At 42.4% G+C, this 143209-nt stretch overlaps 1 protein-coding gene across 2 annotated transcripts; it reads right to left on the bottom strand.

The window, feature by feature from the left end:
* Positions 1–30546: 30546 nt before the first annotated feature.
* Positions 30547–116664, bottom strand: LOC144591923 (neuropeptide FF receptor 2-like). 2 transcript variants are annotated; one of them, XM_078395949.1, is made up of 4 exons: positions 116334–116457; positions 49605–49939; positions 38623–38722; positions 30547–32503 (listed from the first exon to the last, which is right to left on the bottom strand). In XM_078395949.1, the coding sequence occupies exons 2-4, from the start codon at positions 49930–49932 to the stop codon at positions 31645–31647; spliced, it is 1287 nt and encodes a 428-aa protein (XP_078252075.1). In that variant the 5' UTR covers positions 49933–49939; positions 116334–116457; the 3' UTR covers positions 30547–31644. The 2 variants fall into 2 exon arrangements, with proteins under 2 accessions (XP_078252075.1, XP_078252076.1); XM_078395950.1 differs by lacking the exon at positions 49605–49939 and having other exon boundaries at positions 116334–116664.
* Positions 116665–143209: the final 26545 nt, after the last annotated feature.

Genomic DNA, 143209 nt, shown 5'->3' with positions numbered 1-143209 from the left:
TGCATTCCCACTTCCCTGGCCGTTTTTACCTCATGCTATCCCTTTGGTTACTGCCCTCTTCGATGGCACAGAGCAGTGTTGCTCCAATTCCTGATGTCTGAGTCTGTGCCTTTACAGCCTCAGATGGAGCTGACTTTGATGATGTTGCCTCATGTCTCTGAAGGCTGGACGATGTTGGAAAGAAGCATCTCAGCAGCAAAGGAAGCAGAGTGAGTAGCCTTGCACAGGACCTGCACGGGGTGAAGCAAGAGTCAAGATTTCTAAATGCACAAGGGAAATTGTATGAACTTTCAGTAATGTGTTGCAAATTATTCCATTCTGCTATTTTACATGAAAGGCTTAAATGCTATTAATGTAAAATCAGGAAATGCTGGAAGCTCTCAGCACAGCTGTGGAAAGAGAAACAAGACTTAATATTTCAAGTCAAAGACCCTGCATCAGAATTGGGAAAGAAAGAAAAGTTTCCGAGAGAGTGGTGGGATGGAGGGAAGGATGGAATAAAGTGAATACTTGTCAGGGTGAGTCAGGATTGCCATAAAGATGAAATAATCTCAATTGATAGGTTAATGAGGGAAATGAGAGGGAAAATGCAGGAACAAGGGAACACAAACCCTGTGAACCTGAGGACAAATAGGTTGAACACAAAGCAATTAATGCTTCAAAATCTGATCTGTAGGAAATGGAGAGATAACAGAAAAGCCAATGCTACAGGTGGATGACCTGCATTGGTGATCAGTTCTGACAGCACAGAGAATGAGAGCTATCTGAAGTTGGAGAACTCAATTTTGAGACAGGAAGGCACAGAGGGAAGATGTGTGTTTCTCAAGCTTATGTTGGTTCTCATTAGAACAGTGGGCAGAAATCACACACGGGTCAAAGAGGGATATAGCGGAAGTATTTAAATTCAGGATTGCTTTGTTACCTAACAAGAATTTAAAAATAAATTACTCGGAAGTGACTCCCTCGGGACTCCAGGTTTCTTTCTTTCTTTCTTTCTTCTGCTTTTTCTTTTTCTTTCTTTTTAACTGGGGGGTGGGGGGGTGGGGGGTGGGGGGAGGGGAGAAAATACAGAACAATACGTGTATAATCGAAGTTATAAGTTAGTGACTATTGTTTACTATGAAATGTATAATGTATAATGTATGAGTTCTGTTAAAACTTAAATAAAATATTAAAAAAAAAAAAAAAAGAGGGATATAGTGGAGAATTAATGGCAGGTGACGGAACCTCAGCATCATCTTGTTGACTGAATGCAGGTGTTCCGCAAAAGTCATTAGGTCACCTAATCAGTGTTTGGTTTCTCCAGTATGGAGGAGAGCACAATGTGAACATTGAATTCAGTTTGCGAGATGGGGAAAAAGAGGAAGCAAATTGCAGCTGTGCTGGAGGAGCTGTGCGGGTCCATTGATGGGAGAGGGTTAATGATCACTTGGAAAGGAGGGACTAATTGGAGACAGCCAACATGACAATGCCAAGGGCAGATCCTGTCCAACCAATCTGAGTAATTTACAAATGTTATTTTCCCTTTTCGCTGACTTGGATAATTTATGTGTAATTTATGCTTAACTACCCTCTGTCTTCTATGGGTAAGCCAGTTCTGAATTGAAACTACCATGATTCGCATGCATCTTAATCTTCTGGATCGGCCTACCATGGGTGTCTGTGTGCCTTACCCAAATCCATGTAGACAATGTCCACTGCCCCACCCTCTTCAATTGCGTCCGCAAAAACACAATTATGCTACGGAGAAAGCTATGGCCTTTTAGGGACAGGTTGAAGCTGGATTGCTGACAGCATTTAGGAAGATGTAATGGATATTTGTAGCTAACCTATCTCCTGGAGTAGAACAGAGCATGGAACAATACAGTACAGGAACGGGCCCTTTAGCCCACGATGTCTATGCTTTGGTTTTCTTCCACATTCCAAAGACGTGCAGGTCTGTAGGTTAATTATCCTCTGTAAATTACCCTTTGTGTGTAGGAAGTGGATGAGAAAGTGGGATAACATAGATCTAATGTGAAGTGGTGATTAATGTTTGGCATAGATGGTGAGCTGAAAGGCCTCTTTCCATGCTGTATCTCTGAACTAAACTAAATTAAACTCTTTACCTGTTCCACCGCGCTCTCCCTCCCTCTCCTCTTTGGCAGTCCCATCTTGTCAAGTGTGACCTGCTTCTCTATTCCCAACCAATAAATTTCAGCCATGTGATCCTGGATTAAAGGAGCAAAAGAGGCTGAGAGGTGAATCAAGAACAGAAGACATTGTTTTAAGATGATAGGGGAAAGATTTAATATGGACCCGATGACAAGTTTTTCCACACAGAGGGTGTTGTGAGTTGCCAAAGGATGTAGTAGGTACTTGAACAGGATTTAAAATACATTTGAACAGGTACATGGATAGGAACGATTTAGAGGGATATGGGTCAACTGCACACAGATGGGGCTAGTGTAGATGGGGTATCTTGGTTGGCATGGGCAAGTTGGGATGAAGGCCTATTTCCGTGCTGCATGACTCCATCTATGACTCAGCGCAAGCAAACAATCTGGAGATAATCCCACTGATTTCAGAATGCAAGCAGTAGTAGAAAGAAATCTAACTGGCTGTTTTAGAAAAGCTAGGAGCAATGAGCACAAATATCAGGCAAAGATGGTGTGGTTATTGAAGGCACAGCCTTGTCGCTGGGGGGGGGGGGGGGGGGGGGACAACAACATATTAATTTCCTGTGTAAATATCCATGAATCTGTCATCAGTTGATTAAAAGTGATATGTTCATTGAAGACATGCCAAATCTGAGGAGTCCTGGACTGTAACAAATTAGATTCTGGCTCTTCAGAAATTAAATGATTTCTGCCCCCACCCCCCTGTCCCTCCCCAGATCAGGATCATTCATGCTTTTCAGAGAGTTTGATGGGTTTATCAAAATTAAAAGTTTGAAGTTTACCACAAATGATCTCGCCAGATATCCAGCGAGTGCAGAGTGCGGATGATACTAAGAAAGTGTAGCACATCTACTTGTGTGAAAGAATAATTGGGATTGCTGAGGAATTTTGGCTAGTTATTGGGCAAACCTTTGGCATCCTGTTTCCCTCTGACATCCTGAATTCAGAACACCTCTGCCACTTGGCAACTTGCAACCAATTGCTTTGAAACGTTTGTTAATTTAAATATTCCTTACTGGGAATGGACAATTTAGCTGAAGATGGAGACATTTTGCAAAGGAATGTAGGATTCTCTTGACCTTTCAGAATTACACAGCAAAAAAGAACTGAAAGCAATTATTACAGTCAATTTAAACAAAAAATATGACCATTACTTCTCAATATGCACTTTGGTGGTCTGCATTTGACAAATAAAGGGCAGTAATTTCAAAGAGACAGTCAGTATTGTACTTGGATTCCAAATACCTGAAATGAACTAAACTAATAGGTATCAAGTGGGTGGGCGATCAATGGAGATTAGATGGGGAGAAAGCTTTGAAAGTTTTATATTCAAGTTCTACAATATGTGTTATTCAGAACAGAGCAGCACAGTGCACAGCGCTAGTTGCTGCCAAAGATCTAGGTTCGATCCTGGCCTCAGGTGCTGTCTGTATGAAATTTGTACATTCTCCCTGTGACCTCGTGGGTTTTCTCCAGGTGCTTCGATCGCAAAGATATGCAGTTTGGTAGGCTAATTTGTTTCTATCAATTGTGCCTAGTGTGTAAAATTGAACTTGTGTGAATGGGTGATTCGTGGTCAGCGTGGACTCCGTGGCTTAAGGGCCTGGTTCCCAGCTGTATCTTTTATCTCAACTAAACATTGGAGGGAATATTGCATTAAACAAAAGGTACACTAGACTGAGGCCTATAGAAAGGTATACTACACCATCTTTGTGTGGCCATTTCATTATGTAATTGCTAGTTATTATTAATATTAATATTATGTAATTGCTAGTTATTCTCTTCTTTCTCTTGTCTTTTCCTATAGTTTGTTACTTTTGTAGTCTTCCCCAGCTTTCCATGTCTCTGACCCTGGCCTCTCGTCTATTCCAATATTTCTATGTGCCAGCATTGGCTCTTATGTTTGCTTCTTTCTAGGTCCCAGGGTTTGGAATTCTATTGTGGGAGTATTGCTCAGTTGATTGGTGCCTTCAAAATTTGGAAGCCTCTATAATGTCACCCCTTAGATTTCGAGGTTCCAGTTAGAATAAACACAGCCTATCCCATCTAGAATAAATACAGACCTCAGTTTAGGCACCATCCTGGTGAAACTCCTGTACTCTGTTGTCACCAAATTCTTTCTGCAGTATGGCAACCAAAACTGTACTTAATACTCCAAGTGCAGTTTAATCAAGGTTATGCACAACTCTGGCACAACATTCCAGCTCTTCGGTGGAAGCTTTGGCTTTTGGCTTTTGCATGTGCTGCTTACATTCCGTAGCTTAATTACTAAGGTTGGGGTGACCTTGATTCTGGTTCGAGCTCATAGTCATAGTATCATGTAGCGCGTAAACAGGCCCTTCAGCTCATTCCGACCAAGATGCCCCACCTACACTGGTGCCACCTGCTCTGCATTTGAACCAACTCTCTCTATAAACCTTTCCTATCCATAGTAGATTATGTAGTTTTGTAATTGTTCTGTAGATTGGGTCTGTTCTAGCGGAAATCTTGAAGATCAAATGCACCAATGTAGTGAGAAATGTTGAGAGAAGGGGGCGCTAGTGCGCATGTGATGGAATAGACGTGCTTTGCTAGAGCTCCCCTCCGATAAATCGTGATTAAGGAATAAAAGACTATTTATAGTACAACTCCCACTTTAAGTTGTGTCTACTGCTGTAATAACAGACCGACATAAAATGACAACGCAGAAGTCGTCCAGAAAGCAGCCAGCCGTCGGGAAATGTAATGAAAAGCCAGCATCGTCACTGGGTGAGGAGCGGTCTAGTGGTGGAGAGCCGGAGCTAATCACGCTATCGGCAGAAGGAACTCCTGAAACAGCCGTCATTCTTACAGCTATAAATGAAATGAGCAAGAAGATGGATGACCGATTTAATACCCTGGAGGTGTCCCTCCAAGTTACCCAAGCCACTCTGACTGAATATGGAGCACGGATATCTATGGTGGAAGATATGAGCAGTGACCACGACACTCGACTAATTCAGTTGGAGCAGCAGTGGCTACGGCTAGAATATGCTAACAAGGCCCTCCAGGATAAAGTTATTGATCTGGAGGCGCGCCCCAGACGCCAGAACATAAAAGTGGTCGGACTACCAGAAAAATTTAAGGCGGCCACCCCATGGAGTTCATTGCTAACTTTATTCAGGACTTGTTGAGGGCAGAACATTTTTTGATGCCCATAGAAGTTGATAGGGCGTATAGGCTGGGAGGACAACCGGTTAATGATCTCGCACGCCCCAGAATCATGATAGTTAAGATCCACAGCGGCCATCAGAAAGAGTGGATAATGCGACTGTCACAACAACAATACCCGCTGTACTACAAGGGGAAGCAAATTCACATTTTTCCTGATCTCCTGGCAGAGATAATGAAACGACACCGTCTTTTCAAAGTCACGAGGAAGAAGCTCAAAGAGGCAGGCCTGCGAACTGGATTTATCTACCCTGCTCGCCTCCGGGTTACCCAGGGTATCGACACGTCGATAATTAGCACCCCGGAGGAGGCCAAACTATTCGCCGCCCAGCCCGGTGACGTCGGTGGGCTAATGTCGGCTAGCAGACTAACACTGACTAGCTGGTCTCCAGATCAGCTGTTTCAGCCAATCTCAACTTGGGGGCATGGTCACTCTCTTGTCGGGTAAGCTTAAATCCTGAGGATACAAACTTTTGTCCAAGTCCACTGACTCTCCCAGGTCTATCCATGTTTAAGCCGCTGGCCCGGAGTGGACGGCGGGCGTCATCTAACATGAGAACGAGTTAACTCTGAGCCATGGACATGGTCACTCACACGAAAGGTAGACGTTGGACTCCTGCTAATTTTTTCAAAGGGAAACGTTTCTTTGTTGAACAGATCCATACTTTTGTTTGTTCATCGGAGGGGATGCTGACTAAATTTGTAGTTAACTAGCTAGCGGTTTCACAATTTAGCCTTTAGCTAGCCTTTGGGCTTAACAGGCTAGATAATTGAAGTAACCCCTGTTTACAGTATGTTAGGATATTTCCTCTCACTTTGTTTGGGAGAATGGGGATGGGGGGAGGGAAAGTCCGAGTTTTGTATGTGCTTTTGTGTTGGTGGTCTTCCTGTTTTTTTCTGTTTGAGGCAAATTATTATGTCGCTGCTTATGTAATACAATTTACACCTTCTGATGGTACCTGGGGATGATGTGCGTGGGAGGGTTACCATGGTGAGCTGGAATGTCCGCGGCATGGGCCACCCAATTAAACGAGCTAAGGTGTTTTCACATCTTAGGTCTTTATCTGCTGACGTTGTGTTCCTCCAAGAAACTCACATTAGAACATTGAGGCAGGGATTTCAAACATTGATTTCAAACATATTTCTAGAGTAAGTGACTCGAATGGTCGATTTCTCATAGTAACTGGGTACCTTTACTCTGTTCATGTAACACTGCTTAACATTTATGGTCCGAATATTGATGATGCAGTTTTCTTCCGCAAAATCTTTGATAAGCTACCTGACCTTTCTAATACGAAGGGGACCATAACACAATCCTCGACTGGCACCTGGATAAGTCATCAAATAAAATGTGTAGCCCTTCGAATGCATCCACGGTTTTGAAAAATCTCATCTCCTCCACCAATTTAGTTGACATTTGGAGGATACAGCATCCCACAGACCGAGAATACTCTTTTTTTTTCTAAAATGCACAATTCATACTCTCGTATCGATTATTTTTTATTAGACTCGAAACTCATACCTAATGTAATAAATACCAAATATCATGACATTTTGATTTCAGATCACGCTCCAACCTCAATTATCTTTGACTTTAAGCTGTCTAAACGATGTGCTAAATGGCGACTGCGCCTTTCCTTGCTTAATGATGGAACTTTCTGTAAATACATGTCTGGAAAAATTACAGAATATTTGGAGACCAATGACACTTCTGATGTCTCGGACTCCACCTTGTGGGAAACTTTCAAGGCGGTTATGAGGGGTCATATTATTTTCGTATGAAGCGTCTTTAAAGAAATCCAGAGAGAGACGTCTACAAGAAATTGATTCAGAGCTTTCTCCAATGGAGACGTTGTATAGGAGCACAAACAACCCCCAAATGCTCGGGAGGTCCAATTCCAACGATGATGAAAGGCCAGCATTCCTTTTCCAAGTTAGGATGCTGTGTGATTTGGAGGTGTAGCTGCAGTTTGCATGAACCTATTGCCCTTCTATTTTCTGCTGATAGGAAACTAGCAAAATGGAAGTTCTTTTGGAGTCATCTGGGTGAATAGCTGGAGTACAGTTTATAGATGGTACCTATTGCAACTTCTGTACACCAACTGTAGAGGGAGTGAATGTTGAGGGTGGCTGAATGGTTTTGTCCTGAATATTATCAAGATTGCTGCGCATGCACTCATCCAGGCAACTGGAGCATTCCATTATGCTCCTGACTAGTGCCTTGTATATTGTGAAAAAGGCTTGGGGGTTGTCAGGAAGTGTGACATTTACTCCCTTTCCTGATATTGTAACCATCATAAGTTCAAGGAGAAGACTTAGGCCATTTGGTCCATCAAGTTTACTCCGCCATTCAATCATGGCTGATCTATCTTTCCCTCTCAACCCTATTCTCCCCCCTTCTCCCCATAACCCCTGACACCAGTACTAATCAAGAATTTATCAATCTCTGCCTTAAAAATGTCCATTGACGGCCTCCACAGCCTTCTGTGGCAATGAATTCCATAGATTCACCACCCTCTGACTAAAGAAATTCCTTTCATCTTCATAAAGGTATGTCCTTTTATTCTGAGGCTATGGCCTCTGGTCCTAGACTCTCCCACTAGTGGAAACATCCTCTCCACATCCACTTTATCCAGGCCTTTCATTATTTGGTAAGATTCAATGAAGTCCCCCCTTATCCTTCTAAACTCTAGTGAGTACAGGCCCAGTGCTGTCAAATGTTCATCATGTTAACCCACTCATTCCTGGGATTCTCGTAAACCTCCTTTGGACCCCCATCATGTCTTCCATCTGTATGTCCCAAAAAACTAATTTGAACCTTTCACTGATCACAGTCAACAGCCGTTTCAACTCTCAGCTGCTATTGTTAAAATATCATGGTCTTTGTAATTATTAAAATAAAAACAGTGACATGGTCGCAGTCCAATATGATAATGTCAGTAGCTTCTCAACCAATTTGTATAAACTAAGTTTTGTTAAACAATTTGTGTTATGTAAATAGCATGTTTGTTCACAGGCTGGAGAATGGAGGTTCAGGAACAACTTCTTCTCTACAGCCATTTGGCTATTAAACACTACAACCTCAAATAAGCTCTGAAATACATAGACTATTATTGTTATTATTCCACTATTGTTTTTTGTGTGTGTATGCATGTCTTTATATAAATATATATATATATTTCTGTGTGGGTATTTTTTCTTCTCTCTCTCGTGTATTATATGTTTAGAGTGCATTATGTTTACATATTCTGTCGTGCTGCTGCAAGTAAGAATTTCATTGTTCTATCTGGGACATATGACAATAAAACACTCTTGACTCTTCATTGGGCATCAGGTAATGCAGATAATGTTTGGGGAGACTGATGGTTGGGGGAGGTAAGATCTGATGACCGAGCAGGTGATTCATTCATGGATGAAGAAGACAGATCATGTCTCTCAAACATGGCAGTCTGATGGACATGCTATGGTCTTCAAGGAAAGTAAGAAGGGTTATGATCTGGAATCGTTGAACTAAATGTTGATTACTTGTTTCAAATCTGTTCTATTTTACAATTTTGCCAAAACCTTTACCACTTAAAATTAATTGAGATGGATTTGGCGTGAATGTGGATGCAATGAATAGTGTTTGATTGTTAGTGTTGGAACCATCTAATCTGTTGAATATTATTAACATTTTTTCTTTACATTTCTGATTTCCAGCTGCTGTGTGATTTGGACTTTGGAATCCCAGGAAGTTGGCGGAACGGTGGCGCAGTGGTAGAGTTGCTGCCTTACAGCGCCAGAGAGCCGGGTTTGATCCTGACTATTGGTGTTGTCTCTATGGTGTTTGTATGTTCTCCCCATGACCTGTGTGGGTTTTCTCCCGGTGCTCCGGTTTCCAAAGATATACAGGTTTGTAGGTTAATTGGCTTGATAAAAATTGTAAAATGCCCCTAGTGTGTTTTGGATCGTGTATGAAACGTTGGTCTGTGTGGACTCGGAGGGCCAAAACTGTTTCCGTGCTGTATCTCTAAAAAGAAAAGTCAGGGTCTTTTAGTTAAACAATCATGTACAAAATGGCACTTCAAATTCAATCATTGTCAGGACCATTTAGTGGTGGTGTATAAAGTCATTTGAATGAAGGATACCTGTGAAGCATTGAGTCATTGATAATTTTGAATATTAGTGCATGCTTCTCAATGCAAAACAAAAAGATATTGTGCTGCACCAGAAAATCATTTTGAGTTTTCAATTAACTTAAATGGATCATAATTATTGTATGATCATTGATTCATCTCTTTTATGGCAATTCATTTCCACAGATCAATTATTCTGACATTTTCAATTAGTATCCTTTGATTCAATGTCTGAATTAGCCCATAGAATAGCAGTACTGTCTGATCATAGACTTCTGTCAACAACACCTATATAGTTCAACTAGCAACAACACAAGAGGAGCATTGCCATGAAAAAGATGTTTGTCACTAAAGTGTGAACCATTTGTCCAAAGAAAGAATACTAGAAGAAAAGAGATTCTATGAAGAACTTTTTCAGTCAGAGAGTTGTAAATCTGTGGAATTCACTGCCTCAGAAGGCAGTGGAGGCCAAGTCTCTGAATGCATTCAAGAGAGAACTAGATAGAGCTCTTAAGGATAGCGGTGTCAGGGGGTATGGGGAGAAGGCAGGAACAGGGTACTGATTGAGAATGATCAGCCATGATCACATTGAATGGTGGTGCTGTCTCGAAGGGCCGAATGGCCTACTCCTGCACCTATTGTCTATTGTCTATGTCACCTGATCTTTTGAGTTCTATTGTTATCTCAGGAAATGACTTAAATATCTCACAAGGATACCCAGCATGGAAAGATTGTGAATGCTTTAAACAATTGTCCATAGGGAGTCTGGAGACTATTGAGGAACAGAGAACTACGTTGTACAAGTCCAACGATCCCTGAAGGTGGCGGCACAGGTTGAAGGGAAATTGGATGCTACTCTTAGTTAGCCAGGGCAGAGAAGATAAAAGCAGTTACAGAGGTCACATCAGGGATATTGTGTAATGTTATTTTTTTATACACAGCATGGAAATAAGCTCTTCAGCCCAGATGTCCATGCCAACTAGTGGGAACCCATTTATGGTTATCCCATCTTCCTGTACCTGGCCGAGGGGCATCAAGTCAGTGGGTCAGGCACCATCTCTGGAGAACATGGATTTGTGACCTTTTGGGTTGGGACCCTAAAGAGGTTTAGAGGTGATATGAGGATCAGTTTTTTTTCACCCAGAGGGTGGTTGGAGTTTTGGAATCCACGGCCTGAGGATGTGGTAGACGCAAAGATTGTCACAGCATTTAGGAAATATCTAGACAAGCACATGAATTGTCAAAGCATCCAAGGCAAGACCGAGTGTTGGTAATTGGGATAAGTATAGTTGAATACTTCTATGGTTAAGATGTACTGAAAGGTATGACTTGAGAAATATGTGATGCACATATAATTCTAACTTTGACATCTGACAACCAAACAGTTAAAAGTAAAATGACAAAATACCTATTGTAATCGCAATCCATTAAGATAGTTTAGGAAAAGTGCTTTATTGAATTAATCTTTCTTCCATGAACCAGAATTCTCTTAAACACTAGCACCTGCAAATAACTGTATTTTAATAAAATGTACTTATTGATGATTAGCTTAGTTATCAACCTTTTCTTTTTCCAGCCTAATCTCAGCCAGCCAACATTTGCCAAACAACAGTTTCAGGAGGTGGCGATTACTGCTGGAACTGGAAGGAGCTACAAATAAAGAAATTCTGTGCAGGTTGACTATCTCCTTTGGAAGAGACAGATCCAAATTGTTCTGTATTTCTAACTATGGAGTGCTGTAACTGCTTTAAATTGTCTTCCGTTTGATCAACTAAATGTAGGTTTTTGCTCTGCTCAGTGTGTGTCAGGTTTAGATTCATTACATCACTCATCCATCACCATTCTTGTTACCATCAATCAATATAATTAGTACTTATGTTTTCAGAGCCTTCTACAGATTATCATAGTGTATGCTGTTTCCAGCATCAGTGGCAACCATTGACATGAGATGCCCGCTCTATAATTAGCTGTACACAATTACACTGATTTTTAATTGTCTCGTATGTGAGGCATTTCAATCGGGCAATTTGGCATTGTACTCTATTTAGAAAATCTATGAGAACATGGAAACATAACAAATCGAGGCAGGACTTGGCCATTTGCATGCTCACATCTGCTTCTTCCATATAATGATATAATAGCTGATTTTTTTTAACTTGAGGCCACCGTCCTGCACTATCCCAATACTGTTTGATTCACTAAAACATCCTACAAACTGAGTTCTATCGTAAATGTATTCAGTGACTGAGCCTTTCTTGCCCACTGATTAGAGAGGTCCAAAGATTCATTACCCTCAGTTTGAATAAATTTCTTCTCATGTAGAAATAAAGAGGTGGTGCAGATGCTGGTTAATATTCAAAAACAACACAAAGTGCTGGAGTTACTCAGCACCTCGGGCAGAACATGGAAAGATGACGTTTCAGGTGAAGACCCTTCTCATCTCTGTCCTGAGTAGCTGAAACTATATTTTGAGAGTGGACCACTAGTTTCAGACACCTTGATCAGTGGAAACATCATCCTGTAATGCTCATTAAAAAAGTTCTATGCTTCAAGGAAATCACTGCTCATTCTTCTAAACTTGAGAGGGTAAAAGTCCATTTTGCTTAATGTCTGGTCACAGGAGAAAGCCACCACTCCATGAATCAACCTGGTGAACTTCCACTGAATTCTGTCCACTGTGAGTAAGACCTTCTTCAAGAAAGGAAGTTAGATATACTGTATGGTTAATATTCCCGGTGTGCTCTCCACTCCCTGTGGAGGTGAGCATAGGCTCCCAGTTTTACTCACCACCACGACAGTGCGTTGCAGCGAGTAGAGCTGATACATCACACGGCCGTACATAATTCCCATGCATTGTCTTTAGTTTAGTTTAATTTAGTTTAGAAATACAGAGCGGAAACAGGCCCTTCAGCCCACCGAGTCATTACCGGCCAAGCACTCTCTGCACATTAACACAAGCCTTGACACACTGTGGACAATTTACATTTATACAAAACCCAAGCAAATTAACCTACAAACCTGTACGTCTTTGGGGTGTGGGAGGAAACTGAAGATCTCGGAGAAAACCCATGTGGTCACGGGGAGAACGTACAAACTCCATACAGACAGCACCCATAGTCAGGATCGAACCTGTAAGGCAGCAACTCTACTGCTGCACCACTGTGCTGCCTGGTCTTGTACTGAAACGTCAGGACATAGAATAAACAGAACAGCACAGGAACAGGGCCTTCAGTCCACAATGGCTGTGCTGAACATGATGCCAAGATAAACTAATCACATCCACCTCCATTTGATCCATATCCCTCCATTTCCATATGCTTATTGAAATGTCTCTTAAACACCACTATCACATAAGCCGCCACCACTTGTGGCACCACACGCCAGGCACCTATCATTGTCTGTGTAAAGAAAATCTGCCCCACATATCTCCTTTAAACTGTGCCCCTGTCAGCTATGGCTTGTAGTTTGTGACATTTCCACCCTTGAAAAAAGGTTCGGACTCTCTACCCTATCTTCACTCTCTTTATATTCTAAACTTCTATCAGGTCTCCCCTTGACCTCCGGCATTCCAGAGAAAACAATCAATTTTGTCCAACTTTTCTTTGCAGCTAATACCTCCTAATACCCGCCAATTAAAATAAAACTAGTTTTACCATTCTGGTAAAACTTTGCTGCAATTTTACTCTCAAAGCCTTCACATCCTTCCTGTAATAGGGAGACCAGAATTGCAAACAATACTCCAAATGTGGCCTAACCAAAGTCTTATAGAGCTGCAACATGACTTCCTGACTCTTGTATTCCATGCCTGGACCAATGAAGGCAAGCATACCTTACATCTTCATTACCATTCTCTCTATTTGAATGGAGTGGCTACTTTCAGTGAGTTATGGACATGGGCACCAAGATCTCTCTGCGCATTAAAGCTGTAAAGGCTATTTTGAATACCTCACAGAACCGGAGACCCGGGTTTGATCCCGACCTTGGGTGCTGTCGGTGTGGAATTTGCCTGTTCTCCCTGTGACTGTGGGTTTCCTCCAGGTGTGGGTTTCCTCCAGTGCTTTCTCCCACATCCCAAAGACATCCAACTTTGTAGGTTAATTGGCCTCTGTATATTTCCCCAAATATATAGGAAATGGATGCGAAAGTGGGATAACATAGAACTAGTGTGAACAGATGGTCATTGTGGACTCAGTGAGCCAAAGAGCCTGTTTCCATGGTGTATCTTTCAATCAATGCGACCATCACCAGTTTTCAATTGCCCATTGTTGACGTGTTTCTATTTTCTCCACTAAAGTAAATGCCTCCATTTTTTTGCAGATTGTATACCATCTGCCATCCACACACCCCCCCCCCATTTTATTTACCAGTCCATAAAGCAAAATGGCATTGTTGCTAGAAATCTGAAAAACAAAATTGAAAATGCTGGGAATATTCAACAGGTCAGGAAGCACCCTATGAATGAAGAAGCAAAGTTAATCTTTCTGATTGAAAGAGTGATATTGGGTAGGATTACTATTCTAATCATTGCAACTAGCTCAACAGGCTACAATGATCCTTTCCAATTCTTTTGGGTCACCTCCAGGAATCTCCACAAGTTGAAAAGGTAGTGAAAATGTAGAGGCCCTCACTTATATTCACCTCTGCACAGTCAAGCAGTGAGTAGTGCTAGTGCTTTACATCTGCAGCAAACCGGGTTCCATCTGACATTGGGTGCTGTCTGTGTAGAGTTTGCAGATTCTGCATTTGATCTCAGTTTTCTCTGCGTGCTCTGGTGTCCTCTGTCATCCCAAATATTTGTGGGTTAGTTGGCCACTAAATTTCACCTGATAAGGAGGTGAATGATAGACGTTGCGGAGGTTCGATGGGAATGAGTGGAGAATAGTTCCTGATGGCTGTGCAGGACTGGTGGCCCGTGTGATTCAATGATCCTGATTCTCTCCGATTGTAGACCATTAACAACCAATGGTTCCCGACATATTTACTCACGGTGAACAAAAGTGGATTTTGCTGCGTGGTTGGCTAAGGCCAAAGGCACAAGCACATTCATGCTCCCAACAGACATAGACTATAATAGTCTCGGCAAAACTTGGCCATCTTTTGAATCATAAGATGATGGGTTCAAATCTTTAGAGTATAGAAACAAGGAACTACAAATGCTGGTTAATATACAAAAGGACAAAAAATTCTGGAGTAACTCAGCAAATCAGGCAGTATCTCTGGAGAACATAGATAGGTGCAATTTTGGGTCAAGACCCTTCTTCAGACTCCAAATCTTTATTCAGAGAGCAACAACTGCGACCAGTATTTCACAGCCTTAACATGCAGGTTTGTTTTCTCTCGTTCAACTGCCTTCATAAATCTGTCAACTAGATGGGGCTGAATTTAATCACCTTTGTAATCTTGACCTTAGTCTATCTGAGAGATTTCCACTGCTTGACCCATTTCTTTCCCATCCTTTCTGCAACTTACCCACTTTCCCTATTCTGAAGAATAGTACGTGATGTCAATTCTGTTTCACTCTCAGCAAATGCTGTCTGAACTGCTGTTCCTGCATTTTCTACTTTATTAATCATATTAATTGTCTTTTGTTAATAATCATCTCGATATTTGCTCCACCAAAATTCAATAACGCAGGATCACTCCAGAATATACTAAATCATACTTACACATTCTACTAACTGCTTCTGCGCTTTCTGGAATTGTTCAACTTCAAGCAGGTTGGAAGTTATTCTTCTCGACATGTTGGGGCTGGGTGTGGCCTACGGTGGGAATGCAAGCCCACTGTGTAGTTGTGGGTGGGGAGTGAGCTGTGGTGGAAGAAGTGAGTGGAAGAATGAAAGCATTTGTTTGTTGTGCTGCACTGTGTGAATCATAGCCTGGGGAATGCAGCATGCTTGGGGGAGGACGACCCACTTTTAGCAAAGGAAATTAAAAATAGTGCAGAAGAATGGCAGGCTAGCATTCTGGGTGGGCTGGCTGACCTATAACAACAAGGAGTGTGGTGTTGTTGGTATACACATACTTTCAACTTTGGCGAAGAAGGGTCTCGTGCCGAAACGCCACCCATTCCTTCTCTCCTGAGATGCTGCCTGACCCGCTGAGTTACTCCAGCTTTTTGTGATACCTTCAAGTTTGGAGAGGCCAGTTAACTCTGTCCCTGACTGATGAAGGCCAATGTGTCAAAAGCCTTTTTCACCACCCTATCAATCTGTGACGCCAGCACTTTGATTATTACTCAAGCCCGTAAATCCATTTGATTTACATGAGAACCTGAGATAGGGGGTGCAGGTGTTGACCATCGGCCTCTGAGCCTGCTCCAGGTATCTTCAAGATCAGAGCTGATTTTCCACTTTGATGCCATATTCTGACATTATTCTCATATCCCTTAGTTCCCTGAATATTCAGAAATCTATCGATCTGTGTTCAGAATGAACTCAATGAATCAGTTTCTAGAGCACTCCAGGGATTCCAAAGATTCACCACTCTACGCTTTAGGTTTAGAGATACAGTGCAGAAACAGGCCCTTTGGCCCACTGAGACCACGCCGACCAGCGATCCCTGCACATCAACACTATTCTGCACACACTAGGGTCAAGGATAAGGGGTGCAGCATTTAGTAGAAAATATAACGTTGAAATCCGATAAATTCTGATTAAAGATAGTTTAAAGATCTCCATTGAAGTAGATGGGAGGTCAGGACCACACTCTAGCTGAACTTAGATAGGTATATAAAATCATAAGAAGTGTAGATAGGGTAAATCCTCAGTCTTTTTCCTAGGTTAGGAAAAACTAGAGGGCATAGGTTTATATTAAGAGGAAAAGATTTAATAAGAACATGAAGGACAACTTTTCCATGCAGAAGGTGGTGGGGTTATGGAATGAGACTAACTTAGGGTGTCTAGATGGGGCATCTAGATGGGGTATCTTCGTCGGCATGGATGGGTTGGGCAGAAGGGCCTGTTTCCTTGCTGTATGTCTCTATGACTATAACTTTTCATATTCATTGGCAACTATTAGAATTTTTTTAATCAATTACCATAATCTTTATTTTTATGCATTCTTTCAAACATTAGACTGGTTATTGGTGGTTTCGTAGCACCTTAGTTTTCGTCCCCTCAAAATGCAACTCCTCTCTGCTCTAAATTGTAATTGTCATGTTCATCCATTTCACCCATTAATAGGGCGGCATAGTAGTGCAGCAGTAGAGTTGCCGCCTTACATGTGGGTTTTCTCCGGTTTCCCCACATTTTCGGTTTCCTCCCACAGTCCGAAGACGTACAGGTTTGTAGATTAATTGGCTTGGTTTAAGTGTAAAATGTCCCTCGTGTGTGTAGGTAGCACAGTGTTAATGTGCAGGGGTTGCTGGTCAGTGCGGACTCGGTGGGCCAAAGGGTCTGTTTCTGCGCTGTATCTCTAAACTAAACTAAATAATCCCTGAAGGCTGCTTATCCTCATTACTAGATTTTTTGAATTTTATATCCTCTGCAAAGTTTGAAACCGTACCTATCATCGTTACTTGGAGGTCATTATAGAGTATAAAATAGTGTCCACTGGGAAGAATGCATGAAATCAGTGAGCATAATAACAACTTCTGGCAGACAACATTCGACATAACATAAATGTCTCTCCATTATCTAAGGAAGGGAGGAAGGGAATAAAATGAGTAACCGTCTTGACAGCTGCAAATTAAATTGTGTGGAAGTTACTGGAATCTATCACCAGTGACTGAGCACTTGGACAAGTATCAATTAAGAAAAGTGAACCAGCATGAATTTGTGAGAGAGAAATCATGCATGTAGTGAAGGGAGGATGCCAGTCAATGCTCACTTTGTAGCAGTTTGCATTGGGTTGTAGGTTCAATTCTCCACCTTGTGACTTTAGTACAAATTCTACCTGGCATTCAGGGGTATCATTGGACTTTCAGTTGCGCCGTGGAACCAAGCACGGACTGTCTTCTAGCAGGATGGCAGGCATGAAGGGATGAAAGCAGCTTCTATTCCTGACCAATATCCCTTAATTTTCATGCTAAACCTAATTTTTTAGACTTGATCGTGACTTTAAATTTGGGGTCCTTGCTTCATGAAATATTATATCTACAACTGTACTTCACAAGCACAAAGTAGTTAGGGTTGGCATAGATAGGGTAGACAGTCAGAACCTTTTTTCCCTGGGTGGAATTGTCAAAGAGTAGAAGGCATAGCTTTCAAGTGAGAAGGGCAAAGTTTAAAGGAGATGTGTGGGCAAGTTTTTTACACAGTGGGTGGTGGATACCTGGAATGCATTGCCAGGGGTAGTAGTGGAGGCAGATACGATAGTGGTGGATAGGCACATGGATATGCAGGGAATGAGGGGATGTGGATCATGTGCAGGCAGATGAGATCAGTGTAACTTGGTATCAAGTTTGTCACAAATATTGTAGGATGGTTCCTGTGCTGTACAGTTCTATGTTCCATTGTTCTATGTTCTTAACTAGCTGCAAAACATGCTGCAATAAAGATGCTCATGCCTTGCTTTCTTTTACTTCTCTGACATTATGGGTATGATCTAGAAGATGCAGGATCATTTCATTCCAAAGAGAAATAAAGATTCTAAGGGGAGTAAGAGGCAATCGTGGCTGACAAGGGAAGTTAGGGACAGTATAAAACTAAAAGAAAAGGTGTATAACATAGCAAAGAGTAGCGAGGAGCCAGAGGATTGGGAAACTTTCAAAGGACATCAGAAGGTAACAAAAAAGTATAGAATTTGAGTATAGAATTAAAGAGGTCCTGCAGTTGTACAGGGCCCTGGTGAGACCACATCTGGAGTATTCTGTGCAGTTTTGTTCTCCGAATTTGAGGAAGGACATCCTTGCTATTGAGGGAGTGCAGCGTAGGTTTATGAGGTTAATCCCCGGGATGGCGGGACTGTCATATGAGGAAACATTGGAAAGACTGGGCTTGTATTCACTGGAATTTAGAAGGATGAGAGGGGTTCTTACAGAAACATATACAATTATAAAAGGACTGGACAAGCTAGATGCAAGAAAAATGTTCCCAATGTTGGGGAGTCCAGAACCAGGGGCCGCAGACTAAGAATAAAGAGGAGGCCATTTAAAACTGAGATGAGGACAATCTTTTTCATCCAGAGAGTTGTGAATTTGTGGAATTCTCTGCCACAAAAGGCAATGGAGGCCAATTCACCGGATGACATTAAAAGAGAGTTAGATAGAGCTTTTGGGGCTAGTGGAATCAAGAGGTATGGGGAGAGGGCAGGTACGGGTTACTGATTGTGAGTGATCAGCCATGATCACAATGAATGGCGGTGCTGCCTTGAAGGGCCAAATGGCCTCCTCCTGCACCTATTTTCGATGTTTCTATCTATGTTTCTATGGGTATTTGCTATTATTATGGTGATTATGCAGGTTAATCTGAGTCCATGTACCAACAAATTGAATTATGTTTACAATGTTCTTTCATTGTTGGCAAATTATCAAAAAGATCAGTTAAGATCTGTTAAGTGGGGGAGGAGCAAACAGAGACAATTGGTCTGCCAAGGCAGTCCTGTTTGTGGATTTGGAAAGGAGATTGAAGTCAGCAGTGTGGGGCTGGGGATAAAAATGTTTGAGGCTGTGAAGGGGAGATTGCCAGAGGTGATGAGATCAGAAACAGCCTGAGAGATGATGACCTGGTTTTCATCTGTGAGGGTCATGGTCAAGTGGTATGTATGGGGAGGTGTCCGAGCTGGCACTTGGCCTCAGCACAGTAAAGGTCAGCTTGCCAGACTACAACAGCTCCTCCCTAATCAGCGGCTTTAATAACAAGGTTGGGAATGCTGCTATGCCAACATGCCAGCGTTCAGATGGGGGGGGAATTGGAGTGGGTGAGGGGAGTAGGGAAACCAAGACGGTCAACGTCGAGCCTGCAACTGGAAATAAATAACTCCAAAGTGGATAGAAGGTCGGCAATGGGGGTCCAAGAGAAAGGGGAATGTTGGCGATGGGAGAAGGGGGTCTCACCGAGAGGCGAGGAACCCTTCCCATAGAAAAAGGAGGTGGAAGCGACAGAAGAAGAGCTCTGCATCATGGCGGACCTGGAACTCGTTGAGGTGGGGTCTTGGGGCAGGTTAGAAGTTCGTGGTGAAGTTCATGAAATCAACAAGTTCTGCATAGGTGCTGGAGAAAGCCCCAATGCAGCCATTAACGAAACGGTGAAAGAATCCCTTTACTCAGCCTAGCAGCTCTTGCTTCCTGTCCAGAATGCATCAAATTTAAGACCTCATCTTGTGTTTGAAACCTGGCCTTACCTTTATTCTCTTCAGTGGTAAAACACTCTCTTAAAAAAAATGCATTCCTCTACCTCTTGAATCCAGCTCCTCTACTCTACTCCCTAGAACTTTCATCCAGTAGATTCTTCTCTGTTATTTGCTACCTAAACCTCAAGCCTCAGCTTCTCCTTTTTCTATTAGGATGTCCATGACACTCGACTATTTTATCAGGCATATGGCCAACTTTAGAATCCCTCCCACATTGCCTTTTGTTCACTAAGTTTTGGCAACTATCCAGACCGCAAATAGTCCAAAGGGTGATAGAAGAAATGTACAAGTTGATGTGGGATGTGTTTTTAGTGCAATGGTGTTTAATAAAGTGCCATAAAATTTAAGCCAATAAAATTAAACTGGTAGTGAATGCACGCAAACAAAGTTAAGAAAGGGCCAAAAATCATGAAATAATGGTGACAGGTAATTTTTCAGATTGGATAGAAGCATAGAGTGGTGTCATAGACTCATAGGGTCGCACAGCACCGAAACCGACCCATTGGCTCAACTCGTTTGTGCCAAACCAGATGCCCCATCTAAGCTAATCCCATTTGCCCATATACCTCTAAGCCTTTCCTATCCATGTATCTATCCAAGTGAATTTTTAAAAATATTATTATAGTACTTTCCTCAACTACCTCCTTTTGCAACTTGTTCCATATGCCTGTCACCTTCTGAGTGAAAAAGTTGCCCCCTCAGGTGCCTATTAAGTCTTTCCACTCTCACCTGAAACCCATGTCCTCTGGTTCTTGATTCACCTGGGTAAACATTATTCACCTTATCTCTTCACCTGATGATTTTATACGTCTCTATAGGATCTGCCTCCTGTGCTCCATGAAATAAAGTCATGGCCTTCCCAAACTATCCCTGTAGCTCAAGCCGTCGAGTCCTGGCAACATCCTGGGAAATCCCATGGTCCGAATGGAAGAACGTAACTAATGGGGATCAGAGTGAGCCGTAAGCCCTTCCAGCAGTTCAGCCATTGAATAACAACAATGGTGATTCCACCTTAGACTTCAGCTTCGTTCACTTTCCTTCATGTTCACCGTAAGTAGCCCTTGACTCCCAGCAGATGAAAAATCTGAATGCCTTAGCTTTGAATATTCAGCCACCATAACTCTCCGGACCAGAACATTCTAAGGATTCATGATCCTTTCTTTATCTCCAATGGAAATGATCATTCTTTTATTATGAAACAATGTTTGTCTTCTGAGGGAAAATATTGCTCAGCATTAATCCTGTCAACCTCTTCAAATCCAACATAAATCAATACAATTGCCATTCCTTCAGTGTGCATTTGCCTAATCTATGTAATTTTTCTCATAAGATAATTGCTTCACCCCTGGAGTCAACAGTGTTGACTTCTCTGAATTGGCTCCAATGCAGGTTTTATCGCAAAAGAGATCTGATCAGTATTTTGACCAATAACCTCTACAGTTCCAGTAAGACATCTCTACTTTTAGACTCCATCCAATTGGCAATAAAAGCCAAGGTTCTATTTGTCTTCACAATCAACCATTTAGGCTACAATACATACACCACCTATGTCATTAATGTTGTCTGTCACTGTCTGACAATATTTCCAGGCAAGTAAACACACTCAAATAGTTGCGTCTCTAAATTGCTTTGTGAACTGACTATGGAAGTAAAATCCCAGCTCAGTGAAAGTAATCGAATGGTACATGCTGTTAGTGACAGTGAAAGTAGTCAGTGTATGCTTGTCAGTGAAGATAGACACAAAATGCTGGAGTAACTCAGCATCTCTGGAGAAAAGGAAAGGTGGACGTTTTGGGTCAAGACCCTTCTTAAACATCACCCATTCCTTCTCTCCAGAGATGCTGCCTGTCCCGCTGAGCTACTCCAGCTTTTTGTGTCTATCTTCAGTTTAAACCAGCATCTGCAGTTCCTTCCTACACATAGTTCATGACGAGCAGTTTTTTTCTGACACCCCGAACAAAATGTGTGGGAGTCACCTTCTTCCTTGCAATCGGTGATGTCTGAAGTTGTTGCTGCTGTACCTTGCAGAGTCTCTTTTTATGCTTCCTTGTGCATACACTCCAGATGCTTCCCAGATATTTAGAGCCAACTGTCAGGCTATAAGCAAGTTATTATCTCGGTATGTGAGGGATTTGCATTTGGTGCTCTTGATATGGCCTCCTCTACATTAACGAAAACCAAGTGCCGACCAGACAATCACTTCCCTAAGCACCTTCCCATGTCTGCCAGGGCCTGCTGGATCTCCTGATCGTTTGCTGTTTTAATTCCCTTTCCCATTCCCTTGCCTAGCTGTTTGTTCTCAGCCTCCTCCACTGTCAGAGTGAGGCCACTTGCAAACTGAAAAAACAATGCCTGATTGATGGCGCTGAAGTAGAGATGGTCGAAAGCTTCAAATTCCGAGGATTAAATATCACCTGCAATTTGACCTGGACCAGCCATGTCAAGGCTATGGCCAACAAAGCACAAGAAATTGCAGACAGTTGTAGACGTAGCCCAGACCATTAAGCAAACCAACCTCCATTCCATTAACTCCATCTACATTGCCTCAGCAAGACCACCAACATAATCATTGACCAGTCTCACTCTGGCCACTCATTCTTCTCCCATAAGCGAAGAGATACAGAAGTTTGAAAATGTACACCACCAGATTCAGGGACAGTTTCTTCCCAGCTGTTATCAGGCAACTGAATGGTCCTCTTATCAGCTAGTGTGTGGTTCTGACTCTCCATCTACCTCATTGGAGACCTTTGAATTATCTTAAATCAGACTTTATCAGACTTTATCGCACCAAATGTTGCAGCCTTTATCCTTTATCTGTACTCTGTGGATGGCTTGATTGTAATCATGCATAATCTTTTATTTGACTGGATAGCACACAAACAAAAGCTTCTGCCCTACCTCAGCAGATGTGACAATAATAAACAAAACAAAACTAAACGCAAGGGCATGAACATTGAATTTTCCAATTTCTGGTAATCCCCTCCCCTCTCTCCACCTCGTCCAACCAGTTTTCTCCACTCTCCCACATCCACACCTTTCTTTCCACTGCCCTCATTACCCAGTTCCTTTCCTCCCCTCCACATCCTCTGGGTATACACAACTTTCTTTCCCACCCCCTGTTCCTTTCTAATATCATCTCTCCCTCCGGTTCTTTCTCATTTTGCATCTTCCCTCCTTATCTGATTCCATCACCTGCATCATTTTGTCTTCTCCTCCTCCAGCCTTGGTTTCTTCTCCATCCATCACTCCCCCACGTGACCCACCTGCCCATCAATCCCTCATTACCAAGATCTGCCCATTATATGTGATCTCTTGCCCCACCGCTCTCCTTCATCTCTTTCCACCAGCTATCTCCCCTTCTACTCCATCAGTCTAAAGAAGGACCCTGACCCGAAACATCATCAGTCCATTTCGCTCGACAATTGCTGTCGCTCCCAAAGTATTTCCCCAGTCGGAGCTCACAGGTTTGTGATATGGTGGAACAATGGGAGTTACTAACCACAACACAAAATATTCGTAGCACATTGAATCTTCAATGTACAAGTCCGTCCAGGAGCAAAAGAGAGGCAGCTTCAAGTGGACCATCAGTTTCCTGCCTCCACCTCATTGGGTGGATTATATTCAAAGTTTTCCCAAACTGACTATTACTCACATTAGTGACTGCCCATGGCCCTAACATCTTGCCATCAATTTGGTCAAGCCAAGGGAGGTTTCAAGAAGAACACATCAGGGTTATGACCAACCACCATCAGCAAGCCATGTAAACAATAACTCCATCTGGTGGTGGGAGTTAACTCCACCTTGATGGTGGGTGATAACTCTGCCTGGTGGTGGGTGATACCTCCTCCTGATTATTGTCAGCAATAACTCCACTGTGGTGATGAGTGATTGTTCTCTCAACCCTAAGGGATGGCCTAGGATGGTAAGAAAAACATTACTGAGATCATAGTTACAGGTCCCTCATTTCTCAGTATACCTGGTGTAAAGGACTAAGCCTGTGGAAATTTGGAAACAAATTGTGGAAAATAAACCTAAAGATGTTTATGGTGTTGAGTGATTGTTCTCTCACCCCTAAGGGTGACCATGGCCCACTGAGTTACTCTTTGTGTCTTTTTTTTGGTAAACTACTATCAGCAGTTCCTTGTTTCTGCATTTGTTTTTGATACTTTTAATAGATAACTAATAGTGTACTCATGCACCTCTGTGAATTAATGCACTTGTAAATGTAAATGTTGCTATTTTTCAAGAAGTTTGCAGCGAATTGGCTGCAGCAGGAAGTCTGATGTTATCCTTCACTTAATCAACATTTAGAAATACTTTGAGGATCAGCTACTTGTTTGGAACCCTTAAATCAAGCATGGTTAAACCACTAGAGCCTCACCACCACCTCCTTCTCAATCTCAAACTGCCCTAGAATATTTGTATTCTCTAAACTGATCTTGCTGTCCTCCAAGTCCTTCTCCTCAGTGAATACAGATGCAAAGTACTCACTTAACACCGCACCTACATCCTCTGACTCCAAGCACAGGTACCCTCCTTTGTCATCAAGCAGTCCCCACTGATAAGGAATTGGACAATTGGGTCAACTCACAGAATGAAGTTCATTGATGTAAAATTACTGACACTGGTCAGGGTGAAGTGAAGATCTCAGAGTGGCTTTTGTCTGTCCAGTAGTAGGTGTTTCAATCTCCAGAGGAGAGGCTTGTCGTCTGTGGCCAGTGTGCAAATCCACAGGGCAGTTAAATGACTGATATTCATGCAAATTTTGTACTCATAAGATCATAAGATCATGTGATTGAAGCAGAATTAGGCCATTCTTCATCGTCTACCCAACTATGGCTGATCTATCTCTCCCACCTAACCCCATTCTCCTGCCTCCTCTTGACACCCGTACAATGTATTGCATGCAACAATAGGTTGAACGATAACTCAACTGTAAGGTTAACAGCTAATGGGCATTTCCAAACATACAGGGGCTTAATGAAAGGCATCCCATTTTCATATTCAGGAAATCCATCAAAAAATGAAAAAAAATCACAAAATAAGTCAACTTTAAAAGAGAAAACAATACCAGTTTGAAGTTATTCACTGGACTCTGGGATCTGCAGTAAATACAGCAGTATGTAATTCAACCAGGACAAATTTATTATCTCAAAAAATGCACCTCAGTAGAACACAACAAGCAAAGCTAATGCAATTAACACACGTATTCAGCTACTGTACCATTCAGATAAAATATGTTTAGCTTCATCAAAAATTTCAATTGCCGAATCCTCTCTATTATATGGCAAATAAACTTATGTACAAGAAATCACATTGAAAAGTGGAAGATTCTTTCCTCCATTATGTGCAGTGCAATCTTTACAAACATTTTGTTATTCACAATGCATGCAGAACATAACTTGGTTCTGTGCTACTCCATAGACTTCTTCAGCTTTCTTTATCATAATCCCAAGGCGTTTTATTTGTATGTTACAACTTTATTGAAATCCCAAGGTTTTTTTATGCACACGTTAAAAACAAGAAGGTAACCAGGGAGAAGGTTGTTCTGCTCAAGGACAAAGGAGTTGATCTGTGCTTGGAGTCGAAGGATGTAGGTGCGGCGCTAAATGAGTACCTTGCATCCGTGCAAGATACCTTGCATCTCTGAGGAGAAGTGCTTGGTGGACAGCAAGATCAGTTTGGAGAATATAAATATGTCAGGGCAGTTTGAGATTGAGAAGGAGGTGGTGCTGAGGCTCTTGAAGAGCATTGAGGTGGATAAGTAAGGCGGCGCAGCGGTAGAGCTGTTGACTCACAGTGCTAGATTCAATCCTGACTACGGGTGCTGTTTGTGTGGAGTTTGTGCGCTCTTCCTGTGACTACATGGATTTTCTCCAGGTGCTCCAGTTTCTTCCCACGTTCCAAAGATGTACAGGTTTGTAGTTAATTTGCTTCTGTAAATTGCCCTAGTCTGTAACTTGTAAAAGTGTGATAACGTGGAACTATTGCACAGTTGATCGATGGTTGGCGTGGACTCAGTGGGCCGAAGGATCTGTTTCTACACCGCATCTCTAAAATAAAGTCCTCAGCGCCTGATGGGATCTATCCTAGGTCATTGAGGGAGGCAAGAGAAGACATTGCGGGGATCTTGATGAGGATCTTTGTTTCTTCTCTAGCCACAGGCGAGGCCCCTTTGGACCGAAGAGTAAGCAATGCTGTTCCTTTGTTTAAGAAGGGAAGTTGAGAGAATCGAGGGAACTAGAGGCCGGTGAGCCTCATGTCAGTGGAAAGGAAACTATTGGAGAGAATTCTTCACGACAGGATTTGGTCCCATTTGGAAGATAATGGGCTGATTAGGGATAGCCAGCATGGCCAGCGGCAGGTTTTGTCTTACCAACTTGACTGAGTTTTTGAGGAGGTGACAAAGGAGATTGATGAAGGTAGGGCAGTGGATGTTTTTTCTGGAACGATGAAGATTGAGGGGAGAAGATAGAAGTATAGAAAATTATTAGAAGCATAGATAGGGTAGACAGTCAGAACCTTTTCCCCAGAATGGAAATGTTTAATACTAGAGGGCACAGCTATAAGGTGAGAGGGGACAAGATTAATGGAAATGTGCGGGCGAGCTTTTTACACAGAGTGATGGGGGCCTGGAATTCATTGCTTGGGGTAGTGGTTAAGGCAGATATGATAGTGGTGTTTAAGAGACTTTTAGATTGGCGCATGGAACCCCAAAAAATAGAGGGATATGTATCATGTACAGGTAGATGAGATCAAGTTAACTTGGCAACATGTTTGAAGCAAACATTGTGGACCAAAGGGCCTGTACAGTACTGTTCTGTGTTCTATGTTCGATGTTCTATGATACAGCGATATGCATTCCTTCAATGCTTACTCCTGGGTCATTTAACTGGAAAGCTATCTCTAAATCATTCCACTATTCTCCATTTCTTTTTACCATTTTATATCTTCCTGCAACACTTTGAAACAATTTATTATTTGCCTTTCCTAACCTACACATTTATGCCTCACAAATCTGATCGAGTTTTTTGAAGATGTGACCAAAAAGGTTGATGAGGGCAGAGCTGTAAACATTGTGCATATGGATTTCCACAAAGGGATTCTCTGAAAGGTTAGATCACATGGGATCCAAAGAGAGATGGCTGAATGGATAGAAAATTGGCTCCATGGAAGGAGCAGATGGTGATGGTGGAAGGTTGTTTTTCAGACTGGAGACCTGTGACTAGTGGTGTGCCTCACGGTTTGGTGCTGGGCCCATTGCTGCTTGTCATTTAAATCAATGATTTGAATGAGAATTTACATAGCATGATTAGCAAGTTTGCAGATGACACTAAAGTAGGTGGTATTGTAGATAGTGAAGATGGTTGTCGAAAATTGCAGCAGGATCTTGATCGATTGGGCAGGTGGGGTGAGGAATGGTTGATGGAATTTAATACAGAGAAATATGAGGTGTTGCAATTTGGGAAGTCTTACCTGTGCAGGACCTAAACAGTGAATGGTAGGGCTCTGGGGAGTGTTATAGAGCAGAAGGAACTAGGAGTGCAGGTACATAATTCCGTGAAATTAATGTCACAGATAGATAGGGTGGTCAAAAATGTTTTCGATGCATTGGCCTTCGTCAGTCAGAGCGTTGAGTATAGAAGTTGGGAGGTCATATTGCAGTTGTATAAGACATTGCTGAGGCCACCTTTAGAGTATTGTGTTCAGTTTTGCTCACCATGTTATAGGAAAGATGTTGTCAAGCTGGAAAGGATGCACAGAAGATTTACAAGGATGGTGCTGGGATTCGAAGGCCTGAGCTATAGGGAGAGATTGAGCAGGATAGGACTCTATTCCTTGGAACTCAGGAGGATGAGGGGTGATCTTGCAAAGTCATGAGAGGAATAGATCAGGTAAATGCGCAGAGTCTTTTCCCCATATTAAGGGAATCAAGGACCAGAGGACATTGGTTTAAGTTGAGGGGGGATAAATTTAATAGGAACCTGAGGGGTAACTTTTTTACACAAAAGGTGGTGAGTGTATAGAATGAACTGCCAGAGGAGGTACTTGAGGCAGGTACAATCGTAACATTTAAGAAATATTTGGACAGGTACATGGATAGGATATGTTTAGAAGGACATGGGCCAATCATATTGCCTAGCAGGCAGGTGGGACTAGTGTAGTGGGCACTTTGGTTGGTGTGGGCAAGTTGAGCCAAAGAGCCTCTTTCCACGCTGTATCACTCTATGTCTGTAAGAATCTATATCGTTGCATCCAGTATCCTTTGATCTTTTTTGTGCTCTTTTTGTATGTTTCGGGCCATTCTCAATATGCAAGATAACATATAACCCTATGAATTCTGTTTGCATACAATGTCACTGCACATAATACCCCAAGGAATCCTCTCTCCCCATTGTTGACATTGTACATACTTTGAAATATTAACATAATTTCTTAAACACTTAATAATTACTACTGTTTGCATGCATTTCCATTTTTTATACTTAGTGAAAGCTATAACAAGTAACAAATTCAGACACATTTGCATACTGCCAAGCACTCACAGAAAATATTACTAAACACCAAGGTCAAAATCAAATTACAGCCACATTTCTAGATTCAAGCATTTTTTACATTTACCACTTATCACTTGAAAAGCGCAGAGAAAGAGAAGTATTATAGGGGAACTCACACACCAATGACCATGTGTATTTATAAATCACCTTTGAAGTGGAAAGACATCCCAAGACATTTCACAAGAAAGATAAATAAAAAGATATTGAGACATGGACAAGAACAAGATATAAGATGCAGGAGGTGAGTCCTACATGATAAAAGGAATTCTGCCAATGATGGGGCAAATGATTTTGAAGCTTCACAGAAGACCAAACTAAGAAGAATGCGGAGTTCTCAGGTGGCAGTAGGGCTGGAAGAGTTTGCAGATTCAGAAAGTGGCAAGGTTATTGAGAGGTAAGAACGTGAGGGTGATAAATTTAATATCAAGACACTGGAAAAGAGCCCATTGTAGATTAGAAAGCACAGCGGTGATGGGCGGAAGGAAAATAGTTTGCAGTAGGAATAGGCAACGTAATTACAGCTGCTGAGGACCATGGATGGGTGAAATAGAAGGACAGGCCAGGAAAACATGGGAATAGTTGATTGAGGGTATCAGTGAAAGAGCCCATTTCTTGTCTCACCTCCCTCACCTCCGGACCTTATTATCATTAATGATAAAAAGGCACATCCTTGTGAGCAGATCTTACAAACCAAAGTTTTACTTTTATGTTTTGTTATCAACCAAAGTCTTTCTTGCCTTCAGCTCAATATCCTGTTTTTTGCACTGGTATCATATATATTAATTTATTGAATTTTGTTTTTTATATATTATGTCTGTGGATTGTGTTTACAGGCCTATTATGGTGTTGCAAGTAAATATTTCATTGTTCAGTTGTCAGTATAAATGACAAACACTTGTGGCTCTTAACTTTTGAGTAGAGGTACAAGTACCTCAATTTTCCAAATCTGGATGCAAATTCATTTTGGGAATGATATCTTAAAGCTCTCTATCCAGCTTGGCAAGTGGCAGACAGGCACATGAACCACAGAGAGATCCAAGACAATAACAGAGCAAACCAACATGCTCCGAACTTGTAAGACTTGAATTTCTGAGAGGAAATTCACTCTAATTTAGTCTAATTGAGGTCACCTATGCCATTTCAATATTTCTCAACAGCTCAGTTCTGAGCTTATTTACCTCCAAACTAGCCAAGTAGGACGATTCACATTCCACCCATACAATTGCAAAAATACTTTTCACACGGGAATATTTTGGTGCAAGATCAGTCAGAATTGTTAAATCTTAAAAGCATTTGAATTGTTAAGGAATTAGCTAGTGTGCACAGTCATATCTAATAAATGATTTTGCAGAATTATCTTTAAATTATTTGAAATTAGGCTATTTGTAGCTGGTGGATTGTAAACTCCGGTTGAAATTTTTAATTTTTATGATATATTCACTGTTTTCCACTTGAACAAATCAAGAAATAATAATTTCACTAGATGTAGGCCCCACATGATAGGTCAGGTTGGAAGATTAGAACACATGAAATCCAGGATGATTGAGTCAAATAGATACAAAATCAGTTTGGTGGTAAGAGATCGATGGTGATTGTGGCGGATTGTTTATCAGATTGTGACCAGTGATGTGCTGGAGGGATTGGTGTTGGTCCCCTGTTGTTTGTTATGTGTATATTGGAATAGAATATAAATGGCATGATTTGTGACTTTGCAGATTATCCCAAACTTGGTGGCACAGTGGACAGTGATGAAGGCTACAATAAGATATTGAACAATTAAAAAAGTGGGCAAAGGAACGGCAGAAAGAATTTAAAGCGCACAAGTGTAATTTGATGTATGTTAGAAAGCAAAACCAGACCAAGACATACACAGTGAAAGGCAGGGCCCTGGTGAGTATTGTTGAACAGAGACTGTGGGGGATGCTACTACTCAGTTCCCTGAAAGTGACAACACAAATAGGAAGGGCAGTGAAGATGTTTGGCACGCTTGCTTTCATTGGTCGTGGCACTGAGCACAAGAGTTGGGATGTCATGTTACAGTTGTATAAAACATTGCTTACACTTCAATTGCCAGTATTATGTGCAGTTCTGGTCGCCTTATTATAGGAAGGATGTGATTAAGCGAGAAAGGATTTAGAAACAATTCACAAAGATGTTGCCAAGGCCAAGGGCTTGAGTTATGTTGAGAGGCAAGAGAGGCTTGCACTGTTTTCATTGAAGTGGAAGAGGATTATAGCAGTATATTCAATCACCAAGGGCATGGATAAAGTGAATGGTCACAGTTTTTTGCTCAGGATAGGGAGCCTAGAAGTAGAGGGTATAAGATTAAGGGAAGAGGGGAAGGATTAAAAGGGGATCTATGGGGCAGGTTTTTCACATAGAGGGTGGGGGGCATATGTATTAGGCTGCCAGAGGAGCCGCCAGGTACAGTTACAACATTTAAAACACATTTGGACCGATATATTAATAGGAAAGGTTGAGCGTAATGTCAATTGCAGGCAAATTGGATTAGCTTAAGTCGGCATCCTAGTGGGCATTGATGAGTTAAGCCACAAGGCTGTTTCAATGCTGTATAATCCTATGAATCTATGAATATGCTCAAGAAAGAGAGAAGGGAAAAGGTTGACAAAATTACATTATAGACAAGAAGACTATTGGGCCTTGGACTATTGGTCCAAGGTGCCCCTGCAGTGATGTCCAGGGATTAGTGATTGTCAGCATCATTGTTCACGCCTGTGGAACATTTACTTCTTCATTCCCATTGTCTTCAATTTTATTTGGATATATTGGTGATGCACTCACCCATATACTGCCTTGATCTCAAGGGCAGTCACTCTCATCTCACTGATGCAATTCAGCTCAATCACCGACACTAAACTAAGCAACAATATGAAGGACTCTGGAAAGCAATTGTTGCTTGGGCACTAAATGGCTGGATTAGATTTGCTTAGCCTTTTGTGATTGGTCTATTCCCAAGACATGTCCAGAGTTAATGCATTAGCCACTGATCACTGCCTCCCGGTGCTTTCTGCTTTTGAAACAAAAAAGAGTTAAGTAGAAGTCGATGAAATCCTATTCGTTTTCACGAACTACAGTCAAACTTGGAGTGTTAGCAGGTATGTACATCGGTGTGTTTTTATAAAAGGCCTGAAATGAATGACTTTCTTTAAATCGGTAAATTGTGGTAATAATGAGGTCTATCTGAATCTAGTGGTGACATAAACTATTATTCATTTCTGTGTGATTTTTTGCCTGACAGGGCTTACTTTGTTGAGTGTAATGGAAAAAGCATTGTAACTTCTTAATAATAATATTGATCTGTGTGTCATTGCTTTATAATGAAACATTATGATCACTTTCCTTTATTCTATTATCCAGCTCTTCAAGAACGAGGTTTTCATTCAGTTTACAAACATGTTTGGGTGCTTGACTTGTGCTGCATTCGTCTATTACCTCAGAGTTACTTGTGATAGGTTCTTGCCCAATTTTATTCTGTGACGTTAAGATGAATTTGTTAGATATTTGGTGCGTGTAGGTCTCCCTGTGGTTGACTTTAGCAGAGCATGTATGAAACCGGAAGGCAGCCTGAAAGCCTCGGCCAAAGTTCTTGTTGAAATAACCGTAAATGATGGGGTTGATGCTGCTGTTGCAGAAGGCCAACCAATGGGCAAAGGGGTAGATGTAGAAATTGATCACCCTCAGTTTATTGTGCGAGAGGCTGACATAGTCAGATAACATCATCAGAGTCCAAAGCGGCAGCCATGACAAGGTGAACACCAGAGCGACAATGCCCAACATCTTGATGACTCGTTGCTTCCTCTTAGTCACGGCATTGCGATTTTTCTGCTGAGTCACTTCACCAACGGGCACGCTGGTCTTAAGGAGGGTCAGCCCCATCCTTGCGTACATAATAACTATAAGGGATAGAGGAGCCAAGTAAATGTTGGAAAATAAAACCGTGGTATAAATCTTTCTCATTTCTAGACTTGGCCATGCCTCATAACATTGATAGCAAGGGTATGTATTCTTGCTGTTTTGGATGATCTTGACACTGTCAGGCAGTTTGTCCACCTGCAGCATGATTGCAGAAGGACACATTATTGAAACAGCGAGAACCCATATCACAGCGATGATGACGGTTGCAACAGTCATGTTCAGTTTCTGTTTGAAAGGGTAAACAATGCATCTGAATCTGCAAAAGAAATATACAAAGAAAATACTTGTTTAATTTTTTAAAAAAAGACTTCTACAGTGCATGCACTTATGGTAAATAGTTTTACAGTAATATGGAATATATGGTCATGGCAAAGCAACTTCTTAGTTGATTGCTGGATCTCAGAAAAGGTGAGGCACCCTCACAAAATGCTGCACAGGCACAGTGCATTCATACAAAGGGGAGGCTACTGTAGTTGAACACTATTGATTAATGTTTGTTTTGTACAGATCAGAACACTTGAATATTAGAAATGGGAGCAGGAGCAGGTCCTCTGGCCTTCGATCATCTCCACCATTCATGAAGATCGTGGCGGATCTTCTACCCCAAAGCAAAGTTTGTGTTTTGTTCAAGATTCCAGCAGCTGCGGTTTCTTGAGCTTCCACTGCTTTCATTGTCTCTAGTTGTGTTGAAAACATGTGTTTTATTTCAATCCATAAATCTGCTAAAACTCTGCTGAAGACGTCTGAATCAGCATGGCTGCAACTATTTTACCTCTTACTGGTTATTGACGTGACACCATATCAACTGATACCTTGTCTTCCATTGCAAAACCACCACACGATTCCTGAATTAATATAAAAATATCTCTAGGTGCCCAAATCACCACAAACCATCAGCATTGACCTGATTCCTCTCAAGCTATCACTGATTCAGATGTTTCTTTTGGAAAAACTGCTAATATCTTGATGGCAAAACCTCAATTTCCATTGGTCCCATGCTTTTGCTTACCTAAGAAGATTCACACCTTAAAGTCCATCATGGATCATAGCAAATTGTGAAGACTTTAGCATTTCTTGCACATTCACATTCTCAATAGTTGATAGAAGATCATCTTCCTGTTTACAGCATTTTCTGTCTTTTGAATCTGTGCAGGAGCAAAGTAGCCATTCTTCTTGGAAGTGACAATCAGTGAACCAATTCATGAAGCTATGGTTGTAGCAGGAGCAAATATATCCTGCCTGATCAGAACATCCAGGACTTCTTACAGATTATTTCTTAAAATGATGTAGGACATGTTGGAAGATTCTACCATCTTGTCAAGTCCAATTTGATAATCATTCTCAATTACCTACTCCATTTAATAATCTAAAATGTTTCAGCATTTAACATTTCTTAGTTTGTATCTGGCAGTAATTGATTCTATTAATTATTAATTGTTAATTGCATAAATGGTATTCGATAAGTTAATAAATCCATGCTTCCACAGTTCTTTTCACCTGTCCATGATATCATGCTCTTGAGATTGCAATCTACACTTTAATCACAGCGATGGACTAGGGTGCAGATATGTTTTCCAATGGGACTGTGGTGTTACAATCTATGATTGTAGACTTTCAACCTTCTAGTTGCTTTATGAATGTGAATGTCGCTTTATTATATTATCTGCTGAACCCATTTTATTTAAAATCTCAAATCGTCATCATACCCCAGATCTCATGGATTATAAAGACTACATTTTGGTTTGTTGTTTGTTGTTTATTACTTTAGTGACATGTCAATGTGTAGTAGATAAGAGGTGCTGTTCTTCCAATTTGCGTGGGCCTCACTATTTGGCTTAGGCAGCCAACAAATCAATGGTATGAATATTGATGTATCTAACTTCGTTACCCTTGCATTCCCTCTCTCTTCATTCCTCCCCCACCATAGTTCTCCAACTAGTTTCACTGTCCTTCTGATTAATTTTACTGATTGCATGCCTCCTTGTCACCTTCCCCTCAACCAACAATGAACCATTTTACATTTTCTTTATCATAATCTGCTTTGATCTGTCGTTTTCACACCTTACCCTTCCATATCTCTGGAATCCCACTCCCCTGACTCTCAGTCTGAAGAAGGATCTTGACTCAAAACATCACCCATTTCTTCTCTTAGAAATGCTGCCAGTCCCGCTGAGTTACTCCAGCATTTTGTGTTTATCTTCGCTGTATAATCAGCATCTACCGTTCCTTCATACACATTCCTTCATATTGTTATCCTCTTCCACAATAAATGTGATAACAGGTGACTTCAATAGCTGGATGCAATGCCATACCTAAAATCTTTACAAGGGAGTATAAAAGGTGCAATATAATGCTCTGTTTATCTCACAATGTTGGCATCAACAATGAAACTCTATTATAGGAGATTCAAGAAGTAAGTGAGGCAGTACTGCCTTTTCAAAAGCCATTTAATTTTGCAAAGATGTGAATGTTTTAGGGTGGCCATGTGGGTTTGATGCCATTAGACAGATTGTCTAAGATTAGTGTCCGGGATGGACACATGATTTTTACCAAAATCAGCCCCATTACTTGGTCAATTTCTAAGATGCATTGCTCAAATTGATTTTACATTGCCAATTTATGGGCTTCTGCAACTGCCTTATTGAGATGAATGTATTTCACAGAACATGATTTGGATTCACCAGAATGCTCATAAAAATCACTTATTCATTCTTTCTAAAATTGCTGTCTTCCACGTGAAGTGCTTTAACTTGGGGATAGATCATCGCAACAACACAAGTTTACTACTGTTAAATTTAAGGACGTATACACTTTAAAGGGGAAGCAATGCAAATAGAAATAACAATATTGGAACGTTCTGATCATATCAGGTTATGGGAAGTGTAAGAAAGCATCTGCCCACTCCCTCCCAAGCTCACATCTCAAGGCACCCTGCTGTTCTGTTTTATTCCCCAAGCTGCACATTTGTGGGCATTCAGACCTCCACAGAACTGAAGGAATATGACCCACAGTGGCCTAAGAAGCAAATTCTGTTTGAAGGCTTGATTGGCATCTGTGATTGACATAAGAATAACTGCAAAAATATAAATAAAAGCAGGAGTCTTCTGGAACTTGGTAAATCTTCAGCCTTGGTTTCATTTTCAAGCATTGTTCACTTAAATTCCAGAAATCCCTCAATCTCTTTTGAATGAGCTTACTGAATGAGATCCCAAGGCCTTCTGGGGTGGAGAATTTCAAAGCTTCACCACTTTCTCAATGAAAAATATTTTCCTTTTCAGAGTCCTAAACATCCCCAATGTTAATTTTCAGGATCTGGTCTGGCATTTATTTTTCATCTCATATTGTCCCCCAAGGAGATGGTTTGGTTTAATGTAATTTAGAGACACAGTGCGCAAACAGGCCCTTCGGCTCACCAGGTCCACACCGACCAGCGATCCCCGTACACTAGCACTATCCTACATACTAGGGACAATGTTTATGAAGCCAATTAACCTGCACGTCTTTGGAATGGGGGAGGAAACCAGAGCACCTGGGGAAAACCCATGTGGTCATGGGGAGAACGTACAAACTTCATTCAGACAGCACCCGTAGTCAGGATTGAACCTGGGTCTCTGGTGCCGTAAGGCAGTAATTCTACCGCTGCACCACCGTGCTGCCCCTAAATGGACATTTGCTATTTTTAAATTAGAACTAGATGGCATAGGGTTGGGATGATTGGCCTACATCCTTTGTGCAAGGTTGTATCCAAGCACGTAAGCACACTCCATTTGATGCCCATTTACTTCAGTTTCACTAGGGCTTCTTTTTTTTTTTTTTTAATATTTTATTTAAGTTTTAACAGAACCCATACGTTATACATTTTACATTCCTTAGTAAACAATAGTCACTGACCTATAACTTCGATTATACACGTATTGTTCTATATTTTTCTCCCCTCCCCCCACCCCCCCCACCCCCCCCACCCCCCCCACCCCCCCACCCCCCAGTTCAAAAGAAGGAAAAAGAAAAAGCATAAGAAAGAAAGAAAAAGAAAAACCTGGAGTCCCGAGGGAGTCACTTCCGAGTAATTTCTTTTAAAATTCTTGTTAGGTATCAAAGCAATCCTGAATTTAACTACTTCCTATTCTTAATCCTAGCTTTGCTATGAATGGGTTCCACACCTTCAAAAAGAAGTCATATCCATTTCTCAGATTATACGTTGCTTTTTCTAATGGGATACAACTCCGCATTTCTGCATGCCATCTTTCAAATCTTATTTCATTTTGTTCTTTCCATGTGACCGCAACACATTTTTTTGCTACTGCTAATGATATTTTGAGAACTCTTTCCTGATGTTTATCCAAACTTAGCTTTGGTATTATTCCTTTTGTATCTCCTAGCAAAAACAACCTTGAATCCATTGGTATGATCTTATTCATCAATTGATCTAAAAACTTTTTTAGGTCTTGCCAAAAAGGAATTACCTTCTGGCATGCCCATGTAGAGTGTATAAAAGTGCCCACGTCTTGGTTGCATCTAAAACACCTTTCAGATGAGTTTGGTTTAAATTTATTTAATTTTTCCGGGGTTAAATATAGTTGCTGCAAAAAATTATACTAGGGCTTCTTGAGGCCACACTCAATCAAATGCTGCCTTGATGTCACTCTCACACCTGGTTCGTAGACTTTAGCTCTTGAGTCCATGTTTGGACTAAGGTTGTGATATCAGGAGCGATTGGTCTAAGTGATACCTGAACCAGCGTGAGTGAGTGAGGAGGTTATTGGTGAGTAATTGCCAATTGATAGCCTGTTGATGATGATTCTTGCAAAATTGCTGATGATTGAGATTAGACTGATTGGGAGATAATTAGCCAGAGCAGATTTGTCCTGTTTATTGTGAGCAGTTTGTACCTGGACAACTTCACACAATGTCAGGTAAATGCCAGTGTTGGCGATGTATTGGAAGTGTCTCGTATGAAACACAACTGGTTTTCATGAGAACAATTTCTGGAACAAAGAACGTCAGTACTGCGAAGTTGTCTGGCCCTTTAACCTTTATTGTAGCTCGTGTCCTCAGCCATTATTTGATCTCACATGTGGTGAATTGAATTGTCTGGAGACCAATATGTTGCGCTCATATACTGTGTTCAATCATCATTCAGGAAGAAGATGTTTTTTTGCGCTTCCTGGAGTCTTGGGCAGATCCAGTCATATTTTACTGGTAAACTTCAGAGCCAGGAGAACAGTCTCTGTGGCGAACATCCTCTGGATGTCAGCCTCATGGGCAGAAACATTGTAATAACCCCCGCTGTGTTTCTTGGACAGTCTGTGTGAATCCCCTTTCAGATGCCTTGAAACGATCATCTGGGCTTTTAAATACACATGTGAAGGTAAGATCAAATAACGAAAGGAAATACATACTCTATAACATCCTTCACAATCTAAGACCAGCACAAGACAATTTGCATTACTTTTATTTCTTCAGTTTATTGTATGGTATGAAGATCAGCAACCTCCTATAGACAAAACAAAGCAGCAATCAAATGACATTGACCCAAGCCCACAGTGTAGCCAGGATGAGGGGGGAATCTTATTGAAACATATAAGATAATTAGGGGATTGGACACATTAGAGGCAGGAAACATGTTCCCAATGTTGGGGGAGTCCAGAACAAGGGGCCACAGTTTAAGAATAAGGGGTACGCCATTTAGAACGGAGATGAGGAAGAACTTTTTCAGTCAGAGAGTGGTGAAGGTGTGGAATTCTCTGCCTCAGAAGGCAGTGGAGGCCAGTTCGTTGGATGCTTTCAAGAGAGAGCTGGATAGAGCTCTTAAGGATAGCGGAGTGAGGGGGTATGGGGAGAAGGCAGGAACGGGGTACTGATTGAGAGTGATCAGCCATGATCGCATTGAATGGCGGTGCTGGCTCGAAGGGCTGAATGGCCTACTCCTGCACCTATTGTCTATTGTCTATTGTCTATTGTCTATTGACTTCTGTCTTTGGGTTCTGATGCCATTCCAGATACCTAAGCATAAAAAGCAGGCTGGCATTGTAATGCAGCAATGACTGAACAGTGCACTGTAAGAGGGGTCGTAATGCGTGTGTGACATGGCACCTCGTTTCAGTTTCTTTTCACAAGTTGACAGAAAGGAGCTGAGGAATTGTGGGGACAATGTAATACCAATGATCCAATAGTGACCACACTGAAAATGTATTTCAGTGGCTGGAAAGAGCTGTGGAGCATTGTGATGCCAAGAAAGTGCAAACTCAATGCACGGTGTCTTTCTTTCGTATCCAAACTTACATTACACAATTTAATCTCAAAAACATCATACTACTTGCGCTAATGGGATGTGTGTTTTAGTGAAATGTATGCGATCAGTTCTCATCACGTTACCTGTCCACTGCTATTGCAACAAGAGTAAAAACCGAGGCTGAAACAGAGATTCCTTGAATCAATCCACTCATCTTGCAAACAAGACTTCCAAAGGGCCAGCCTGTGAAACAGAGAAAAACAGTTAGATGTGAATGAATGCACAGGGATGTGGGGGAGGGTGCATTCACTTTGAAAGATATTGATATTGATTTATTATTGTCACTTGTACTGAGATACAATGAAAAGCTGATCATTACAGATTCTAAAAAAGACCAGTGTGAGGCCCCATGGATGTCCATGGTAAAGAAGGGAACAAACTGATAAAACTCTTGTCTCCTGAACTGCAGTGACATTAATTCTACATTCATTAGGCCTATTCATTTTTATCTATATTTATCTATATCTATTCATCAAGAGTCCTGAGCTAAAACATGGTACATGATATATTCCAATGATATTAACAGCCCTGGCATAAGTGATATTGATATTGATATTGCTTAGCCTATAATTTTGCTTCATTGCTCATTGGGAATTTGTGGGCTGTCCATGCTAAGTTTCAGGAATTGTGCCGAGTGCCTTGTGCCATGTAATCACATTGCTGCAATCAAGCTGGCCAGCAACCCTTTGTGCCAGACTTTGTTCCCCTTTGTAGTCATTCCCGAAGTAGTGGTGCCATGTTATGTGAACATCCCCCTGTCCAAGCACACAAGTCCTCCACAAACATTGCAAGCTATGTGTTCAACAAAAAAGTATTCCTCCCTTTTCACGGATCCCATTGTTTGGATGTCATGAAAGTGAAAGAAACTATGAGTGTACTTTACTCGCATAATATTCCACGGAAAGGGGAAACTGTATGGCTGCGCCTAACGGCTGCGGCTCTCTGGCAGGCTGTTTGTCTTTTTTCCTTTTTTTTGTTTGTGTCGGTGTTGGGATGGTTTTTGTTTCTGTTTTTTGGCTGTGTATGTGTGGAGGGGGGGGGGGGGGGTGGGGTGGGGTGGGGTGGGGCGGGGCGGGGGGTGGTGGGGTGGTGGGGTGGGGTGGGGTGGGGGAAACCTTTCTTTTATTAGGTCTCTTCCCCGAGGCGCAGCTCGGCCGCGGGGCCTTCCATCGCCCGCGGGGCCTTCCATCGCCTGGCGCGGCTCGGCCGCTGGACTTAACATCGCCGGCGCGGCTCGGCCGCGGGACCTAACAGTGCCCGGCGCGGCTCGGCCGCGGGGCCTTCCATCGCCCGGTACGGCCGCGGGACGGTTCAGCGCTCGGTGCGGCTCGGCCGCGGGGTCTTCCATCGCCCGTTGCGGCACGGCCACGGAACGGTTCAGCGCTCGCCGTGGCCGCGGGGCCTGCCATCGCCCGGCACGGCTCGGCCGCTGGACTTAACCGCCGGCGCGGCTCGGCCGCGGGACTTGGCAGCGCCCGGTGCGGCTCGGCCGCGGGGCCTTCCATCGCCCGGCGCGGCTCGGCTGCTGGACTTAACATCGCCGGCGCGGCTCGGCCGCGGGACGTTTCAGTGCCCGGTGCGGCTCAGCCGCGTGGCCTTCCATCCCTTTGCGGGGGCTGTGCGTGTCGGTCGCCTCGGTAGGGGTCGAGCTGCCTGTCCGTGGGCGCGGGGGGAAGAGAGTGGAAGTTTTGTTGCCTTCCATCACAGTGAGGGGGTGTTTGGAGTCACTGTGATGGATGTTTGTGTTGGGGTCGTGTGTCCTGTGTTCTTTTCTTTTTTGCTGTGTTTTGTGACTGCTGTAATTTCGTTCGGTATTTATACCGAATGACAATAAAGTTCTGTACTGTAAACTGACTTTATCGTTGTCTTCTTCTGCTGCCACTGCTGTGGTAATAGCAAAATAAATTGGAAGTCTGTAACTGTAGATTGAAAAGAGAGCTGTTGTAATATTTTCAGCAGTGCAGTGCAAGGAAATAGGCTCAGATATATCATGAAAAAAGGAAAGAATTTCCAAACAAATTACACATCCCATGATCTTAAAATGACTTAAATTGCTTCCCATTTGCAGTTTAGTATTATAGGGAAATATGGCAACTCACTTGCTCAATGATGTCCTAAAATAATATAGAAAAAAAACATCGAAAAAACATAGAAATATAGATGCAGGAGTAGGTCATTCGGCACCGAGCCAGCATCGCCATTCAATATGATTATGGCTGATTATCTAAAATCAGTACCCCGATCCTGATTTTTCCCCACATCGCTTGATGCCTTTCGCCCTGAGCTAAATCTAACTCCCTCTTGAAAACATCCAGTGAATCGGCCCCCACTGCCTTCTGTGGCAGAGAATTCCATAGATTCACAATTCTCTGGGTGAAAAAGTTTTTCCTCATCTCAGTCCTAAATGGCCTACCCATTATTCTTAAACTGTGACCCCTGGTTCTGGACTCCCCCAACATCGGGAACATTTTTCCTGCATCTAGCCTGTCCAATCCCTTAAGAATTTTAAATGTCTCTATAAGATCCCCTCTCAGGCTTCTAAATTCCAGTGAATAGAAGCAGAGTAGACCGGTTCTTTCATCATATGTCAGTCCCACCATCCCGGGAATTAACATGGTGAACCTATGCTGCACTCCCTCAATAGCAATAATATCCTTCCTCAAATTAGGAGACCAAAATTGCGCACAATACCCCTGCTGCGGTCTCACCACTGTACAACTGCAGTAGCACCTTCTTGCTCCTAAACTCAAATCCTCTCGCAAAGAAAGCCAACATGCCATTAACTTTCTTCACTGCCTGCTGTACCTGCATGCTTACTTTCAGTGACAAGCACACCCAGGTCTCATTGCACCTCCCCTTTTCCTAATCTGGCACCATTCAGATAATAATCTGTCTTCCTGTTCTTGCCTCCAAAGTGGATAACCTCACATTCATCCACATTATACTGCATCTGCCATGCATCTGCCCACTCACCCAACCTATCCAAGTCACACTGCATCCTCATAGCATCCTCCTCGCAGCTCACACTGTCACCCAGCTTTGTGTCATCCACAAACTTGGAGATGTCACATTTAATTCCTTCGTCTAAATCGTTAAAATACAGTATACTGTAAATGCTGTAACTGGGGTCCCAACACTGATTCTTGCGGCACCCCACTAGTCACTGCCTGCCATTCTGAAAAGGACCCGTTAATTCCTACTCTTTGCTTCCTGTCTTCCAACCAGTTCTCTATCCGTGTCAATACCCGACCCCCAATACCATGTGCTCTAATTTTGCACACTAATCTCTTGTGTGGGACCTTATCAAAGGCTTTTTGAAAGTCCAGATACACCTCAGCCACTGGCTCTCCCTTATCCATTCTACTTTTTACATCCTCAAAAAATTTCTGAAGATTAGTCAAGCATGATTTTCCTTTCATAAATCCATGCTGACTTGGACCGATCCTGTCACTGCTTTCCAAATGCGCTGCTATAACATCTTTAAGAATCGACTCGAGCATCTTCCCCACTACCAATGTAAGGCTAACTGGTCTATAATCCCCGTTTTCTCTCCCCCTCCTTTCTTAAAAAGTGGAGTTACATTAGCTACCCTCCAGTCCACAGGAACTGATCCAGAGTCAGAGAACATTGGAAAATGATCACCAATGCATCCATGATTAATATGGCCACTGTAAGAAGTATAGATTTCCACAAATCATTTAACTTCTATAAGTGCTTTATTAAAAATTCTTGCAGAGAGCAAGTGAGAAAACCTCTGCAAGGCACGCATCACGGTTACAAAGTGAGGAATTTAATCAGCAGCATGATACAGATAACATAATGAAAACCAGGCATGGATTACAGATCAGGTCAGCAATATGAAAGTCAGGCATGGATCAAATCCGCATTAGGGATTGATCTACAGCCACCTCCTTGAGTACTCTGGGATGCAGACCATCAGGCCCTGGGGATTTATCTGCCTTCAGTCCTGACAGTTTATCTAACACAATTTCCTGACTAATGAGGATTCCCTTCAGTTCCTCCTTCCAACTTGATCCTCGGTGACTTAGTATTTCTGGGAGATTGTTTGTATCTTCCTTAGTGAAGACAGAACCAAAGCACTCGTTTAACCGTTCTGCCATTTCCTTGTTCCCCATTTTAAATTCATCTGTGTCTGACTGTAAGGGACCTACATTTGTCTTCACTAATCTTTTCCTTTTTACATATCTAAAGAAGCTTTTACAGTCAGTTTTTATATTCCCCGCAAGCTTTCTTTCATGCTCTTTTTTCCCCATCTTAATTAACCCCTTTGTCCTCCTCTGCTGAGTTCTAAATTTCTCCCAGTCCTCCGGTTTGCTGTTTCCTCTGGCCAATTTATATTCCTCTTGGCTTTAGCACTATAATTGATTTCCCTCATTAGCCACGGTTGAGCCGCCTTCCAGGTTTTATTTTTTCGCCAGACAGGGATCCTAGCCAATTCCCGTCTCATACCTTCAAAGTCTCCTTTCTTTAAGTTCAAGACCCTAGTCTCTGAATTAACCGTGTCACTCTCCATCCTAATGCAGAATTCCACCATATTGTGGTCACTGTTGCCCAAGGGGTTTTGCACAACAAGATCGTTAACTAATCCTTCCTCATTGCACAATACCCAGTCCAGCATGGCCTGCCCTCTAGTTGGTTCTTCTACATATTGGTTTAAAAAACCATCCCGTATACATTCCTGGAAATCCTCCTCTGCGCTGTTACCAATTTGGTTGGCCCAATCTATATGCAGATTAAAGTCACCCAAGATAACTGCTGTACCTTTGCTGCATGCATCCCTAATTTCCTGCTTGATGCTATCCCCAACCATTCTACTGCTGTTTCGTGGTCTGTATACAACTCCAACAAGTGTTTTCTGCCCTTGGCTATTTTGCAGTTCTGCCCATACCGATTCTACAGCGTCCAAGCTAATGTCTCTGAATATCGAATACCCCTGCATGTTTAGCTCCCAGCCTTGGTCATCCTCATCATATCATATCATATATATACAGCCGGAAACAGGCCTTTTCGGCCCTCCAAGTCCGTGCCGCCCAGTGATCCCCGTACATTAACACTATCCTACACCCACTAGGGACAATTTTTACATTTACCCAGCCAATTAACCTACATACCTGTACATCCTGGAGCCATGTCTTTGTAATTCCAACTATATCATATTCCTTAAATACTAACTGTGCATTCAATTCATCCACCTTATTGCGAATACTCCTTGCATTAAGGCACAAAGCTTTCAGGTTTGTTTTTCTTATCTCTCTTCTACCTTTTGGTTCTGTCACCCTTTTATGACCGTCTGTCTCCTTGCATTGGTTCCCATCCCCCTGCCCTGTTAGTTTAAACGTGACCTTTCCTACACTCTCCCGTTAACTGCACGCATACGCTTCCACGTTGTAGACTCCACCCCCCCCCCACTGTTTAGCTTAAACCAACCCGTGTAGCACTAGCAAACCTGCCTGCCAAAATATCAGTCCCCCTCCAATTAAAGTGCAACCCATCCCTTTTGTATAGGTCACCCCTGCCCCAGAAGAGATTTGAGTGATCTAGAAATCTAAATCCCTGCCCCCTGCACCAACTCCACAGGCACACATTCAGCTCCCCTATGTCTCTGTTCCTGCCCTCACTAGCACGAGGTACTGGAAGCAACCCAGAGATAACCACCCTAGAAGTCCTACTTTCCAGCTTTCTACCTAGTCCTCTTTATTCATGTTGCAGAACCTCCGTCCTTACCCACGTCATTTTGCCCACATGCACAACTATATCTGGCTGTTCACCTTCCCTCTCAAGGATGTTCTGAAGTCAGTGTGAGACGTCCTGGACCCTGGCACCAGGGAGGCAGCACACCTTCCTGTTTCTGCAGAATCTCCTGTCCGCACCTCTGACTATCGAGTCACCCACCATTATGGTTCTGCCTGACGTCACTCTTCCCTGTTGAGCGTCAACACCAGGGCTGGAGTCACAGTCATAACAATGACATTTGCTCAATAATTTGACTTTACTGATGCTGGTTGAGGATTCAATTTGATAAGCACAGTTCACCCTTCACAAGTTCCTCAAAACTTTTTAGTGAAATAATATACAAGCATTTTTCCCCTATGTAACTATGTGTTTATAATTTCCAACTCCTCGTTGAGTTTGTGTCAGCTACATTGTATTCAGATTGCCTTGCCCTGAAATTTCCTGTTACATTGTAAGTTGAAGTCGTTCATCTTGGATGTCAATAAGTGGCATGCATCATATAGCTTGGTGGCAATAACTTGATTTTACGTAAATATATATGCGTATATGCATATATGCTTATATGCTTATATATATATATATATATATATATATATACATCCCTTGTGACTGCCTAATATCTTCTTAAAGCCTTTAAATGGAATTTTGAGCCCATAATCTTCTGAGAAAAAAGTAACAGTATAGAATCAAATGACACAGAAACAGACAGTGGGCTTTCCCATGTCCAAGTACTCATCTACCACCCCAGCTCTCCAGACTTGGTTCTCCAGCCTGAAGGTTTCTCGATCCATCACATGGACCGAACACCATCATGAGAAAAAGGTAGAGGGGGCAGCGTCTGCTTCATGGTAAACTCAACATGGTGGCTCCGAGCTAGCACTCTTGTCCAACTGCTGCTCTCCGCATCCTGAACCTCTAGCCATGAAGTGCTGTCCCTTCCACTTCCCAAGGGAATTCATCTCCATCATCATGACTGCTGCGTACATCCTGCCCCAGGCAAATGTTTGGCTAGCACTGGAGGAGCTGCACAAACACCAGACAGCTTACTGCAATGCCTTTCCCATTTTCAACTTTCAACAAGATTAATATCACTACATTTCCTGCAGCACCAGAGGATCAAATAATCTTGACTACTGCTACACTTATTGACTACTGCTACACCACTATCAGAGATGCATATTGCTCCATCCCTTGCTCTCACTTTGGAAAATCATTCAGAGCTTGCACTCCATCACTTCCAACAAGGTGAAACCAAGTAGTAGCACAAACGACAGCAAGGCATCACTTCTGGACAAACACAGTGCTTTCTATGCTCACTTCAAAAGAATGTTTACGTACCTTCTCAGGGCCCCGTAGCCCCTATCAACACTGTAATCTCAATCACCGAGGCTGGTGTCAGAAGATCTTTCATGAGGTTAAACCCTCACAAAACTTGCTGATGATACCACCATTGTTAGATGAATAATGGGTAACAATGAGTCAGAATACTGGCAGGAGTATACCAAACTTCTAGCACTAGTGCCTGTGGTATATCAATTGTTATAGGCTTCTAATCACAAAACAACTTTCCACAGATGTTTAGAAGGATGAGCATTCAAGAGAGAGCTAGATAGAGCTCTTAAGGATAGCGGAGTCAGGGGATATGGGGAGAAAGCAGGAACGGGGTACTGATTGAGAATGATCAGCCATGATCACATTGAATGGCGGTGCTGGCTCGAAGGGCCGAATGGCCTCCTCCTGCACCTATTGTCTATTGTCTATATGAGGGTGGCTCTCACTGAAAGCTACTGAATTGTGAAAGGCCTGGATAGAGTGGATGTGGAGAGAATGGTTCCACTAATGGGATTGTCTAGGACCAGAGGGCACAGCCTCAGAATAAAAGGTGTTTTCGAAAGGTGTTGAGGAAGAATTTCTTTAGTCAGTGGGTGATGAATCTGTGGAATTCATTTACGGCTGAGGAAGCCAAGTCATTGGGTATTTTTAAGGTGGAGAGTGACAGGTTCTTGATTAGAAAGGGTGTCAAAGGTTACAGGAGAAGGCAGGAGAATGGGGTTGAGAAGGAAAGATAGATCAGCCATGATTGAAAGGTGGAGTAGATTCAATGGGTGGAATGGCCTAATTCTGCTCCTATGACTTATGAACATCACACTCCTATTAGAAAGCCAGCTTTGGAACTAATTTGCCAGTTTACCTTGAACCTAAAGGGCTCTACCCATTTGGATATGTGGGGCCTGGTCAAAGATCTCACTGAACTCAATCAAATTAACCGGACTGGATCTCACACCAAGAATTCTGATGACTAACCCTGATCAACACTGAGTGTCGGTTAAAGATTGCCAAGTGGAGGTTACATTTGGATTAAACATGTTTGAAATAATTAATTCAATGCCAAAATGATGATGTTGGAGGGAAAATGTAAGCAGCAGAGAAGCGAGAAGTGTTCTTGAGAGTTTGCATATATAGGCATTAAGTCTGCAACAAATGATAAGTCCTGCTCATTTATGTCATGCTGTATCCTTGGATAACCATATTCACTGATTTTTCTGTTGTCTGCATTGTTTCTGTTGTATGTGGAATGATATTTGACTCTGCATTAAAATTTGATAAGCAAGTCAACGCTGTGGTAAAAGCCAGCTTCTTCCAACTTCGAACCATAGCTAAAATCAAACCTTTCCTCCAATTCGACGACACAGAAAAAATCATTCACGCTTTCATTTCCTCCCGCCTAGACTACTGCAACTCCCTATACACTGGGATCAGCCAATCTTTCCTGTCCCGCCTGCAACTGGTCCAAAACGCCGCAGCGAGACTCCTGACGGGTACCCGTAAAAGGGACCACATCACCCCGATTCTGACCTCTCTCCACTGGCTCCCTGTACGGTACAGAATCAACTTCAAGCTCCTCTTATTCACGTATAAAGCCCTAAATGGACATTCCCCCCCCTACATCAAAAATCTTCTAACCCCCCTCTCTAACTCCAGGTCCCTCAGGTCGGCCGACTTGGGGCTACTCACTATCTCGCGGTCTAGGCTTAAGCTCAGGGGTGACCGCGCTTTTGCAGTTGCAGCTCCTAGACGGTGGAACAGCATCCCTCTCCCCATCAGAACTGCCCCTTCCATCGACTCCTTTAAGTCCAGGCTCAAAACCTATTTCTACTCCCTAGCGTTTGAGGCTCATTGAGGAGGCGCTGTGAACTGTTTGCGTGCTACTGTATGTTTCATTTTTTTCCTTAGTACCTAATCAGATGGACAGCACTTTGGTCAACGTGGGTTGTTTTTAAATGTGCTATACAAATAAAATTGACTTGACTTGACTTGACTTGACTTGACTTGACTTGACATGCTTATCCTGGTCATTTATATCTATTACAAGCAATGTGCTCCAGCACCAGTCGCCTGTTACAAATTTTTATTCCCCACCCCTACACCTCACCCCCGATATAAACTTTAAGATCCTACAATACATTTCAAAGAAGAACAAGGATGATCTCTCGGATATGCCCACAACAGCATTACTTTTTATGGAACCTTGTTTTCTACTTTGATTTGTTATTGCATGATTATCTAACAGGAAGTATACTTGTATAAGATTTATTAACTGTATTATAAGTAACAAAATAATAATTAGTAGATACTGTCATAAAACATTTTGTTCTTAGCAGTTTATTTGGACAATATTTAGAAGACAACCTGCTGTCAAGTTATGAGTTTATTATTAATTCTTCTAGAGATGTATGTGATTTGAAATGACACAGAGTGGGATAAAAATGAAATGACACAGAGTGGGATAAAAATAAAATGACAGAAACAGCAAATTAGGCATCGTCTTTCAGAGAAGGAAACATAGTTGGATTTCAGATCAATCACTTTTTATCAGAAAGATAAACAAGTTCTGAGGAGGTGCGTTGCCCTGAAAAGTTACCTATCTCTCCCTCCACAGAAACTGCCTGACTTGCAATTTTCTGGCATTTAAAGTTGTTTGAGTTGCACCATTTTAGTATTTTGCTTCTAGATTGCCATTAAGGTGAGCACCTTTTCAACATGTTTATGATTTGAGTTTGAATCCATGCCAGAATGAGACAGTAAAGTTGCCGCTTTCCAATTGCCGTAATTGATATGTGGGCAGTCAATATGTTTCTATTTGTTGCTGCATTTTTGATTGCTTATACACAGAATTTTGGAGTGGAATTTAGTAATTTCCTCTTGATATAAATAATATGTGCTTTTATTAGAATCCAATTTGGATAATTCTGCCTTTTGATGATACGATGGAACAGGTGATAATTAGTTGCTGGTTTTGCATCTTTGCAACTGACTCCAATAGAAATAATTATCAGTTGTTAATGCGAAAAGGACCGGCAAGGACCTGTTATTCATTCTACATTATCACTCAAAGATAAAATCTTTCTCGGCATGGAGATATCAAAGGAACAAACAACTTAAACAACCTCTTTCCCTGATCTTCGAAACAGAAATACTGAAAATAGGTGCAGGAGGAGGCCATTCGGCCCTTTGGGCCAGCACCGCTATTCATTGTGATCATGGCTGATCATCCACAATCAGTAACCCGTGCCCAACCTCTCCCCATATCCCTTGATTCCATGAGCCCCCAGAGCTCTATCTAACTCTCTTAAATTCATCCAATAATTTGGTCTCCACTGCCCTCTGTGGCAGAGAATTCCACAAATTCACAACTCTCTGGGTGAAAAAGTTCCTTCTCACCTCAGCTTTCAATGGCCTCCCCTTTATTCTAAGACTGAGACCCCTGGTTCTGGACTCCCCAACATTGGGACCATTTTTCCTGCATCTAGCTTGTTCAGTCCCTTTATAATTTAATATGTCCCTATAAGATCCTCTCTCATCCTTCTAAACTCCAGTGAATATAAGCCTAGTCTTTTCAATCTTTCCTCATATGACAGTCCCGCCATCCCAGGGATCAATCTCGTGAACCTACACTGCACTGCCTCAATTACAAGAATGTCCTTCCTCAAATTAGGAGACCAAAACTGCACACAATACTCCAGTGGTCTTACCAGGGCCCTATACAACTGCAGAAGGACCTCTTTACTCTTATACTGAAATCCTCTCGTTATGAAGGCCAACATGCCATTAGCTTTCTTCACTGCCTGCTGTACCTTGATTTTTTTTCTTCTTGCTTGACAATAACTAAAACAGAAATTGTGGAGTTTAATTCCAGAAATGAAACTGATAAGTATTGCCTGAATCATGCTGGAGCTTTTGATCTCGTTCATAACATGTATATGACGCACACAACAAATACATTGAAAAATAGCACTGTGTCTGCACTTACCTGTAAGAATATTGTCTACAAGGGTGGTAGGCATACAGAATATCCCAACCAGGAGGTCGCTAATGGCAAGATTAAGGATGAAGAGGTTGGTTACTGTCCGCATGTGTCGGTTCCTCATCACAATGAAACAAACCAAACTGTTGCCCAGCATACAGAGCAGGAAGATGAGCAGGTACGAGATGATGAAGACTGCGGCCACCCAAGAGGTGTGCTGATAAAACGGAAGATATGTCACGTTGTTTTGAAAATAAAAATAGGAAGTTGATCCATTAAAAAAGAATGAATAGTATTCCTGGCCTGTGACATTCTGATCCAGTTCCTCACTCATCGTGCTTCTGCATTGAATAGGAAGGCAGCAGTGTTAGTGACATCATTTATTAAGATACAGTACATCACATAAATGAATCACTAATTTCTCGTGTCTTATTTTCTTAAAAGACATTTGGACAGATATATTAATATGGAACATTTGAAGGGCTATGGGCCAAATGCAGGCAAATACGACTAGTCCAGTACGCCAACCTGGTCAGCATGGACAAGGTGGGCCAAAGAGACTGTTTCCGTGCTGCATAGCTCTATGACTCTATGACATCTGATTATTTTGGTTAACATATGTAAATACTTTGGAGTTTCGTTTTTCGTTGTTTAGTTTAAAGATACAGTGTGGAAACAGGCCCTTCGGCCCACTCACTCCAACCAGCGACCACCTCATACACTAGCATTATCCTACACACTAGTGACAATTTCTCCCCCCTCTCCCCCCTCCCCCTCCCCCTCCCCTCACCCTCCCTCCCTCCCTCCCTCCCTCCCTCCCTCCCTCCCTCCCTCCCTCCCTCCCTCCCTCCCTCCCTCCCTCCCTCCCTCCCTCCCTCCCTCCCTCCCTCCCTCCCTCCCTCCCTCCCTCCCTCCCTCCCTCCCTCTCTCCCTCCCTCCCTCCCTCCCTCCCTCCCTCCCTCCCTCCCTCCCTCCCTCCCTCCCTCCCTCCTACCCTCTCCCTCCTATCCTCACCCCTCCCCTTCCCCCCTTCCTCCACCCCCTCCCACTCCCCCCTCCCCCTCCCTCCCTCCCTCCCTCCCTCCCTCCCTCCCTCCCTCCCTAGGAGATAGTTTTAAACTTTAAAATGTGAACAACATTTAAAAATATAACACCGATTTCAATGAAACCTCTTCCATTAGCACCAAAGGGATGACAGTGAGTAAGGTGGGCCTAAAATTGTTGCGCTATCGTGTACCATTTTGGCTGTAGTTCAGGAACAAACAAACAAACAAACGAGAGTTTTAGTATATAGATAGATGTGCACAGATCAAGAATACAAGCATAGCCAGAGTACTCCTTTAACCAGGACATGTCAAGGCTGTGGGGCTGTGCAGTCATGAGGAAGCCCTGGAGTGTGGGGAATGTGATCATTTCCTGGACTTGTGTTACACTCTAACATTAAACAGCATTTTCAGAAGCATTCACATTGGGGGCAGATGGTATAAATTATAGGTCTAATAAATCATTGAAATAAACCTTGTTATTATAAAATGCAATTGTGTGATTACAAGCAAAGTTATTACTGCTTGTCCAACAATCTTCTGTTGCAAAGGTAACTTCAAGGAAATTCACTTAATCTTTCTAACTCACAGAGATGCTCAAGGTCATGGAGAAGAGATGTAAATAGGAGAAAATTCAATTGAAGAATATAGCTTTTTCAGGATATTCGACATGGCACTTCTTTAGTTTAGAGATACAGCGCGGAAACAGGCCCTTCGGCCCACCGCGTCCACATCGGCCTGCGATACAGCACATTAACACTATCCTACACACACCAGGAACAATTTACATTTATACCAAGCCAATTAACCAACATACCTGTACATCTTTGGAGTGTGGGAGGAAACCTAAGATCTTGGAAAAAACCCGCGCAGTCCATGGGGAGACGTACAAACTCCGTACAGATCGAACCCGGGTCTCCGACTCTGCATTCACTGTAAGGCAGCAATTCTACCACTGCGCCACCGAGCCTCTTACATGCCTGATGCATTTGTGCACAATATGTTACCCTTCCCTCCTTAAAGTTCCTTGTGCAAACAAAGTCCTGCCTTCACACCAGTAACACCCTCCACTAAATTGTGTGGGACTCCCATCATGCTAAATGGGGTAGTTGGGGCATCAAAACTGGGCATCCGAGACACGATGGGCCAGTAGCAGTAATGTACATCAACACAACCAGTAACCTCATGACCCAGCATATTCTTTACTTTACTATTACAATTTAGTCAGGAGAATAACCATATTTCAATGATCAGTGCGGAGCAGAGTAGGGAGGCAGAGTGACATAGTGGTTGAGTGCTAGAGACTCACATTTGATCCTGACTACGGGTGCTATCTGTGTGAAATTTGTACGTCCTCCCTGTTTTCACATGGGTTTTCTCCGGGTGCCTCTCATACTTTGTCGGTTAATGGGCTTCAGTTACATTGTAAATTGTCGCTAGTGTGTAAGATAGTATAAGTGTACGGGATGATTGCTGGTCAGCACGGACTCAGTAGGCAGACGGGGCTGTTTCTGCACTGTATCTCTAAAGTCTAAAGTAAAATAACACATTAGGAGCAGCACGAGATGTATCTAAATATGAGGTGCCAAAGTTGCAGTAGAGAACTGCATGAATGCTGAATAGCAAAAGAAGCATGCAATAGACTAAGCTAGGCAATGCCATAACAAAAACTCTGTTACATTTGTTCTTAAATTATGGTGGATGATTAAAAAGCTAAGGGGAGGAGGAGGCTCCAAGAACATCCCCATCCTCAGCAATGGTGGGGCCTAATCTATGAGAGCTAAAGGCATTGAAGGATGTGTATCTCTGTTCAGCCAGAAGTGCCAAATATATAATCTATCTTGGTGTCCTTCTGAGGCTGTCACCAGCATTGAAGCCAGCCTTTACCACTTCAAGCCACTCGACGTGATATATACAAACAAATGAGAGAACTGGATGCAGCGAAGATTATGGGGCCATGCAACTGAGATATCCCAAAATAAATATACCTCAATCAAGCTAATTCAGTCCAGTCACATTACTGATCTCTCTGACAATTTGAAAAAAAATCTATGTTTTGTCCATAAAATGCAGAACAAATTCAATCTGGCTATTTATTGTTTCCATCAAGCTATTCTTAATCATCAGCTGATTGATGGAAGGTGTCAAGCTATTCAATGTTATTCAGCAGCATATACTCACCAATTTTCAATTCAATGTTTCACCAGGACTGGTCAGCTGCAGACCTCATTACCTTGGTTCAAATATAAATCAAAGAGCTAACTTACAAAGGTGAGGCAGGAATGACAATTTTTGAATTCAGGCAGATATTTGAATATGGCCTCAAGGAATACAGGTGTAAACAAAGAACATAGAACAGTAAGGGCACAGGATCAGGCCTACGACCCACAATCTCTGTGCCAAACATAATACCAAGACCAAGACCACGTTCTCCTTCACCTGCTGGTTCCACTCCATCAGCCTTCAGAGCAGAAACCGCCTGCAGAGCACAGCCAAAGTCTGTTCCAAAATTATTGGACTCTGTCAGAGTCCTCTCCACCCTATGCGACCAGCAGATACTATGGTCAGCTGGCAGGATTTTACTGGACCCCTCACATGTACTGTTCTCTGCGTTTGAGTGGCTCCCCTATGGACGCCGGCTTCGCTGCCCAGGCTGTAGGACACAGAGGAGAAGGGCAACCTTTGTCCCCAAGGCTGTTCAGCTCCTCAACTCCCAACCGCCCCTGTCCCACTGCTCACCCTGCTAGTCCCCCCCCCCTCCCCGATAGTTTTTGTACTACTCTACGTGCCTTTGTAAATTGCCCCATGGGGACAAATAAAGTGTTTTTGAACTTTGAACTTGAACTTGAACGTGAACCCTTATCTGCCTGCACACAATATATATATACCTCTCTATCCCCTGCATATTCATGTCCCTTTCCAAAAGTCTCTTAAATGCCACTATCACATGATGGCTGAATTGATAGAAAATTGGCTTCATGGAAGGAAGCAGAGCGTAATGGTGGAAGGTTGCTTCTCAGACTCAAGTCAAGTCAAGTCAAGTTTATTTGTCACATACACATACACGATGTGCAGTGAAATGAAAGTGGCAATGCCTGCGGATTGTGCACAAAAAAAGAATTACAGTAACAGCATATAAATAAAGTTAATAAGTTACTATAGTGTAGACAAAAATTTAGTCTCTGGAGTTATAAATGTTGACAGTCCTGATGGCCTGTGGGAAGAAACTCCGTCTCATCCTCTCCGTTTTCACAGCATGACAGCGGAGGCGTTTGCCTGATCGTAGCATCTGGAACAGTCCGTTACTGGGGTGGCAGGGGTCCCTCATGATCTTGCTTGCTCTGGATCTGCACCTCCTGATGTATAGGTCCTGCAGGGGGACGAGTGTAGTTCCCAGGGTGCGTGCGATCAAGGCCTGTGACTAGTGGTGTGCCTCAGGGTTCGGTGTTGGGCCCATTGCTGTTTGTCATCTATATAAATGATTTGGATTAGAACGTACAAGTTTGCAGATGATGCATAAGTGGGTGGTATTGCAGATAGTGAAGATGATTGTGAAACATTGCAGCAGGATCTTGATCGATAGGCCAGGTGGGTTGAGGAGTGGTTGATGGTATTTAATACAGAGAAATGTGAGGTGTTGCATTTTGGGAAGTCTAACATGGGCAGGACCTACACTAAATGGTAGGGCTCTGGGGAGTGTTATAGAGGGATCTAGGAGTGCAGGTACATAGTTCCTTGAAGTTGGAGTTGAAGGTGGAGTTGAAGGGTGATCAAAAAGGCTTTTGGCACATTGGCCTTCATCAGTCAGAGTATTGAGTAAACAAGTTGGGAGGTCATGTTGCAGTTATATATGACATTGGTGAGGCCGCATTTGGAGTATTGTGTTCAGTTTTTGGCACCATGTTATAGGAAAGATGTCAAGCTCTAAGGGTACAGAGAAGATTTATGATGATGTTGCCAGGACTAGAGGGTCTGAGTTATAGAGAGATATTGTCGGCTGGGACTCTATTCCTTGGAGTGCAGGAGGATGCGAGATGATCTTATAGAGGTGTATAAAATCTTGAGAGGAATAGATAAGGTAGATGCACAGTGTCTCTTGGCCAGAGTTGGGGAATCGAGGACCAGAGGAAATAGATTTAAGGTGAAGGGGAAACGATTTAATAGGAATCTGAGGGGTAATGTGTGGTGAGTTTATGGAATGAGCTGCCAGAGGAGGTAGTTGAGGCAGGGACTATCGCAACGTTTAAGAAATAGTTAAACAGGTACATGGTTAGTACGGGTTTGGAGGGATATGGGCCAAACGCAGGCAGGTGGGACTAGTGTAGCTTGGACATGTTCGTTGGTGTGGGAAGTTGGGCCGAATGGCCTGCTTCCATTCCATATGACTATGAGTGTCTATGACTCTGAGGACTGAAGTTAAAGTTAAAATACAGAGGGCTATAGAAATTTGAGTGGAATAGTTGAGATTTTGGGTGAAGCAATACGTCGTGAAAAATATTCACACAATGGAAATGGGTAAAGGGAGAATTGGAGGACCTTTTGAAGTCCAATTAATTTCTTGATACAATGAATTTCTGTACAATGAATTACAATGCTCTTTAAATTATATGTAATGTAAAGTAAATATTAGGCGTGATTTTAGAAATGGAATATTGATCAAATGTGAAATCCAAATGTAAAACCAAATAAAAGGTTAATTGGTTCAGTGTTTTTTTTTAGAGAGATACAGCACGGAAACAGGCCCTTCGGCCCACCGGGTCTGCGCCGCCCAGCGATCCCCGCACATTAACACTATCCTACATACACTAGGAACAATTTTTATATTTGCCCAGCCAATTAACCTACATACCTGCACGTCTTTGGAGTGTGGGAGGAAACCGAAGATCTCGGAGAAAACCCACGCAGGTCTTAGGGAGAACGTACAAACTCCGTACAGACGGCGCCCGTAGTCAGGATCGAGCCTGAGTCTCTGGCGCAGCATTCGCTGTAAGGCAGCAACTCTACCGCTGCACCACCGTGCCGCCCAATAACTGCTTACTGTTGTTATGTCAAAAGGGAACTTTAGGATATTTTGCCACAGTTCAAAATGTCAATGCAGTCCACGATTTATTTCTTTCACAAATTTAATAGTAGAACAAATGAGCTGGAAGAATTGTTGTTTGGTGTGTAAACATAAGATTAGCGAATGGGAACAGATAATGCCTAAGGATAAATTGTACCATGGAGGCAGAGACTGCAAATATCATAACCTATTATATTAACTAAATGCGCATGCTGTATATTACATCAGAACAACTAAGGAGGCTTCAAGAGCCTAGACCAGTGCCTCCTGTGAAGGCAGGTTATAGGAAAGAACTGCAGATGCTGGTTTAAATCGAAGATAAACACAAAATGCTGGAGTAACTCAGCAGGACAGGCAGTATCTCCGGAGAGAAGGAATGGATGACGTTTTGGGTTAATCTGAAGAAGGGTCTCAACCCGAAGCGTCACCCATTCCTTTTCTCCAGAGATGCTGCCTGTCCCGCTGGGTTACTCCAACATTTTGTGTCTCAGGCAGGTTGTAGCCCTGTGCATTAATATTTCATTCAATAACCGGATAAACAGCCCTTACTGTTTTTGTCAGAACTGGTGAGTCTCTGTAAGGTTCTTCTCCCTGTAACAATAATTCACTTTTTCTTTCTTCAGAGATGCTGCCTGATCTGCTGGGTTTTCCAACATTCCCTTCTTTGGATGTCCAGAAAATACAGTGGTCTACATCTGGCAGTTCATGTGTTGCTTTTCATTCTCAAACTACGGACACTGATGGTAGGGCCCCATTGAGGAAAAGAGGGACCATGTGAACAGGTCTAAAGATCCTAGCAGATAGATTATATAGCACATGAGATACATGAGCAAAAAAAACAAACAGCTGGAGGAACTCAAGAATCAGCAAGCATCTGTGGAGGGAAATGGACAGATGACATTTCAGATCGGGACTATTATTCAGATTTAATCATCAGTCTGAAGAGTCCTGATGCAAAACTGTCTGTCCATTACTCTCCACAGATGAACGTTTGTCGGCACTGGGCCTGTACTCGCTGGAGTTTAGAAGAATGAGGGGGACCTCATTGAAACATTCAGAATAGTGAAAGGCTTGGATAGAGTGGATGTGGAGAGGATGATTCCACTAGTGGGAGAGTCTAGGACTAGAGGTTAGAGCCACAGAATTAAAATAAGTTCTTTTAGGAAGGAGATGAGGAGAAATTTCTTTAGTCAGAGTGTGGTGAATCTGTGGAATTCTTTGCCACAGAAGATTGTGGAGGCCAAGTCAGTGGATATTTTTAAGGCAGAGATAGATGGATTCTTAAATAGTACAGGTGTCAGAGATTATGGGGAGAAGGCAGGAGAATGGGGTTAGGAGGGAGAGATAGATCACCAATGATTGAATGGCGGAGTGGACAAGATGTGCCAAATGGCCTAATTCTACTCCTATCACCTATGACCTTATGACCTTACGATGCTGCTCCACCCACAGAGTTTTTTTTTGCTTGCTAGTTTGTTTTTAGATTGCATAGTTTGTTTTTTTGCTCTAGATTGCAGCATCTGCAGTTTCATGTGATGCCATTTGGGATACTTGGCTTTATCAGCTGCATGATGGAGCATAATAGCAGGGAATTTATGGTACAACATTTTAAAAGATTGTTTAGGCCACCCCAAGTGTTGTGACTGTGAATGAGTCTTCCTTGACAAGAGCCATAGACGTAAAAGGTCTTTATTTATCACGACAAGCAGGCATTTTGGACGATCTCTGGAGAAATTCCCGGGCGAATCTCCCAAACTTAAAGTACGTTGATTTTGTTTATACTCTTAAAAACAAGGATAACAGCTGGTGTTTGAATGCAATTTCAAAGGCTACATTAACATAGTTTGAAAGCAGACAAATGGGTCCATCAAATTACATATTTACAATGAGAGCACATCTTATCTGACAGGATAGACACAAAATGCTGGAGTACCTGAACGGGTCAAGCAGCATCTCTGGAGAAAATGGATGGGTGACGTTTTAGGTCAGGATGCTTCTTCAATCTGAAGAAGAGTCCTGACCCGAAGCGTCATTGAGATATAGATAAGCTATGGAAATAGAAACACTGAAAGTTGCCGGAGGACCTGATAGAAATATATAAAATTATTAGAGACATAGAAAGTGTAGAAAGTCAAACCCCTTGTCCCAGGATGGAAAAATCAAATACTAGAAGAAATAACTTCAAGGTGAGAGAAGCAGCAGAAAAGGTGGTGTGCAGGGCAAGTTCTTTACATAGAGGGTGGTGAGTGCCTGGAATGTGCTGCCAGGGGCGGTGGTGGAGGCAGACATGATCATTGCATTTAAGAGACTTTTGGATAAGCACATGGTTATTCAAGGAATGGAAGGGTATGGACAATAGACAATAGACAATAGGTGCAGGAGGAGGCCATTCAGCCCTTCGAGCCAGCACCGCCATTCAATGCGATCATGGCTGATCACTCTCAATCAGTACCCCGTTTCTGCCTTCTCCCCATACCCCCTCACTCCGCTATCCTTAAGAGCTCTATCCAGCTCTCTCTTGAAAGCATCCAACGAACTGGCCTCCACTGCCTTCTGAGGCAGAGAATTCCACACCTTCACCACTCTCTGACTGAAAAAGTTCTTCCTCATCTCCGTTCTAAATGGCCTACCCCTTATTCTTAAACTGTGGCCCCTTGTTCTGGACTCCCCCAACATTGGGAACATGTTTCCTGCCTCTAATGTGTCCAATCCCCTAATTATCTTATATGTTTCAATAAGATCCCCCCTCATCCTTCTAAATTCCAGTGTATACAAGCCTAATTGCTCCAGCCTTTCAACATACGACAGTCCCGCCATTCTGGGAATTAACCTAGTGAACCTACGCTGCACGCCCTCAATTGCAAGAATATCCTTCCTCAAATTTGGAGACCAAAACTGCACACAGTACTCCAGGTGCGGTCTCACCAGGGCCCGGTACAACTGTAGAAGGACCTCTTTGCTCCTATACTCATGGATTATGGATTATATGCAGGGAGATAGGATTTGGTCATGGTATCATGTCCATCTCAGATATGGTGGGCCGAAGGGCTTATTTCTGCTCTATGTCCTACGTTCTATCAGTGAAAGTAGTATTTGCAGAGTTTTAAGAACAAGTCATCAAAGGTTACTTGTGATCACAGATGTGACACGTGACTATTGGGAGCTATTGAGGCCTTTCAGAGAAAACATTTAGACATCTGTAAAAAAAAAAAGTGGCAGTTTCCTGGTACTGACCAATGGTCATTCAAAGAGAATTCAAGTGAAACAATCTTAGTTTAGTTTATCGTTACATGTACTGAGGTACGGGGGAAAGCTTTTTTGTTGTGCGCTATCCAGTCAGCGGAAAGACTATACATGATTACTATCAGTGTACAGAAACAGGATAAAGGGAATAACATTTAGTGCAAGATAAAGTCCAGTAAAGTCTGATTAAAGATAGTCCGAGCGTCTCCAATGAGGTAGATGGTAGATCAGGATGCCTCCCTGGTTGGTGATAAGATGGTTCAGTTGCCTGATAACAGCTGGGAAGATAATGTTCCTGAATCCGGAGGTATTCATTTTCACACTTCGGTACCTCTGCCTGATTGGAGTGGGGAGAAGGGTGAGATTCATCCTTTATTATGCTGAGGCAGTGTGAGGTGTAGATGGAGTCAATGGAAGAGAGGTTGGTCTGGGCAGCATCCACAAATTCACTGTAATTTCTTGCGGTCTTAGATGGAGCTGTTATCAAACCAAGCTGTGATGAATCCCAATAAAATGCTTTCTCTGGCACAACTGTAGCAGTTAGTGAGAGTGTTTGGGGACTTGCTGAACTCCCTATGACTGGTTACCATGCAACAAATGCTTTTCACAGTACATCAGAACACGTGACAATAAACTAAACTGAAACTGAACTGAAAAGGCTTCTAAGGAAGTAGAGATGTTGGTGTGCTTTCTTGGCCATTACTTCGATTTGGTTGCTCCAGACCGAGTTGTTGGTGACATCTACACCTAGCAACTTGAAGCTTTCAACCACCTCTACTTCAGCACCATCAATTTGTACGCGTATGTGTACCGATTTGCTTCTTGAAGTGATCACAATCGCCTTTGTCTTGTTGACAAAGGGGGGAAGTTGCTGTCTTGGCATCAGGTTACGAGGCTGTTAATTCCCTTCCTGTACTCCGTCTCGGCATTATTTGATATGCGGCCCACTACAGTGGTGCCACCTGCAAATTTGTAAATTAAGTTGGATTTGTATTTGGCTGCACAGTCGTGGATGTGTATGTACTACACATACGTATGTATGTACATTTATGTATGTACGTCATGGTTCATCTGAAGCTTTAATCTAATCTTTTCATGACTATTCCAAAACTGCATAGAATCAAACATAGTTTATTTTCTTCTGATTGACTGAGATCAAATAAAGCAGCCCTGTGGTCATTTAGAACTGTAAGGGAAGCCTGCAAGGAACAAGCAGTCCCGAGATATTGATAACTCAGCATGAAGCAGGTATTTGCTGGTGTAGAGTACCTCTGCATGTTCCCCTGGTTCATACCTGCAGAACCCTTGGCCAAAGATGGTCAGCATGAAATGTTGACTCTGTCTCGCTCAATGCATACTGGTTGAGACGCAGATATTTTCAGCATTTTCTGTTTTTATTTCGGAAATGTATTAGAAACTGGTGACAAAATGTGAAGCATTCGTGTAGATTCCAAAGACGTACAGGTATGTAGGTTAATTGGCTGGGTAAATGTAAAAATTGTCCCTAGTGGGTGTGGGATAGTGTTAATGTACGGGGATCACTGGGCGGCACGGACTTGGAGGGCCGAAAAGGCCTGTTTCCGGCTGTATATATATGATGATATGATTAAATGATCTTTGCCAGAGATGAACCCACCTGAATTTGGAATCATTTGATCATGAAGGCATGTTCACGCAGAACACAGAACAGCATGCAATAACAAACACAAGCAAGGCTGAAAAATAGACAGAATCCTCTTGGAACAAATCCAGAATCAACAACCAAACATTGATTATATCAGGAGATTAGATAGACTTCAAGAAACAGTAATGGGATTAAATTTATGGTTGTTTTTCATTGTGTATAAAAATACTTCACTGCATCAGGGAATGTTATTTTGTCTGCATCTGCTCTTGTGATTCTGTTTAAACTACTTTAAAGAGCAGCATGGTGGCATAGCGGTAGAGTTGCTGCCTTACAGCACCAGAGACCAGGGATTGATTCTGAGTACGGGTGCTATCTGTACGGAGTTTGTACGTTCTCCCTGTGACCGTGTGGGTTTTCTCCGGGTGCTCCAGTTTTGTCTCACACTCCAAGACGAACTGGTTTGTAGGTTAATTTGACTTCGATAAAGTTTGTAAATTGACACTATTTTTCGGGTTTCATTGGTCGACGTGGACTGAGTGGGTGAAGGGCCTGTTTACGCGCTGTATCTCTAAACTGTAACCTAAACGAAGCTACTTCTCGAGGTATCAAACTAATTACAGACATCGAGTTGCGCCAATATTTTCAAGGCTTAGTACATAAAATAGTTAGTGTGCTGAGTTGTGTATAGGCCTTGTACACCTTGGATATATGCTGAGTCTCAAAGCAGTGTAGGCCTTCCACTAATTTGAATTTCTCTAAATCCCTTGGCTCAGTACATTTTCTGTCAGCTTCAGTATGTAGATCAGAAATACTATTATTTTTAAATCTGCCTCCAATGGAACTACACTTCAACCTTCCACATTCCACCAGAGCCAATTATTGCATCCTTATTTGGCAGAACTCCCAGATTTCAGTGCTCTCTTCTTATGGCAAGTTCCATGCAGGCTAGGCTGATTCATCTGTGGAACTTCAGTCCTGTAAGTTCAGGAAATGAGGCTGCCTAAAGCCAATAGTCTAAAACCATCCCTTTCAACTTTGCTAGCAGTGGCGAACACCTGAATTTTATTTAATTATTTCAAGGTAACACTGAGCACTGTCAGTTCTGTAGGCCATGAAATTAGATTCAGGGCCACAAACGGAAACAAATGAAAGGTTATTTTAAGATATATTTAAAAGTACAGTTCAAGAAGACCATATGGTTGGATTTCCACACATTCTGATTTCTGGGGCCATTCACTGTGTAGTTTAGTTTAGTTTAGAGATACAGAGTGGAAACAGGCCCTTTAGCCCACCGGGTCTGCGCCGACCAGCGATCTACGCACATTAATGCTTTCCTACATACACTAGGGACCATTTACATTTATACCAAGCCAATTTACCTACATACCTGTACGCCTTTGGAGTGCGGGAGGAAACCGAAGATCTCGGAGAAAACCCACGCAGGTCACGTGGAGAAGGTACAAACTCCGTACAGACAACACCCGTAGTTGGGATCAAACCCGGGTCTCTGGCGCAGCAAGCGCTGTAAGGCAGTAGCTCTACTGATGCGCCACTGTGCCTGTTGAGATCAGAGATTGGGCTGGAACCAATTAACCTCAGGTGGTACTTTAGTCTTCCAAAATAAGAACCAACATCTGTCACATAATGTAAATATACAACCCTGCAAATACTCCATTCATGATTCTCATGCGGGCTCAACAAATACCTTTCATAGCTGAGTTAAATTCACTTTCCTTTTTAAAAATCTATGATCTGTCTACCTCCTTACTAGCAACTGTCACAAATCAATTGAAGTGTCTGTGGAGAAACCCTCTGGCAACAATAACCTCAGATTAATCAGCTTCAAGAGTGTCATGGAAAATGATGAACTTCAATGAGTGAATGATCTTAAACTGTGGGAAACTGTATTTTTATAGCGTTAGCCAGGAGCTGGCTAGTAGTAGATCACCGCAACTGATCTCCCGGTGGCCCAGCACTTTAACTCCCCCTCCGATTCCCAGTCTGACCTCTCTGTCATGGGCCTCCTCCAGTGCCATAGTGAGGCCCGCCGGAAATTGGAGGAGCAGCACCTCATATTTCGCCTGGGCAGTTTGCGGCCCAGTGGTATGAACATCGACTTCTCCAACTTCAGATAGGTCCTCTGTCCCTCCCTTCCCCTCCTCCTTCCCAGATCTCCCTCTATCTTCCTGTCTCCACCTATATCCTTCCTTTGTCCCACCCCCGACATCAGTCTGAAGAAGGGTCTCGACCCGAAACGTCACCCATTCCTTCTCTCCCGAGATGCTGCCTGACCTGCTGAGTTACTCCAGCATTTTGTGAATAAATCGATTTGTACCAGCATCTGCAGTTATTTTCTTATACTAGTAGTAGATTGGGAGCAGCTGCTGCAAGGGAAAACATTATCTGATGAGGAGTTGGCATTTTAAAGTGAGATAGTAAGAGTTCAAAATTAGCACGCCCCTCCAAGTGCCAAAGATAATAAGTTTTGAGAACCTTGTTTAGCAAAGGATATTGCCAATTTAATTGAGGAACAGAAAGGAGCCTATTTCACATATGAGAAAGTGGTATTGAACACGTCACTTGAGGTTTATCGGTGATAAAGGAGAGAACACAAGAACATGGCCCCAAAAAGGAAGGGCAGCACAGTGGTACAGCTGGTAGAGTGGCTGCCTCAGTACCAGAGACCGGGTTCAATCCTGACCATAGGTGCTCTCTGTGTGGAGTCTGCACGTATTCCCTATGACCCTGTGGGTTTCCTCTGAGTGTTTCATTTTCTTCCCACATCTCAAGGATGTGCAAGTTTGTAGATTAATTAGTCTCTAGAAAAAATGACCCTAATGTGTAGGGAGTGGAAGAAAAATGGGATAACATAAAACGTGTGAATGGGAGATCAATTGTCAGCATGGACTCGGTGGGCCAAAGGGCCTGTTTCTATGCTGCATCTATAAACTAAAATAAATGACCTTGGCAAGTATGACTAAGGAGAATCCATAAACCTTTTATAAATACGGGCAGTCCACGGGTAAGTGTTCTGTTTCTGAGAACTGTTTGAGAGCTCATTTTTACAGAAGTCGGAAACATACATTTTCTTGTAGCTACCAAAACATATTGCTCTGCAAGCACTAATTTTCTATGATTCTTTCATACTACACCAGTTATTAGTGAATAGCATGAAACTCTTTATTATTCTAATTGCTCTCTTGAAAGATTCTTTAAAATGCTATGGAAGAATTTGCGTACATTGCAAAAGCCGGGAAGCCCAAGATTATTAGAAGCAAGAGGGTAGCTAAGGAAGGAATCAATCCCCTCAGGGACCAATAAGGTATTCAATGTGTGGATCCAGGGGATACGAGGAAGATCCAAAACCAGTATCTCTCATCGGAAAAAGGATGCAGAGGTTGCAGATTTAAGGAAGGTGATACACTGATATTCTGGAATACATCTGCATCAGAAACGAGGAAATGCTACAAACATTGGAACATTAAGATGGATGAATCCTCAGGGCCTGACAGAATGCTAAGTGAAGCAAGGGAGGAGATTGCTGCGGCTCTTGGGAGGTTTGCTGACGTTGTGCCCTTGTTCAAAAAGGGCAGTAGCAAAGAGCCTTGAACCTGCCAGCTGCTGAGCTTTACATCAGTGGTAGGAGAAGAGGCCGATGGACAGGACTAACATTCACTTGGAAAAAGTAGGGATTGATGATGAAGAGTCAACTTGATTTAAGCAGGAAAGATCATGTTTCCAGGGACAAACAAACCTAATGGAAGTTTATAACAGTATGGAAACATAGAAACATAGAAAATAGGTGCAGGAGTAGGCCATTCGGCCCTTCGAGCCTGCACCGCCATTCAATATGATCATGGCTGATCATCCAGCTCAGTAACCTATACCTACCTTCTCTCCATACCCCCTGATCCCTTTAGCCACAAGGGTCACATCTAACTCCCTCTTAAATATAGCCAATGAACTGGCCTCAACTACCTTCTGTGGCAGAGAATTCCACAGATTCACCACACTCTGTGTGAAAAAAAAGTTCTCATCTCGGTCCTAAAAGACTTCCCCCTTATCCTTAAACTGTGACCCCTTGTTCTGGACTTCCCCAACATCGGGAACAATCTTCCTGCATCTAGCCTGTCCAACCCCTTAAGAATTTTGTAAGTTTCTATAAGATCCCCCCTCAATCTTCTAAATTCCAGCGAGTACAAGCCGAGTCTATCCAGTCTTTCGTCATATGAAAGTCCTGCCATCCCAGGAATCAATCTGGTGAACCTTCTCTGTACTCCCTCTATGGCAAGAATGTCTTTCCTCAGATTAGGAGACCAAAACTGTACGCAATACTCCAGGTGTGGTCTCACCAATGCCCTGTACAACTGCAGTAGAACCTCCCTGCTCCTTTACTCAAATCCTTTTGCTATGAATGCTAACATGCTGCACCTGCATGCCTACTTTCAATGACTGGTGTACCACGACACCCAGGTCTCGTTGCATCTCCCCTTTTCCTAATCGGCCACCATTCAGATAATAGTCTGCTTTCCTGTTCTTGCCACCAAAGTGGATAACCTCACATTTATCCACATTATACTGCATCTGCCATGCATTTGCCCACTCACCTAACCTATCCAAGTCACCTTGCAGCCTCCTAGCATCCTCCTCACAGCTAACACTGCCCCGCAGCTTCGTGTCATCCGCAAACTTGGAGATTTGCATTCAATTCCCTCGTCCAAATCATTAATATATATTGTAAATAGCTGGGGTCCCAGCATTGAGCCTTGCGGTACCCCACTAGTCACTGCCTGCCATTCTGAAAAGGACCCGTTTATTCCTACTCTTTGCTTCCTGTCTGCCAGCCAGTTCTCTATCCACATCAATACTGAACCCACAATACCATGTGCTTTAAGTTTGCATACTAATCTCTTATGTGGGACCTTGTCGAAAGCCTTCTGGAAGTCCAGATATAACACATCCACTGGTTCTCCCTTATCCACTCTACTAGTTACATCCTCGAAAAATTCTATAAGATTCGTCAGACATGATTCACCTTTCATAAATCCATGCTGACTTTGTCCAATGATTTCACCACTATCCCATCTTTAATAACTGACTCTAGCATTTTCCCCACTACCGATGTTAGACTAACTGGTCTGTAATTCCCCGTTTTCTCTCTCCCTCCCTTTTTGAAAAGTGGGGTTACATTAGCTACCCTCCAATCCTCGGGAACTACTCCAGAATCTAAAGAGTTTTGAAAAATTATCACTAATGCATCGACTATTTCTGGGGCTACCTCCTTAAGCACTCTGGGATGCAGCCTTTCTGGCCCTGGGGATTTATTGGCCTTTAATCCATTCAATTTACCTAACACCACTTCCCGACTAACCTGGATTTCACTCAGTTCCTCCATCTCATTTGACCCCCGCGCAATTTCCGGCAGATTATTTATGTCTTCCTTAGTGAAGACAGAACCAAAGTAGTTATTCAATTGGTCTGCCATGTCCTTGTTCCCCATGATCAATTCACCTGTTTTCTGACTTCAAGGGACCTACATTTGTTTTAACTAATCTTTTTCTCTTCACATATCTATAAAAGCTTTTGCAGTCAGTTTTTATGTTCCCTGCCAGTTTTCCCCTCATAATCTATTTCCCCTTTCCTAATTAAGCCCTATGGGGTGCATAGATGGATAGATGGTCAAGGTTCTTTCCCCAGGGCAGGAGAGTCTAGAATTAGAGGGCACAGGATAAAGGTGAGTGGGGAGAAATTTTAAGGAGATCTGAGAGGTAAGGTTTGCACACAGAGGATGGTGGTTATCTGCGATAAGCTGCCAGAGGAGATCAGAGAGTCATACAGTCATACAGCGTGGAAGCAATCCAATCAACACGCCGTGTCCATGTGAACAAGTGAGCACCCATTCAACTAATCCCATCTCCCAGCACATGGCCCTGTAGCCTTCAATGCCTAGGCACTTCAAATGCTCCTCTGGTTACCTCTTAATTGCAGTGACACTGCTTCTGCCACTTTCACCGCAGTGCATTCCAGGTACTTACTATCTGAGGGGGGCTTTTCACTCTTGTGGTTCCCCTCAGGTGCCCGTTAAATCCCATAGAACATAGAACATATAGCACGGGAATAGGCCCTTCAGCCTTCAATGTCCGTGCCGAACATGACGCCAAGTCAAATGAATCTCCTTGCCTGCATATCTTAGAGTCATACAGCGCGGAAACAGGCCCTTCGGCCCAACTTTCCATGCCATCCAACATGCTCCATCTACATTAGTCTCACTTGCCTGCATTTGGCCCATATCCTTCTAAACCTATCCTCTCCATGTCCTCGATTGCCTGCATATCCATGTGCCGATCTAAAAGCCTCTTAACTACTCAATATTCAATGTGGGAGGCTGCAGCAACACTCTCAAGATCTGCAGTGTAAATCACGGATTCATCAGCATGATTTAAAGTAATAAGTATCATTGGCCTTACCCTGAATTGAACCAGGACCTTTAGATCTTCAAACATTGTCCCAACTGAGCTATTTTGCCAATATACTCAATTAGGATAATCTATTTTCTATTTTGGGCAGAAATTGTTTTTGAAAGGAATTCAAATCTGTGTTTCTTAACATGCTTCTGAGGGTTTTTTTCTGATTAAGTGGCAGCAGGCAAAAGCCCACCGGCTCCTCACATTCAAATCAATAATTAAAAATTCAAAGGCAATGCATGTGCAGTTTTCTAATATGCACAGCTTGAGGCCAGAGGTCTCTGTTCGACATTGCATTATTTGCATTATTTGAATTGCATTATTTGAATTTTCAGACCTCCAAACTAATGAATAAGTATATTAAAATTAAAATATTGCACACCCCAACTACATTCCAAAGCCTGCCATCCCATCACCAAGATAATTACAGCAATGCAAGGATGAAGTCGGAGCAGATCTCCCACTGAAGCTATGGTCGGGAGTGTTTTTGCTGCATCACCCCACAATAATTGCACCCCCAGACTGGATCATTGCTTAGAGACAGAAAAGGTTAATTTCATTCTTTTTAACCCAGGGCAATAGCAACCAATTCAGGTCAGCTGAATCAGACTTGAGCATCTCTTATCTTTGTGTCTCTGTTGGTTGCAGCATGAATAATCTGGAATGCCGAAGGTTGCAGGGCCTGATAGATGTATATAAGACTAGACCAAGTGGCCCCATTGGCCCAACCTCTCCTGCATTGGTGCAGCACCATCTCCTCCCCCCTCCCACCCCCCTATCCCCCTACCCCCTCAGCCCCCACACCCCCTCACCGCCCTCCCTTCCCCTCCCCCTTCCCCTCCCCCTTCCCCCTCCCCTCCCCCTCCTCTCCCCCCCTCCCCTCCCCCCTCCCTTCTCCCCCTCCCCCTCTTTCCCTCCTACTGCCTCCCTCCCTCCCTCCCTCCTTCCCCCCCTCCCTCCCTCCCTCCCTCCCTCCCTCCCTCCCTCCCTCCCTCCCTCCCTCCCTCCCTCCCTCCCTCCCTCCCTCCCTCCCTCCCTCCCTCCCTCCCTCCCTCCCTCCCTCCCTCCCTCCCTCCCTCCTCTCCTCCCCTCATCCCTCCCTCTTCCTCCCCCCTCCCCCTCCCCCTCCCCCTCCCTCCACCCCCCACCCCATCCTCCTCAACATCCCTTATCCCTCTCGCTCCCTCCATCCCCACTCCTCCCTCCGTCCACCTCCCCTTATCCTCCCCCCTCCACCCCCTCCCCATCCCCCTCAATGCCCCCTGTCCTCCCTCCCTCCTCTCTCCTTCCCCCCTCCTTCCCCACTCCCCCCCCCCTTATCCTCCCCCCCTCCCTCCCCCATCCCTCCCTAGGAGATAGATTTAAACTTTAAAATTAGAATAACATAAAAAATATAACACCGATTTCAATGAAACTTCTTCCATTAGCACCAAAGGGATGATGGTGAGTTAGGTGGGCCTAAAATTGGTGTGTTATCATATACCGTTTTGGCTGTAGTTCAGGAACAAACAAACAAACAATCAAAAGAGCGTTTTAGTATATAGATTATGAGAGGCATAGATAGTAGACAGTCAGATGGAAGAATCATATATTATAGGGCATAGCTTTAAGGTGCGATGGGCAAGGTTTTAAGGAGATGGGAGGGGAAGGTTTTTTACACAGATGGTAGTGAGCCCTGGGAATGCCATGCCGGGGGTGTTGGTTGAAGCAGATACATTAGTGGTATTTAAAAGACTTTTGGATAAGCATATGGTTCATAAGATCATAAGATTATAAGTGACAGGAGCAATTAGGCCGTTTGGCCCATCAAGTCTACTCGGCCATTCAATCATGGCTGATCTATCTCTTCCTCCTAACCCTATTCTCCTGCCTTCTCCCCATAACTGACACCCGCACTAATCAAGGATCTATCTATCTCTACCTTAAATATAAACACTGTCTTGGCCACAGCCTTCTGTGGCAAAGAATCCCAAAGATTCACCACGCACTGACTAAAGAAATCCCTACTCATATCTTTTCTAAAAGAATGTTATGCACGGAATAGAGAGATACGGATTATTTGCAGATAGATAAGGTAGTGTCTTAGCATCATGTTCGGCAAAGACACTGTGGCCCGAAGTGCCTATTCTTGTGCTGCACTGCTCAATGTTCTATGTGATCCAATCACATGGTCTATTCTGCATTCCTATTTAGGCAGAAGTCTGGAACATAGTGCAAATCTTTCTGGTCATCTAGTTTGTTTTGTATTGTTTATTATTGTCACGTGTACTGAGCAGCATGCAGCATTTTTCCACGCCCTGGCACCATCTTGTCTCTGAAAAGCCGATCGTGACGCAAGGAGATGCGTAATTTCTTATATTCTCACTTTAAGATCCTGGTTCGATGAAGAAGGGATCAGCTTGGCCCTGCGTGGTTTCTCTCGGCTCATTCCATCGTTGTTCCGGGCAGCTGCTGTAGGCTACGCTTGGTTCACTTGCTCACCTGGCCTGACGTAGCCTCCTGCGACTGCCTCAGCCAACACCATGACCCATGACCTGTGTCCAGCAGCTGCCCCTCCGCTTCAGTGTGCCAACTCCGCCACGTACCGTACTTGTGCACATGACAATAAATTCTACTTGACCTAACTTGATTGGGAGAATTGGCTGATTATCTTCATTTCCTTGGGTATTGTTCACCTCCAGTTCCAATTATCGGGATCTGATCACTGCCACAGGTAACTCACAAAAGATCACAGATTAAAATCTGAAATATTTCTTCTTTTGAATATACAGTGCATTCAGAAAGTATTCAGACCCCTTCACTTTTTCCACATTTTGCTATGTTACAACCTTATTTTAAAATGGATTAAATTCAGTTTTTTAATCATCAATCTACACACAATATCCCACAATAAAAAAGCGAAAACAGGTGTTTAGAAATTTTTGCAAAGTAATTAAAACGAAATAACTGAAATATCACATTTACATAAGTATTCAGACCCTTTACTCAGTACTTTGTTGAGGCACCTTTGGCAGCGATTACAGCCTCAGGTCTTCTTGGGTATGACGCTACAAGCTTGGCACACCTGTATTATGGTAATTTCTCCCGTTCTTCTCTTCAGATCCTCTCAAGCTCTGTCAGGTTGGATGGGAGCGTCGATGCACAGCTATTTTCAGGTCCCTCCAGAGATGTTCGATCGGGTTCAAGTCCGGGCTCTGGCTGGGCCACTGAAGGACATTCACAGAGTTGTCACGAAGCCACTCCTGCGTTGTCTTGGCTGTGTGGTCATTGTCCTGTTGGAAGGTGAACCTCCGCCCCAGTCTGAGGTCCAGAACACTCTGGAGCAGGTTTTCATCAAGGATCTCTCTGTACTTTGCTCCGTTCATCTTTCCCTCGATCCTGACTAGTCTCCCAGTTCCTGCCGCTGAAAAACATCCCCACAGCATGATGCTGTCACCACCATGCTTCACCGTAGATATGGTATTGGCCAGGTGTTGAACGGTGCCGCTTGGCATTCAAGCCAAAGAGTTCAATCTTGGTTTCATCAGGCCAGAGAATCTTGTTTCACATGGTCTGACAGTGCTTTAAGGGCCTGTCCCACTTTAGGTGATTTTAAGGCGACTGCCGGCGACTAGGCTGTCGCCAACAGTTTGCCGGGTGTCGCGGGCATGATCGTGAGGAGTCTTCCAAGAATCATAGTTGATCTCAGAGCGTCGCTGAGAAATCATCCGGAGTGAAATTTCTCGGCGACAGCTGGCTTGTCGCCAGGTATCGTTGCTTATTGCGGGCGCTGTCGCATGCTGTCCCCAGGTTTGCTAGGTTCTCTTAGATGCATTTAGAAGCACATTATATTAAAATAAGTAAAATCATTTCAAAATACCATAAAATGCTTGTGTTTAACCAATTTATTTACCGTCGGGACATTTGACAGGTAGATTGGAGGTGACAGTTTGACGGTCAGGTAAGCGTGGGAATTTCGTGATGTTTATGGCCATCAGCCATTACATTTAAAGTGGACTCCCAACCCAGATATGCAACCCAGAAACCAGATATGCATCTCCCATACATTTTCAAAGAATGCCCACACACTTTTCACAAAACTCCACTTAACCACTAAATCCAGTTTATGCCTTGTTACAGTGATGCTTGGTTTTCAAGTAACCCATATAGATGTTATAGTTCAAAACTCTCAAGTACTTACCGACTTGTCAGTGATTTCAGCAAAAATTAGGACGCCGGAGAAGCATTGACAGCGTGGGAATTTCGCGATGTTTCCGAAGACGGTGTAATCTCGACCTGACTCGGCATTGTCGTGGTCATTGTCGTCGGGTAAAAGAAAAGTTTGGCAATCTGATACGACTTTGATAGTCGCCGGCAGTCGCCTTAAAATCGTCTAAAGTGGGACAGGCCCTTTAGGTGCCTTTTGGCAAGCTCTAAGCGGGCTGTCATGTGCCATTTACTGAGGAGTGGCTTCGGTCTGGCCACTCTACCATAAGGGCCTGATTGGTGGAGTGCTGCAGATATAGTTATCCTTCTGGAAGGTTCTCCCATCTTCACAGAGGAACTCTGGAGCTCTGTCAGTGACCATCGGATTCTTGGTCACCTCCCTGACCAAAGCCCTTCCCCCCCCGATTGCTCAGTTTGGCCGGGCGGCCAGCTCTATGAAGAGTCCTGGTGGTTCCAAAGTTCATCCAATTAAGTTTCCTCGCCCATCTGGTGAGTGTGACTGACACTTTGGCTCTTTCTATGGATTGTTGGGCCGCAAGAAATCCTTCTGTTGTTTATGAGTTACTACACCATCATGAAACACAAAGCCCATTACGTTCATGTTGTCACAATGATCCAACTGGTAGAGCCAATGCCACATATCTTCAGCATCTCATGTTTGATCCTGACCTAGGATCCAATCTATCTATGTGGAGTTCACACAATTGGAGTTTCCTCCAAAATGTTCTAGTTTCCACCAGCATCCCAAAGGTGTGCCGACAAGTAGGTTAATTGAATGCTGTAACTTGTCCCTTGAGTATAGGTGAATTTTAGAATCCGTGTTGAAGAGGATCTGGGGAGAATAGATCGGGATTTGTGCAGAATTAGTGTCGGTGGATGCTTAATGGCTTGTATGTCCACGGTGTGCCAATGGGTCTGTTTCTATGCGGTAACTCTATTTCCCCTAGAGTCAGATTGTTAATTGCCTGTGAACTCTAAAATTACTTCATTCTTTCACCCACAGAATGAAGATGCATGATATCGTACTTACGTTGCAAAAGGGCACACAGATGGCTGCTCAAAATGAGAAAAATACTTTTGAATAAGGCAGTTCTTTTATTGTCATCTTGTTAGTTTAATACAGATAATTGTTTCATTTTGACAGCAGTCATGTGGTGTATTGTTATCTTAAGGAACATTGTGAGCTATGCAAAGCTAACAAGAGGGGTTTCATTGAGAGGGAATTGGTTCATCAAGCAAACATCTAAACCACAGGAACTGTTTCCACAAAGCTTCCAGGATAATTCTGCAACTCCCACAGTGTGCACCAGATTAATCACACAACACAAAACATAATACGTACGAAGGAACTGTGCGGATGGTGGTTTAAACCGAAGATAGACACAAAGGTGGAGTAACTCAGCGGGACAGGCAGCATCTCTGGAGAGAAGGAATGGGTGACGTTTCGGGTCGAGACCCTTCTTCAGACTGGAGAAGAGTCTCGACTGGATCCAGTCTGAAGAAGGGACTCGACCCGAACCATCACCCACAAAACATAATATTCTGTAAAATGTAATTCACTGGCGTGTACAGTATTTCCAGTGAGTTTAATGGTTTTCTACTATGAGGAGAAATTAAACAGAGTGGGCATAATTTGTTTAATTAAATGATAGGTAAATCCAATAAGATTTTTTAAATGTTGCTTGGGTAGGTAGACCAGGTGTTTGTCCTTGGCTGAAGTGTATGCAACCAGGAGTTATAGTCTCAAAACAAGTGTTCCCAGTTCCTGCCGCTGAAAAACATCCTCACAGCATGATGCTGTCACCACCATGCTTCACCGTAGATATGGTATTGGCCAGGTGTTGAACGGTGCCGCTTGGCATTCAAGCCAAAGAGTTCAATCTTGGTTTCATCAGACCAGAGAATCTTGTTTCACATGGTTTGACAGTGCTTTAAGGGCCTGTCCCACTTTAGGCGATTTTAAGGCGACTGCCGGCGACTAGGCTGTCGCCAACAGTTTGCCAGGTGTCGCGGGCATGATCGTGAGGACTCTTCCAAGAATCATAGTGGATCTCAGTGCGTCGCTGAGAAATCATCCGGAGTGAAATTTCTCAGCGACAGCTGGCTTGTCGCCAGGTATCGCTGCTTATTGCGGGCGCTGTCGCATGCTGTCCCCAGGTTTGCTAGGTTCTCTTCAGCCAGCCAGGACAGAGATTTAAATACATTTATTCAACAACTGTGTTGTGAATCTCCAGAATTCTACACCTAAAGAGAGATTTGGAGACTCAATTGCTGAGTATATTTAAGACAGGAAACAAAAGTCTTTTCAACATTGAGGTCATTGGACATTAATATGAGGAAATCATGTTAAGGTAAAAGGTTAGCCATGATCTTATTGAATGGCATAGAATGCAGGAGGGGCAGAATAGTAACTTCTTAATATATATAATTGATGTTGATTGGGGGTGCCAACAATGTCGCCTGGCCAGGAAGCCCCTGCAACTCTGACCTTGTGCTGCCGCCCGAATAATAGGATTTTATGGCCAGTTAAGACTCAACAGCTTTATCAACTTTGGACCTGAAAATGTAAATGTAGATAAGTTGTTGAGTAAGTTTACTGATGACACTGATGACACCAAAATTGGAGGATTTGTAGACAGTGAGAAATGCTGTCACGGCCTGATATAGATCAGCTGCAAAAATGGCCGGAGAAATGGCAGATGGAGATTAACCTGAGCAAACTAAGGTGTTGCACTTTGGGAAGTTGAATATAAGCTAAGAGTATACAGTTAATCGCAAGACCCTTAACAGCATTGATGTGCTTAGGGAAATTGGAGTCCAAGGTCACTGTGCTGGGGAAGTTTTTACGCAGAGAATGGTGGGGGACTGGAACAGACTGGGATGGGATTGCCACAGTTGGTGATGGATGCATTTATGATATTGACATTTAAGAGGCTTTTTGATATGCACGTGGAAGTACAGGGAATAGAGGGATATGGATTTTGTACAGGCAGATGAGATCAATTTAACTAGGCATCATGTTCGGCACAAACATTTTGGGCCGATGGGCCCATTCCTGTGCTGTACTCTTCTACATTCCATGATCCAGCTGCTATTTCATGTTTCCACATTCTTCAGATCCTAACACAATATAGTTTACTTCATGAACATTTGTGATCTTGTCACGGAGTCTAGATTTGGCAGGATTCCGGATCTGTGTACATATCCAACCATCCGCCATCCTATAAAATTAATGGATAGGAATTCATTGGGAGCAATTGAACATTGTTCCCTTCCACATGGTCAAGTTATTAACATGTGTATTGGTTACATTTCATTCTCTGGATGTAGATGTAATCAACAACGCTGGTGCTTATTGATCAAGTCAGTGCAATTCTAATATCATGGAGTGTCTTGTTAGGTCAGAGACCAGTAACAATTCCACTTTGTTGGTATGGGCCAGGAATTACATAAAAGCCAGGCAAGGTATGGTTAGGAGGCTTATTTCACCGGTGAAGATGTTAGAGATCTTTACAACAATCTGAAAGCTTTAGAGTTAAAGATTTAAAATGGTTCCAAAAAGCAAATTGAATTTGAAAATCAAACTATTTTTGATTCACTGGTTAATTATGATTTTACAAGTAACTGCAAGCTGGCATCCAATCTTTGAAAAAAAAATCACTCCATTAAAAAATTAATTAAAATAATAATTAGAGCTTATTTGGTAGACTGGACAAAGTAGTTTTTAGATTGCCTGTAATTAAAATGGCCGCATGCTTTTGATGCATGGGCTCATATTTCAAGAAACAGCCAAACTGGAGCGCATCTTTGGAAATTGTTGCTCCAGGCCTTCCTACTTTGCACGGGTAGCATGCCAGTCACGTATGTGAAATATCAGTGACATCCTAAGTCATAATCTCTGGGAACTGCAAATGCCATGCTAACGTGATACATCGTCTTGAAAAAGAGATAAGAGAAATGTACTAGAAATAACATCACAAAAACATGACAACCACTGAACCTTCAATATGTTAATTCATCTTCATATCCATTTATTAGATATGAGTAAGGTTTTAGTTCACGCAAAGGATGACTCATGTTGAATTCTGGGTTTGAGAATTTTAGCCCTTGCATCAACTGAGATTGCTCAATTTCTTTGTCAATCTTAAGATTATCCATTTTGGATTCACCAACAGTGGAACAGTGATTTGTGTGCTTTGGAGAACAACACATTTTGTGGAATGTTTTGTTAACCATGCAAAGCAGTGACCACTGTCCTTTCATGCCAGCATTTATAATATGTATCGCACAAGGAATTCTTCAATTGCTTATGTGGTTCTCGTAGTTCACAAGAATTATATTGCCAGGCATGATGTAAATCTGAATTTTGTATAACTAATAACGAAAGGGCTGAACAGAGCCATACAAGGAGAGGGACGAAAGTCCATGGGTTAACTGGAATGGCTGCAATGAGACTTTGTGATCAGCTGCAGCTGGGACTGTATAATGGTGCCATAATGGCGACACTTGCATATAAACTCAGTGGCCTGTTCTGTACATTTTGTACTAGCCGGAGGATTGTGCTTATTTATGGTGATAGTCTTGCCGATCTGTATGCAAAAAAAGTATTTTGCTCTACCTTAGTACACGTGACAATAAAGATACCATTGAACCATTGATAAAACATTACATTAATTAAATGATACTGATTCATACATCGAAGATAGCCACAAAATCAGCAGTCAGACAGCATCGCTGGAGAAAAGGAATTGATGATGATTCGGGTCAAAAACTCTTAAGACTGAGAGTCAGGGTAGAGGGAAACTATAGGTATGAAAAGGTCCAAGCTGGCACTGATGACCGAGGAAAGATGGAACCTACAATGGATTAATATTTAAATATCTCGCAAAACAGATTTAAAGAAACAGAGGGAGCTTTTCACTCACTTATTGAAGTGAACTCACAACTTGCCGCAACTCATGTTACATGTTAAAACTCTTAGACCATTCACCCACTTCAAACACAATACATTTACTATCACTGACAGACCACAAGGAAATTGTTCAAAACCTAGATAGACACATAAAGCTGGAGTAACTCTGCGAATCAGACAGCATCTCTGGGGAAAAGGAATAGGTGACTTTTCGGGTCAAGACCCTTCTTCAGAATCAGAGTAAGGGGAAAAGGAAAGGGAAAGGCAAACCCTTAAGACTTTGACAAGAATGCTGGAAGACTTCAATCATGCAAAGACGTACATTTAAATATTCCCACATCAACAGAAACTCTAGCAGCCTCTAATTCTCATTCGCATCTGTTTGAGGCTGCCAAAGGTTCTGCTTCCTTATGTGTAACTTATCCCCTCCTCATCTTTATTACTACGCAAATTGGGATCTCTGGGACTGCGTCTCTGGATTGAGTACAAGTTTGTTTTCGGGTGGGGTGGACTCATAATCCTCATTATATTGATTTCCTCCTTGAAACTTCACCAGTCAATGTCGTCTGCATCCACTGTTGACATAGCCGACACTAGGTTACATAGACACCAACATTCTCCTGCATGGTTTCTTACATTCTTTGTGTGTAAACTGTCTTGTTAGTTCTTTGCCATGGTTGCAAGAATAGTAGTTTCGTTAGTCATATTTAACTTTTCCTTGTCCCTTGCACCAAGCCTTTTTCTTGGTGAGGGTGGCCTCCAGGCCACATCTTTTCCCTATCATCTATTTTTTTGATGGATTACTTGATGGATATCTACTATAGATCACGGGTCACATTTGAGGTCACTCTTTCCCTTTTGGTAACCATTGTCAGTGTGTTGTGTGCCCTACCAATACGTGGCATTATTTATCATCCCCCCCGGTTTTTTTCCAGTAAAAAGTTGGCCAAGCGTCCTATCCCTCTGCATCAATACCTTGATGTCTAACTTCTCTGCATCGCTACCCTAACATCGTACCCATCACACCATCCTTGGCTTTTTCCTCTCATTCATTCCATTGGTACTGCAACTTACCATTGCCTGACAACAATATGAAATGTACTCCTCTCTCTGATTGTGGGTGGTAAAATTAAACTTGCTCACGCAAGTTGGAGCCAGTTGCTAATGCTCAGCCTGTACAGTACCCAGCTCGCAGCACTAGTTGGAGCCAGTTGTTAATGCTCAGCCTGTACAGTACCCAGCTCGCAGCACTAGCTGGAGCCAGTTGTTAATGCTCAGCCTGTACAGTACCCAGCTCGCAGCACTAGTTGGAGCCAGTTGTTAATGCTCAGCCTGTACAGTACCCAGCTCGCAGCACTAGTTGTTATTGGGATTAATGTGCTTGACCTGCACCCTGAACCAAGCTTTCATACGGAGCCCAATCGCCCTTTTAGTTACGGCTCAGATAAATAAATAAATAACGAAATAAATCTCGCAAGGCAGTGGTGAGTTTCTTCAACAAATCAGTTTATTCAGGCCTTGTCTGCTATATACGGTGAATGCACTTCGAGAGAGGGTTCAAACGATATTTTGTGGACTCAATAATTACTGGAAGTTTTATTTGTGTTACTGTAGGAATTGTGGGAACGAAACTGTTCTTCCATTTTGTCATGAACATGGGCAGCACTTCGTACTGTGGGAAAGTGTACTTTATTCTCGTGAAGTCTCCCATCAGTGCTAGGCTGATCATGCCTGGTCACACTGACCATGTACCTCTTGTTTTTTAGTGATAAGGCTGCGTTCTATGGGAAGGACCTACCTACATTTTTGCTATCAAATATGATGTACAAAGGCTGCATACTTTTTTGAGTGTAAGGAACAGTTTCTTGCTTGACTGTTCTCCTTGTCTGACAAGTTATTGTGAATAAAGATGTAAGATTTGAGAAATTTTCCCTCATTCTGCAAGCAACACCTAACCAAAGAGCTGCAGTTTGGACATTTTAAACGGGAGACTGGGGCTGATAGTGGAGAAAGGCTGCGGTCAGTTTACCAAGGGATGTCACAATCCGTGGGTCCTAAGATGGCCGCAGGACCTCGTGACCAGCCACAAAAGCAAAAACCTTACAGCCCAGTCTCTATGTTTCTGCAAAGCCACGGCCAGAACAATGGATGGATATTGGCCATGCAGAAACCTGCGAAACCAGGTCGAAGTCCAGACACTGGGGCACTGACATCAGCATACTCACAATGCCCCAAGCCGACCTACACCATAATCTAGTTAAGGGGGCACAATAGCCCATAGAAAACTACCTGGTAGGTGATGGGAAACCAGTTAAACCCATCACCTCGCAACGAAATACCAATTAACACCATCTGGCCATCCCCGGTACCCCTGGACATAAGCGCAGATCAGAGAGAAAACTCAATACATATCTTTTAAACAAAGAGATCCCAAGATCTGGCGGGAGATAGGACGGGTCAGAATAGTATAACTGGCCACGACTTTTGGGTTTTAAACTCAAGTCAAACGGATGCAGGAGGAAGAAAAGACAGGCAAGAAGAAGCAAAGTGCAAGAGAGAGGAACCAGCACACAACTCGAGAAGAAATACTGCAAGAAAACCTGCAAGGAACGCAAGCCAGGAGGAAGACGAAAAGACAGGCAAGAAAGACACGCTCGCAGCAGGGACAGCAACGCTCGCAACGACTGGCCAGGAACGCAAGAAACGGAAGGAAGAAACTCAGGGGACAAGCACGACCCTCACGGAAAGCAGCGGAGAAGCAGCACGAACAGCCAGTAACCCCAGTAATAGCCCCATGGTGAGCATGTATCGCGATCCTGCACATCCTGGACATAGTTTAGTGTAGAGGGGAGGGTGGTTTGAATAAACGTGGGTGTGTAAATGAATATGTGTTGGTCAATTTTGCGATGTGTCGTACGTTCCCCATCTTACAGTCAAGAATATGTCTAGTAGAACTGTGTCTAAGTATTCGTGTAGTTATGCATATGTCGTTTAGAACTGTGTCTAAGTATTCGTGTAGTTGTGCATATGTCTAATAGAACTGTGTATAAGTATTCATGGACAATAGTCCCAAGCGCTCAATAAAAGCCTTTTCCATTTAAACCCTGGTCTTCAAATCTGGTCTGGTTGAATTTTTCTGCACTATAAACGCTCCTGCATCTAAGTCCAGTGTCTAGAACCATAGGGGGTGAGTGGGTCGAACCACTCACGGGGAACCAGTGTGCACGGCCTGGTCAAGGGATCAGAGCAAGGCACGGGGACCTTAGGTCGGGCGAAAGCTCGGCGCAGAAAACCCCTTACAAGAAGCTAATTGCAACTAACATCTTGTGTAAATTATGCTGACATTACAAATAATAGAAATTATTACATTTTCACTTTAAATCAGCAGTAACATACTTTTTTTTGTACTGTTTGATCCTTGTTTATCTTTGCGGAGTTGCCTCTATCTGCCTGACAGCTCAGACTTGTTTTCCTTTGCCTGACAGCCAATTTCCCCGTTCTCTCTATAAATTGGAGTTATACCATAAATCATGGTCATGTCTTATTGTCATGACTCCTCTTATCTTGTGTCCACGCCTCTTGCACTCACCCACTTTACAAAGTCCCTATGTTTATCTCTGCTCCAGCTAGCCGTGCCTTGCAATCTGAACAATAAATTATTTAATCACTACCGCTTTGAACATGACCTTTAAGTTACTTTTACTATGTTGGCCTAATTTCCCATTATCCTTAACCAGAATGTAAAGTTCTTGGGTTAACCATAGTACAAATCTGCCTATTTTAAAATAATTTCCTGAGGTTCCTACTACACACTTCATTTGCTCTTAAATCCTAAGATGAAACCACCGGGATTTGACCTCCATCGCAAGCAATGGCTAACCCTGAACAGGATCCGCACCCTCCATGCAAGAACGGCCCATCACCTGCACAAGTGGGGGATGACAGACAGCCCTGCTTGCGACTGTGAATATCCAGACCAGACTATCCCACACATCGTGAATGACTGCTCACCGAGGCTTTCCCCTGGTAGATGCTGGTTTAAACTGAAGCCAGACACCTAAGGCTGGAGTAACTCAGCGAGTCAGGCAGCATCTCTGGAGAAAAGGAATAGGTGACGTTTCCCGTCGAGACCTTTCTTCGGACTGTCTGATCATAAACATCGTCTGGTGATTACATAAACATATCTCACGTCACTCCATAAGACAGCTAATAGTCTTGCCTAATCTTTTCGTAGGATAAATAATTGAATAGGTCATTTCAACGGTTGCTTTTATTTATGGAGACTGAAGTACACAAGAGATGACTGGAGATCTGAAACATTTTTGAAAAGGTTAAATAATGAAATCAGCCAGTTTCTTAAAAGCAGCACCAACTTATATTGCATTTTTAATGTTTATCTGGTCAGCCAAGTTGATTAATGTTTGGATGCCTGTCCCTTCAACGTGACCACTGGGAATTGGTGTAGTATTGTATGGCGCAAAGAAACTCATAGCAGATTTACCATTAAAAAATTCTAAACCTGTTTGAAATCTATCCTCTGGGCCTATACGTACTGTCAACCGTTTAAATCATTAGCTGCTATGGCTTGGCAATATTGGTGACAAATTGATACACATGAAGCATGTATTCCATGAAAAAGAAGAGAAATCCATGGATGGAGCTGCAGGCAATAAACTTTAATAGATAATGACTTCCTTGTAAATGACTGAAATCATCTATAAATATTTTATGCAGGGTAATTCCATCAGCTTTAGCTCAGTGATATTCAACTTACATGTATTGTACAGGACAGAATCAGGCCAATTTGGTGCAACAACTGTGCCACCTTTTTGTAGTGCAGCATACCCCTCTCCATGCCAAACCCAACACTATCCTTCCACTCTCACACGCCTAACGTCTCTGTAAATGCATCCACCTTAATCACATCCTGTGGGTGACTGTTCCACATTCTATCAATCTCAAGTGTTGTTCTAATTTCCATTTGCCTTTATTAACATCTGCCATCTCTATTTAGCTCATTCTGGCATGATCGAGCCTGCCGACAGATTACAGTGAACACACCTACAGTGGATTTGAAATGTGTGATGTGCTGGAGGCAGCCATGCAGAATGGCTAACAGCTAAGCAAGAGCTAACAACAAGCCTCGTTCTGTCATAGCTCAGCCAGCTTCTGCTAACTTGAACTCGGGCTCTGTTTCAAAGGCAGTTTATTGACAGCCTCGACACAATTAAATGAAACCAAATAATGAAAGGTGCAGTATCCCATTAATAGCACAGCCATAGGTGGATGATAATTACAAATTACTGCAGGGGTATCCTGAGGATCATGCCACATTTTAAGTGATGCTACAGATGAAGTACCAAATTCCTCCAATCTCTGTGCACATAGAACATAGAACAGTAATAGCTCAAGAACAGGCCCACAATGTCAAGATCAACTCATTAGTTAACGCTGAGTTACTCCAGCTTTTTGTGTCTATCTTCGGTTTAACCCAGCATTTGCAGTTCCGTTCCTACACATATTATCTGCCTGCATTGTAAAGGTGAAAGAGGATCCAAGGGTTAATGCATACGTGACCAAGAGCTAAATGTTGAAATATGGCGTAACTAGATCGCTTATCACAAAGGAAGGCAAGGCTTATCTCTTGTTGCCAACTATTGGCTAACAAAGTGGCACCGATAACCACAGAGGATAGCAGCTCGATAAGGGATAAGGAACTGATATTGAAATAGGGAATTGACACAGGGACAGGGACTGATATCCATATATGGTCACGTCGAAGCTGGGTATGGGGAAAGTGATGATTATGTAAGTAACCGATCTTGTGACTACATGCAGGACCGATTGTATTAGGTAATGATCACCTAAACTCCTGACCATCTGTAAGGCCGTTGGTGTTGGGGAAACTGAACTTGTGATGACATGTGAGGCTCCTTGTGTGGTGTATAAATGTGCTGCTGAAACACTCTGTAAGTGAGCGGGCGGACGAGGGACTGCCAGTATGCGAGCATAGTGGCCATAGCTCTCCCACTTCCGCATGCGTAATAAAGTATATACTCCTGACTAATGTGCACTGTTGTCTTTCAGCGAACTGGATGATCCATATTCCTCCATTCCCTGCATATCCATGTGCCCATCTAAAAGCCTGTTAAACATCACTATTGTATCTCCCTCCACCATCAACCCAGACAGTGCATTCCATGCACCCACCACTCTCTGCGTAAACAACTTGGCCCTCACATTTCCTTTAAACTTCCCCCTTCTGACCTTAAAGCCATGCCCTCTAGTTTTTTGACATTTTCTCCCTGGGCCAAATGTTCTGACTGTGTACCCTATGTATGACTCTTATATTTTAATATATATATTTGTGTATTTGTGAGTATGTGTATATATACAAACTGAACTTTTTTTTCTCTCTTGTTTATCATATTGTTTACAGTCTACTATGTTTACATATTCTGTTGTGCTGCAGCAAGTAAGAATTTCATTGTTCTATCTGGGACATATGACAATAAAGCACTCTTGACTATCCTGAGGAAGGTTTGTTTATTCCCATTCATCATCTCCTGACAGATCCTCTATTTCACATACAATAACTTGTGGAACAATCTGCTAGGCAAAGCCTTGTTGAATATTTTCTGAAACTCCCAATACTCCACATCCACTGGTCCCTCCTTACCGAATCAATTTATGCTCCATCTTTCTTCTCAAGCTCCCATTCCCTGTCTTCATCTCTCTCAACAAACCTCCAGTACTCATTCTAGATTTTCTCCCCAAACCCCATTTCTTTGCCTGTATTAGCTCCTTGAGCACCTACAGACCCAAGTAAAGAAGTTTGCAAATGCATTAGTTTTGTCTTTTGCAATAGCATGCTGTTTTGTGCTGTTGCTAAGGATGGGGATGTTCATGGACTTTTAACATGCTAGCTCTTTAATTGCCCACTGCCATTCATGACTAGATTGACAGGAACGCATGGCTTTGTTCTGATACCTTGTGCGATATTTCATCCATTGCATATTGCATTTGCTATTTAGCAACCCAGGTTCAGTCATGACCATTTGTCATCTGCGTGAAGCCCGTAAATTCTCTGCGTTACTGGGCACTCCAGTTTCCTCCCACATTCAAATGTGTTCGGTTTCATAGCTGACTATCAACCACTCATTTACACTAATCTTACACTAAACCCATTTTTATTCCCATCCCATTTCCATCAACTCCCCCCACATCCATCTTGTCGCCTAGACCCTACCCCTGCACACCAGAGCAATATCTACAGTCAGGAGCTAATATTGTAGATAGAGTTGATGGAAATGGGATGGGATGGGAATAAAAATGGGTTTAGTGTAAGATTAGTGTAAATGAGTGGTTGATAGTCAGCGTGGACTGTGTGGGTGAGTATACTGTTTAAAAACTGTAGGACTCAACACATATCTATTAGTCGGTGAGAGACAGGTAATTAAATATCACTCCTGTGTGGTTTCATTTTCTCCATTGATTTTACTAATAGTGATTATAAATCTAGCAATTTGGTGATTTAATTAAAATTTAAAATCACAAAAGCACGCCTGCAATTCACGAGAAAAATAATTGCTTTCAACCAGTTTTAGTTGAACTGTTAGAAGAGAAAATCCAGCTACTCTCAAAACAACAGTAATTGTTCTTTAAGCTTTGATCATAGGCATTCATTTAACCTTTATCCTCTCCCTCTTAAACTGTGCCGTTTAGACTCTAGAACATATTTGCCATTTATTGGATCAATTACCTGAGCATTCATGTGAATTAAGAAATTAATTAATTTAATTCTTACAGTGCATGAAAACAAGGTTGACTGCTTGAATTTCATTTGAGGTTGAAATGTTCTATAAAGCAGGAATGAATTGATCTTTGTTCCTGATGGTTGGCAGTGACTAATGGAGGCTGGAGGAATCAGTGCTTGAGCAGGGAAAAGCATAAGATTTGGGAGATGGGGTTGGGAAGAATATGAGCTGTGGAGAGGAGGCAAAGAACTCCAATATGATTTGGACAAGTGTGAATCGGCAATTTCATGGCGGATGCGTTTAATGTAGGTAAAGTTGAGGCTATCTTGTTTGTTTCTAAAAATAGAAAGACAGATTATTAAGCAAAAAAACTCCTTGAGAAAGTCAGTGAGCCAAGCAGGACCCACAGTGGGAAATAGATAGATGACGCCTCAGATCTGGAGCCTTTCGCAGACTGAAGGGCAAACATTATCTGCCCATTTACCTCTGCTGATGCTGCCTGACCCATTGAATTCCTCAAGCTGTTTGTTTTCTGTTCTAGATTCCATCATCTGCAGTCTCTCGTGTCTCCAAGACAGATTATTATCTGAATGGTAATAGAAGGGAAAAGAGAAGGTTCAACATGACCTATGTGTTTAGCTACAGCAAGCAGTTAGGATGGTGAATGGCATGTTGGTTTTCATTGCAAGAGGGATACAAGGAGGCAGCTGGAAGAGGCCATGGTGGGACCATATCTGGGACTTTTTGTGCATTTTTCATCTCCTCATTTGAGGAAGGATGTTCTTGCCTTTGAAGGATTGCAGGGCTGTTGTATGAGGGAAGATTGGGTTAGTCAGGACTTTATTTACTGTAGTGTGGATGAATGAGTGATGATCTCTAAGATACTGAAAGAACAGGAGAAGACTGTCAAGATGTTCCTGGTGGTTGGAGGTCCCAGCCTTGTGATATTGGATAGATCAGAATCAAGATCAGGAGAAATGTATTAACCCCGCGGACAGTAAACTTGTGAAATTGTCTGTCACAGAAGATAGGGGAGAACCAGTCTTGAACATATTCAAGGATGAAGTTACATTTCTTAATGCGAAAGGGATCAATGAATATGGGGAGAAGGAGAAAACAGAGTGCTGAAGTGATTAGTCAGCCATGGCAAAGCAGGTCCAAAGGCTCCCATTTTCTATGCTTCTCTTTCTACGGAGCATCACCTTGTTGTACTCTGCCTCTAAAACTCATTCCAGTGACTCCAAAGAACTGAGTACAAACTGTTGGTATGGATATATTACATGTGTAGGAAGGAACTGCTGAAGAAAGGTCTCAACCCGAAATGTCACCCATTCCTTCTCTCCGGAGATGCTGCCTGTCCAGCTTTTTGTGTCTATTTTTGGATATATCGCATGCTTAGCTCAACACATTTCTAGGCACAAATCTGTAAAAATCAGGCCGTTCTGGAATACAGTTTCAAAACAAATCTGAAGTAAATCACAGTGGAAAATAAGATGTGCTTGGGGGTGTAATCTTCTGGGTTAGCACCTGCTTTCTCTGATATTTGCAGATGGATGAACTGTAAATAACACTGCCATTAAACCATGCTGGATATTTACCTTGAAGTAACTTAAGGATATTTTAATAAGAGACGATTTGAGCTGCCTTTTGCATTTGGAGAGGTCTGTTGCCTGATGTTCAAAATCCGATGTGAGCCTCTTGCAACAATGGAGCCAGAAGGGGCCTTGTTTCCCTCGTGCAGGCTGAGCGATGGAGGCTGACTATGCAGCTCAGGTGAGAACTTTGTTACCAGGTTGTTCATATCATTGTCAGTTGTACAAACACAGTGGTTGGAATGCACTTGGAGCATCATGTGCAGTTCTCATCACCACTCTGTAGGAAACATGTGATTAAGCTAGAGAGTGCAAAATCAGTGTCATTTTACAAAATAGCAGAACAGGCACAAGGAGCTAAATGATCTACCCCTGGCTTTTATTCACACGTCCTTGTGTCCATTAAGATATGTTCAGGTAACTGAGCACTCTATGGATTCTACCATTGCACTTAAAAGTCACTTTAATGATACTGTCTGCACCTGAACTTCTTAATTTTGATTCTAAGCTTACCATGGTTTATTATTGTCACATGTCCTGAGATACAGGTTTGCATGCTATCAGTCAAATCATTACTCATTTATATTGGTGGGTCAAAACTGGAGAGAGTTAGCAGCTTCATATCCCTGGGTGTTAACATCTCAGACGACTGGTCTTGGGCCCAGCACACAATCTCCAAGAATGCGTGCCAGCGTCTCTACTTTCTTAGAAGTTTAAACAGATTTGTTATGTCTCCGAATATTCTAACAAACTTTTACAGCTGTACTGTAGTAGGTATCTTAACTGGTTGCACCACAGCACAGCCTGGAATGACAATTCTAATGCACAGGAACACAAAAGGCTGCAGAGAATGGTGGCCACTGCCTGGTCCATCATGGGCACTGCCTTCCCCTCCATCAAAAGCATTTACATGAAGCACAGCCTCAAGAAGTTGGCATTGAACATCAAGGATCCCCACCATCCGGGCCGTTCCCTCTTCTCACTGGTACCATTGGGCAGGAGATAGAGAAACCTGAAGTCCCACACCTCCAGGTTCAGGACCAATGACTTTCCTGCAACAATCAGGTTCTTGACACAACCATAACCCAACCACAACAACTGAACATTATGGCTCACCTTTAGCACTGCTGTGGACTTGTTTTGTATTCTAATTATGTTTTTGCACTGATGTCTTGTTTTTTGCGCAATCTTCTTTCGTTTAGAATTTTATGTGTAATTTATTTATAATTTCTGTATCATTTATTGTTGTTGTGTGTCTGAGTCTATGTGTCTGTGAGGAATTGGCTGACTATATATGAAGGTTTACCAAATTTCCTCAAATAAATCAGTCCCTACCCCGAGAGCATGCCCCCACCACTTCACTAGTAACACTAAAATTGTTAGAAATGCACATATATGCACATCTGTAATAAAGGAAGCTTAATGCTTTTACATAAGCGATCCATGCAGCATTCATTGAATGATTGTAATAAAAGGCCTTTACACAATGTGTAGGAAGGAACTGCAGATGCTGGTTTAAATTGAAGGTAGACACAAAATGCTGGAGTAACTCAGTGGGACAAGCAACATCCCTGGAGAGAAGGAATTGATGTTTCGGGTCGAGATCCTTAGGTTTACTCAAGCAATTTGTGTCAGCCTTTATACAATTCCATATACTGTAATAGATAATTTAAACTAGTAACCTATTGAATCGAAAATTAATAAGCATAATCCCTGACTACCGAACATGTCTCAGTTTTGAATTTATTTAATGACATTTATTTATCACTAAATAATAAATTATTGAGCATTTGTTAATAATAAATAATAATATTAATAATTTAATAATCATAATTAAATAATTACTAAGATTTAATATTATCATTATATAATAATAAAATGTCATATTTTATTATTGTTAAATAATAATAGTAGTAATAATAATAATAATAATAATAATAATATATAATTATATAAAATTGATGCATGTTTCTATCATTGAGCTAACACCAAGAATTCCAATCCTATTTTTATTATCACATTGCACTTTTCTCCTGTATTTAGATAATTGTTGAACTATGTGAATCTGCTGCCTCTTCTGTTGACTAAGGATAAATTTGGACAGATATGATCCTATTAAAATCTCTGATGCTAGTGGAAAGAAAGTGCATCTTCAGTTGGGAGATTAACTTTATTCAAGCAAACTTAATTAAAGTAGGCAGAAGGGGTCACTGTCAGTTCAGAGATTTATGGAGCTCTATCTTACTATCATATAAATTACATTTATTCTTGTCCAATTATAATGTCATTAATGAAAAGACACTGATTAGTTATTTGAAGAAAGAGTGGCATTAAGCCAACATTATCATGTTCCTCAATGGAAAGGTTAACAGTTTAAATAACCAACATGTACAGGGCCAACACGTTATGTAAAAGTAATGTTTATCACTTACTGACATGCAGTCTGATCCTTTTCATTCTGGCCTATTAATGCCTGAAGGCAGAAATATTCAGAATTGAAGTGTAGTATTTTACTTTTGTGGTCCATTTTTGATGCAGTGCACCTATTGTAGGTTGCACGATGCCGGATTGATATTCCTTGGCCTTGTAGGAGGTAAAATGCAATTTTGTACAACAAAGCACAGTCAGCTTTCATTCCTCTTCCTCTATGTCCACAAGGGCTGAGGCTAACAATAAGCACGAGAACACTGCCTTTTATTCTAACGTTGCACCAAGGTTCTAGCAATTTATCTTTAAGTAATTACTTATACCATAGTCCCGGATAACATACAAATACCTGTTTTTACACAGGAGACTAATCATGCAGGACAGTCCATGCAAAGAAACTGTGAGAATTAAGCAAAAAATCGTTTCATGCTCCCTTTTAAAGCCAAATATTCTATATATAAGATATACTTTGATTTCAACAAAGCTTTTGCCACAGTACAACATGTGACTAATTCATCTCAACATCAAAGAGGAGGCAACCTTACAGATACATATATCAGATCAATGCATAGAGAATGCAGATCACAGGGGGATACAGATCAATGCATGAAGAAAGAACGTTTGGTGAAAAAAGGATGCATTTATTCAAATAACGACGAGGGTACAATCAAAATAATAGTAAACCGCAAGTAATAAACTAACAGTAGTGCCCCAAATAATGGTCTCCTCCCAACGGGCTACGCGGCAGAAGGTGGTTTCCTGAAGGGCCGTGGCAGGCTTTGCCCGCTGCCACGGTAACGAGAACCAGCCTGGAGAGGTTGCCACCGAAGGGGGAGGAGGGAGGAGGGGAGGGGGGAGTGGGAGGGGAGGGGGGAGTGGTGGAGGAGAGGGTGCTGCACCAATGCAGGTAGTTGGGGCCCAACTTGGTCTAGCATTTAAATAAAATCTTAGGCCAACCAAAGGAAAAGGCAAAACCAGGGCATTTAACTCAACAAGTCAGATTTCTTAAGTTGGAAGGAACTGCAGATGGATGCTGGTTTACACCGAAGATAGACACAAAATGTTGGGGTAACTTAGCGGGACTGGCAATATCTCTGGGGAGAAGAAATTAGTGACTTTTCGGGTTGAGACTCTTCTTCAGACTGAGTCAGGCAAAAGGGAAACTAGAGATATGGAAGAGTAATGTGTGAAAACAATCAATCAAAGCAGACGCTGATCAAGGAAATGTAGAATGGCCCATTGTTGGCTAGAAGAAGGTGACAATGAGGCATACAAATAGTAAAAATAATCATTTCACCTATTAAATCTTTTCCCCTGCACCTTAAACCTATGTCCTCTGGTCCTCGATTCGCCTACTCTGTGCAAGAGACTCTGTGCATCTACCCAATCTATTCCTCTCATGATACACCTCTATAAGATCTCCCCTCATCCTCCTGCTCTCCAAGGAATTGAGTCCCCGGCTACTTAACCTCTGCCTATAGCTCAGACCTGGCAACATCCTCCTAAATCTTTTCTGTACCCTTTCCAACTTGACATCGTTCCTCCAGTGCATTCAGAAAGTATTCAGACCCCTTCACTTTTTCCACATTTTGTTACCTTACAGTCTTATTTCTAAATGGATTAAATTCATTTTTTTATCATCAATCTCCACACAATGCCCCAGAATGAAGAAGTGAAAATAGGTGTTTAGAAATTTTTGTACAGTAATTAAAAATAAATAACTGAAATGGTGGGCAGGACATCAGAAGAATGCCTGATAACAGAAAACTCAAGTTGATACTTTACGGAGAGCTGGCTGAGGACAACTGAGCACGTGGTGGGCAGGAACACACTACTGGGAACAGCAAGCGTTGCATTGTCCTGTGTGCCTGACAACACAACAAGCAATATTCATTCACCTGAGGAAACTAGAATGGAAAAAATAAAGAGGAAAAGAGGATTATGACAATCAAGAACTACAGATGCTACACGAACCATATATCTCTGTTATCTGTGTGGAAGGAACTTACGAGCCTAGACTGTTTCAACCAGCCAACTTCATATACATCACAACACTAGAGACTAAATTTTATTGGCTTACTCTGGAATGAGCAAAGCTAACAACCTATCTATCTGCCTTTACTACCTCCACAGGCAGCTCACTCTCTGTGCAGAAAAATCCCATCCCTCAAATCCCCTTTAAATTTCTCCCCGTCTCCATAAACATGTCCCCTTTAGTTTTAGACTCGACTACCCTGGTATAAAGACTTTATCTATCGTATCTCTGCCCCTCATAGATTTATAAACGTCGAAAAAGTCACTCATCAGCCTTCAATAATTAAACGAGAATAACCCCAGCCTATCCAATTTATCCTAATAACCATAACCCTCCATTTCACGTGGATTTATTTTGCACTCTCTACTCTACTATCACATCTTTCCTGTAATTGGGAACCAGAACAATTGAAAATACTCTATGTTCAGCCTAACCAACATTTTGTACAGCTACAACATGTCATCCCATCTCTTATAATCAATGCCTCACTCTGAAATCCGACTATGTCTCCATTTTCAGGGAGCTGTGGACTTGCAACCCAAGTGTGCACTATACATCAACATGCTGAGGTCCCTGCATTTACTCTATGTGTCCTCCTGGAATATGACCTCCCAAAGTGTATTAGTGCATGCTTATCTGGATTAAATTCTATCTGCTCTCAGGGTGAAGAAAGGTCCTGACCCAAAGTGTTGTTGGTTACTTTCATTCACAGATGCTGCCTGGCAATAGATAGGCACCATGGTTGGCATGAACGAACTTGTCTGTAAAGCCCATTTCCATGTTATGTGATTTTAATTGTGTATTGAGAAGTTCAATTTTGTGGTTATTGTTGATGCTGCTAACTCTACATACAAATCTTGTGAAGTGTTTGATGGATTTTGTTTAATATTTATGACATGACTTAGTTTGACTTTGTATTCTCCACACTGCTGTTTTGTTTTGTCTGCTTTTGGCATAATCACTGTTGGTGTGTAATCACAATCGTTCTGGCCTATCAAGTTATTTTTCAACTATATAATTGAAAGCTGGTTAAAGCACAGAATAAGAAGAGCATGTATCAATATTTCATTTCAGATTGAAGGTTGCTCATGTGGGATGTCACAAGAATCATTGCAGGGCTCAGTACTTTTAGTACATAGCCATGACATTTATGAAATAACTAAGTCTGGTGCTGAGTTTACGGATGATGCAGAGTTTGGTGATGGTAAGCACATAAGAAATGGGAGCAATGGTATGACACACTCTATTTGCTCTGCCATCCATCAGGATGATGGGTGACTTTTGCACCACTTTTCTGCCCCATTAAAAAAAATATAGAGACATACAGTTGTACAGTACTGAAACAGGCCCTTCAGCCCACCTTGTCCATGCTGATCGAGTTGGCATATTGAGCTGACTTCATGGCGGCACGGTGGTATAGCGGTAGAACTACTGCCTTGCATCTCTAAAGATCTGGGTTAAATCCTGACTATGGGTGTTTGTCTGTACAGTTTGTACGTTCTCCCCGTGACCTGCATGGGTTTTCTTCAAGATCTTCGGTTTCCTCACACAGTCTAAAGACATACAGGTTTGTAGGTTAATTAACTTAGTATAAATGTAAATTGCCCCTAGTGTGTGTCGGGTAGTGTTAAAGTGCGGGTATCGTTGGTTGGTGTTGACTCAGTGGTGTTTCCACGCTGTATCTCTAAACTAAAGTAAAAACCTTTTCCCGGTAATTGGCCCATGTTCCTCTAAACCCTACTTATCCATAGGTCTGTCCAAATGTCTTTTAATTCCTTGATAACCAGAATTTATCAAACACTGGTTAGAATGAATTTAATGACAAAACTTGCCAAGTTAGAGAATTCAAAAGATTCAAAGAAGAGAATTCTCTTAGTTTAATTTAGCTTAATTTATTATTGTTATGTGTACCAAGGTACAGTAATAAACTTTTTATTGCATGCGTTCCAGTCAAAGATAAGACTATTCATGATTACCATCACGTGTACCACAGTGTACAGATCCAGGATAAAGGTTATTAATGCAGTCCTGAATGTCCTGCACCATATCCTGAGACTATGAACGTGATCCTAAACTCCTTAGCTAGAGGATTTTGTTGGTTTCTATGAGATTAACTCTCCTTATTTTAAGTTCGAGAGAATGCAGGTCTTTTCACATATGACAAACGGCCATCCCAGGAACATGTGAAGTAAATCTTGTTGCAATAACCCTTTGCATCTATAACCTTGCTTGAAGCGCAAAGCAGTACACTATACCTGCTGGGCAATCCCACCAAGGTCCTATAAAAAAGCAGGAAGATATGAGTGTGACACCAATTAGAAATATTTTGGTATTTACTAGGACATTGGATGATACTTTTATACTTGTATACTTATCTTCAGATTCTGTGCCATTGGGGAGTAAAGGGCCTGTCCCACAGGCGATTTAAAGGCGACTGCCGGCGACTAGGCTGTCGCCGACAGTTCGCCGGGGTGTCGCGGGCATGATCGTGAGGAGTCTTCCAAGAATCGTAGTGGATTTCAGCTCGTCGCTGAGAAATCATCCGGAGTGCAATTTCTCGGCGACAGCTGGCTTGTCGCCAGGTATCGTTGCTTATTGCGGGCGCTGTCGCATGCTGTCCTCAGGTTTGCTAGTTTCTCTTAGATGCATTTAGAAGCACGTAATATTAAAATAAGTAAAGTCTGCGACCCCAACAAACTTGGTGTGATCTGCAAACTTCCAAACCAACCCGTCTACATTTACGTCCAAGTCATTTATATATACCACAAACAGCCGTGGTCCCAGCACAGATCCATGCAGAACTCCACTGGTCACAGATCACCAGCTTGAATATTGTCCTTCCATTCTATCTTCTATTAGTAAGCCAGTTCCAAATCCATACGATCAAGTCAATATTAATCCTGTGCATATTAATGCTCTGGATCTGCCCACCACGGGGGACTTAGCAAAGCCTTACTAAAATCCAAGTAGACAACATCCACCATTCTACCCTCATATATCACCCTCGTCACCTCTTCAAAATGTCCATCAAGTTAGTAAGAAACGAACAGCTGTGTACAAAGCCATGGTGACTGTCCCTAATTAACCTATTTTCTTCCAAATTTAGGTAAATCCTTCCCCGATGAATCCTCTCCAAAAGTTTCCCTACCACTGACGTGAGACTCACGGGCTTATAATTCCCTGAATTCTCTCTACTTCCCTTCTTAAAGAAAGGAACAATGTTAACTATTCTACAGTCCTCCAGGACTTCATCTGTGGCTAGCAAAGATGCAAAGATCTTGTCAAGACTCCCACAATCTCCTCTCTTGCCTCTCTCAAGCCTTCTCAGGAAGTAGAGGCATAGGTGTACTTTCTTGGTCATCGCTTTGATGTGGTGGTCCAGGACAAGTTGCTGGGGATATTGACAGTATTCTTGCAAACCTGAAGCTTAACCATCTCTACTTCAGCACCATCAGTGTATACCAGGGTGTGCGTTTGTGCCCCTAACTAAGTCTGCTATCATCATGGCTCTGTTTGACTTTTCTCTTCCTCACTATGCCAAAGAGACAAGCCCAACACTGCATACCAGAACACTGCTGCTGTCACTGCTCTTCCCTGGCCTGATCTCCACCACAACAGTATCCAATGCAGCATACCTGTTGTCGAGAGGAATGTCCTCAGGGGTTTCCTACACTTTCTGTCTACTCCCTTACCTGGTGGTCACCCATCTACTTCTTACCTGTAACTTAGACGTGACCACCTCACTGTAACTGTTATCTATGACACTGTCACATCCCTGGGTAATCCTGAGGTCATCCAGCTGCAGCTCCAATTCCATAATGCGGTCCTTAAGGAGATGCAGCTGAACACACTTACTGCAGCTGTGGACCTCAGGGGCATTGGAAATGCCCCTCATTTTAAACATCCTGCAGGACCATGGATAGATAAGAATACAGATAAAATGCGTAGGAAGGAACTGTGGTTGCTGGTTTACACCAAAGATCGACACAAAATGCTGGAGTAACCCAGCGGGACAGGCAGCATCTCTGGAGAGAAGGAATGGGTGACATTTTGGATCGAGACCCTTCTTCAGTTACCCATTCCTTCTCTCCAGAGATGCTGCCTGTCCCGTTGAGTTACTCCAACATTTTGTGTCTATCTTAGGAATACAGATGATAGGAATATAAGCTGTGAAGAGGATGCAAGGGGACAACAAAGGAAGATGGATGAGTTCAAGGGGTGGGCAGGGTTCTCGCAGGTAAAATGTGGGGAAATGTGGTTTTCCACTTCGGCAGGAAAAAAAATTAACATATTGTCTCAAGAAAGATACCAAGATTGTGAGATAATACAGAGTTCTGAGATGCAGAGATCTCAATGCATGATCTGCTAAAAGGCGAGAATGCAGTTAATTATCCGTTGTAATTTATTGTGAAGGAACGGAATACAAAAGTTTAGAGGTAAGCTTCAGTTACATAGAGCACATCTGGAATACTGCACAGCTCTGGTCTCCTTATCTAATGAGAGATTGTGAGCAGTTCAGAGAAGATTTGCTCGGCTGATATCAGAAATGGATGGGTTGCCTATTCTGAAAAAATGTTGACAGATTAGGCTTCTAACCACTGGTGCTTGGAAGAATGTAAGGTGTTTTGATTGAAAATCTTGAGGGGGTCTCAAAAGAGTGGAAGGGGAAAGAACATTTGCTCCATGAGAGAATCTAAACTAGGAGTCACAGTTTAAAACTAAGGAGTTACTATGGAAAGGCGGTGCTGGCTCAAAGGGCTGACATTGAATGGCAGTGCTGGCTCGAAGGACCGTATGGCCTACTCCTGCACCTATTGTCTATTTAAGATGTAAACAAGGCGAAACATTTAACATGAAAAACAAGAGGGTAGGGAGACCAGATGTAGACAGGAATGTGGAATTGAGTTAAAATTAAGACAGTCTTATTAAATATAAAAGCTGTCTTAAGGGGCCTACTGGGCGATTTTTCCTCCTAATCGGTTTGTTTGCATGTTTCCTTAGTCACATATACTTCCAAGTGTGGGGAGTGATATTCTAGTCTCTTGAAATTACATCCACATTTCTGAATTCTTTCTTCACTATCTTCACAGATCACTCCCCAGTGACCAGCAGTGCAGACATGTTGAATATCAATAGGTTTACCAGCACTGCCTTGAGATTCACAGTTTGTTTTGGGTTGATGTTGCATGTTACTCTTATTGAGATGCCAGTAACTGCTCTTGCAGCTGGGTCATGGAATACATGTACGTAGTGAGTATTTCTTCTCTGGAATTGATATTCTATGGTGTCAGGTACATCATAATCAACCTGTATTCTGAATCTGATTCTGTTGGTTCAAACTGTCAACATCACTCCTTTTAAGGAGTTGCTGTGCTGGGTTTCCTGCTCCTACCCCCAATGGTTTTTGGTTTTACAAAAAAAATGATCTCCCATATCAATATCATGTGAGACAAAATGAAGTACACCATGGAAACAGACCAGTCAACCCACTAAATCCATACCTACCAACAACCACTCACTTAAACCGATTGTACATTAATCCCAGTTTTTGTTTCCACAAATCCCCATCAAATCTCAACGACTCTACCAGTCATCTACACATTAGGGGCAATTTACAAAGGCTGATTAACCTAACAAACTGCACGTCTTTGGGATGTGGGTGGAAGCCAGAGCAGCCAAAGGAAACCCACATGGTCACAGGGAGAACATGCAAATTCCTTACACAGACAACACTCAAGGTCAGTATTGAACTAAGATCTTTGTTCTGTAAGGCAGCAGCCCCACAAGTTGCACCACAAACTCATTATCATAAATCCTGTGCAGACAGGACTGCTGCTGACTCAAATGTACTAATTACCAGATGAATCACTGATTTAAAGTCATAGTCATTGGTGAAAGGTCTACGGATAATGTAAGGAAAGGTTTCTCATTCTGTGAGTAGTTCTGATTTGGAATTCAAAGCCTGAAAATGTGCAGGCTTGAGATTTGATTGCGTCTTTTAGAAAGGACATATAAATATTTGAAAGTTTTTTAATTTGCAGAACACTGGCTAAGGGCAAAGGAAATAGAATTTATTGGGTTGCTCGACAGTGTCTGTACACATATAATGGGCTGAAAGGTCTTTTGTCTGCACTAATTCCATGATTCTCTGATTCATTATGCATGGCTTGGAGTGGATGTAATAATCGGTTACATCACCATTGGGTTGTGAATGGGTTACCTTGACAGAGGATATTGAGCAAGAGGGTATTTATTAAAAAATTAGCGATAATCTTGAAACTTGTATAATTGACAGGGTCAATCTATAAGGCTGTTTCCTGGGAGATGGAATTGAGAATATGATAGCTTTTTTTTCAGGCAAACTAATGCACTGTTGATTCAGCAAGAGAAATATTTGGAATTCTCTATTTCCAAAGGCTTGGGGATTGAAGGTATTCAAGGCTGCAGTTAATATTTTGGATTTTGAAGAAACCGGATATGCGAATCAGGTAAGAAAGAGGAATTTGGGTCAAATATCTGCATGGTCTTATTGAGGAGAGTAGTAGGTTTAAGTGACCCTATGGCCTTCTTTTACTCCCATATTCTTATATACTTAAGTTAACACTGTTCTGTTTGTTTCGATAGAGTTCCAGATAACCTATTTTAAACCACAGTGCTTCTCCACTAAAATAGCAGAGATGTCATCCAATCATGTTAAGTGCTTAACAGTTAATAGCAATGTATATTTACGTTAAACATGCATATTTATGACAGAGTACAGCATCTTGATACAAAGAAAAATAAATACTACTATTTATAAATATTAGGAATGAAAAAATATGTCAACTTATTCTGCATTGTGACAACTCCCACTCCCTTTTCTAAAGTGGTAGAATGTATTTACAGAGGAAATCTGGAAGTTTTAAATTATTGCTTGTTTGATCTTTAAAAGCAAATAATTAAAAGAGAATTTAAGAATGTTTTATATCCATCTGATTTGAAGATATAATTATGTCAGCTTTGGAGACATTTGTTTTGTATATCTAAAAGAATATCAGTTTTCTTTCCACCTTTGCAGTAGTTCATGCCTTTTGTTTTAGAGTTATATAGAGTCATAGAGTTATACATCGTGGAAACAGGCCCTTCGGCCCAATCTGCTCACTCTGACCAAGAAGCACTATCTAAGAAGGAAGGGAAGGAAGGAAGGAAGGAAGGGATGGAAGGGAGAAAGGGATGGAAGGGAGAAAGGGATGGAAGGGAGAAAGGGATGGAAGGGAGGAAAGGGAGGAAAGGGAGGAAGGGAGGGAGGGAGGGAGAGCAAGTGGGGCGCTTCCCTGCTAGTTATGTTCTCCTCTCACAGGTTTGAGGAAGACTGAGCCACTGGGGCAAACCCGAGACCATCAGCGCCACTGTGTGGCAAAGACTGGGCTGCCAGGATGAAGTCCTGGACAGCCAGCATCTGTACCGAGGCTAAGACTGAATGGCCAGTGCCTCTTCCTGCCCACGAACAGCAAGGGATTAACTGCGCCCACGCACCGAGGCAAAGACTGAGCCACCAGGATAATCCAGAGACCGCAAGTGCTGCCTTTTCAAGCCCAAAGTTGCACTACCAGGGTAAACCCGAGACTGCCAGCACGTTTTCTCGATGCAAGGGTGATCTACAGGGAGAAGCCTGAGATGGCCATGCCTCCTCCTTCCAAGACCAGGACTGAGCTGCCAGGACAAACTCAAGAATGCCAGTGCCACCGCACGTGCACCCTGACGGCAAGAGTCAGCGCCCCCATGTGGTCCTAGACTTTCATAGCACTGTAAATAAAATATACACTTGAGTTCACCCTACAGTGTCGGAGTGGTCAATGCCAAACCCGGTATCATCCCTAATGCCACAACCCCCACAATCAGTCTGAAGGGCGTTGAGCAGATACGGCAACTTCTAACAAGCCCCTCCCCTTTCATCCCCACACCCACTTTTTCTTCTCCACACACCCCCAAACCCCTCCCATATTCCCATGCCCTGTGCCCCACCTGGACTCACATCTTTTTCTCATCTTCCCTTCCCCTCCTCCGACATTCCTTCCTCTGGCTTCACAATTTGCAACTCTTCAACCTTCTGTGTTAATCGCTGGTTTTTCTTCCAACCATCTGCCCATCAAAAACCTGCTCGCTTGTTTCCTCCTGTTACGCCATGCTTTGTCCTGCCTCCCCTCCCTCCCAACTCCCTATAATCAGACGGAAGAAGGGTCCCGACCTAAAATGTCAGCTATCCAAGTTTTCCAGAGAAGCTGCCTGTCCTGCAGAGTTACTGCAGCGTTTTGTGTCTATCACCAATTTCAAATGCTCCACTAGAACAGCAAGAAGGCCTGGCAGTGATGATGGGTGGCCAGTTGTTCAGTGGATACAAGTGCAACCCACATGCACGATTTGCTTGGAGAGAGCAATTTGGTGACCCATAAGGATAAAGATTATTTTATTTTGATTTGGGAGGTATTATAAAAATGAAGCTTGTTTTAAATTATGTCAAATGATTATATGTCCAGTTTCAGAAGAATTTGGGTTGCCCTATTGCATAAAGCTCAGAAAGTTAACATGCAAGAACAGTAATTAGTGGGAAACATAGTTTAATTTAGTTTATCATCACGTGTACTGAGGTACAGTGAAAAGTTTTTGTTGCAAGCTAACGAAAGACAATACATGATTACAATCGAGCCATTCACAGTGTACAGATAGATACACAATAAGGGATTAACGTTTAGTGCAAGAGATCTCATATAAGGGGCGATATATAAGGAGAGATGAAAGCAATGGATTTAGATAAATATTGGTTGTGGTAATAAAGAAGTCTATGACCTCTGCACCAATGTGCCTATTGTTGGAAATAAGAATGGAAAGAGCAAGGGGCAGAGGTTACCAAACGAAATGATAATGGGGAAAGAGCTTTAACTAATATCAGCTCTATTTACCAATGCCCTGGAGTCAAACTAATCTCATTTCATAGTCATCCATCTACCTTTATTAGTTCTGTTACGTTAAGCAATAGATTGCACATAGAAATGTAGTTATACCAATCCAGGAGAGGAATTTAATGAAGCATTACACTCACAACTACTGCATCATTACTGTACTGAATTGGTATACCAATTGTACTTGATTTCTGGATTCTGTAAAATACAGTAGTATCTAAAAACACTGAGTAATAACAGTACAAATATTTCCTTTAATTTCTACATTCCAATCATACCAACTATAAAGCAGAAATATATTGGCTGATAATGAAGTAACAAGTACAATCCCAACAAAATTCCTCGAGGCAATTCCATTCTCTGGTAATCAATTCACAAGCAGATTATGTTGTCTTTCTACTCTGAGAACCGCTTTATTACTAAAACCCTGTCAAAGTACAGTTTTTTTTTTTTTGTTTTTTTTTAAAATTTTTTTATTGGAGATAGGTACATAACCTGTTTACATCTTTACAGTCATACATTTTTAAATTGATAATATTGTCAATTATTATTATATTGTCTCCAATACCTTTTGCCCCTTTTTTTTTTTTTTAAACAAGATAGAACTAAAGAAATAGATGAAGTAAAGAAAGAAAAGAGAGAGAAGAAAAATAAAAACAAAAACAAATTTTTTAAAAAAACAAAAAAAAAATAAAAAAAATAAGGAAAAAGTTAGTTAAAGAAGAATGGAAAAATTTATTAAAATAACAAAAACTTCATTCGAGATATATTCGTACATTTCAAAGTATAGCATTTCATCCATTCTTTAGTCCGAGTGCTAGTCAGGTTCCTGTGCTGAACTATTCTGACCCTTTAAGTAATCAATAAAAGGAGACCATGTTCCAATGAATAATTCCTGTTTGTCCAACAGGGAGAATCTGATTCTTTCCACGTTTAAGGTCTCCGTCATTTCTATAATCCACATTTTGATTGTGGGGGCCGTAGTGCCTTTCCAAAATTTTAGAATTAATTTTTTTCCTGTTATTAAACTATAATCAATAAAGTTTCTTTGTGTTGTTCTAAATGTTTGATTTAATTCTAATATTCCGAGTATAATTAATTTTGGATCTGGGTCCAATTGTGTGCTGGTTACTTTAGATATTATGCTAAAAATATTTACCCAGAATTTTTTTATTTTTATACAGTTTGCAAACATATGAAATAATGTAGCTTCTAAATGTTGACATTTATCACATTTAGGTGAGATATGTTGGAAAATTTTATGTAGTTTTGTTTTTGAATAGTGTAACCTATGTATTACTTTAAATTGTATTAGAGAATGTCTGGCGTTTAGTGAACACTGATGTATATGTTGCAAACTTTCTTCCCAAGTATCTTTCGTTATTACTTGGTTTAATTCTTTTTCCCATTTTTGTCTGTATAAGTCCGTGGAGGGAATGTCACTGTCTAATAAGATATTATATATATAAGATATTAATTTTTCTGTATTAGGATGTTTGTTCCAACATTCATCAAGAATTTCTGAATTTCTAATTCGAAAATTTTGGGAGTTCGATTTTACATAATCTCTAAGTTGAAGATATCTGAAATAATCATTTCCACGAAGACCATAAGTCTGTTGCAACTCCTGAAATGTCAGAAAGGTGCCTTCCTTATAAAGTTGTCCCATATTTTTAATTCCATAATCCTTCCATTGTGTAAAACCCCCGTCTACCCATGAAGGCTTAAACAAAGGATTATTCACAATTGGAAGAAAAAGTGATAAATTATCTAATTTTAATGTCTTTTTTAATTGTTTCCAAATTCGTATAGCACTAAATATTATAGGGTTTTCCCTATAAATTTTTTTGTTTAATTTAGACGTAGCAAATAATATCGAACCAATATCAAAAGGTAAACAATCTTCCTTTTCCATTTTTAACCAGTCTGGTTGATGATCTATTTCTTCCAACCAGAAATTCATATTTTTAATATTAACTGCCCAGAAATAAAACAAAAAATTGGGTAAAGCCAGGCCTCCATTTATTTTTGATTTACACAAGTGTCTTTTGTTTATCCTATGATTCTTATAATCCCAGATAAAATCATTAACAATAGAGTCCAATTTTTTAAAAAAGTTTTTTGTCAGATATATCGGAATTGTCTGAAAAAGGTATAATATTTGCGGTAAAAAAATCATTTTTATGGCATAAATTTTGCCAACCATTGAGATAGGGAGTGTTTTCCAATATTGAATATTCTTATGTAGTTTGTTCAGTAATGGGGGGAAATTTGCTTTAAATAATGATGTATATATCTTAGTTACATAGATACCTAGATATTAAAATTTTTCATTTACTATTTTAAATGGAAATTGTTGTATTATCTGTTTATTATGTTCCCTTATTGGCATAATTTCGCTTTTATTCCAATTTATTCTGTATCCTGAAAGTGAACCAAATTGGGTTATTAGCTTTAATAAGTTTGGAATACTAATTTCTGGTTTTGTAATGTAAATTAATACGTCATCTGCGTATAGAGAAATTTTATTCACTGTGTCCTTTGTGTTATATCCATGTATTTCCGGATGCCCCCTAACTCTTTCTGCCAGTGGCTCAATAGCAAGCGCAAATAATAATGGGGATAACGGGCATCCTTGTCTACAGCCTCTAGATAGGCTAAATTTCGATGACAACCTTTGGTTTGTAAATATTCTGGCCGTGGGATTTGTATATAACAGTTTTATCCATGTACAGAATTTCTCCCCTAGCTGCATATTTTCCATCACCGAAAATAAATAAGACCATTCAACCTGATCAAATGCTTTTTCAGCATCAAGTGAGATTATTGCTAGATCTTCATTAATAATTCTCTTGGAATATATAATATTAAATAATCTTCTTAGATTATAGTATGAGTATCGTTTCTGAATGAAGCCTGTTTGGTCAGGGTGTATTAATTTATTCATCACTGTACTTAATCTATACGCTAGTATTTTAGTTTAAATTTTTTGATCTGTATTTAAAAGTGCAATTGCTCTGTATGATCCCGGGTCTTCCGGATCTTTATCAGCTTTAGGAATAAGTGTTATTATAGATTCATTTAGAGTGTCTGGAAGTTTCTGTTGAGTATATATATACTCATACAGTCTATGTAAACGTGGGCTAAGCAAATCATAAATTTTTTTATAAAATTCGGAGCCTAAACCATCTGGTCCTACTGCTTTACCATTTTTTAAAGAACCAATAGACTCCTCAATATCCTTTGTCGAAATCTCCCTTTCTAATACTTCTCTATCATTTGAATCTAAACCTTTTAAATTACATTTTTTTAAAAAGTCTGCTATTCCTTCTGATTGTGCTACGGTTTTAGTTGAATAAAGGCTCTGATAATATTGGAGAAATCTATCATTTATGTCCTTGGGCATTTTTAATAATTCTCCTGTCTCTGTTCTAATTTTATGAATTATTTTTTCCCCTTCCATTTTTCGTAACTGACGTGCTAATAGTTTTTGTGGTTTGTCTCCAAATTCAAAGTGTAATTGTTTTGTTTTTTGATAGAGTTTTATTACTTGTTCTGAATACATTTTATTTAATTTATATTTCAATACCGCAATTTTATTATATTTTAGAGTAGATGGCATTCTCGCATTTTCTATATCTAGTTGTTTGATTTCACTTTCCAATGTTTGTTGCTTAATCCTGTTCTCTTTATTATAAAAAGCTTGAGCAGAAATTAATGTACCTCGAACATACGCTTTAAACGTTTCCCACATAAGAGAAATAGGTGTGTCAGGGTTGTCATTTACCTCAAAAAATATTTGAATCTGTTTAATAATATATTCCTGGCATGACTTTTCGTTCACAATTTGTGGGTTAAATCTCCAATATGCTTGTTTCTCGGACATTCCATTTAATTTAATCATGAATGTTACAGGTGCATGATCTGAAATTATAATGTTATGATATTTAGAATTATAAATAAATGGAATAAACGTAGAGTCAACTAAAAAATAATCTATTCTTGAGTATGTTTTGTGTACTGGTGAGTAAAATGAATATTCCCGTCCAATTGGGTTTTCTATTCTCCAGACATCCTTAATATTAGTGGTATTAATAAATGAATTTAGAAATACACTTGATTGAGATTTTACTTTTTTTTGCATTGATGATCTATCTAAGTATGAATCTAATGTACAATTGAAGTCTCCTCCAATTATTAATTTATATTGTGTAAATTCAGGAATTTTATTAAATGTTTTATTAAAGAACATAGGGTTATCGAAATTAGGCCCGTAAACATTAAGAAGAATCACCTTTTCTCCATTTAACTCTCCAACTAATATAATATATCTACCATCAATATCCACTATTGTTGAGGAGTTCTTAAAAGGTATTCCTTTACGAATTAGTATTGCAACTCCTCTGGACTTGTGGGAAAAGGAGGAATGATATGATTCAGCAATCCACTTAGCTTTAAGTCTATATTGAGATTCCTTCTTAAGGTGTGTTTCTTGAAGAAATATTATATCAGTTTTGATTAAATTTAGATGTGCCAAAACTTTGCCTCTCTTAATTGGTTCATTGATTCCCTTGACATTCCAACTACAAAATGTTATTCCCTGACCCCCTCTTGTCATATTAATATCTTGCATATTGTTTCTAAGGTGGTCTATAACCGAGCAGAAGGTACAACACACAGAACCTGACCCTGCTCCCGAACCTCGAATAGATGAATTTAAAATCATATACATCGCTCTTCCGAGCACATCTCCTTGTATTTGTCTTATTTTTCCATTCAAACATTAAGTTATAAAAATATTTAAAAAGAGAAAAGTGATAGAGTTGATTAATATAGGGTGAAAGTAAAGAAACTACCTCTACAATTAGTGTAGTTAGTGATAGCCACACTAACGTGGCTAGAATTCTAAAGACTTCCGTAGCCTTTGTAAAAAAAAAAATTCCAGCTCCGTGCGCAAAGGAAATAAAGGGTTATTTCTAACATTCATATATCTTCTTTGGGAGTAACAAACTTATTTACCTACCCATACATACACACACCCGATATCCACATATATATATATATACATCCCCATATGTATGCATACATAAGCACGTATCCTTGCAGAAAAATTTTAGAACAGCAAAAATTCACTACGTTTATTCTCTACATATCATATTAATTTTTCCCGCTAAATCTATCATAAATTTAATTTTAAATTAAAAATTAAAGAGAAAAACCGTCAAACTTTATTTTGACTTAGGCTAATTTACCTCTTGCATATCTTCCTATATAATATAATTGTGTAATACATTTCTATGTTAATCGAAGACTGTTAATTATTAATCATTGTTATCAATCATATACAGTATTAAATTTTTATGATTAATGTTAATGTTAATAATTTTGTTAATAGTTTTTAGTGGTAATATAGATATTTAATAAGTATTGGTTGTTACATATATCGTTAGATATGAGTATCCAGATAATAACAATGATTAGTAAACAGAGAAAACAAAAAAGATCACGGTTTTATCCAATGTCCTCCATCCATTTCGGTTTCAGGATATCCTCAAAGCTCTTAAAATAACTTTAACGGTCCTTTTAGATCTGGCGGGACTCCTAAGGAGTAATGTAAATTCTTCAGTCTATGATCATGTTACCGACATCTTTGGCATATTCCAGTGCTTTTTCGTGGTCTGTAAAAAAAAGCTCCTTGGACTTGTAGGAGACTCTTAGTCTTGCGGGATAAAGCAAACTGTATCTCAAATCAGGTACCTTCTTCAAAATTCTCTTTGTCTCAATGAACTGCCCTCTTTTCTTGTAGACTTCTGCCGAATAATCTCGGTAGATACTGAATCTTGCACCTTCAAAAAGGAGCTGTCCGCCTCGAACCATTTTCTTCATTATATCATCAAATTCATGATCCAGTTGCACCTTTACGATAATTTGTCTTGGATGGGCATCATCCTGTGTACGTTTTCGCTGCGCTCTATGAGCTCGACCGAGTGAAGGTTTGTAATCCAATTTTAAGGCTTTTTGTAAAAGGTCTGCCACAAAATCCCGAGTACCCATTTCTTTCTCACTTCCTTCTTTCACCCCTACAATTCTTAAATTCTTACGTCTTTGACGCCCCTCCAAATCGGTACATTTATCATTTAATTTAGACACCATATCTGAGAGGCGTTGGTTTTCAGTAAGGAGTCGACTTACAGTTTCCTCACTTGTCGTCGCCCATTTCTCCAGTTCGGTTATCACTGTTCGATGTTGATCAAGTTCATAATGAACGGGGTCCACCTCCGTTTTAACCTTCGTTTCCACCGAAACAAGCCTGGCTTCCAGTACTTCCATTTGCGCTTTGACCTCTTCCTCCCTCGACCTCTTCCAGATTTCCAGCATGTGCTGAACGGTAGAAATCATTTCTGCTTTAAAACCCAACCTAAAAGAGTCAAATTCATCTTTAAATTTCTCACCAAAGGTTCCCATTTCGGCAGCAAGAAAAGTTTTAAGATCCTCCATTTCGGACTTTTTCGGTTTCATTTTCTTCAGAGGGTCTTCCTGGGCCTTCGTTGTAATTGAGGCCGAGGCCTCTGAAGGGCCTTCCTCTTCCATCTGCGGTTTTTTACCGGCTCTTTTTTGTGTCCCACGGGGGGGGGGTGCGTTGTAACGCCATACCTTAAAGTCGTGCGCCTGATGACATCCCGCAGGCAGCCGTTCAGATTGCGGTCACTGCAGGTAAAACCCGATTTTCTCCCATTTTTTTTTCCCTCGGCACGGAGCTAGTTGGCGCTGGCTCAAGCCTCCATAGCGCCACCGGAAGTCGTCAAAGTACAGTTTTAAAGCAGTTTTAAGTGATCATGCTGCCTGCTTAAGATATTGGGTGCACTCGTTGCATCAAATCTCATTCCCACAGGTTTAAGCACAACAATACCAGCTCCAAAAAGATGGGATCTTGGTGAATACATTCAAAACACGAAGAAACTACATTAATAACAGTTCCACTTCTTCATACCCATTGCCTACACTAATATAACTTTCACACATTTTTCCCCATTTTAGCTTTGCTGTAACTTCCACATTTTCACATCCAATTCCCTTAAAAAAGCCAGTTGCAGAGGGTTAATGGTCAAGAGTGCTCAATTGTCTTATGCTCTCAGACCGGAACAATGAAATTCTTACCTGCTGCAGCTTAACAAGCACATTCAATGCAACACAACAACAACAACAAAAAAATAATTATCAGTTATTAGACAATAGACAATTGGTGCAGGAGTAGGCCATTCGGCCCTTTGAGCCAGCACCACCATTCAATATGATCATGGCTGATCATTCTCAATCAGTACCCCGTTCCTGCCTTCTCCCCATACCCCCTGACCCCGCTATACTTAAGAGCTCTATCTAGCTCTCTCTTGAATGCATTCAGAGAATTGGCCTCCACTGCCTTCTGAGGCAGAGAATTCCACAGATTTACAACTCTCTGACTGAAAAGGTTTTTCCTGATCTCCGTTCCAAATGGCCTACCCCTTATTCTTAAACTGTGGCCCCTGGTTCTGGACTCCCCCAACATTGGGAATATGTTTCCTGCCTCTAACGTGTCCAACCCCTTAATAATCTTATATGTTTCAATAAGATCCCCTCTCATCCTTCTAAATTCCAGTGTATACAAGCCTAGTCGCTCCAATCTTTCAATATATGACAGGTTCACCAGATTAATCCCTGGGATGGCGGGACTTGCATATGAGGAAAGACTGGATAGACTGGGCTTGTACTCGCTGGAATTTAGAAGACTGAGGGGGGATCTTATAGAAACATATAAAATTCTTAAGGGGTTGGAGAGGCTAGATGCGGGAAGATTGTTCCCGATGTTGGGGGAGTCCAGAACCAGGGGTCACAGCTTAAGGATAAGGGGGAAGTCTTTTAGGACCGAGATGAGAAAACATTTCTTCACACAGAGAGTGGTGAGTCTGTGGAATTCTCTGCCACAGAAGGCAGTTGAGGCCAGTTCATTCGCTATATTTAAGAGGGAGTTAGATGTGGCCCTTTTTGCTAAAGGGATCAGAGGGTAAGGAGAGAAGGCAGGTACAGGCTACTGAGCTGGATGATCAGCCATGATCATATTGAATGGCGGTGCAGGCTCGAAGGGCCGAATGGCCTACTCCTGCACCTATTTTCTATGTTTCTATGTTTCCCGCCATTCTGGGAATTAACCAAGTAAACCTACACTGCACGCCCTCAATAGCAAGAATATCCTTCCTCAAATTTGGAGACCAAAACTGCACACAGTACTCCAGGTGCGGTCTCACTAGGGCCCTGTACAACTGTAGAAGGACCCCTTTGCTCCTATACTCAACTCCTCTTGTTATGAAGGCCAACATTCCATTGGCTTTCTTCACTACCTGCTGTACCTGCATGCTTCCTTTCAGTGACTGATGCACTAGGACACCCAGATCTCGTTGTACGTCCCCTTTTCCTAACTTGACACCATTCAGATAATAATTGCGCACAATACCCCTGCTGCGGTCTCACCACTGTACAACTGCAGTAGCACCTTCTTGCTCCTAAACTCAAATCCTCTCGCAAAGAAAGCCAACATGCCATTAACTTTCTTCACTGCCTGCTGTACCTGCATGCTTACTTTCAGTGACAAGCACACCCAGGTCTCATTGCACCTCCCCTTTTCCTAATCTGGCACCATTCAGATAATAATCTGTCTTCCTGTTCTTGCCTCCAAAGTGGATAACCTCACACTTATCCACATTAAACTGCATCTGCCATGCATCCGCCCACTCACACAACCTGCCCAAGTCACCCTGCAACCTCATAGCATCTTCCTCACAGTTCACACTGCCACCCAGCTTTGTGTCATCTGCAAATTTGCTAATGTTACTTTTAATCCCTTCATCCAAATCATTAATGTATATTCTAGATCAACCAGCCCATGGTAGTGCAAGCCAAAGAACATAGTGCAATCTGATTAGTGCAAAGTGCAGAGTAGTCCATTGCTGAGATAGGTTCATGGTCAGGGTTGTGCAGAGAGCCTGATGGTTGATGGGTAGAAGCTGTTGTTGAAACTGGAGGTAACAGTTCTCAGACTCCTCGACATTCTTCCTGATGGTAGCAGCAAATGGAGAGCATGCCCAGCATGCTGTGGGTATTTGATAATATTAGCTGCCTTCTTGAGGCAGCACTTCCTGTATATCCCTTTGATGGTGGGGACGTCAATACACATGATGGACCAGGCAATGTCAGGCATTTTCTGCAACCTTCTTCACTCTTGAGAGTTTGAGTTACCAAACCAGGCCATGATGCAACCAGTCAATATGTTCTACATAGTACACCTGTTGAAGTTTGATAGAGAACTCACAGACATGCTGAAACTCCTGAGTTTGACAATGAGTTTGGAAAGAATGATGATGTTGAACACCAAGTCAATGAACAACAGCCTGATGTATGTGTTCCTCATGTCAAAGAGGCCCAGCGCAGAGTCATTCAGATCACACCCACTGTCGATCTATTGTCATGGTAGGTAAATTGATCTGGGTTTGCAGGCAGGAGATAGGAGTTGAAATGTGTAATAATCATACTTATGATTAATAGAGAAGGTGCTCTGTGGATGGCGCGGTGGCGCAGCGGTCTAGTTGCTCTTTACAGCGCAGGAGGCCAGGGTTCAATCCTGACTATATGAGTGCTGTCTGTATGGAGTTTGTACGTTCTCCTCATGATTTTGCGTCTATATCTCTAAATTCTAAACTCTAAATGGATTGCAGGGTTGTATTACTTTAGGAAGCAAGTTTTGATATTTCTTCAATAACACAAATGGACTGCAAATGTCCCGAAGATGTAATGCACCCAAATCTCCAAAGCTTTTTCTACCATAAGCAGATTTATTACTTAAAATAGGTAGAAGATTCAGTGTAAACTCATTTGATTAATCTGTAAACGAGTTACAGATCTCTTTGAAGATTTGTACATAACGAGTATTTATTTATTGGTGGAGATGTTCAGAGAGAAGTGAGACTACAAGCCTCTTGACAATGCACAAAGTTTAATACGAATCAGACGTGTAATTAAATTTAGTAAATAGAAATAATAGAATCAAAAGTGAGTTTGCAGGCAAGATATCCCCTTCATAAAACCATGCTGACATCAACCCATTATATCATGTGCTTTTAAGTACTGGGAAACTTCATCCGCAATAATGGAAGCTCAAATCTTACCAACCACTGAAGCCAGGCTAACCGGCCTATAGTTTCCTCTCTTTTGCCTCGCTCCCTCTATGTAACAATCCAAATGTGTTTCAAAACATTTTGATTATACCCACCTCGACAACCTCCTCTGGCAGCTCGTTCCACGTACCCACCACCCTTTGTGTAAAAACATTGCCCCTCAGTCAATATTAAATATTTTCCCCCTACCTTAAACCTTTGTCCTCTGGTTCTTGATTTCCCTACAATGGGTTTAAAAAAAACTGTGTATTTACCCTATCTATTCCTATCATGGTCATATGCACCTCAAGAAGATCACCCCTCATCATCCTGCGTTCCATGGAATAAAGTCCTAGCCTGATCAATCTCTCCCTACAGCACAGCTCCTCGAGTTCTGGCAACAACCTCAGAAATCTTCTCTCCTCCCTTTACAGCTTAACAACATATTTTCTATACCAGGGTGAACGAAAACTGAATACAATACTCTAAACCTGGCCTCACCAATGTCTTGTACATGACCTCTAAACCTCAATACTCTGACTGATGAAGGCCAATGTGCCGAAAGCCTTTGTGACTACACCATCTACCTGTGACACCAACTTCAAGGAACGATGTACCTGGACTCTTAGATCCCTCTGCTGTACAACACTCCCCAGAGTCCTGCAGCAGGTGGCACGGTGATGCAGCAGTAGAGTTGCTGCCTCACAGCACCAGGGAATCAGGTTCAATCCTGACTACAGGTGTTGACTGTACGAAGTTTGTAGGTTCTTCCCGTGACCTACAGCAGTTTTCTCTGGGATCTCGAAAGACATAAAGAGTTGTAGGTTAATTGGCTTGGTGTAATTGTAAATTGCTCCTAGTGTGTGTTAGATAGTGTTAGTGTGCGGGGATCACTGGTCGGTGCAGACTCAGTGGGACGAAGGGCCTGTTTTTGCACTGTATCTATAAAATAAAATAAACTGAATTCACTGTGTCGGTCCTGGCTTGATTTGATTTCCCAAAATACAACACCTAACGCTTCTTTGTATTAAACTCCATCAACCCACCTGCCCAACCAATCAAGATCCTGCTGCAATTTTTGGCAACCATCTTCACTATCTACAATACCACCCACTTTAATGTCATCTGAAACATTTCTAACCATGTCTTGTATGTTCCCATCCAAATCATTAATATTGTTGACAAACAGCAATGGGCCCAGCACTGAACCCTGAGGCACACCACTAGGCCCAGTACGAAAAACATCCTTCCACCATCACTCTCTGTTTTCTTCCATAAAGTAAATTTTCTATCCAGTCGGCTAGCTCTCCTTGGTTCCCATGTGATCTAACCTTCCAGAGCAGCCTGCCACACAAAATCTTGTCAAATGCTGTGCCGAAATCCATATATGCATCGACAGCTCTGCCCTCATCTAGAGAGACCTGACCTTTAGTGTCCTCATCAGAGTGTGCACCAAAAGTATATTTCTCCTGAAGACCTCCCAATCTCACTGACTGCATCATTTGCCAGCTGTTGTTTCCAATCTACTTGGGTTGAATCTTTTCTAGCTTACTGAAATTAGTCTCCCTCCGGCTGAGTTTCCACATCTTTGTTTCTCCCTCATCCTTTAAACTCTAAACTTGGTGAAATTGTGGTAATTGTTTTTTCCAATACTTCACAAATTCTGTTCCTCACTGCTCTTCATGCTGTTATTTCCCCTTTCCACATTAAGATAACGGAAGGTCAATCCCAATCATGACAACTTGCTTATGTTTAAGAAATAGGACTGCCAACTCTGCACCTATGCATCCTGCTCATGATCATTTGCAAACATTCTGCAGTTTATCAAATTTGTTTTCAATCTGTAACTAAGATTGACCCTTTCTTTGAAACTGCAACCACACTATCCCTCTCCAGTGTTGTTAAAATATTGTTGATCAACACTGGCAGTCTGGACCATCCCGCCCCCGAGCTTTAGCTATCAAATTTCTTCCTGTGAATGTATTTGACAAGGATGCTAGATTTTCATACCTGACCTTTGATGAGACTGATTTCTCTTATTTCCATTTTGTCACAATTCCATGTCTGCAACGTCTACAAACTGTTTCAACAATAGTGAGGGAGGAAACTGATGTTTTATTACACAGAACATTGATTCTGATCATTTCTGAAAGGCAGAAATGAAGAAACCTTGTAGCACATTGAGTTAAATTGGTGACATTGTGGCGGCTCCCAAGGGTCGGGCCATACCACTACCGACCCCTCGGCACGGGAATGGACCAGTCCAGGGGGGCCGTCCGGTACTACAGAAATAAAGGCAAGGAGCCAGGTATTTTGGGGGCGTTATGGTTTATTAGACGGGTCGAGTCTACCGGAATGGCTTTGCGCCCAAAACCTTGTCCTTATATCTGTAGTACCGGACCGCCCCCCTGGACTGGTCCATTCCCGTGCCGAGGGGTCGGTAGTGGTATGGCCCGACCCTTGGGAGCCGCCACAGGACCCCCCCCCCAGAACCGGAGGCACAAAGCGCACTGGTGGTCGCACAACCCGACCGGACCGCGTACGGTAATCGGTCGACAGAGGGGCCGGCGGAGGGACAGGTGGTGGGTCCCGGAAGGGTGGGCGACCTCGTGGCCGAGGCTGGGCAACCCGCACCGGTTGGTCAATGTCTAAGTGGGCCGGCTTCAGGCGGTCAATTGACACGGCCTCCGGCCGGCCCCCCATGTCCAAGACAAAGGTTGTCTGTCCGTGCTCCAGCACCCGGTACGGGCCCTCATACGGCCTCTGGAGTGGTGTCCGGTGGGCGTCACGGCGCAGGAACACAAAGGCGCAGTCCTGGAGGGCCGATGGCACGTAAGGGCGGAATGTCCCATGGCGGGACGTCGGCACGGGTGTGAGCTTGCCAACTCACTCTCGGAGGCGCTGTAGGGTGGATGAGGGCGGTTCCGCTCGCCCCGGCAACGAGGGCACGAACTCCCCGGGCTCCGCTGAAGATGAGGCCAGGTCCTCCTTGGGCGCAGTCCGGATGCCCAGCAAGACCCATGGTAGCTCGTCCATCCAGTCGGGGCCGGAGAGTCGCGCCTTCAGCGCTGTCTTCAGCTGCCGGTGGAACCTCTCCACCAGGCCGTTTGCCTGTGGGTGATAGGCCGTGGTGTGGTGCAGCCGCACGCCCAACAGGTGGGCCTCTACCGACGCGCCACAACATGTCAGTACAGAAGTCAGCTTTGATAGTGATGGCACTATGGAATAGTGCCCAAACAACACTGTGAATATATCACCCATTCTCAAAGCCCAAATCTTTAGAATTTCAAACTTTGGAGGCAGTGATGATCCACAAGACTGGTTTCCAGCATTTTGAAAAGCATTTGATGAAATGAGAGCTTCATTTTATTGAGATGTGCCACATTGCCAAGAATACAGAAAAACATATGCCTGGAATATTAATTTTGATTAAACTCTTTGATGTTAACCACAAGAAAGAGGCTCAAATATAGACAATAGACAATAGGTGCAGGAGGAGGCCATTCGGCCCTTCGAGCTAGCACCGCCATTCAATGTGATCATGGCTGATCATTCTCAATCAGTACCCCGTTCCTGCCTTCTCCCCATACCCCCTGACTCCGCTATCCTTAATAGCTCTATCCAGCTCTCTCTTGAATGCATTCAGAGAATTGGCCTCCACTGCCTTCTGTGGCAGAGAATTCCACAGAGTCACAACTCTGACTGAAAAGGTTTTTCCTCATCTCAGTTCTAAATGGACTACCCCTTATTCTTAAACTGTGGCCCCTTGTTCTGGACTCCCCCAACATTGGGAACATGTTTCCTGCCTCTAACGTGTCCAAACCCTTAATAATCTTATACGTTTCGATAAGATCTCCTCTCATCCTTCTAAATTCCAGTGTATACAAGCCTAGTCGCTCCAGTCTTTCAACAGATGAAAGTCCCGCCATTCTGGGAATTAACCTAGTAAACCTACGCTGCACGCCCTCAATAGCAAGAATATCCTTCCTCAAATTTGGAGACCAAAACTGCACACAGTATTCCAGGTGCGGTCTCACTAGGGCCCTGTACAACTGCAGAAGGACCTATGAAGTATGCTTTAAGAGAAGGAGCAGAACATTTGCATTCACCCAAGAAATTTTCAATACATGCAAAACAATCTATAGATCAAATTGTGGAGGTCAAGATTGGGACTGAAAATGGAGGGTTATTACTTTGTGAACGAACAACAATATAACCGACAGAGATCGGCTTCAGTGCAGAATGACTGCAATGGCAGAGTATTGTTATCAAGGAATGGACTGCAAGCTTGAGTTTACCAGCGGATATTTTAATTGAGGTATGACTGTGAAGTGATTATTTTATTGGAGTAGTAATCCAAATGCCTCAATGAAGATTTGAATGATATTTGTTCAAATCCTACCATTGAATTTCAGTTCAGTGAATTAAAAATACTGGAATAAAAACTGATATAAATAATAGTGACTATGATCCGAATATTCTGTTGTAAGAACCCTCTTTTTTATTTCACAAAATACTGGAGTAACTCAGCAGGTCAGGCAGCATCTCAGGAGAGAAGAACCCTTGATGCACAACTGACATTTAAAGAAGATCTGGCATTGTTACTAAGTTTGGGCAATCAAATGCTTCACACCAACAGTAAAGTCATTACCTATTAACTGCCTTCTTAAATAGCTAGGGAAATCACAGAACAACTATGACAATTGACAAAAGACCACCCAGCAACAACCGATGCAAGGAATTCAGCAGTCAACCCAACTGTTGACCTAGTATAGTCTTTCTCATTAATGAATTACAATCTTGTCAAGATGTGTAGGACTATCCCACACTTAACATAATCCTATTCACTGCATGGGCTTTCATTTCTGAATACTCTTAGCCAATGCAGTGGATTCTCCACCACCCTCAAATTCCACCCTCAAAATCAAATTCCACTGGCAGTACAGACACATCAAGGGTGCAACCAGGAGGGAAAGGCACTGGGATCTTTGATGTTGAATCTGGACACCACAAAGTATCACGGTGTCATGTTAAAAATTGGGAAGTTATCCTGGTGCTCATCGTGTATCACACTCATTCAGCTGGTGAATTAGTATTAGTGCATGTTCAACACCAATAGCAAAAAGCAACTAATGGCTGTACTTCAAGCAGGGACTTTAATTTCTACCATCAAGCAAAACTCAGAAGTGTCTCAAAAGAACACAAAGTGCTGGAGTCACTCAGTGGGTCAAGCAGCATTCCTAGAGAACATGGATAGGTGATGTTTCAGGTCGGGACCCATCAGAAATTGGCAGTGGGAAGGAGGGGGGGGTGTGTGGAGATGAGAAATAGGTGGTCCAAGTGGTGCACAGGGGAGGGGTTACCTAAATTTGGAGAATTCAATATTCAAGCAGAATACGTGGTGCTGTTCCTTCCCCCCTCCACTTCTATCCTAGATCCTAAACCCCCCAACCACTCCCCCTCCTTCCCCCTCCCCCCTCCCCCCACATGGACTCCCACTCTTTTCACCCCACCATTCACCCCACCACCCCCTGCCAATTTCCTCCATCTGGCTTTACAATCTGCAACTCTTCAAACCTGTATCACACCTTCCTTGCTTTCTGATCTTAGGGCTTTGTTCCAACTATCTGTCTAAAACCTCCTCCCTCACCCATGTCAACCTATTACTTGCCACGCATGTCCTGCCTCTCCCTTTTTCCAACTTTCTTCTTCCTCAACCCCCTCCCCCCACCTCTCCAATCTGTCTGAAGAAATGTCTCCTATCCCTGATCTCCAGCTGCGCATTAACCAGCATCTGCAGTTCTTGTTTCTACATTTAGGAATGTCTTCACTGACTGAGGTATCAAGAGTTGAGATGTTACATTACAACTTTGTAAAACACCGGTTGGGCCATGCTTAGAATATTGTGCGCAGTTCTGGTCACCACACTATAGAAAAGATACAATTGCAGTAGAGAGGCGAAGAGGAGATTCACCAGGATGTTGTCAGGAATGGAGGACTTTAATTATGAGAAGAGATGAGATAGGTTAGGTTTGTTTTCCCTCCAGCGAAGGAAGCTGAGTGGTGATGATAGAAGTATATAAATGTAGGAGAGGCATAACAAGTTTTTTTTTCCCCATTGTAGGGGTGTCAAACAGAAGAAGACACTGTTTTAAGGTGAGAGGAAGGAGTTTTAAAGGAGATTTGAGGGAGATGGTTTTTCGACAGAGGCTGGTTGATATCTGGATCGCACTAGCAGAGAGGTGGTAGAATCAGACACAAATGCTACTTTTAAGAGGCATTTATCCAGCGAAGGCACGGGAGGATATGGATCCAGCGGGATTAGTGTATCTGGTCAGTATTCGGCAGGGAAATGACTCGTACTGCCTAGTTCAGGAAACGCCAGCTGTACCTGCCGAGATCACAAATACATCAGCACTCACGATACGCAGCTAAGAGAGCATTCAATGCGGGCACGACCACTTCCAGAGAACGCACAGAGTGCATACTGCCAAGTTAAGAGTTTGCTGAACGCTCTCACTAGGAGTTCAGCGAATGCCCAACATGCACACTAACTACCCAGTTCTGTAAAAGCTCTGCGCTGAGTGTGGCGACTGGAAGTACACCGTGCGGGTAGTGGGGATACTTTGCAATGTCTCACGAGCACACAACCGCTTCTCGTTAACCAAAGAGAGAGTGGAAAAAACGGATTATATTCAAAATGAATCTGAAATTGCTGTAAAACTATAGGTGGAGGAGAGAAAATAAACGTGAACAATTCAGGCGCAGAGCTTTTGGCAACCCGATATTCTGGGGTTTCTTCGAAAAGTATTTTTCTTAGACTTTTGTTGCGTATTTACACCACTTTGTGTTCTCCGAAGTAGTACCACCTGCTCATCTCGGGTTGCGGTGGGAATAGGACTTAGATAGGAAATAGGACAGAGGATTCCCCTCTGGGAATCGTAACACAGACCCGAGTTGTCCGGGTGAGAGAAAGATTGAATAATGATCTTCAACTGAAACTCCTGACTCTGACCTCGTCTACAAATCAACAATCTGGGACTGTGTTGTTTTTTTTACAGCAATGCTATTGCTTTGTGAATGAGGTCAGATTCTGAGGTTTCCATTCAAACCCATCCTTACATTCTCAAAAAATTCCCAGTTTCAGTAAAACATAAATCTATAAACTCGGCAAAGCTCCCGCAGCAAAAGATCATTATTTCACAATTTATTTCAGGAAAAACTGGACGAAGTGTGTTGCTTACCTCTGGCTGCCTGGACACTGGTTGAAGGGGTCTCCTCCGGTTCTTCTGTGGACAACGCAAATGCTTTCTGCCTCGAAAAGTGAGGGGGCTCAATTGGAATCAGACCCCTCTGCGAATCGTTACACATCAATCGCAACTGATCACGACCCTTCACCAGGCTGTTGGGTTACGCTTAAGAACCCAGGTGAGAGGAAACTGAAATTCATACACAGCGGCCACTGACCTCCAACAGTTCAACTAACTCTCAGCATTCCCAACTTGAGCTCAGCGCTGACAGTGTTGGAGAGCGACCGGAGTCTTCGCCTGAAACAGCGGCGGCCACAGCACAGGCAAGGTGCGTCACCGAATGGGTGGACTATTGTGGTCCTGGCACTTGGAGAGAGTGAGGGACAAGAATGGGCAGAAACCAGAAGGGTGTGTGTGTGTGTGTGTGCGGAGGGAGGGAGGGAGGGAGGGAGGGGGAAGCGGGTGGTGGGTTGGATGTTGAGAGTGAAGACAAGACCTGAATAGCAGAGAGAAAAGTAGAGGTGAGGGATAGGAACGGACAGAAAGGGTGGGAGAAATGGAGAAAAGGTGGGATAGTGAGATTTAAAAATAGACCGGGTTTTAACAATAATACGAGAGTTTTATCATGGAGAGAGAGAGAGAGAGAGAAAAAAGGAGGAAGACCAATAAGGAGGAAAAGAATGAGTTAAAGAGCCAGAGAAATAAAGGAAGTTAAGTGTGAGAGAAAAGAAAACAGGGTCAGCAAAAAGATGACCAAGAAAAGAGGAAATGCGGCAGGAGCAGGAATAAAGAGGGACATTTGAGAAATAAGGGTAACGGGAAATAAGGTGGGGCGCAGAGGAGAGAAGTTACAAAAAAGGAGAGAAAACAAATAGGTGGAAATAAAATATATTCAGGAAATGTAGAGAGCAAGAGAGTCAGGCATGGCGAAAAACGAGAGAGAGAGAGAGAGAGAGAGAGAGAGAGAGAGAGAGAGAGAGATCACCAAGACTTCAGATCTTCAAAATGAGTGGTTGATGGCTGGCTCAGACTTAACAGGCTCACCAACCAGTTGTGCGCTGTGCGTCTCCTGAGATTGTATTCAATGTGGTTCTGTTTCACCACAGAATCAATTCTTCGTCACTTGACGTGAATCTACATCGGAATGCTTATAGTCGCTTCCCCTGAGGTTTCTTATCACTCGATCACTTTAAGATGATCATAGCATGGAGGTTACTTCAAACATGGTACCGATCTATTTCTTGCCCCACCGAACTCATTTCCTCACACCTCGACGCGATCCTCTTTCTCCTTGTCCAATCCCTTTCCACCAACATCTGGAACACCTCGTTTACCCTCCACAATGATAACAACTTTCAATTCCCAGTCTCCCACCATCTTATCTTCACCATAGATGTCCAGTCTTTATACACCTCCAACCCCTATCAGTGAGGATCTCCACTTCTTTCTGGAACAAAGATCCAATTATCTCCCCTCCACCAAATTTGTATCTGCCTGCCAGGAACTTGTTCTGAATCTGAATAACTTTCTTTTTGCTTCCTCTCACTTTCAACAAAGCAAATGTCTAACCATGTGTACTCTCATGAGCCTTAGCTATGTTTGTCTTTTTATTTTCCATGTGGAACAGTCCTTGTTCCAAACCTATTATGGAACCATTCCACAACTCTTTCTCTGCCACATTGATGACTCCACATTAGTGCTTCCCACTGTACTCGGATGGAGGTTGTCATTTTTATCACCTTTGCTACAAACTTTCAAATTGACTTGGACCAGTTCTGATACATTTTTCCTTTTTCCGTATCTCTCTGCCTTCATCTCAGGATTCAAATGATCCACTGACATTCACCATAAACTCACTGACTCTCACAGCTACCTTGATAACACTTCTGCCCACCTGCTCTCGTGTAAGAATACTATTAATTTCTCTCAATTTCTTCGGCTCTGCTGCATCAGTTCTCAAGATGAGGTTTTCCACTTTAGGACATTTGAAATGTCCTCCTTTTTCAGGAAACGTGGCTTCCTCTCTACCATGGTAGATGGAAACCTCACACACATTTCCTCCTTTTCAAGGACTTCTGGTCAACCCCTCACTACTGACAGATTTCTCTTGGACCTCAGCTTTCTCCCCACCAGCCTCCACATCCAGCACATCGTCCTTTGACAATTCTGCCAGAAGAAATGAGATTCCACTATCAGTCATGTTTTCCCTTCCCTTTCCCTTTTCTGCTTTCTATCCCTTCTCATCATTTCCACCCACCCCTTCCCCGCCACTAGTACCTTTCCCTCCAACCGCAAGGATGTTTAATATTAGTTCCTACGCCACCTCCTTCACAAAGATCCAGGGACTAAAAGAGTCAAATCAGCCAAATATTCCTGTTCACCTCCTACAACCCCATCTACCGCATTCAGTTCAGTGCTCTTGGTGTGGCCTCTACACTGATGAGACAAGCACATCTAAGCAACCATTTGGCGGAACTGCTCAGCATCCTGAGCTCCTGGTGGTGTACCATTAACTACCCTTCCCATTCCCTCACTGACCTGTTTGTCCGTGGCCTTTTCCACTGCCAGGCAAAACACAAACTGGAAGATAAACACTCATATTCGGCCTGCGTAGTCTACACTTCAACGGTATCAGCATTGAATTTTACCAATTTCAGGTGATCCGCATTCCTTGCTCTCCTTTCTCCATCCTTCTTATCCACACAGGTTTCCCCTTCCTGGTCCCAGTCCCATCTGCCTTTCATCCCCATACCTCTGTATCTCCTATCCTCTCCCCAAAAGGCTTCATTGGCCCATCATCCCTCCTTCATCTGGTTCCACTTGCAACATTCCTTAGTTCCGACATCTGCTGTCTGTTGTTCCTCAACTTCATCTTCCAGCCTCCACCTCTATCAAACACAGTCTCCTTCCCCTACCTGGTTCCATCTGCCCCTTTTTTCTCTCTCTTTATCTGTCTTGGCTTATTATCCACCAACTGCAATCTCCCATCTCCACTCAGGGCCGTTTTTACAGCAATATGGGTCCCCGGGCAAAGCAGTGTACTGGGGTCCCTACCGTTACTCTCCCCCACCCCCCTTTCCCTACCAGCCCCCCCCCCCCTGTCGTGCCGGCGAAAAGCACTTACCGAAAAGCACTTAGCGATGGACTTAGGGTGCTACATTGTTGCGAAAAGCACTTACAGATCGCTGTGAGAAGCACTTAGTGACCGAAAATGTTGCGAAAAAAGCACTTATTGAACCTACATTTTAAAAGTAGTATTTATTTATTGCAAGTCACTTAACATACACAGATCAGCATGGGGCCCCTATGCTCGTGGGCCCCCGGGCAAGTGCCCATCAGGCCCATGCGTTAAGACGGCCCTGTCTCCACTCCTTCCTCTCACCCACCTGGCTCCATCTGCCCATCATCCCACTCCTCACTCAGCTTCATCTACCACCTGCCAGCCCTGCCTCACCACTCCCACTCATCTCTATATTGGCTATCACCCATCTACATCCTTATGCAGGGTCTTGACCTGAAACATTGACCATCCCTTTGCCCCCACAGATGCTGATCGACCTAATTAGTTCCTCACAGCAGTTTAATATTGGATAATCTACAGTGTATGCAGTCTCTTGTATACCAACTGATTTGCTGTGACAGTTTTCATCTTAAAATGATCAAGAAGCAGAGAAAAAACATCAAATTAAAGTTATCTTGATCAACAAAGATTTCTGTTATCATTACAATGCTTTCCTGGCTGACGTCAATTCTTCTATATTCCATAAAACTAAGCTAATTGAAAATCCCAATGCCTGCATCTGAAGACATGTATCAGATCAGAGATACAGTGCATTCAGAAAGTATTCAGACCCATTCACATTTTCCACAATTTGTTACGTTATTTTAAAATGGATTAAATTCTTTTTTTTAAATCATCAATCTAGATACAATACCCCATAATAAAAAAAGTGAAAACAGGTGTTTAGAAATTTTTGCAAAGTAATTAAAAAGAAATAACTGAAATATCACATTTACATAAGTATTCAGACCCTTTACTCAGTACTTTGTTGAGGCACCTTTGGCAGCGATTACAACCTCAAGTCTTCTTGGGTATGACACTACAAGCTTGGCACACCTGTATTTGGGTAATTTCTCCCATTCTTCTCTGCAGATCCTCTCAAGCTCTGTCAGGTTGGATGGGGAGCATTGATGCACAGCTATTTTCAGGTCCCTCCAGAGATGTTCGATCGGATTCAAGTCCGGGCTCTGGCTGGGCCACTCAAGGACATTCACAGACTTGTCATGAAGCCACTCCTGCGTTGTCTTGGGTGTGTGCTTAGGGTCATTGTCCTGTTGGAAGGTGAACCTCCGCCCCAGTCTGAAGTCCAGAACGCTCTGGAGCAGGTTTTCATCAAGGATCTCCCTGTACTTTGCTCCGTTCATCTTTCCCTCGATCCTGACTAGTCTCCCAGTTTCTGCCACTGAAAAACATCCCCACAGCATGATGCTGCCACCACCATGCTTCACCGTAGGTATGGTATTGGCCAGGTGATGAGCGGTGCCGCTTGGCATTCAGGCCAAAGAGTTCAATCTTGGTTTCATCAGACCAGAGAATCTTGTTTTTCATGGTCTGAGAGTCCTTTAGGTGCCTTTTGGCAAACTCCAAGCTGGCTGTCATGTGCCTTTTACTGAGAAGTGGCTTCCGTCTGGCCACTCTACCATAAAGGCCTGATTGGTGGAGTGCTGCAGATATAGTTGTCCTTCTGGAAGATTCTCCCATCTTCACAAAGGAACTCTGGAGCTCTGTCAGAGTGACCATCGGGTTCTTGGTCACCTCCCTGACCAAGTCCCTTCTCCCCCAATTGCTCAGTTTGGCCGGGCGGCCAGCTCTATGAAGAGTCCTGGTGGTTCTAAAGTTCCTCCATTTAAGAATGACGGAGGCCACTGTGCTCTTCGGGACCTGCAATGCTGCAGAAATTGTTTTATACCCTTCCCCAGATCTGTGTCTCGACACAATCCTGTCTCGGATGTCTACGGACAATTCCTTCATCTTCATGGCTTGGTTTTTGCTCTGACATGCACTGTCAACTGTGGGACCTTATACAGACAGGTGTGTGCCTTCCCAAGGCACTTAAATACTTTGAATACTTATGTAAATGTGATATTTCAGTTATTTCTTTTTAATTACTTTGCAAAAATTTCTAAACACCTGTTTTCGCTTCTTCATTCTGGGGTATTGTGTGTAGATTGATGATTAAAAAAAAAGAGTTTAATCCATTTTAAAATAAGGCTGTAATGTAACAAAATGTGGAAAAAGTGAAGGGGTTTGAATACTTTCTGAATGCACTGTACGTCTGGTCCACCAACGCTTTGGGAAAGAACTGCAGTTACTGGTTTAAATCGAAGGTAGACACAAAATGCTGGAGTAACTCAGCAGAAAGCAGAAAGGGGTGGAGACGGGAAGATGTGGCCAGTCGTGGGATCCCGTTGGAGATGGCAAAAATGTTTGAGGATTATATGCTGTATGCGATGGCTGGTGGGGTGGAGGACCAGGGGGACTCTGTCCTTGTTACGAAGAGGGAGAGGGGGAGCAAGAACGGAGCTGAGGGATATCGAGACCTTAGTGAGAGCATCATCTATTGCAAGAGGGGAACCCCCATTTCCTAAACAATGAGGACATCTCCAATGATGATGGAATTTAATACAGAGAAGTGTGAGGTGTTGCATTTTGGGATGTCGAACAAGGGCAGGACCTACACAGTAAAGGGTTGGCCTCTAGGTAGTGCTGTAGAGCAGTGGGATCTAGGAGTACAGGTGCATGGTTCCTTGAAGGTCGAGTCGCAGGTTGATAAGGTGGTCAAAAAGGCTTTTAGCACTTTGGCCTTCATCAGTCAGTGTGTTGAGTATAGAAATTGGGAGCTCAAGTTGCAGTTGTATAAGACGTTGGTGAGATTGCATTTATAATATCGTGTTCAGTTCTGGGCACCATGTTATAGGAAAGATAGTGTCAAGCTTGAAAAGGTTAAGAAAAGATTTACGAGGATGTTGCCAGGACTAGAGGGTGTGAGCTATAGGGAGAGGTTGAGTAGGCTGGGTCTCTATTCCATGGAGTGTAGGAGGATGAGCGGAGATCTTTTGAGGTATACAAAATCAAGAGTTGGGGAATTGAGGACCAGAGGACATAGGTTCAAGGTGAAGGGGAAAAGGTTTAATAGGAATTCAAGGCTAACTTTCTCACACAGAGGGTGGTGGGGTGTATGGAATAAGCTGCCAGAGGAGGTAGTTGAGGTTGGGATTATCCCATCATTTAAGAAACTGTTGGACAGGTACATGGATAGGACAGGTTTGGAGGGTTATGGACCAAGCGCGGGCAAGTGGGACTAGGGTAGCTGGGACTTTGTTGGCCAGTGTGGGCGAGTTGGACCAAAGGGCCTGTTTCCACACTGTATCACTCTATGACTCTATCTATGACTCTATCTATGACCTGGATCGCATACAGCATATAACCCTCCAACATTTTCACCACCTTCAATGGGATTCCACTCTTGGTCACATCTTTCCATCACCACCCGTTTCTGCTGGCTGCAGAGACCGTTCCCTCCGCAACTCCCTGGTCAATTTGTCCCCTCCCACCCAAGCCACCCCCTCCCCATGTACTTTCCCCTGCAACCACAGAAGATGCAACACCTGTCCATTTACCTCCCCCCTCGATTCCATCCAAGGACCCTGACAGTCTTTTCAGGTGAGGCAGAGGTTCACTTGCACCTCCTCCAACCTCATCTACTGTATCTGCTGTTCCAGTTGTCAACTCCTGTACATCAGCGAGACCAAGCGCAGGCTCAGCAATCATTTTGCTGAACATCTCCGCTCAGTCCACCTTAACCTACCTGATCTCCTGGTTGCTCAGCACTTTAACTCCCCCTCCCATTCCCAATCTGACCTGGGGCTCCTCCATTGTCAGATTGAAGCAAATTGGAGGAACAGCATCTCATATTTTGCTTGGGTAGCTTACACCCCAGCGGTATGAACATTGACTTCTCTAACTTCAACTAGCCCTTTCTTTCCCTCTCTCTCTCCATCCCTTCCCCCTTCCCAGTTCTCCCACCAGTCTTACTGTCTCCGACTACATTCTATCTCTGTCCCACCAACTTCCCTGACATCAGTTAGAAGAAGGGTCTCAACCAGAAACGTCACCCATTCCCTCTCTCCAGAGATGCTGCCTGTCCCGCTGAGTTACTCCAGCATTTTGTGTCTGTCACCAATGCTTTATATTTATAGTTCCCTTTCTTGTGTTTGGATCCTCCAGCTCTCACTCCTCCATACATATGAGCCATTTCTAGATCAATACCCTTCTTGAGTGATACCTTAAAGAAGCCTTGACACATTATTGGGTGCGTTCTGCAGACAGCAAAGGCTATAGTTGCAGCGTAAAAGCAGTAGAGGGAGTAATGTTTATGATAGTAGATGCAGCAGCAGTTAAGAAGGCAACCTTGTCATGATGGTTTAAAACATGTGTGTTGGAGCAGCATTTATCCAGGAAATCAGTGCATACTCTATCTTGTGCTGACTTCTGTCTATGGAGTCATAGAGTTGTACAGCACAGTCCATGTCCATGCTGAGCTTTCTGCCTACCCCCACAAATCCTATTTTCCTCTCCTTCTATAGTCTGAAGAAGAGTTTCGTCCTGAAACATCACCTATGCATGTTCTGCAGAGAAGCTGCCTAACCTGTTGAGTTACTCCGGCACCTTGTGTCTATTTTGTAAACCTGCGGCTGCAGTTCCTGGTGTCTCCTTCTATGCCTTCCAATTTAAGTCCCTTAAGCATAGTCATTTTCCTGACTCCATCAATTGATAGGTGCCTAGAATGCACTGCGATGGAATGGTGGTGAAAGTACCACTTTGGTGGTAAGAATAGGAAGGCAGATTATTATCTGTATGGTGTCAAGTTAGGAAAAGGGGACGTACAACGAGATCTGGGTGTCCTAGTGCATCAGTCACTGAAAGTAAGCATGCAGGTGCAGCAGGCAGTGAACAAAGCCAATGGAATGTTGGCCTTCATAACAAGAGGAGTTGAGTATAGGAGCAAAGAGGTCCTTCTGCATTTGTACAGGGCCCTAGTGAGACCGTACCTGGAGTACTGTGTGCAGTTTTGGTCTCCAAATTTGGGGAAGGATATTCTTGCTATTGAGGGCATGCAGCGTAGGTTTACTAGGTTGATTCCCGGAATGGTGGGACTGTCATATGTTGAAAGACTGGAGCGACTAGGCTGGTATACACTGGAATTTAGAAGGATGACAGGGGATCTTATCGAAACATATAAGATTATTAAGGGTTTGGACACGTTAGAGGCAGGAAACATGTTCCCAATGTTGGGGGAGTACAGAACCAGGGGCCACAGTTTAAGAATAAGGGGTAGGCCATTTAGAACGGAGATGAGGAAAAAAAAATTCAGTCATAGAGTTGTAAATCTGTGCAATTCTCTGCCTCAGAAGGCAGTGGAGGCCAATTCTCTGAATGCATTCAAGAGGGAGCTGGATAGAGCTCTTAAGAATAGCGGGGTCAGGGGGTATGGGGAGAAGGCAGGAACGGGGTACTGATTGAGAATGATCAGCCATGATTACATTGAATGGCGGTGCTGGCTCGAAGGGCCGAATGGCCTACTCCTGCACCTATTGTCTATTGTTTAGATATGACTGTGTTGTTAAAGAGGCTTTTAGAAGGACAGATGTAATGGTGGTATATGGAGAATCTCCAGGCAAAAAGAATTGGTTTATGTAGGTATCATATTTGACATTGACATCGTGGGTCAAATGATCTGTTCCTGTGCTAAACTGTTCTATGTTCCACCACTTCCTCTGGCGGTACATTCCATATGTCAACCACTCTCTGTGTTAAAAATAAATCCTCCTTCAATCCGCTTTAAAACCTCTTCCTCTAACCTAAACACATGTCCTCTTCCTTTTGATACAACTACTACCACTGGCAAAAGCCAATTGACCTTACCTGTGCCTTGTATCAGTGTATCTCTATCAGGTCACCCCTCAGCATATTTCAGCAAAGGGTGAAACAAACCCAGCCTATCCAATCTCACCCCATAGCTAAAGTCCTCCAATCCAAGTAACACTCTGGCAAACTTCTTCTGCACTCCTACCAGTGCATCCACATCCTTCCTGTTGTGTGGTGACCAGGACTGCACACTTTACTGCATGCGCCGTCTAACCAGTCTTTTGTAAAGATACAACATAACTTCCCAATGTTTATTTTCTCTGCCCCACTTTATGAAAATAATTATGCCACATGCCTTCCTCAACACCCTATCTACCTGTTTTTCCACTTTTGGGAACTGTGGACTTGAACCTCATGTTTCCTCTGATGATCAACATTCCTGATTGCCATTCCATTTATTCTTATCCTTATTTGACTTTCCAACCTGCACCATCTTGCACTTGCCTGGATTAACTCCCATCTGCCAACACACTGCCCAACTTTCCACATGACCTAGATTCTGCTGCAACCTTAAGCAATCTCCTCACTATCTCCTAGCTTTTGTGTCACCTGCAAACTTTGCAATCATTCCTCCTACATTGTAATCATTCCTCCTACATTCTTCCGTTAACATATCACACACAAAAAATGGTTGCAGCACCATTCAGTTCAGAGAGAGATCAGTGACCCAGCATGAAAACAGGTCTTTCGGCCCACCGAGTCCACGCCAATCATCGGCATCCACCCGAGGTCTATGTTATCCCACCTTCGCATCCATTCGCCACGCATTAGGAGCAATTTACAGAGGCCCATTAACCTGCAAACCTACCGTCTTTCAGATGTGGGATGAAACCGAAGCATCCGGAGGAAACCCACGCAGTCGCAGGGAAAACATGTCAACTCCACACAGACAGTACCCAAGGTCAGGATCAAACCTCAGTCTCTGCTGTGCCACTCTGCCGTGCCCTTTCCTTGTGGAGCACCCTGAGAAAACCTACGCAGGTCACAGAGAGAACGTACAAACTCCAGACAAGCACCCATTGTCAGGATCGAACCCGAGTCTCTGGCACTGTAAGGCAGCAACTCTACCGATGCCCCACTGTATATATTTATACACACACACACACACACACACACACACACACACACACACACACACACACACACACACACACACACACACACACACACACACACACACACACACACACACACACACACACACAGTGGAAAGGATTTCAGGAATTGAGGAGGTTCACTCAGCACAGAATACCTATATTGGCTTTGGTAAAAATTGTAAATTGTCCCTATTGTGTAGGATAGTGCTAATCTATGGAGATCGCTGGTCAGTGCGGACTTAGTGGGCCAAAGGGCCTGTTTCCATGCTGTATCTGTAAACTAAACTGAACTAAACAAGGAACCGCAAAAGATGGTTTACCAAAAAAAGCACCTAGTGCTGGAGTAAGTCAGCGGGTCTGGCAGCATCTCTGGAGAACATGAAGAGGCAACATTTCACATTTCACAGAGGTAGTGATGGGACAAAGTCCGGCAAGTGATAGTTGCATACAAATGAGGGGGGCTTGATTCCAGACAGTTGGACAAAGGTCATAGATGAAAGGGCAAAAGGTTCAGAGGTAAAAAGAGAAAAATCATGAAATGTGAAGCCAGATGAAGGGATATAGGAGAGGAAAGGGGGGGGGGTGGGTGTGGGAGAAATGGGTGTGCATTTCCTGATGGGGCACAGGAAAGAACGGGGGTAGAAAGGTGGGGGGAGTGTGATTGTTGATTAGTTACCTAACATTGGAAAATTCAATATTCATATCACTGGGTTGTAAGCTACCCAAGCAGAACATGAGGTGTCGTTCTTCTAGTTGGTTGTGACCTCACTCTGGTAAGGGAGGAGGCCCTGAACAGAATGATCATTATGGAAATGGGAAGGGAATTAAAATGGATAGCACTGGGAGATCCAGCCGCCCTTGTCGGACTGCACGCAAATGTTCCCCAAAATGGCTGCCTAGTCTAGGCTTGGTCTTGCAGATGTAAAGGAAGCCACATCATTATTTCTACAAGAAGAGATGTAGATGGGCTATTGCATGCTAGCCAATCGTAGTGCTTGTTAGTAGTAGTCCCGCCTAGTATGTGCTTTATAATATTAAGAACTCGCCTACGTCAGGCAGTAGATGTAGCAGCTCGGAGCTGTAATATACTGCAGGTCCTATGATGTAAGTGCTTCAATAAAATGATGCGTTGTATCTTAGCGTGGACTTAACCACTTTATTACAATGAGTATTGAATGCAGTTGATGAGGTCAGAGGAGATGCAAACTGGGATGATATGTTACAGTTGCACAAGACGTTGATGAGGCTGCGCTCAGAGTTTCATGTTCAGTTTTAGTCATGCTGCTATAGGAAAGATGCCATTAAGCTGGAAAAAGTGCAGAGCAGATTTACGAGGATGTAGCCTGGACTATAGGGAGAGGCTGGGCAGGGGGATTGACAGGGGAAAGATCTAATAGGAACCTGAGGCATAATATTTTTACACAGAGGGTGCTGGGTATATAGAATGAATTACTTGATGCATTAAAGAACAACTTGTAAAAGACATTTGGATAGGAAAGGTTGAAAGGGATATGGGACAAATGCAGGCAAATGGGACTAACAGATGGGGCACTTTGGTTGGCATGGATTACTTGAACAGAGGGGTCTGTTTCCATGATGAATGTCTCTGTGACACTCTAACTCTATTGTCCCGGTTTTGTGGGCTGTCGAAACAGATTGCTTCATTGCATAAGGAGCTGTGCATCGAGAACTGAACATTACATAATCATCAGCTAAATTTCTACTTTTGACTTGATGGTGACTCAAAGTTATTAATGAAGCAGCTGAAGATAGTTCAGCCAAGAAAACTTCCATATTGTTGGGTTGATGTTTCCCTATAGATTCCCATTGACCTTTCCCACTGAGTTTCCTTGATGCCACAGACACCCAAAGACTGTCATGATAATGAGGGGAGGTTTTACAATTCAACCTTTGGGGCACATTTGGACCAAGGCATTGCTGATGTCTGGAGTACAGTAGACTTAGCAAAAACCAAAATTAGTAACAGTGAGCAGATTAATGGTGGCTGTCCAGTTAATAGCATTGTTGGTCTTTACAACATTTACGGGACTTTTCATAACTCTGCTGATGATTGCAATGAGGCGGATGGAATGAAAGTTTCCTAGTTCAGATATGTCTGCTTTTTGTTGGACAGCAGATACTTGGGCAGTCTTCTGGGTTTCAATTTTTTAGTGGAAATGGACAAAAGATTTTGAGTTAAATTCTGTTCACCACTGAGGTAAGTGGCATCTGCCAGAGGGTGGAAATCAAATTGGTTTCAGGGACATGTGGTGGCTCGTGGGGTTGAGGCTGGGGCACAATTGCATATTCATCCAGTGTTCCTGCAAGACAATAACTCCAGTGGAAAAGTTTATCCAAGTTGGAATTTGTCTGAGGATGGGAACTGGATGAGCTGTTATGCATTCTGCCATGAAATAGTTTGCTTTGCACCTGAAATATAGCAATTCCAGAGTAATTTGACTCCTACATCCTTTGAGATAAAGGTACAGCAAATGTAAAGACTTGCTTGCACATATGAATTATTTATTTTAAGCTTGCTCACATGTTAAATAGTTAATAGTTGATATATTAGCTAACCTGTCAACAGCATTGTTAAATGTGTAACAAAGAACTGCAGATGCTGGTTTAAACCAAAGCTGGAGCAAACACAAAAAGCTGGAGTAACTCAGTGGGACAGGCAGCATTTCTGGAGAAAAGGAATGGGTGACATTTTGGGTCGAGACCCTTCTTCAGACAGTTGTGTTGAGCAGGCGAATTGTCAAACATGGCCAACACCTAACGTCATTATGTAGAGGAAAGAAGAATGTCTGAAGAAGGGTCTCGACCTGAAATGTCACCCATTCCTTCTCTCCAGAGATGCTGCCTGTCCCGCTGAGTTACTCCAGCATTTTGTGTCTTCCTAAGGTCATTAAATTGATTCAATTTAAAGAAAATGCGAGGGAAACACTGGGAAATACTGCAACTTCCTACATTGAAATAAATGACTGCAAGGCCAATAGTTACTTGCCTGCTTACAGGATACCAGCAGGTGAGGCTGTAGAGCAGCAACGGAGGCTGGAACAAAGAGCAGGACAACTAGGTATGTGCAAACTTCGCCTGAATGGATGTGGTTCTGAAGCAGACACATAATGCTGGAGTACTGTAAATCAGCCGGACCGGCAGCATCTCTGGAGAGAAGAAATGGGTGACGTTTCGGGTCGAGACCACTCTTCAGACTGAGACTGTGTTCTGAAGCAATAGACAATAGACAATAGGTGCAGGAGTAGGCCATTCAGCCCTTCGAGCCAGCACCGCCATTCAATGTGATCATGGCTGATCATTCTCAATCAGTACCCCGTTCCTGCCTTCTCCCCATAAACCCCTGACTCAGCTATCCTAACGAGCTCTATCTAGCTCTCTCTTGAATGCATTCAGAGAATTGGCCTTCACTGCCTTCTGAGGAAGAGAATTCCACAGATTCACAACTCTCTGACTGAATTTTTTTTTCCTGATCTCCGTTCTAAATGGCCTACCCTTATTCTTAAACTGTGGCCCCTGGTTCTGGACTCCCCCAACGTTGGGAACATGTTTCCTGCCTCTAATGTGTCCAACTCGTTAATAATCTTATAAGATCTCCTCTCATCCTTCTAAATTCCAGAGTATACAAGCCTAGTCACTCCAGACTTTCAACATATGACAGTCCCGCCATTCCGGGAATTAACCTAGTAAACCTACGCTGCACGCCCTCAATAGCAAGAATATCCTTCCACAAATTTGGAGACCAAAACTGCACGCAGTACTCCAGGTGCGGTCTCACTAGGGCCCTGTACAACTGTAGAAGGACCTCTTTGCTCCTATACTCAACTCCTCTTGTTATGAAGGCCAACATTCCATTGGCTTTCTTCACTGCCTGCTGTACCTGCATGCTTCCTTTCAGTGACTGATGCACTAGGACACCCAGATCTCGTTGTACGTCCCCTTTTCCTAACTTGACACCATTCAGATAATAATCTGCCTTCCTATTCTTACCACCAAAGTGGATAACCTCACACTTATCCACATTAAACTGCATCTGCCATGCATCCGCCCACTCACACAACCTGTCCAAGTCACCCTGCAACCTCATAGCATCTTCCTCACAGTTCACACTGCTACCCAGCTTTGTATCATCTGCAAATTTGCTAATGGTACTTTTAACCCCTTCATCCAAGTCATTGAAGCACACAGCTACGAGCTTGAGTGCCAATGTTGCTGGATTAGTAATTCAAAGAGATGGACTAATAATCTAGAGAGTGTCCCTCCAAAGCCATTTGAGTGCATGAATGTAGTTTTTTTTTAAACTGGAAAAAATTAGGAGTTTGTGTTCTTTTTAAATGTAGTTGTAATGTTGTTGATGCCTACTTCCTCTCGCAAGGGTCCTTGCCAGCCCTTACCATATACGAGGTACAAATAGACAGACCTAATAACCCCATCAGACCAGTTCTCATAATATATGTTCTTATGAAAGGTCGTCAACTTGAAATATGGGAGACACAATGAACTGCAGATGCTGGAACCTTGCATAGAACACAAACTGTTGGATTAAGTCAGGGGTCAGGCAGCATCCATAGAGGGCATGAATAGGAGACATTTAGGGTTGGGACCCTTCTGCAGACAGTAGAAAGGTCCTGACCCAAAACATCACCTATCCATATCCTCCAGAGATGCTGACTGACTGCTGAGTTACTCCAGCACTTTGAGTTGAAATGCTAATCCTCTTTCTCTATCCATGGCTATTGCATTGATTGGAGCAACTATCCTGTTCATAGGAAAGAAAGTTTAAACTAGAAAATCACAATACAAATAAAATACCACTAAGGCTGGAAATCAAAATTAAAGCAAGAGGTCTTGTAACTTCTCAGCAGGTCAGAAAGAATCTGTGGTGTGAGAAATGGAGTTCATGTTTGAGAACTGGGGGAGCTTATCAGAACTGGACACATTTGAATTATAATTGTTTTTTAAATAACTTCCCAACAGTGAAAGTACTCGGTAGGATGATGGGCAGCAAAGATTAAATAAATGGAATTAAGCTGCAGGACAAACGTAGGTAGTAATAAGACAAATAATTACATGAAAGATTTGTCTGCTGGAAGTGTAAATTGTAACAACAGAATCATTACCAAGACTAGCTGTTGGAGGAAAATAACACAGTTATTATCTCAAATGATAGATTATTCATGAACTTGGAATCTGTAAGACCCCATGTCAAAATTTATAGCATTCTTAATGAGTTGATTTGTGTAAGGCAGAGGTCAAAAGAAGAGAGGTCAGAGTGGAAGTGGATGAGTGAATTAAAGAGATAAGTGACTGGAAACTAATAAAAATATGTGGACCTTTGGATCCTCAACAAAATGTGGTCCATTGCAATGCTGGAGAAATATATTGTTGGCAGCATCTTGCTGGTCATGCAGTTTCCAAAGGAGTATGAAGGAACTGCAGATGTTGGTTTAAACCGAAACAAAATGCTGGAGTAACAAAATGCAGGCTGCATCTCTGGAGAGAAGGAATGGGTGATGTTTTGGGTCTGAAGAAGGGTCGTGACCCACGAAACATCACCCATTCCTTCTCTCCGGAGATGCTCCCTGTCCCGCTGAGTTACTCCAGCATTTTGTGTCTATCTTTAGTTTCAAAAGGAATTCATTAGGCACAGTGGCACAGTGGTAGTGCTACTGCCTTACAGCGTCAGAGACCCAGGTAACGAATTTGACTCCAGGTGCTTGTCTGTACGAAGTTTGTATGTTCTCCCCGTGATCTGCATGGATTTTCTCTGAGATCTTCGGTTTCCTCCCACACTCCAAAGACGTACAGGTTTGTAAGTTAATTGGCTTGGTATAAATGTAAATTTGTGTAGAATATTGTTGGTGTGCGGGGACCACAGACTCAGTGGGCCGAAGAGTCTGTTTCCTCACTGTATCTCAAAACTGAACTAAAATAGACCAGGGTACATCAGACGCCCTAAATAAGTTCTGTTGTGGTTGATCCAGGAACGTGGAGCTGTGCAAGATAACAAGGTGCCAGGAGAGAGTCATGAAGAAGCAACAATGTTTACAAAGAAGTCTCGTCTAAGTTGTACAGAAAGGATGACGAGCTACAATAATGGCTGAGTTTTTGAATGTCCCAATCGACCAGAGAGAGATACAAAGGTCAGCAAAGTAAAAATATGTGGAATTTACAAAGACCCGAGGGAGTTGGAGAATGAGTTGAGAAATTCCCAGACTGAAAGAGAATAACGTAACAAAACAGATTGATTGTACATTCTGTTGAATCTTAACTTTATTGAGCAAGGAGAAAATGAAGGAAATGCTCACAGCTGAAGTTGCTACTCATTTATCGTGTGCCAGGCTCCTTAATTCTTTGCTACTGCTGGAGAGAATTTCATAAGCATTAAATAAAGAAAGGCTCCAAGAATGTCCGCTCTTCATGGCAACTTTAAATACTGGAAAACAAAGCTACTGCATTGCTACAAATTCAGGTAGACGTGACCCCTCCAGGCCGCTGATTCTTCCCCCCTCATGCCCCAACCCCCCACCACCATCAAATGTCGAGCCACTGCACCAGCATCCCAGCCCTAGACATTGAGAGGGTAAGTGGTGATGAGATACTTTGGCGAGGGTTACCACCTTGTTATGGTGCCTACCATCTAGAGAGCTAAGCTATCTGGAGCCAGGCTGCTGGCAGGGTCATCCATGGCGGGCAAGTCAAGGGGGAGGCTCCTGACAAGGCCTGGCCCAAGAAGTTGATCTCAATGGTGAAACAGGCTGAGGATGGTGGCTGGCCAGCAGGTGGAGCAGCACAACAGCTGAGAAGGTGGAAGAAGGCTCCAGCAGGGAGAGATACCCAACTATCATTGTTGGACCCGGGACAGTCTCTGTTAAGGTCCGTGTGGCGGTTGTCCGTGCACCAGACTCTCCACATTCAAAGATTTCATGCACAGACATCCACCTGGAGGGACATATCACAGAAAGAACCCACCAAGAGGACAACCACACTCGACTTCATATGATCACCGATGATGATTACGATGGTGACAAGATGTTAACATTTCTTACCCTTCCATCAGAACCAGGAAAAGCATGCACACACGGACTCAGGGTCGAAGCTTTTGCTGAAATAGAAAGCAACTGTTGTATTCACCTCAGCAATATTCCTCATTAGATTGTGTTCATTTGGATTGTCCGATATGACTTCACACGAGGTCTGCAGTGGTTCAAGCATGTGCCTCACCATCATCTTGCAAAGGCAACAAAATGCTGGCCTTGCTAGTAATCCAAAAAAAGCCTCTCACCTCAGAACATTGTGGGATCCACTCTACTGACCTGACCACAAAACTCTAAGGTGAATATTCTAAGGTGACTATTCTAAGGTGACTATACTAAGAGAGAGCTGGTATCTTGGGTGATTTTGCGTGAAATGTTAAACTGAGGTCCCATCTATTTTCTTAGGTGAATGTAAGCAGTTGTATGGCACAAGTTCAAATAAGAACACCGGACGTCTGATCAATGTTTATCTTCATTCAATCTCACCGAAAATCACCCGACTGATTATCCGATCATTCTTGCATTACTATTTTCTATGTGCTTGTTGACTCCAGTTCTTTTCATGTTTTAGCAGAGAGTTCATTTCAAAATTACTTCACAGGCTGTTAAGTGTTTTAGAGCATCTGAAAGCTTGTGAAAAAAGTGCTATTTTTGTTTCTATTTACTTTTCCTTTCTCTTTTTTTATTTCTAGGGTATTGACAGGTCCTCTGTTTTACAGATGGTTCAGCAATGAAGAGCTCTCTTTTAAACAAGCCTCTAAATTGGCACTAACACTGTGCTGCTGTCCAAGTTGGTGTCACTAACAAAATGCATTCATCTTTTGTTCCATTGTCTCTGTATCCTTATTTTCTCTGCTTTTACTTTTTGAAAAAAAACTATCTAAAACCGATGTTACATGATTGTTGACTTGCCTCAAAGATACCAATATCTTTTTAGTTTCAGTGTGGGTGTGTCAGTGCCTTGATAATTTAAACAATTGTCTCTCTTGCTTATACCACATTAAACTGTCCAGGTCATATATATTTTTTATTCACTGTGCATTCCTGAGACTCTTTCTTTTTAGTATAAGAAAATAACTGCAGATGCTGGTACAAATCGATTTATTCACAAAATGCTGGAGTAACTCAGCAGGTCAGGCAGCATCTTGGGAGAGAAGGAATGGGTGATGTTTCGGGTCGAGACCCTTCTTCAGACTGATTGAATACTCTTTCTTTTTAGTTTAGTTTAGAGATACAGCGCAGAAACAGGCCCTTCGGCCCACCGAGCCCGCACCAACCAGCGATCCCCACACATTAACACTGCACTAGGGACAATTCACACTTGTATCAAGCCAATTAACCTACAAACCTGTACATCTTTTGAGTATGGGAGAAAACCGAAGATCTCTGAGAAAATCCACGCGGTCACGGGGAGAACATACAAACCCCGTACAGCCGGCACCCATAGTCTGGATTGAACCCGGATCTCCGGTGCTGCGAGTGCTTTAAGGTAGCTACTGTACCTCTGTGCCACCGTGCCGCACTTGCTTCCATGTAGGTTAACCATACATTTCCACATGCATGTTGCTTTACTTCCAACTAAATACGTTTGCATATTCACCGCAGTTTACAAACTTCTACAGATGCACCATAAAAAACATAGACTTGGGTTGAATCGCAGCTTGGTTTGGGAACAGCTCTGCCCAAGACCGCAAAAAAATTGCAAAGAGGTGCAGATGTAGCCCAGTCCATCACACAGACCAGACATCTCACCATTGACCCCACCTACATTTCACGCTGCCTCAGAAAATCAGATAACATTATCAAAGACTTGTTCCACCCTGGTCATTCTTTTTTCTCCCTGCTTCCCATCCAGCAGAAAGTACAGAAGCTTGAAGTCATGCACCATCAGATTCAGGAACAGCTTCTTCCCCTCTGTTATCAAGTTTCTGAGCGGTCCTTCCATGAGCGAGGGTATTGTCCGGTTCACTTCTACCCCGTTGTGGACATTGTACTTTGTCTGTGGAACCGATGCACTAAGATCCCATTCCTATGCTGAGAACTATATACTGCACTCTGTATCCTTTTTCTCTATCTATTGTAGTTGAATTTGACTTGATTGTATTTATTTATGGTATATCTTCTTCTTCTTGCGTTTGAGGCAGCAGTAGGTTATGAAGCTGCTTCTACTTCTGCTGTCTCTGTTTGTTGTCGTTCGCCTGACTGAGGTCAGTTGACAGGGCTCACCACGGGGAGGTCGACAACGTGAGCCCCATGCTATATCTGATCTGTTTGGAGAGCATGCAGAACAAAACCTTTCACTATAGCTCACACACATGACAATAATAAACAAGATTCATTCAAAGTCAGCTTTAAGCTGATCTTCAAAAGAACAGAGCATCGTGCAAACCAGACTAGAGGGCATAGCTTCAAGGTGAGAGGGGCAAAGTTTAAAGAAGATGTGCGGAGCAAGTTTTCACACAAGTGGTGAGTGCTTGGAATGTTTTGTCAGAAGTAGTGGTTGAAGAAGATACGTTGGTGACATTTTAAAGATTTTAAATAGGCGTATGGATATGCAGGGAAAGCAAGTATGTGGGTTGTGTGCAGGTAGATAAGTGATAGTCCTGGTATTGTGGGGCAAACGGGCTGTTCTTGTGCTGTACTCTTCTCTATTCTTTCTATCTCAAGATCTGTGATCGTATTTCCATGTTGCATGGGGCAGAGGTCAAGTTATCAAAGCCAATGGGCTTGAACTTTTCTCAGGGAAAGTCATCGTTAACTATTCTTAACTACTAACTTAAGTTTAATATTAGCCTTTTAGTTGTTGGAGGAATATGTCCACGTATTGGAAATCAAGTCAAAACAATTTCAGAAAACGTTCCATTTGATGATGTAAGTTCTCTGTTTGTGATTTAAATTATTTGATTAAATATTACAAGTTCATCTCATTTCGAGGTCTGGAAAAGATTTAGTGTCCAATAACATATTTAAAACAATAACGAGACATTTGCACAAAATCTAAGTCACTAGTATATTCTTGATTAATTGAAATCATAGAAATATACCTCAGGTATCAAAATATATTGCATTATTGTGCAGGATGTCAGTGGGACAGGCAGCATACAGGGAGGGAAATAGAAAGATAATATGTCAGGCCAGGACCTGAACTATCATCTTCCGACCCAAAATACCACCTGTCCATTCCCTACATAGATGCTGCCTGACCCACTGCGTTTCTCCAACTTTGTTACTTTTTCAAGATTCCACCATCTGAGTCTCTTGTGTCTCCTTGATTTTTCAATAATAACTATCTTCACAAAATACCACCTATTGTAGTGTCATCTACAAACTGATTGATCATCCCCTATACAGCAGTGGGCCCAGCACTGACCCATGAGACACACCACTATTCACAGGTCTCCAGTGCAAAAAAACAATCATACACCCTGCTTCCCACCATTAACATAATTTTGTATCCCGTTTGCTAGTTCTCCATCAACCCCCTGTATCTTCCTGTATCTAACCTCCCCAGAGCAGTCTACCATACAGATCCTTATCAATGACTATTTTGAAGTCCATATAGATTATGTCTATTGCATGATCACATGATCTGTATAAATCAATTAATAATTTGAATTTAAAACTTTGTTTTCAAAACATTCAAAGTATTAATTGATTTTTACAGATATATTCTCAGATTATCAAAAGTGGTACTTTGGCTAAGCTTCCTGTATTTTTTTTAAATTAATGCCATCTGGTTTAAAACAAGCTGAACCAATTTTGGCTCTGCTTCGGAGCTGAAGGGATCCATTTGCCAGAATTGGAAAGTATTTATTCATTGTAACTTCCAAGGTCTCATCCATTTTTCTCATAAATGGATAATTAGTCAAATCAAGAAAATCAGATCAAATATCTCCAATATTGCTAACTTTTATTATACGAGAGTCTCACATCCAGAAATTTGAGATTCTTGCAGAATTCACAATATTAACCAGATTTGCTTATGACCAGGTCAATATTCAGATCCACATCGAAATAAACAAAACTGACTATAGTGAGCGAGAGCATGCACTTGATGTTAAATCCAGTAACCTACATTATGTTGCACATCCCTCCTTGACCTCTGAGGCCATTTTAGGTAATTGGAAGACAATGCTGTATATAATTGAAGAAAATTAATCATCAATATAGACATAATCTATATGAACTTCGAAATAGTCATTGATAAGGATCTGTATGGTAGACTGCTCTGGGAAGGTTAGATCACATGGGATTGATGGAGAACCAGCAAACTGGATACAAAATTTTGTTAATGCTGGGAAGCAGAGTTATTATTTTTTGCACTGGAGACCTGTGATTAGTGGTGTGCCTCATGGGTCAGTGGTGGGCCCACTGCTGTACAGGGGATGATCGGTCAGTTTTTGTAGATGTCACTAAAATAGGTGGTATTTTGTGAAGATGGTTATTATTGATTACAGCAGGATCTTGATTAGCTAGGCAACTGGGCTGACAAATGGCAAATTGATTTTAATTCAGAGGTGTTCCATTTTTAGGAAATCAAAGCAGGGCAGAGGCTTCACAGTGAATGTCAGGGTCCTGGGAGTGTTGTAACAGAGGGATGAAGGAATACAAGAACATAGCTCCCTGAAAGTAATGAAGGCTTTTTAGCACAATTTCTGCATCAATCAGGGAACTAAAGAAACTGGTATGTTATATCGCAGATATGCAAGATGTTGATGAGGATACACTTGTTGCATTGTATTCAGTTTTGGTCACAAGATGCCATTGAGCTGGAAAGAGTGCAAAGAATATTTGCGAGGATGTTGCCAGAACTCAAGGGCAGCTGTAGGAAGAGATTGGGCAAGCATGATGCTCAGACTAATTTTAACTGCTTGAAACAAAAATGACTTCTATCTGTAGCCTGATTATTTAAAATTAGATAATGCCACTGAAACTGGGCTCCAGGGCCACATTCTAGTTCTTAAGTTCTTGATCATCACAGTTGCCAAGGAGTCTCTTGTTCGGAAAATGAAAAAGTCGGTGACTAAAGATTCAATCTTTGGCTTTTAATTCAAAATTTGGTCAAGAGCTGATTGCAAAAGCTTAATTTTTTTTTAAATTAAGTTAAATAAAAATTAAAATGTAAAGCTTAAAAATGTAACATTTCAAAAGGAAAAGGAACACATCTACTCAAGTAAATTAGAAGCATTGGTCCATCAAATGGGTCAGTAAGTTTAAATGTCAGATAATGTTTAAGGAACATAGAGGACCTGGCAAACTCAATACATTGTATGTGTAGGAAGGAACTGCAGATGCTGGTTTACACCGAAGATAGTCACAAAATGCTGGAGTAACTCAGCGGGACAGACTGCATCTCTGGAGAGGGGGATTGGGTGATGTTTCGGGTCGAGACCCTTCTTCTGAAGAAGGATCTCGACCCGAAACGCCACCCATTCCTTCTCTCCAGAGATGCTACCTGTCCTGCTGAGTTACTCCAGTATTTTGTGTCTACCTTTAATACTTTCTACGTATGGTCGTTTGGCCAGGCGTTCAGTGAAATGATGTCACCCTCCCAAAGAGCCTCGGGTGCACCTGCATCTATGAAAATTGTTGCAGGTCAGATTCCCTTCCTGAGTGTGGATCCGTGGAAAGCGATTGGCTTTGATGGAGTCGCTGTCCCCCCTCAGAAATTGTATGGACCAACCATCTGGATTATTTGTATATTTTTAACCTCTCCCTTTCCCAGTCCATTCTTTCACCTGCTTTAGGAAGACCACTAATATTCTGGTGCCAAAGCAAACAAGGTAAAAGAAAAGTGCTGGAGTAACTTAGCAGGTCAGGAAGTATTCTGGAGAACATAGATAGATGACGTTTCGAATTAGGACCTTTCTTTGGACCTGACCCAAACGTTTCCTATCCATGTTCTCCAGAGAGGCTGCCTGAACCATTGAGTTACTTCCAACACTTCATGTTTTCTTTTGTAAACCAGCATCTGCAGTTCCTTGTTTCTTCAAATGAGAGACCCCATTCATTGGCTCTGACATTCACCATCATAAAGTGCTTCAAGAGAACCGTCATGACACACATCGACTCCAAACTCCTAGAGAAGCCTGATCCACTGCAATTCACGTACCGTACGAAAGGTCCACTGCAGAAGCCATTTCCCTGGCCCTACACTCAGCCCTGCAACATCTGGATAACAGCGACACCTATGTTAGACTTCTATTTATTGACTATTCGTCCTCCTTCAACAGCATAATTACGACCAATATGGAAGGTAGAATAGTACAGCACAGGAACATGCTCTGAGGCCCATATGTCAATGCTGAACATAACTCTCCTCTCCCTGCACATGATCCATATACCTACCCTAAAGCGACTTAAATGCTACTTAAATATCAGGTTCCACCATCACCCCTGGCAGCAGATTCCAGTACTCACCACTCTCCGTGTGAAAAATCTGACCCACGCATCTCCTTTAAACTCTTGCCCTCTGATTTTAAAGCCCTCGAGTCTTTGACATTTGTATTCTTAGAAAAAGATTCTGATTGTCAACCCTATCTACTTTATCTATGGCTCTCATAATTTTATATACTTCTATCAGATTTCCCCTCAATCTCCGAAAATCTAGTAAAGCAATCCAAGTTTGTCCACCCTCTCCAAAGCCTCCACATCCTTCATACACTGGGGTGACCAGAACTCCAAATGTAGCCTAAATAAAGTTTTATAAAGTTACAACATGACTTCCCTGACTCTTGTACTCAATGCCCCGACCAATGAAGGCAAGTGTACTATACATCACATTTATCACTCTATCTACTTGCGTTGCCACATTTTGGGTATATGGATGCTGTTGAGAGTCTTGCTATTAACTGTATACTTTCCCCTTACATTCGACTTCCCAAAGTGCAACACCTCATACTTGCTCGGATTAAACCCCATCTGTCATTTCGCCGCCTTTACCTGCAATTGATGTTTGACAGCCTTCCTCGCCGTCTGCAGGTCAACCACTTTTGGTGTTGTATGCAAACCTAGTAACAAACCCACCTACATCCAAACTTATTTCCAAACTCCCGGACCAAGGACTCAGCACTCCCCTCGCCTGCCTGACCCATGGACCGCAATCTATAAGAATCAGTTACTCCAGCATTTTGTGGTTACATAACATTCTCCATGATAATTCCCAACATGGGTGCCCTACAAGACTGTGTCCTCAGCCACTTACTATACTCCTTTTACACTCATTACATGGCCATTTCTGCTCTAAGAGCATTTACAAATTTGCAGATGACACCGCAGTAGTGGTCCAGAGAGGAGATAAACTGCTTAGGAGTACAGCATCAAGACAACAATATCTCTCTAAATATAAGAAACAGAAAAGCGCTAGTCATCAATTTCAGGAAACAGGGTGGAGTACATGGCATGTCTCCAACTACTCTTACCAATTTCTAGGGATGCACCATAGAAGGTAACCTATTGGGATGTATCACAGCTCAGGCCCCGGTCATTCTCTCTTCTCCCCTCTCCCATCGGGTAAAAGCTTGAAAGCATGCACCACCAGATTCAAGAACAGCTTCTTCCCCACTGTTACCAGATGCTTGAATGGACCGCTCACATGCTAAGGATGAATTCCAGTTCTTATAATCTACCTTTCTGTCCTCGGTCTTCTCCATTGTCAGAGTGAGGCTAAACGCAAATTGGAGGAACTGCTTCTCAGATTTCGCTTGGACAGCTTACAGCCCAGTGGTATGAATATTGATTTATCTCACTTCAGGCACCCCCAGCATTCCCTCTCTCTCTATCCCTCTATCTTAACAATGATGATGAATGATTTTACTCAAGCATCCCTGCCCTGCTCTCCCCCCCCCCCCCATGCCCACTCCCCCCCATGCCCCCTCCCTCTCCCCCCCCCCCCCCCAACCTTCCCAGCATGATCTAACTCTTTGCATACACTAGAAATCTCTGTAACATAATGTTTTGATCATATCTGTTCTTATTTGCTGAACAGCCTAGAGTGTCTCTCAGGAGCTGTCGACTCTCGATGTGATTGGCATCCTTCCCGTTTTTGCAGTCCTGTATATTCTTTCTGTAACTCCTTAATCTGAATCTGCATTTTTTTTCACTTTGAAGCAGGCGTGTAAAGGCACCATAAAACAGCAATGCTCATTCTTTAAACTGTTTTTGCTTCTGATCACTTATCAGCAGATTTATCACATGCTTTTAAAACTTACATCAGATCTGTTTACAATTTCTCATATATCTATCACGCCAGTTTTAGTAATCCATTCCTCCACACTGTTTATCCATCATTTCCTCATGTGTCAACTCCATTGCTTATGCTTTAATCTTTAATTTACACATAACTATTTTAAACTGAACTCTCCTTTATCAGGAGTTGCAGTTTTGTATCACTCTACACTCTCTGGAGCTGCCTTCTTCTCAAGAGCTTCATAAAGGAAACCATCAATACTCCCTCAAGCGACTCATTACAAGGATAATACTGACACTGTGATATTTACAAATGTCTTTCATCCCCCTCTCTCACCTCGACATCCTAAATGCTAAGACATTTATTTTATAAAATAACTATGTTGTACAATCCTATTCTCCTCTCTGCCCTCATTTTTTCCAAAGATCTCAAGTTACCCAAAGGGTCAAGAAATGGAACGGTTTAATTGACTCATGGACAGATGACAGTCACTATGATTATCACAGCAACACAGCCATGTGACCCATAACCGATGTGAGGGTTCCCTTGTGATGTTTAGTTTAGGTTTAGAGATACAGCATGAAAACAGATCCTTCAGCCCACTGAGTCCACATCGACCACCGATCATCCATATTGGGCTAGTCCCATTTGCCCACACTTGGCCGACATACCTATACATCCTTCTTATCCATATATTTGTCCAAATATATTTAAAAAGTCACAATTGTATCCTCTTCTGTTACTTCCTCTGGTACGTATTCCATATATGGACTACCCTCTGAGTAAAAAAATGCCCAAGGCCCCTCTTAAATCTCTCCGCTCTCACCTAAGCCTATGATCTCTAGTTTTAGAATCGTCTACCCTGGGAAAATGACTGTGAGTGTTCACTTTAAGCATGCCTTTCATGATCTCGCACACCTCCACAAGGTCACCCCTCAGTCTCCTGCACTCCAAGCAACACAGTCACAGCCTGCCCAGTCTTTCCCTATAACTCAAGCCTGCAAGTCTGGGCAACATTCTGATGAATGTACCTTTATGACTGTATGGCAAACCAAATTCCTCGTATGTTGCAAAACATACTTGGCTAATAAATTATGATTATGATTAAATTATGATTATGATTTTCAAACTTAATGACATCCTTCCACTAGCTGGATGACCAGAACTCCATGAAGTGCTCCACGTGTGGTTACACCAACGACTCGTACAGCTGCATCATTATGTCCCAACTTTGTACTCAATATCGGTCACAATGAAGATACATGCCAAACGTCTTCTTCATTATACAATCCACCTGACACAAAACCTTTAGGGAATTAGGCACCTGTACTCCCAGATTTCTTTGTTCTGCAACACATATCAGGGCTCAACCATTCACTGTGCAACTCCTGTCCTGGTTTGACACACCAAAGTACAACACCTCACACTTGGCAGAGTTAAATGCCATTTGCCATTCCTTGGCCCACCTTCACAACTGATCTCAATCTTGTTGTAAAATTTAATATTCTTCCTCACTGTCTGCAAATCCACCAATTTTTGTA

This window comes from Rhinoraja longicauda, chromosome 3 (genome assembly GCF_053455715.1).
Source record: "Rhinoraja longicauda isolate Sanriku21f chromosome 3, sRhiLon1.1, whole genome shotgun sequence".
NCBI classification, from domain to species: domain Eukaryota; kingdom Metazoa; phylum Chordata; class Chondrichthyes; order Rajiformes; family Arhynchobatidae; genus Rhinoraja; species Rhinoraja longicauda.
The sequence above is the reverse complement of the archived record's forward strand: the minus strand, read 5'-3'. Positions and strand labels throughout refer to the sequence as shown.

What these genes read in the sequence shown, in the direction of transcription:
- LOC144591923 (XM_078395949.1), bottom strand. Translation starts at nt 49,932, where the DNA reads ATGAGTGAGGAACTGGATCAGAATGTCACAGGCCAGGAATACTATTCA. An exon ending in TGTAGACAATATTCTTACAG is followed by an intron (nt 38,723 to 49,604) that starts GTAAGTGCAGAC and finishes TCTGTTTCACAG; the next exon opens with GCTGGCCCTTTGGAAGTCTT. An exon ending in GTTGCAATAGCAGTGGACAG is followed by an intron (nt 32,504 to 38,622) that starts GTAACGTGATGA and finishes TTTCTTTTGCAG; the next exon opens with ATTCAGATGCATTGTTTACC.